Here is a 144,179-nt window from a genome sequence, read left to right on the forward strand (position 1 = left end):
GTCTAGTCATGTCAGCACTACACCAGGACGGCCACTGTCCCATCTAGTCATATCATCTCTCTCGCGCTTCACATCAGAGCACCAATGGTTCATGGGATGAACCAGTAACTAGAGCTCGCCTCGCTGTAGCCTGCGATCATTTTTGTCACGGCAGTACGAATCGGCTTCATCTTACAAAGTTTGGTCGGATGGTAACTTAAACCTTCACAAGAGAACTCTGTCAGTCGGTCGGGTTCCGTCTCCAAACGCATCGGACTAGCCTGTGAACGGTGTTTAACTCGTTTGCCTTCGCCCGAGTCCATCCGCGTGCCTGAGGTACGTGGTCATCAGTGTTCACAGATCCAAACTCCAGCTGAGTCCAGCACATGCATAGTCCTACCTGTGGACGGTGTTCAATCTACACAAATATCAGTGCACAGTGTAGCAGAAGTTTATTGCGTTATTCGCGAAGTCCATGTAACTCTGTGAAAGCTAATTAAGCAGTGGGTGAAGCACGGGGTGCATCCAAACTGGAGTGAGCAAATCCAAACGACTAAGAAGACCTCATAATATAAATTGGAGCCGGCAGTATCCAAGGCATATTGAAGCCTGTTTTAAGGACCTTCCCCTTGTGGGCTTGAGTTTTGCGTAGAAAATGATCTCCCGTAAGACAAAGTTCTTGCTTTATCATTGAAAGAATCCTGCTGCGGAAAATTTTCTCAGAGGGAAGCGTAACCTTACAACGGAAAGCAGCCTCTTCTTTTGCCTCTGGAAAGGTTCAGAACCGAAGACATGAAACTCCTTCACTCTAGCGTCGTTCTATGGCTTGTTTGGGGCCTGTTCGCAATGACCACTTCCGCTCGCTCTCCGTTTATCAGAGATAACAAAACAGGTTCGCGCTCTCTCTGTCAGTGGCCAGGCTGTTCCATTATTGCGTTATCATGACCTCTTAGAACCCTTACATACGTCTGTCTCTTTTCTTGATGTGATCAAAGCTTTGATTCAAGAGAGTCCGTTACGAAGAAGTGTAGTCGTTCCAAAAAGTTTTGCATCCTTGCATCACTGATGAATGGATCTGAAATTAAACCAGGAAGTATATTAATGGCAAAGGAGTCACCGAAAGTAAACGTAGCAGCGCACTCGTCTCAGCAAGCCAAAACAGAGTTGCAGTTTAAGGAAGCTGATGACAGATTTACAGCGAAGATCTATGGCAGGCGGGCGGATCAGACAGGCTCGAAGAAGCTACTTCAAAAGAAAGCGCGAGAGGTATGGACTGTGATTGGAGTACCGATATTGGACGGAAGCAACTGGTTGGACATGCCTAATTTATACAGAAAGGCTTATGTCCATCCATAATATTGTTGTAGCGTGCATTTGTATGTGGGACTGCGACGCATCCAAAGCACGCCTTGATCGAAACGGAGTTCAGAATTTTTGTGCGACGTTAGGATGAATTGTGCGACTGATGAGTCACTGATCAGTGTAATAGTATTTTTGTACAGGTACAAGGATCACCTCGCAACAAGGTAAGTTCATCTGGAGGGCTTCACGACGAAATGAAACTCTACGGTATGGAGCGTCTTCTCGTGGATCATGTAGACTATCCATCAGCCAGGACTCATCCGCCAACTGAGCCCCCACATAAGTAGCGTATCCCAATTTGAATGCTGGCTATCATACAGCCTTCGAGAGTTAATCTTATTCTAAGCTCTTGATATTGCAGATTTCATGCAGCGATATTTAATTAGAGAAGCCTTGCTCATTGATATTCAAGAGTTGTACGCTACGCTTAGTTCTCACAGAAATTCTTTTGTCTCAACACTGTTTTCCTCTATCCTCGATTATGTGTACACGGTTTGGACTTACTCTGAGTTAGTGTTTCCGCTCTGCATGCAACATTTGAGATTACATGCTATCGTGAATAACGAGACACGGGTGATTAAAGGGCCGTTGGATTAGATTTCTTCAATATGATACCTTAGATTTGATTGGGAGACCTCAATCTTGACAAGTGGACTTGTCTTTCTCTCTCATGGAAACGAGTAGTATGACCCGTCTACGATGGGTAGAGATCCCGTCCACTTGGTCTCAATTTGAATAAATAAAATTTCAAACCCTTCCATCGTAGTTGGCACCACGTGCTTGGCTCTATGCTTAGTTTACTCAATAGCTAGATGAGTGACCATGTGAAGTAGATCAAGGGGCAAAGCATTCACACAAAAGCCCTCCCTCTCTCTCTCTCTCTCTCTCTCTTTGCCATATAATGCACATAATATTTTATTGTGAGCACCTCTCACACTTATCACATATGTAATCTCTCTCTCTCTCTCTCTCTCCCTCTCTATCTATCTATCTATACGCATACACGTGTGCGTCTTCCATACACATGTATTTATATATCACACTCTCTCAGTGCACATATAATAGTCCCCTCTCCGTTACCCATCCATGTGTGCTCTCTCCCCCTCGAGCATCTTCCTCAACTGTATACACACACGAACACTCAAATATAAGAGTTGTCTCCCTCTCCCTCACTCCTTTCTCATGTACACCTACACATACCCTAAATCACACATCCTTGATGTTGAAACATTATTCCCTTTTTTGTTAGCTCATAGTTAGGAATGTACTATGTGGATTACTACTAGTATATTGACTTACTATCTTAAGCTTGTGTGTGAATCATGTGCAATTCATGGAGTTGGACGAGCTATATAGATTAAGCTTTTATTTTATTGACCTATTTCAAGCGTTGATCACGTACTGACAAGAGTTCTACTTTTGTTTCTAGGAAATTGCCATTTGAATACTTATGAGAACTAGTGTAGGTTTAACACTTTGTGTACAACCTCGTGCATCTCGTCAAAGATGAATGTAAAATATATGTATAGGTGTTATGTTAGTCATAATCACGGAAGCATATATGCTTGGTTATGGTGAGGTGGGAAACCACAGGGCTCAATAGCACTTGTAATAGGTTGAACTTCAAGGGGTTGGGTCTAGATTTTCTAGGCAATAGTATGGAGTGTAATGCAAAGGTTCAAACGGGGTATAGAAATACTAAGGTCCATTATGGACACATGGCACTCAAGTAGGTTCCAAGTGGCAAGTGTTGAGCTAGCACTACTACACATCGATCCTATTGCGATGTTTATGTACCGACGTTTAGCATGCGTAGGATGTTAATCATTGGTATAAAAAGCACGTCGCTATATAGCGACGTTAGATAAATGTTGTTATATAGCGACTATTAAAAAAGTCGTTATATAGCGACTTACGAGTGTTACTATATAGCGACACTAAGATACTATTTTATAGCAACGTTTTTTAGAGGTTTTTTACTCATATAGGCCTTAAAAGTTAGTTTTTTTCAATGATATTTTTTTTAATTTTCATACATTTTTTATCTCATAGAGAATAAAAATATGAGAGCATGTACATCAAGCCTTTGAAGCTCATATATTCATGTCCAAGTTTGAGATGAAAAAAATCAATTAAGAGCATTTACATCAACGGTTTCATCTTGAGCCAAGTCTAAGGCACCAAACAAGTCTATCTCCAAATCTATACCGAGTTGATCTTCTATATCATCATCGTACTCTAGCATCATACGTTTACCTAAAAGTACTTGATCATCTTCTTCGATAAAGTGTGGTGATTCTTGATGATCGTTGTCTTCTTTCTCTATGTGTATCTTCCTCTTGGCTCATATTGTGATCTTCATCTTTTTCGCTAGATTCATCGGGATCAATTGAATTTGGCATTAGTAGTGGCATCTTGCTTACTTCGCGGTGCAACTTCGATCACGTACCACAATCTTGGATCAGAACGATCCGAATGAAAAACCACCTATATTGAAGATGGGTGTCAAATGTCGTCAATTATATATATGAAATTATGCTCAAGTACATATATCAATGGATCTTTAAATATGAAAGCTTCGATTAATTGAATCATTAGTATGCACCTGCTCACAGTGCTCGGGAAGAACAAAAGTATCACTTTCATCGGTCCAATGTTTGGTGGAATCTATTGCAAAGAAACCGTTACTATCTTTTCTCACTGTCGTATGGGGACCGTTATAAATAGTTCTAAACCATTTTACATCAAGAATGAAAATACTAAATCGTCTGAAATCAACTTCATAGATGTCGCGTATGGTTTCACAATAATCCAACTGTGAGGAGAGAAGATTGGTATTCGAAGCACTTGCTCGACTATCTTGTGTGAAGTTAGCCATGACTCCACAATCATACGTGACTCTCTTTGAATCGATGCGTTCCACGCGAAATATCATCCATATGATCATATTGCACTGTACTTTTTATACTGTAAAAGAGCATCATTATAACAATGAAGATGCATCTATTTTATAGCATATATTACCACAAATAATTACTTAATTACGTCAAGAGGTAAGAAATTTACATGCACCATACATCCAAATGATAACTCTCGCTCACGCTCGTATATTGTCTCTCCATCACGTTCGGCTTTACGTAGAGCCAGTTGTAGCCAATCAAGTAACGTGAGTGGGGAGAAGATCCAGATTCTGTGGATATGGTTGTGATTGCTTGTACATTTCTTTGAATCTCATCCTTGCATTTATTCTTTTTGCTTTAGCCACTTCATATCTCAATCCACTTCTGCATCTCAGGGCTATTGAGGATACAAAACTTATTGAATTTCTCCATTTGCTCTTCGCTCATCTTTCTTTCAATCCCTTTTCCTTGGGGAACCTCGCCAACGATGCGATCATCATCCTTGTTATGCCAAGCCTGCGGCATATCGGGATCCGTGCATGCAAGAAACTTTGTGATATATACTAATGACTCTTGCACAAGCCATCCCTTTGCCATGCTTGCTTCTGGTCTTGCTCTTTGTTTTACAGATCTCTTTAAAGTTTTCATAAACCGCTCGAGAAAAAACATCCATCGACTATGAACAGTACCTGCAATAGCCACCTCATCAACTATGTGCACAAGCAAGTGGACTTGAGTTGTCATAATGCTCGACAAAAAGTGCTTCTCAAGCAAGCATATGGTTTCGATGGATTCCAACCTAGCCTTCTTGATGCTCGATATGGAGATCTCTTTTTGAAATATCCACCTATTTCACATGTCCACGTAAGATATTTTCATAATCAGTCTACAGATTAATCAGCTTAAATTGAAGAAAATGCAATCAATGCGATTTGATAGTAAGCATACCTCACAATACCACAGATCTTGAATATAGCATTTCTAACATCTTCTTGTAAGCACCCTTTTATTGTAATTGGGAGGATGAACTATCAAAGCAACAAAGAAGTCATGTCAACAATATAACATAATTATAATTACGCTAACGCATCACGATTATCAATACACTAATTCTACTTAGAATACCACCTTATCGGTGTTTGAAAAGAGGCAATGTCTACCTTGATCCCTGCCTCCTCCCTTGTAGAGAGGATCCACGTTGCTTTCGGGAGGACAACTTTTACCGAAGCATGCACTTGGAGCCACAAACGAGACATCCTATTCATAGCATGCAAGTCTTCTCACACTCCTCTCGAGTCTTTGGAACCAACCAAGTGTGTCCAAATAGTAGCCTCCACATTCTTGAAGATATGCATGGGATCCAATAGATGATTGATTTGTAACTGACCCCAATAAGGAAGCTCCTGAAAGATTGATAGCCTCTTCATACCAGGAGGAGGTTCCTCTCCATTCATCCTCCAAGCTTGAATCCAATCGCTTGCCTTCAAATATGATGGTGGTGGATCAAGCTGACCTCCACGTGCGAGATGGTTGAGCGGAAGGTATCAAGCATGACCTTCATAAACATTTTTCCTCATATGTTTGGAGTAGCGTGCAAGTGATTTCAAACCCAGTTCACAAACAGGACAAGCATGGTACCCACTTGTAACAAGTCCTGCACGCGTGCATGAATGTGTTACTATAAGACATGCATGCGAAAGAGTCATAAAAGCATAATCCCTCATTATACATGTAGAGACACAATCGCGTACCTGTGCACTCTCCATATCCTAGGTAGTCATGCATGGTCCACATCAAGATATCCCTGATCAAAATATCATTGGTATGTCTAGGAGCTCTAGAAATATCAAAGACCTGCACTCCTCTCCATAATATTTGTAACTCCTCTATCAAAGGTGCCATGTATACGTCCATATTTTTTGCCTTGTACTTTCCTAGCACAAGTAGTGCAAGCATGAGGTGTCCCTTTTTTATTGTTAGCCATAATGGGATATTATAATTCACCATGACTATGGGCCATGTCGACCAAGATGTCGAGCGTAACTCGAAGGGATTCACGCAGTCCATGGTGAGCCCAAGATGTAAGTTGTGTGGCTCCCTTGCAAAGTCCGGCCACTGATTATCTATGTGCTTCCAAGCTACACAATCTGCGGGAATCCTCAATGTGTCATTGTTGGACCGATGAGATGCATGCCATGTTATCAACTCCGCTATGGATTTGCATCAGAACATGTGTTGTATTCTTGCAATGATGGGAAAGTGTCTCAAGACCTTTACCGGTATCCGCTCACCCTGCAAGTCATCTCTATATCATTGTTCCCCACACTTTGGACAACTAGCCAAATCTCCATGCTCATGACGAAAGAGAATACAATCATTACGGCAAGCATGGATGGTATCATAATCCATACCCACCGTTGTTAGCATCTTTTTCGCTTCATCTCTTGATGCGGGCATGGTATTTGGTGCAGGCAACATCTTCTGGAGCAACCTATGACAATTCAAACATACATAGGCTTCAAACAATGATGATTCAGTATACACTATCCAAATGATGATTCTCAAAATAAACATGATGATTCTCAAAACAAACAATATCCAAATAATGAGTCAAATTAAAGCAAGAGCTAACCTCATTAAGGCCGAGACACTTGTATCTGACCACCCATACTTTACTTGCAGATTCAAGATTGAGAGACAAGCACATAGTTTAGACATCCTAGCACCCTCATACAATTGTGTTGATTGCAACTCTCACATTTTGACCTCAGACTCTGACATCACGTGTACATGGGATGTAGTGCCTCTAAAAATAGAATCCATCATGTCGACCATACCCTCGTTATCATCCGGGAGACTATAGTCTTGCTCAAAGTGTGAAGGTATATGCGTACCCTCGTCAGCCTCCTCATCTTGTTTTAAGATTTCGTGTAAATATAAGATCTTGTATTTCCTGGTATTCAATAAGACTGTGAACTTAAATAGCTTTGACTTACTGATAGTCCATTAACACGTGCAACACCAACGATGGGTATTGGTTCAGGCTCCTCCCCATACATCCACAAGTGGCGCATGATAATACGACATTGATGTCATACTTCTCGCTTGCAATGAGTGCAATGACAGTATAACCTCTCCATAAGCCACTTTATGCTCCCGGGCATTGGCGCATCATCGGACGACCTTCCACTCGTCCCTTCCATCTACACTTATAAAACCACAACATAAGTTGCAAGAAAATATATTAACAATTATAAAATAGCATCTATGAGCTTCCCTTCAACTTAGAACAAAAAGTGTCTTAAAGCATCACTATATAGCGATGTTTTGCTCTGTTCTATTGCTATATAAAGTGTCGCTAAAAGCGTCGCTATATAGGGACGCTGTGGGTTAAAATCGAAACCCAATGCTATGCGTGGCGCTTTCTTTAGCACTCTCTAATCTTTCAAGTAAGCGAGGCAATCTCTCCTCCCACCTATTTCCGATGACCTCCCACCTATTTCCGACAACCTCCCACTCTATTGTCCACTCCTCACCCTTCTCCTAGCTCTTGTGCTCCCTCTCCACCCTTCTCCCTCTTTAGCTTCTTGAAAGGAAGTTTTTCAAGAGGTGAGTCTGTTTCAACAATGTAGGTTATTTGTTTGTTAGCTTTAGTTTTGTGAGTGCTTCTCCTTGTATTGCTAAACCTGTAAAGTAGTTTTTGTGCTTGTTTTCAAAGGATTGAAACAAAAAATGAGATTTCAAGAAAGAAAGAAGACTCACCTCTTCTTTCCCTTTTTTGTATTTCTCTTCCTTCTCTTTCTCCTTATCTCCTCAATCTCCTCCTTTCAAGAAGTTACTTTTGTAATCTTCTCCTTCCTCTAACATCTTATTTGATTGAAAAATGGTATGTTTCCTCTCTTTTGTAGGGCTAGTCCACAAGACCAAGCAGGAGTACTATTTCAGGTAAGTACTTCCTCTTTTTTCCATTTGTTATTTTTGTTATTTGCATTGGCCTGCAACTAGCGCCTTAAGTGCTAGCTGCAGTGATGGGCGTAGGAACCCTCTCTTCCCCTCTCTTTCCTCTTCTTTCCCTCTTCTCTCCTCTTCTTTCCCTCCTTTCCTTCTTCTCTCCTTCAATCTTTCAATCTCTTTCCTCCTCTTTTCCCCTCTTTCCTTTCCTTCTTCTTCTTTCTTTCTTTCCCTCTTCTTCTCTCTTTTCCTCTTTTTTCCTCTTTCCTTTCCCTCTTCTTCTCCCTTTCCCTCTTTCATTTCCCTCTTCTCTCTTTCTTTCCCTCTTTTTCCCTCTTTCCTTTCCCTCTTCTTCTCTCTTTCCCCCTTCTCTTATGCTCATGCATAAGCATAAGCATGAGCATATGTCTACTTCTCTTATGCTCATGCATAAGTATAAGCATGAGCATGCTTATGCATGAGCATATGTCTACTTCTCTTATGCTCATGCATAAGTATAAGCATGAGCATATGCTCATGCTTATACTTATGCATGAGCATAAGAGAAGTAGACATATGCTCATGCTTATGCTTATGCATGAGCATAAGAGAAGGGGGAAAGAGAGAAGAAGAGGGATGCATAAGAGAAGTAGACATATGCTCATGCTTATGCTTATGCATGAGCATAAGAGAAGTAGACATATGCTCATGCATATGCATAAGCATAAGAGAAGTAGACATATGCTCATGCATAAGCATGAGCATATGTCTCTTTTTCCCTCTTTCCTTTCCCTCTTCTTCTTTCTTTCTTTCCCTCTTTCTCATTTTCAATCTCTCTTTTCTTTCCCTCTTCTTCTCTCTTTCCTTTCCCTCTTCTTCTCAAGCTTTCTTTCCCTCTTTCCTTTCCCTCTTCTTCTCTCTTTCCCCCTTCTCTTATGCTTATGCATGAGCATAAGAGAAGTAGACATATGCTCATACATAAGCACGAGCATATGTCTCTTTTTCCCTCTTTCCTTTCCATCTTCTTCTCTCTTTCTTTCCCTCTTTCTCATTTTTCTCTCTTTTTCTCTTTTTCTCTCTTTCCCTCTTTCCTTTCCCTCTTCTTCTCTCTTTCTTTCCCTCTTTCCTTTACCTCTTCTTCTCTCTTTCCCCCTTCTCTTATGCATGAGCATACGAGAAGTAGACATATGCTCTTGCATAAGCATGAGCATATGTCTCTTTTTTCCTCTTTACTTTCCTCTCTTTCTCTCTTCTTCCTTCTTTTCTACTTCTCTTATGCTTATGCTTATGCATGAGCATAAGAGAAGGGGGAAAGAGAGAAGAATATGCTCATGCTTATGCTTATGCATGAGCATAAGAGAAGTAGACATATGCTCATGCATAAGCATAAGCATAAGCATGAGCATAAGCATATGCTCATGCATATGCATAAGCATGAGCATAAGCATATGCTCATGCTTATGCTTATGCATGAGCATAAGAGAAGGGGGAAAGAGAGAAGAATATGCTCATGCTTATGCTTATGCATGAGCATAAGAGAAGTAGACATATGCTCATGCATAAGCGTGCATGAGCATATGTCTCTTTTTCCCTCTTTACTTTCCCTCTTTCCCTCTTCTTCTCTCTTTTCCCCCCTCTTTTTCCCTCTTTCCTTTACCTCTTCTTCTCTCTTTCCCCCTTCTCTTATGCTCATGCATAAGCATAAGCATGAGCATATGCTCATGCTTATGCTTATGCATGAGCATAATGAGCATAAGAGAAGTACACATATGCTCATGCATAAGCATGAGCATATGTCTCTTTTTTCCTCTTTACTTTCCCTCTTCTTCTCTCTTTTCCCTTTCTCTTATGCTCATGCATATTATACATGAGGATAAGAGAAGCAGACATATGCTCATGCATATGTCTCTTTTTCCCTCTTTCCTTTCCCTCTTCTTCTCTCTTTCTTTCCCTCTTTTTCCCTCTTTCCTTTCCTTCTTCTTCTCTCTTTCCCCCTTCTCTTATGCTCATGCATAAGCATAAGCATGAGCTCTTTCCTTTCCCTCTTCTTCTCTCTTTTTTTCCCTCTTTTTTCCTTCTTCTCTCTTTCCCCCTTCTCTTATGCATATATATGCTCATGCTTATGCTTATGCATGAGCATAAGAGAAGGGGGAAAGAGAGAAGAAGGGAAAAAGAGGGAAAAAAAGAGAGAAGAAGAGGGAAATGAAAGAGCTCATGCTTATGCTTATGCATGAGCATAAGAGAAGGGGGAAAGAGAGAAGAAGAGGGAAAGGAAAGAGGGGAAAAAGAGGGAAAAAAAGAGAGAAGATAAGAGAAGTAGACATATGCTCATGTATAAGCATGAGCATATGTCTCTTTTTTCCTCTTTTCTTTCCCTCTTCTTCTCTCTTTCCCCCTTCTCTTATGCTCATGTATAAGCATGAGCATATGTCTCTTTTTTCCTCTTTTCTTTCCCTCTTCTTCTCTCTTTCCCCCTTCTCTTATGCTCATGCATAAGCATAAGCATGAGCATATGCATGAGCATAAGAGAAGTAGACATATGAGCATGAGCATATGTCTCTTTTTCCCTCTTTCCTTTCCCTCTTTCCCTCTTCTTCTCTCTTTCTTTCCCTCTTCTTATCTCTTTTATTTCCCTCTTCTTCTCTCTTTCCCCTTTCCCTTATGCTCATGTATAAGCATCAGCATGAGTATATATCAGCATGAGCATATGCTCATGCTTATTCTTATGGATGAGCATAATAGAAGTAGACAGCATATCTCTTTTTCCCTCTTTACTTTCCCGCTTCTTCTCTCTTTCTTTCCCTCTTTATCCCTCTTTCCTTTCCCTCTTCTTCTCTCTTTCCCCCTTCTCTTATGCTCATGCATAAGCATAAGCATGAGCGTATGAAGAGGGAAAGAAGGATAGAAGAAAAGGGAAAGGAAAGAGGAAAAAAGAGACATATGCTCATGCTTATGCATGAGCACATGTCTACTTTTCTTATGCTCATGCATAAGTGCTCATGCATAAGCATAATCATAAGGATATGCTCATGCATAAGAAAAGTAGACATGTGCTCATGCATAAGCATGAGCATATGTCTCTTTTTCCCTCTTTGCTTTCCCTCTTCTTCTATCTTTCTTTCCCTCTTTTCCCTTTTTCAATCTCTCTTTCCTTTCCCCCTTCTCTTATGCTCATGCATAAGCATAAGCATGAGCATATGTCTCCGTCTCTTATGCTTATGCTTGTCATGCATATGTCTCCTCTTTTCCTTTCCCTCTTCTTCCTCTTTTCCTTTGCCTATGCCTATACCTATGCCTATGCTTATGTTTGTTTTTTGTTTTTTATTTTTGTGTTTGTGTTTATGTTAGACATGGGATCACGTCGCAAATCTGACGAGTACGGATAGCCTCGCAGGAGGAGAGCTCACGATCTATATGCTCCAAAGGACTTTGATTCCTCTCAGGCAACTACTGTTATGGATAAAATTTTCTAAGGAAAAAGGCATTAATATGTATGTGTGTTTGTATATGTGGCAATAGTATAATAAAATATGGTGTGCATAGGGCCCAAGGTTGAGGTGGCAGGGCATGAGCATGTGCCACCCTTCCATGTAAGAGGACCCATAAGGTGTGTTGTACATAATCCATGATAGTAATATTATAAAATGTAAGGTGGCATGGCTCCTCCATGTGCCACCCCTCCACCTACACTGCATTTAGTGAGATATGGCCCAAAGTCCATGGGAGAAGCAATATAAAATAGGTGGAGATGGATATTATATTGAGTTATTCCCTCCATATGGGATAGGTCCATGTGGGGGAGGTATAGAGGGTTCAAGAGAGCAAGTTAAATAATGGGGAATGTAGGATGAGGTGGCAAGATTCCTTGTGCCAACCCTCCACTTGTCCTCCTAGAGATTTGAACATATTATAAAATTGAAAAGAGACCAAGGGAGTATCATAGACTTGAGATATGGGGCTTGATTTATGTGGAAAATTAAGGCGAAGGGTTGTCGCACACAATTGAGAGTGCATAACCGCCTAGCCCACATGGGAGACTTTTCCACACACACCATGCATGTGGGAGGATACATTAATGGGGAGAGACCCCCTCTTTTGGCTATAAAAGGAAGGGGCTATTCCTTGATGAGACACGCTCATTCTTGTAAAGCCACCTAGCTAGTATTTTGATATTTCCCTCTCATCCCTTCTTTCAAATAAAGTATGGTTCTCTTCCCTTGATGTCTCCATCTCTACATTCCTCCTCCTATCATGTACATGCTTCTCTTCCCCCTCTCCTTTTCCCCTTGTGTCATAGTCTCTCTCTTCCTTCCCTCCACTTCTAATTCCTTTTTCCCTCCTATGACAACCGTTCGCCCTCATGATCTCCTTTTCTCTATGGCCCTTGAGCGTCGCCATGCTTAGCCTCTAGCCTCTGGTCTCGATTTCTTTTCTGGCTAATAGAATTGATGTGACTGCTGGGATACGAATCTCCACGGCTAGTGGCGAATCTTCTACTCGTACCGATCGCATCTACAAAACTATACCATCTATGCTCCTTCCAAGCTACTGCTCGTGCATTCGATTCACGTGTCTCCTGTGTTTGACCGTGCGATAGTTTTCTGGGCTGCTACAACTTTTGGTCGCGGACAGTTTTCTCACTTCGCCCGTCTACTGCGTTCACTCGTGTGACAGTTTTCCTGGGCTATTGCAACTTCTGGTCGCAGAAAGTTTTCTCACTTTGCCCATCTACTGCGTTCACCCACGCGACAGTTCTCTGGACTGCTGCGGCTTCTGGTCGCAGATAGTTTTCTGAGTTCCTACAAAACTGTAACAGCAGATCCCGCGCCCCCTCTCTCTTCTCTTCTTCTCCTTCCCTTTCCCTTTCTCTTTCTCTTTCTCTTCTCCTTCTCCTCTCCTCTCTTTTTATTAAAGAGTAGGATTTGAACCCAAGACCTCCCCCTTCACAAAAGAAAGACTTATCATTGGGCCAACAAGTTGGAAGTGGTAAAAATGTAATGATTTTTATTCATATATTGAAATCGCGGGAACTGTAACTCTCTAACCGTAGGGAGTTTGCTCTTGCTGTAAAAAGCAAAAATACTTCATTTTATGTGCTCAACCCACATCTCCTGCTAGATCGCCAATTCAGAACTTCTCCAAGCTCACTTCATGGATGCACGCCACACGAGGAGCGTGGACATTTATGTCACTTCTCGACGCGTTTAAGGAATTGGTGCCTGGTCCTCTACACCTTACGGCTACCAATGCATGAGATGTCTTCCTTAATCTTCATGTCGACCTTCAATGGCTGATTGTCCAGTGCATTGTTGAAGGAGATGACGGGTGGAATGATACACCGTGGATGATTCATGGTGAAGAACTAATTCTCAATCTCACTACAAAGGTTTCTAGGCCTCGGCAATGGTTGGTAATGTTTCGACCAAGGAATCCATTTGTACCTAATCAACCTTTTGTGCCTCATTTTGAGCTTCAAGTTGTTGTAATTCTTTTTGGTCTTAAGATAAACTATCAACAAAGGATTGCAAGTTTATTTGGTGCTGAACGTTTGGCTCAAGTGTTGAATTCTCCTCACCCTCTTCTCCTACCTATCTTGGACTACCGAGAGACTTGGGATGTCCGAATTTTAGTCTTGGTGTGATGACATCTTGGATTCTTCAATTTGATGGAGCTTACAAACCTTCGACCAAGGCGGCTGGCGTGGGTGTGAAGCTCACTTCACCGGGTGGTGAGGAGTATTGTTACAGCAAGTCTTCACCCACAAGTACTTGCAATCAAGCTGAGTACTCGACGCTCATTTTTGGGCTACAAAAGGCACAAGAACATCATGCCAAGCAATTGGAGGTGCAAGGAGATTCTCAACTAGTGTGTGAACAAGTTAGTGGAAGGTGGAAGGTGCGAAGCAAAGGCTTGGTTCCATGACATCAACAAGCATTGGAACTTTGCAACCAATTTGAAGAGGTAAAAATTCAGCATATCCCTCGAGCTCGAAATCTTGTTGCTGATTTCTTAGCACATGAAGCTTGTACTTCAATCACACATGACGCGAGTGGAAGCGCCACCCCAACAAAGCCGCAAGCCATGAAGGAGGGTGATCATTTGTAAGGAATGCAAAGGTTGTGGTCATCATGAAACTAAGTGTTGGGCATACTTGATACGAGTTCACTGACTTCGGAAGATCATCAAGAGGGTTCTCAAGGACATTGCTCAAAAGAAGGATGCCAGACCGCACACCCCTTGAAGAAATAGCATGGCGACTACAAGAACTGGAAGAAGCTGAAGGTGATGTGCAAGCTCTCCAACTGTTGACATTTGTCATGGCATTCTTGTTTGCCTTGATGAACAACCTCATGCAACGCCGTGCCTCTAACCCTCGCTTGTAAAGATCGATGTGATATCATGAGGGTTGGTGTAAGAAAATAGTACGCAGCGGAAGATAACAACAAAACGCAAGTACACGATGGAAAGCTGGAGAGAATACAAAAAATTCTGATATACCAAACTGCTGATACAACTGATGGTTGGCTGTCCACCCGTGCGCTCTACAGACAGAGCTTCAATGGTGATCTAGACAGATGCTGGACGGAGGACTATGAGCGTGAAGAACTGGTGATCTGATGATAGGGGGTGGCCACTTATATAGTGTAAGTGGTTGACGGTCGGCCCTGTAATAGGCAGTCGGCCTAATAGACAGTCGGCCTGGAAGACCACCGACCCTTCAGAAAACATGCCGTCGGGCAGATGAAGGATCGCACATAGGTCATACCGTCGGGCCTGGGGCTACCGGCAGCCCCCGGACCCTGCCGCTGGGGGCTTTGCCCCCAGACCCCCACCGGGGGCCTGTGCCCCCCGGACCCCCTGCTATCGAGGGGGCTATCGCCCCCCCGAACCCCCCCTTTGTGCAGACGGGTATCTACTCTTGGCTCCTAAGCCGTCTCATAACCATCTGGTCTACTCTAAGACCCCTTCCAGTGTCTAAACTGGGGATCCCTCCCAATATCCGATACCCATCATGGCTTCTCCTCATATGGGGGCCTTACAACATTGGGTACACAGAATATTGGTGGGTTACATGAGAGGTGGACATTTGAGCTAACTCTAACAGTTGGTCCTTTTAAGATTGTCTATGTGCTATTCTATGCTGAAGATTCTTCTCGTGTAGTATTTCACACTACACCAGTCACACCCTACCCTGCCTATGTGTGCTTTGTGGATGTATCTTCACCCGATTTTCAGTTCAAGCTTCCTCTTACTATTGTTTGTCCATAGATAAGCCTCTCTTTTCCATCTTCCAAGCATGGCTGACATTCCCGTGTTTTGTGGACGGGTGGAAGAAAATCCAAATGGCGCCGTTGTGTTTCTCTCAACTTTCTTACTAAAGACAAATGGCTATTGGTTCTTCCCACATTTCTAGAGGGTTTGGCTCAAGTGTGGTATGAGAAGCAAGCCGAAGACGTTCACCAAAGCTAGCCAAGGTTGACAGCAGTGATGATTGAGTATTTCGGCAAAGAAGAGGAGTCGAAGAATGTGTACCTGCAGGTGGCAAACTTGAAGCAGTCAGAAGGTGACATGGCACGTCGATATGTGGATCGAGCGGCCATGCTCCTGGACCGTTTGATTGCCACACAGGAGGACAATGCCGGATTTTGAGCTGGAATGACTCAGCATGTGCTGGGCTACCTTGTAGCAAGAGCGAGTGATGAATTCTGCCTCAAGCTTAAATGGGAGAATCCAGAAACTATGGTGCTAGCACATGAGATTGCTCAAAAGTTTGATAAAGTTCAGTCTAACCCACTTCAAAGAAGACGATTGTCCCTCCGCAACCCCCTCAATTCCTGCAACAACAACCTGGGGGGTCTAACTCAGGGGCATACCCCCACCCCTCATCAGGGATGTATCCACTGCCTCCACCTCAAATGTGTGGTCCTCCCTTAGATGCTTACCCTCAACAAGGCGTATATCCTCACCCTCCGCCTCGAAGATTTCCCCAGCCTCGCCCATGAGCCCCCCTCCTCTCTACTCCCGTGGCCCCTCCAACTAAAGAGGCCCCCCTGCAACAGAACCTATAGTCAATGACTTAGCCAAGGCCCTGAATGATCTTCGGCTTGAGATGGTGGGTATCAGAAATCAAGCCAACCGCCCTCCAAGAGACCGTACTAATGTTGTATGCTACGAGTGCCACCAGAAGGGTCATTATCACATAGAATGCCCCAATATTCCAAGGGTGAATCTTCTAAGAAGTGAGTCGGACACTGAGGATTTTGATGTAGAGATCCTTGACCTCGAGAAAAGAAGTCGTGCCACCTCGGACCCCTCTCCAAACCGTGGACCGGGCTACCCCAGGAAGAAGGTGTCCTTCTCAGAGCCCTCAGATGCTGAGATGGCAGACCCACCAATAGAGAAGACTAAAAGATCTCGTAGGAGTAAGTGGTCACCCTCGGATTTTCCCATCGGCTCAGGGCAAGAGGACTATTCGGTCATTCAGGACCTTGCTCATCGGTCTTTGAGCATCACACTCCCTCAACTAATAGCATTAAGCCCTAAGGTGAGACATGAGCTGCAGCAAGGTCTCTCAACAAGGAAGAGCAAGAAAAAGGGAAAGGTACGAGAGGTATATTCTATCTCTGAAGAAATTGATCGGCACCCACATACAGTAGATGTCATCATAGATAATTGCCGTGTCAAAAATGTGTGTGTTGATGGGGGAGCTGCATGTAATATCATGGTGCCCCAAATCATGAAGAAATTGAATTTGAAATGTACAAGGCATTCCTCCACTCGAATCAAGGTAGCAGATGGTTGACGGCTCGCCACCATGGGAGTCATTGAGGATTTGCCCATCACTGTCAATGGCTTGACCACCACTGTCAATTTCTATGTAGTGGACATTGAAGATACAGGCAGAAGTTACCCAGCCATACTCGAGAGACCATGGTTGAGAAAGAGTGATGCAGTCAGCTATTGGAAGACAGGACACATGTCTTTTGGTGCTTCGAAGGAGAAGATCCCAGTGCAACCTGGTGCCATGGAACCAGAAGAAGAAGAGGAGCATGACAGTGATACTCTCTCATTCTCAGTGTCTGAGTCCATGGAGTCCATGGAAGAATCAGATGGGGGGGAGGAATTCTCAGAGGAGGAAGTTTACATGATGGGGGTGTCTCCGACCCTGCCACCTGCAGAAAAGATAACAACTAGTCCTCAACAGCTCGAATCAATGCTTTCTCCAGACCTCACTCCAAGTGAGAAAGATGAGTTTCTCGATATGTTCAAAGATTTCCCTGACCTCTTTGCAACTAGCTACCACCACCTTTGCCATGTGACTGCCATAGAGCACAAGATAGAGCTGAAGCCTGATGCAAAGCCTGTGGCTCAGAAGTATCGGAGATTAGGGCCCCTGCAGACCGATGCTTTGCGCTCAGAGTTGCAGAAGCTTGTAGAGGCTGGGTTTATTGTTCCGGTTCACAATACTGAATGGGTTTCACCAGTGGTAGTCACCCCAAAGAAAAACAACAAGTGGCGGGTCTACATCGACTATAAGAAACTCAATGCCGCCACCAAGAGGGATCATCATCCTCTGCCCTTTCAAGACCTCATTCTTGAGAAGGTAAGTGGTCATGAGATGTATACTTTCTGTGATGGTTACTCTGGGTTTTATCAAATCAGAATTGCCGAGGAAGATGTGCTTAAAACCACATTTGCCACACCCTGGGGGACATTTGCATTCAAAGTAATGCCATTTGGCCTCACCAATGCTCCTGCTACCTTTCAAAGATTTATGCAGATGGTGTTTGCTCCTTATTTGGGGGATTTCTTGGAGGTGTTTTTAGATGATTTCTGTATATTCTCATCATGTAAGGAGCACATCATGAAGGTTAGATTGGCCTTCCAAAGGGTCAATGATGCAAATGGCAGTCTCAACCCTAAGAAATGCACCATTGGAGCCACTCAAGGGAGGTTATTGGGACATGTTGTCTCATCCAAGGGTGTCAAGCCTGACCCCAAGAAGGTAGAAGCCATCCTCAAGCTCTCCCCGCCTACAACCAAACGTCACGTACGCTCATTTGTCAATCTAGTAGGATACTATCGCCGCTTCATTGATCAATATGCTGCTTTGACATGACCCATGACTATGTTATTAAAAGATGGGGTTGATTTCTCTTGGGATGAGGATTGTGATCATGGGTTTGCACAAATCAAGAATGCTCTGGCTTCAGAACCCATTCTATGCAATCCAGACTGGTCAAAGACCTTCTATATCAATCCTAGGTTTGGTGAGCACACTCTGGCAGGTATTCTTCTCCAGCAAGGGGAGGATCGGTTCATGTATCCCGTTCGATTTGCTTCTCGACAATTGCTCGACACTCAGCGACGCTATTCAAAGGCCGACAAGCATGCCTTGTCTTTGGTGTTTTGCATTGAGAAATTTAAGCATTATGTGGCTGGAAAGTCCTTCTTTATACTCACTGGCACTGGTCTTGCAAAGTAAGTTCTTCAATCACCAAATCCCATGGGCCGGTTGGCCAAATGGTTGGCAGTTCTACAAGAATATGATTTTTCTTTCAAAATTGTAAAAGGGGGTTGTTCCAACTTGAAGAATGCTTTGATTGATTTAGAGGAGTGCCTTGATGTAACCTTGGTAGCAGCCATAGAAGTTGGGGATCCTTGGTATGGTGGTATCTACAAGTTTTTGACCGCTTTTTCCTTTCCTTCAGAAAGTACTAGCTATGAGAGAAAGAAAATCCGTAGAGATAGTAGGCGCTACACCCTCCTTGATGGAGTGTTGTACCGTCAAGGCATGGATGGGGTACTAAGACGGGCCATTGATGCAGATGAAGTGCCTAAGGTATTGAAGCATTATCATGATGGATTTTGTGGAGGCCACTATGCCAGTGACTATACAGCTAAGAAGATTTTACATGCTGGATACTATTGGCCGACCTTGTTCAAGGATGTCACTTTGTATTGCAAAACTTGTGAACCATGTCAATTCTTTGGTAGGAAGGATTTGCGTCCTGGGCAACATCACCCAGTGATGTCCATCCATCCGTTTCAGAAGTGGGGAATAGATTTTGTCGGGCCCTTGCCCATGACTGCCTGCAAAAGGAAGTATCTTTTGGTAGCCACTCAGTATGTCACTAAGTGGGCTGAAGCTATCGCCCTCCCTGCTGCAAATGGCAAGGCAGTTTCAAATTTCATATTTGAACGTATCTGCACAAGGTTTGGGACACCCGTGGAGATAGTCTCTGACCATGGGAGTCCATTCTTAAATGAAGCAGTGGAGTTACTCATGGATCGCATGGGTATTGATCATCACACTTCTAGCATCTATTATCCAGCATCCATGGGTCAAACAGAGCGGACCAATGGCCTCCTTTGTAAAACCATGGGAAAAATGGCCACAGGGAATAGGAGCCAATGGGATCAGAAGGTCACTGAAGCCGTGTGGGCTTACAACATCACTCATAAAACATCTACAGGTCACACTCATTTTGATTTGGTGTATGGTACTGAGGCAGTTTTACCACTAGAGATAGAGATTCCGGCCTTGAGATTGGCACAGGAATAGAGGATGACAGAAGATGAACATGTAGAGGCCAGATTGGTACAACTTGAGAAGTTAGATGAAACCCAACGCCTTGCACTACACCAAACAGAGATCCAAAAGAATCGACAAAAGGCCCACTTGGATGCTAAGATTCGCAAGGGATGGGAAAGACACTTTGCTGAGGGGGATGTTGTGCTATGGCTTTGATAACAGATTGGACCACCAAATGGATAAGAAGTTTCTGCCACTGTGGACTAGTCCATACAAAGTCAGGAACGTAGCAATGGGTCTGAACAAGTTCAGGAGCTGCATGAACCATATGGCAAGAAGGTGATCAACAAGCCTTACCTCAAGCCTTTCTTTGTGCGTGATGGACCCAGGCATGGAAATGCTGTGCATTCCCTGCCTGGGGGAGGGGGACTGTTATGGATAAAATTGTCTAAGGAAAAAGGCATTAATATGTATGTGTGTTTGTATATGTGGCAATAGTATAATAAAATATGGTGTGCATAGGGCCCAAGGTTAAGGTGGCAAGGCATGACCATGTGCCACCCTTCCATGTAAGAGGACCCATAAGGTGTGTTGTACATAATCCATGATAGTAATATTATAAAATGTAAGGTGGCATGGCTCCTCCATGTGCCACCCCTCCACCTACGCTGCATTTAGTGAGATATGGCCCAAAGTCCATGGGAGAAGCAATATAAAATAGGTGGAGATGGATATTATATTGAGTTATTCCCTCCATATGGGATAGGCCCATGTGGGGGAGGTAAAGAGGGTCCAAGAGAGCAAGTTAAATAATGGGGAAAGTAGGATGAGGTGGCAAGATTCCTTGTGCCAACCCTCCACTTGTCCTCCTAGAGGTTTGAACATATTATAAAATTGGAAAGAGACCAAGGGAGTATCATAGACTTGAGATATGGGGCTTGATTTATGTGGAAAATTAAGGCAAAGGGTTGTCGCACACAATTGAGAGTGTGTAACCGCCTAGCCCACATGGGAGACTTTTCCACACACACCATGCATGTGGGAGGATACATTAATGGGGAGAGACCCCCTCTTTTGGCTATAAAAGGAAGGGGCTATTCCTTGATGAGACACGCTCATTCTTGTAAAGCCACCTAACTAGTATTTTGATATTTCCCTCTCATCCCTTCTTTCAAATAAGGTATGGTTCTCTTCCCTTGATGTCTCCATCTTTACATTCCTCCTCCTATCATGTACATGCTTCTCTTCCCCCTCTCCTTTTCCCCTTGTGTCATAGTCTCCCTCTTCCTTCTCTCCACTTCTAACTCCTTTTTCCCTCCTATGACAACCGTTTGCCCTCATGATCTCCTTTTCACTATGGCCCTTCAGCATCGCCATGCTTAGCCTCTAGCCTCTGGTCTCGATTTCTTTGTGGGATGAACCTCAAAAGAATAGCTTCGAGAAATTAAAAGTGGCTATAGTGTACTATGCCCCTGTCTTAAAGGTAATGGATCCCAATGAACCATTTGTGGTTGAAACACATGCCAATGACGTTCTTTGGGCGGTACTATTACGAAAAGGTCGACGAGTGGCTTTTGAAAGCAAAAAGTTAGACCGTGTCCTTTGTAGTTAATTGGCATATGAGAAGGAATTGTATGCTTTGGTCTATGCTTTGAGGAAATGGAGGAACCATTTGTACGGTGCTAAATATGAGATCATTTTTTATCAAGAAAGCAGTAAATGAATTTGCAATCAGCCAGAGCTTAAAGGTGGAAAGAGTGCAATAGTGGGCTTAGCAGGAGCATGGGTGGGTGAGCGGCACATGCTTTGGCCTATGCATCGGTGGCTGTTCTAAGTCCTCTACCCAGCTCTATGCACACTACAAGTTATCTCATTGTGCCGCATGTTACGATCATTCTGCCAAAGTCCGTGACCCAATTCTCGCCATGCGTCACATGTGGCCTCTACTCACATGCTTGCACCACATGTCTTGTCCATCCTATCCTTGCTGTGTGCAATGTTTCCCAGTGCCCAATTCTCCTTCTCCAAGCAACATGCATCACCATGCAATCACTCCTCCAAGCTCGTCCCGTACCTCCCCCAAGCTCCTCCAAACCTCCCTCCTCCCCTTTCCAACCTCTAAATCCCCTCCACCTGGTGGCAAGTCTAGGATTAGTCTCCTTAATATATAGTAAGAAGACTACTCAGAGGGGTCCCATGCATGACTACCTTAGTCGGTGGAATTGCATAAAATGCATTTTAAATGGGCCTCAAGAACTAGCCTAGATAAGCAAAAATAATATGACTTAGGTAGTCCAAAATGGACTATCAATGCATTTAATGAAAACTCTTGCCTCAACAAGTCTCCGCGGAACTTTGGTATCACCAGTCCCATAGATTCAAAAGGGTCTAAGGGGACTTTAATACAATCATGTCATATCATCTCTCTCTCTCTCTCTCTCTCTCTCTCTCTCTCTCTCTCTCTCTCTCTCTCTCTCTCTCTCTCTCTCTCTTTCTCTCTCTCTCTCAATCATGGGTCAATGTAAACATGATCACAGGCATCCGATGGGCTTGCCTGCCTCCCCAAATCTCGATCTCCTTCAATCATAAGAAGTTGGTCAAAAAATGCGCGTGAAGAATCAATTTACCCCAACTTCTAATAGAAGACTAAATTGTCTACGAGGGGCCATACTTAACCCCTCTATCTAGAAAAATACCTAGTGGCCTCCACTTTCTCACCATGTTCCTAAATAAAAGGGTCTCCTCTAGGCTTATCCTTACTCCAATATCTTAGTCAAAATCAAACAAATGACAAGTTATAGCTAGCTTAAGGATGTTATGTCCTCCAAGCATATAACATTTCCTTTATGGCTCACTTTGCCTTTATGCCTTAATTAGATCTGATCTTTTGAGAAGATAGAAATTCAAGATGCTAGTAAAGTTATGCACTCTCTTTACATGTAGAGAAAAGTCAAGAAATAATTGTTGCTTGCCCTCGTTGTATTAATATCACTTTGTGATACATAGCCACGTATTCCTTTGAGCAATGCAATCTGAGTTTTGCACAACAGAATTGAAAGTTGATTAAGAGGATGGAACATAGGAGGCACTGCATAATAGAGGTGATCGGGGATTGTTGTTGGGAAGATCAAAGGTGAAGATGAACATGATGCAAATGCAAAGGCGTTTGAGGAGGGACTCTGTGTATAACATATTGGAACATTTTTTAATATGTGCATCAAATCCAAAAGATAGTTGACATTCAAATATTTCCAATAAGCAAGGGTGTAGGAATCAAATACAAGCCTTCACATGCCATGTGGAGGTGTCAGTTGTTAGGATCATGATGCCATTCCACCAACCAATCTCTTGCCTTCATCATTAAGGTGCTTCCTTCATATTAGTCTCACCAACTGAAGCATGGATGTGGTCGGGACGATCCATAGGAGAATATTCTCAACATTTCTATACACCACGTTTGTTCTTTTGCAAGATTTGATGAATATAAGATGCATCCCTTGATAGCAAGCTTGATATTGTGGCAACCCTTTAAAATTGACATCCCCATTTACATGCTCATCTAGAAGCTCTAAATGACTCAAGCATATTGCAAGTGACCCTGCTACAAAATTTGGATTAGAGGGCCAATATCCCATTGCAAATGTTGTTCTACTTCTATGAGGCATAATCTCTTATTTGTTATCCATGTAGTCTTGGACAACATATCATATGTAGATTCCCATGCTCATTAGCTAGCGAAGGATAATTGTACCTATGAAAGGAAGCCTTTGCTACTCCATGTATACATTATGTACTATGATTTTCTACATATAGTTTCCCCACAAAATAGCATAGTTATACCCCTTTATTTTCCTTCCTTCTTTTGTGATGCCTGAAGCATGGCATATAAATGTGTAGCCTAGACATCAATCACGTGTTTTTCTTGTATTTACAACAAATTTCTCTTGATCCATATGCATCGTATAAACACAATTTATGTCCCATGCACATGAAAAAATATCTAATTACGTACTTTAAGAATGAAGAATGTATACTTGGGTAAGAAAGCATGGCATCCTTAGCTAATGCCTTTTCAATAATGGAGTATCTTGCAATTGTGATTGTCAAATATGTGGAAGTAATGAAAGAAATTGTGGATATACAACTTTTCAACATGCACACAAGAAGTGATTATCAAGTTTGTGAAAGTAATGAAAGAAATTGTGGATGTACACATTTTTAACATATGCACGAGTATTATAACTCTTTGGGAGTCTATTGTGTGCATCAAACCAACTAGAGCCACCAAAAAGGTGTTGGTGAAGATTTTTGAGAATGCAGAAGTAATCACCAAGGTGAATGGGAAAAGAAGTAAAGGAAACATCTTATAGGCAATGATATACTTCACAACAACCTCTTCAAGGCTTGGCTCACAAAATTCATCAAGTATAGCTACATTTGTAAGGGGGCTAAGGTATCTTAAAGATATGGTAGTATTAATAGTGGACTTTGTTAAAAACTACACTTTCAAGGAGTAAAAATTTATTCTGTCTATGCATTGGTAGTGTAGCTAATCCATTTAAACTTAGTTATTAAATATGAAAAACCAACAATTATCTACTTTGAAAATGTAGTTTTTATCTTAAAAACTTAAAACAAAATATAGCTTTAAAAAATTATCCTAAACATCAAAATAGTTGGCTACATAACCCATTACCATCAATAACATCATTGATAAAGGACAACCACAAAAAAATGGTTGAGTAATTGGATAACTTAAAACAAAATATCCTAACATCATAATAGCTAGATAGATAACCCATTACCGTCAATAACATCATTGGTATAGGACAAGCATTAAACAAACCATCAAAACTACCTTAAGTATGCTTGAATATGTCAATAAAAGAGCCGATAACTTTCACATATCAATGGTTTTTGTGATGCTTTCAAGTGTTAGGCCCTCCTTCAAGGATAGGGTTCCTCTAACTTCACTTGCACCTAAAATTTTATCTCAAAGAATGGTAGGCATGCTCTTTACAATTCTAGTGTTTTAAAAAATGGCATTTCTAAAGGGATTCATTAAAAGAAAAAAGAAAAAATCAATAGGAACCCACTAATCAAATTAGCAAAATCATTGGAAATGGTTGAATGTCCAAGGAAAAGCCATCAAACAGCTTCATTGTAGGTTCTAAAGTGGAACCAAAGCAACATAGAAGTACATGAGGAATTCATCAAGTAGGGCTTTGAGCTCTTCTCAAAAGATAGGGATGTTTTTGTATGGGAGTACATAGATTGAAGGCATGTGGCCCACTTTTACTTAGCACCAAATCCCTCTAATCCCATATGGGATCCTAGACGTATCTCTGTCTTTAAGTTTGGGATGACAAGAGGATCTTGGCAAAGCGAGCATCAGGTGACACAACAAGGAAGCATGATGTGGCCGTGGCTCCTCCTTCCTCTTCTTCTATCTTTTGTATTTCTTTCGTAGGCAATGGTTGTGTTGCTTCTTCATTTTTCTGTTAGAATGCAGCATCTGCTTTTGTTTCTATCTCAAAGAGTTTGCGTGCAGACCCTTGATGAGGGGCTCCTTGTCTAGGCTACTTCTGAGCCAAACTAGGAGCTCTCTCATCCTGATTGTGTCCTCTTTGTTTCTGAACCAAAGTATCATCCATCTAATCCTTCTCGTGATCTCTCTATTTTTGAACAAAACTAGCATCTCTTTCATCCTACTTGTGCCCTCCTTGCTCTTGATTGAATTCATGGTCTATCTTGAGTGATGATGTCTTAAAGTACTCAACCATAATCTTTTGACGGAACCTACTTGCCTCTGCACTCAGAAACATACTCCATTCATCCATGAGAGCCTATAAAATCTAATCAAATAGCACAAATACCAAATGAGCACAACTATACAAAGTTTGTCAAAGCCAAATCATTAGTTACTAAGAGGAAGGCATTTATGTTGTAGACCAAAGCGAATGGTTTTCCCCCATCATCATAGTGCTTTAGTAGAAGCTAAGGGGGTGTGTGGATTGTGGGAAGCTGAATGAATAGACTATCAAATATCTTTTCCACTATTGTCTATCCTTCACCAACAACATTCTAGACAAAGTCATTGGACATGAGATGTATTCATTCAGGGATGGGTATAGTAGGCACAACATCCTCACAACATCATCACCGAAGATAGGAAAAGGCCCATGCTTGTCAGCAAATGGGAGGCATACTCTAGTAAGTTGATGCCATTTAGGTTAAAGGATGCATCATCAACATTTAGAGGTTCATGCTAGAGAAATTGCCTCAAGTCTTTAAAAAGAGTGTTCAAGAAGTGTAGGGAGACTCAAATATTCTCAATCCATACATGCATTGTATGTTTTGTGTCTTTTTAGGAATATTGCTGAGGAAGAGTAATGCCATTGAATAGATGAAGAAGCTAAGAAATTTTAAGCAAATTAAATTATTTATAGGATTCCTATTTTTCTATCAAACATCCATCAACAAGTTTGTTCGCTTGGCTAGATTGATGCTGCATCAGCATACAAGGTAGGAAATGAAGTTTAAATAGAGCAACAAGAAATCCAAAGCATTCGAAATTCTACAAGAAATAGCCATGAAGGCATCAATACTCTAAAAGCCCAATCGCAACAAGATTTTCCATGTGCATGTCAATGCATCTAAATGTTGATTGGGCTAACTCTAGCTCGATGTAAAGGAAGCATAGATTTTCCAATCTTCTTGCAAGTTGAAATATGTTTTCTTAGGAAAAAGTAAAGTCATGGGAATGGTGTATATGCTCAAAAGGTTTGGCACTACTTGCTAGGCAACTAATATGTGATTGTTGCTTTTGATAGCAAAAAAATCTTGAAACCTAGATTGATGACATGGATACAAGTATTTTGCATAAGTTTAATTTCAAGATAATTCATAAGCCTAGTTTATCTCATTATGGAATAGACTATTTGTTTATCTCATTACTATTAGTTTCGCATTCAAAATCAAAGATCTAAAGAGGAGATAGATCATGAGCTTCTTGATACACATAGTGCAGATTTATAGTGAACCAACATGCAATTGTGAAGACTTCACACATCATATGTCACAAGGCTCATTTGTGCCTTGCAAGCATATGTACCTTGTCTGCATTTGTGTGTTGAGACATAATATGGACTACATGATGCTACACCAATGCCTCACACCAACAGAGGTCTTTCACCTCTTCAAGGGTGTATGTGACACATTCACAGTAGCTTAGCTTGATATCATGGAGGAAACCTCACATAATTTTGGGACACCGACAGAGGTCTTTCAGCTCTTGACCTCTTCAAGGGTTTATGTGACATCCACAGCAGCTTAGCTTGATATCATGGAGTTTTTGGTTATGCTAGCTATAATTTAGAAGTGAAAAGCTCACATAATTTTGGGATGTTTTTTACCTTCGAGAGTAAATGCTATGTGTATGTAGTTTTTGGATTGTATGTAGCAAAACCTTCTAGTTCACGAATTGTTATAGAAATAGATGACATGGTATGAAAGAGCATGGAATTTGTTTGAACATTGCATTCTAAACTTTGTTTGAACATTTCATTCCAATACACTAAATGGATTGTAAGCTTCGAGGTTGCAATTTCTGCCACACCAATGATATTTCCACTAATGATGTTTGACTCTAAAAAGGCAAAAAAACTCTCAAACTCACTATAATAAAACTCATCAAAATTAATCATGCCCCGATTGAACATAGAGCAGACAAAATGCACAATCATCCCGATCTGAGAAGTCTGTGGGCTTCAACAGAATGCAAAAAAAGGAGAGGAAGCCTAAGTGCGGAAGTCATTGCTAGAATGATGATCTTTTGGCATGAAAATATGAGAGTTTCTCCAAATAAAAAGGACATCTGTAAAAATCGGATGGGATGCAAGGTGTTTGAGGAGCACATCATACACATGCTAGATACAACGCAAGTCAATGGTGCTAAAAGTAGCCCGGTGGTTGTTTGTGATTGAGCTTTGGGATAGTTTACTTGTTTCATTTCTTAAACCAAGCTTGGACTAAATATGATTGTCATAAACCAATAGGGTGGTTGGAACATCATGCAATCATAAGCTGGTTCAGCTCAATCGCTAGTTATGTGATTTTCTTGAACTAGCATGGTTGAACAGACATTTGTTGTTGTCCAGCCCAGTGGCGTGGTTGAGCAAAAATTAAAAGAAATATATTTCAAAATAGAATAGAAATATATTGTTATTTTACTAAACCAGCCCGGTGGTTGGAACATCATGCAACCATGGCTACTTTAGCTCACTCACCAATTATGTGATTGTCCTAAACCAGCGTGGTTGAATAGACATTAGTTATTGACCAGCTCGGTGGTTGAAATTATTGTGCTTATTAGTACTTAAATTCATTAAATTTAATGTTCTGCTATTAGGGTCATATACCACTATTTCTAGACTGGGATGGCTTGGACTTAATGTGATTGTCCTAAATTAGCCCAGTGCTAGTTCAAGACAAACAGCAATGCAAGTCTTTCTGGTGGTTTTTGGGCTAAGGCAATGAAGACTGTAGTGCATATGATCAATACATCCTTTCTTGAATGGTACGGTTCATATTTTCTGCAACTAGATTTTGCTCTGGAGTATGAGGGAATGTGAGTTCCCTTTAATCCCACATGTATCATAGAAATGCTAAAAGTCATGAGAGAGATACTCTCCACCATTGTCAATCCATAGGCATTTAAGCATTCTACCTGACTAATTCTCAACCAAGGCCAGCCATTTCTGAAATACTTGGAACACATCACTCTTCCAAGCTATAGCATAAGCCCACACTTTCCTAGTCGCATCATCAATGAATGTCACATAGTATTCAGCCCTGCCTAATGACCGTGTAGGCATGGATTCTGAGGATTTCATGTACACACAAAAAAAATGCATAGCCAAAGGCACACCATTGGCAAATATTGAATACGAGTTTTATTATCTAGGTTGGTCAAATCCAAGTGAAGTGGTTGGAAGTTGAGACGTGCATGATGTTCTTCAGAATTGTGTAAAATGGACTGTAAACTTATCTAAGAAGTAGCTTGGGCAAAAGAGGCTGAGATGGTGCAAGTGCTTAATAGATTGGCCAATGTTCATGACCTTAGGTGCTTAAGTACAAGTTGGGAAAAATATACACAATTATTCAAAGTGATTGGATTAGCAAGTCTTCCTTGCCTCATGCACTTACCTAAGATCCATAACATGGTGTAGGTGTGTACTGGAGTGGCCAATGCTAATGTCCTTAGGTACTTAAATAAACATTGGGAAAAAATATACAAAACAGTGCAAAGTGCTTATCGGATTGGCAAGTCTTTCTCTCCTCCTACAATCACCTGAGAATCAACTTGGGAAAAATGTGTAAAATGAGCTGGAAGCTTAATGAGAAACAACTTGGGAAAAAGATACATATGATGGTACAGGTAATGAGATGGTGAACATGCTTATTGGATTGGCTAGTGTTCATGTATGAAATGGTGCATTTGCTTAGAGCATATTCACGAGCCAATGCATGATTGGGCATAGCCAATGCATGTATGAAATGGTGCATTTGCTTAGAGCATATTCACAAGCCAATGCATGATTGGGCGTAGCCATTTTTTGTGAAGTTTAGAGAATATATTGCATATGGCTAATTTGCTCAATTCGTAAATTATGCATTCCTTAGTGAAATTTGACAAACTAAGCTATGTATTCTGAACTTGAATCTAAGATCAAAAAATTACACAATCAACATCTTTTAATGAGAGCATTAAGCTATTGTAAATGCTATAATTCCTATGAAGCATGCAACTCAAACTACATGGGATATTCAAAAACTTTTAAAAACATCAAACAATTGTTCTACATATATATGGAAGCTATTGTTTATTTGAAAGTGCACTACTTGAGATTCCCACAAACCATATGAGGCAATTGATTGAGAACCTTTGCTATGATTTAGGGGGTCTCCAATACTATAATGCAATTGTGTGCATACATTTGAAGGTGAGCTCAATAACTTTTTCTCATTTGGTCAGAAAGGAGAACTTTTTGAAAATAATGTACTCGAGACTTATGGAGCTAGTGCACCATGGTCTTAACACTTTGATAGTGAAATTTGTAGCTTAGTTCATCCATAAATGGATACACTAGAAAAAACTAAATTCATACATGTGCAATGCGCTTTGAATAAATCCCACATTATTTATCATTTTGCATTGTTCCTTTTAGAGCCAGTACCTTGCAATGAGGCCCATAAGCATGTCAAAAGTGGTTCTCAATCCACAACATCAAACCCACTAGCGAGCCATTTTGCCTTTTGATTTTTAAAAGCCATTTTGGCCCTCTTTGCACTTGTTCTAGGGGGCACAAGTTGGTGATGTGTATAGCCATAGGCAGCAAAACACAGATGTCATTTTTTCCCAAAATTTGACAACTTGCACTATTGCATTCAAAATTTTCACTAAATTTACTTCTCCTACACATAGCACACCTGCCCTATCATGTTGTCACCTAAACATCGTCCCAAAATTTGGATTCTCCCAGAATCCGATTCGCTTGCATCCATGACCTCGGATTCTTCCCCTCCTTGCTCCCTTTTCAAATTTGGGCATTTGCCCCCATGGCTCTCCATGCTTCTCAGGCTCTCTTGGAAGTTGGAACATGCACGATTTTTTATTCCTATCATGAAGCTTTCAAATGAGTCCTTGTTTCTCTTCGCAATCTAGTCTAATAACATAAAATTTTTTTCATTTCTTTGTTCACTTTCTTTATTTAAAATAAGAAACCACATGGCACGATGCATTTTGCATGTGTTGCAAGAGAACTAGACCAAAATAGGAAAGTTGATGTAGCCGGTCAATTGTATGAGTTAGAGGTTGCAGGCCATGGTAATCAATGATATAATTTCCAAATGGCAATGAAAGACACATTTGCAACAAATGCAGAGGGAGAGACAGCGCCAGGAAAAGCACCTCCTTACTAAGTAGCTAGCCTCGAAGGTAGTAGATGCACCCATTTGAGTAGTGTCATCAAAACGAAGATCATGAGCTGTGGTTTTGAGATAGCAACATCAGATCATTTGGGGGACTAATAGGATCGTGACCTTAGAACCTTTACCCTGCACATGAGGATTCATCAAGTTTCCACTCTTCCAATGCCCTAGGAGTTGAATGCCCAAGAAACCATACTCTCTAACTTGAGGGATGCCCTCAATAATGTGAAAGGAGTACATAGCTTAGATCAACTAACATCAAAGAGGAAGTGAGGAGATCATCGCTGTAGTGACATTGTTCTTGCACAATAACATGAGAGTTTCTCTAAACAAGAAGGATGTTTGTATCCTACACAAGGAATGCAAGCAACACGAGGAGCACATCACACACATGCTTGACACAACGCAAGTCAGTAGTCGGACTTGCAATGCTAAAATTCAGCTATCTTTTTTCCTTTGCAAGTCATTATGCTGGTTAATTTTCTTTTGCATCTTATGAAATTTTGGGGGGAGAGAGAGAGAGAGAGAGAGAGAGAGAGAGAGAGAGAGAAATAGCTGTAAAAGAAAAAGGGGCCAATGGTTGCAGCCACCACACTAGTTCTCCTACTATTATGATGGTTAATCTTCATTTGCATTTTATGAAATTTGGGGAATTGGGAGGTGATTGATAATCCACCACTGTGCTGGTTGAGCACTCTGAGAGGAAATCAGCTTAATTAAAGGACATGCACATTTATAATAATGATGTTGAAAATCAGACACCACCGTGCTGGCACTACTAGGTAGTGAGCACATGCATGAATTCTAGTTACCATGCTTGATCACAACCAACATGTGGTCTAATGCTTTTATTTAAACGGTTATTTTATGGGTTTTCACTCAGTTGCCGTGTGCCAGAGCATTCAATAAGCTTAATTGGGGTGTGGACAATTATAACAATGATTGTCGAAATCGGCCATCGTGATGGCACAACCAATTACTACTAGTTAGTGGTCACATGCAAGACTTCTAACTATCCCACTCCTAGAACTAGTTAGTGAGCACTAGTTTAGCCAAGTCCCTTATAACTTAGAAAACTTTAACTTCACATATTTGGTTATGTAACTTAACATAATGGTAGTTGGGAAAATAATCGAGTGGAGAGCACCATCTGGGTGAAATAATAGTGCAGTGAGGATGAAGTGGTAGCCCTCTGAGTTCGATTAGGATTACATGGGATGACTTAATTTCATTGCTTTTTAGTTGTCGAGCTTGTAGCCAACTATTAAGTGGACAAAGGGGGTTCAGGGTTTTGCCCTTTCCCCCTCTTCAAAATGAAGTGCCACGTTGGGAAAAATTTATTGTATTACCCCTTCAAATGATAGTAGGGAGCCAATTTCTTGTCGACTGGCAAATTGATCAAAATAACCAATCGCTCATCAAGGTGGCTAAAAAGTTCTCAAATGGTCAAAGATCTTTAATCAAGTTTGGGAAGGCCACTCATTACTTGACCAGCACAAGAGAGTTTTATAGAACTATAAAATCCTAAGAAATCGTGTGGCACATTCTAAGCCGATTATTAGCTACTTAGAATATACTTACAAGCTAGCCAAGCAATCTAGTTCTTGCTTCTATCTATTCTATTAAGGAGGGAGGGGAGGCAACCTTGCCACATGTCATCACGAAACCGTGCCACGTGTCATCACGAAACCTTGCCACATGTCATGAGGAAAGGAGCTGGGAGGGAGATCTCAGGAGAGGAGCCGTCATCGTCACTCGGAGAGGTTGAAGGAAGAAGACGAATTGAATGTAGGAGCCGTCATCGTTGGGACGAATTGAATGCAGAAGAGGAGCGGAGGGAGCCGTCATGCCATGAAGGCTCCCAGCTGTGCCTCCTGCATCGACCCTCTCCAGCTTCAGCTTCTGCATATCGATGATCCCACTGAGCAACTCCGTTCTCTCCTACACATCGACGATCACCACCTCCAGCTCTTGCCCAGACTCCGTTCTCTCCAACCGTTCCTCCGTCCAGCTTCTACACATCGACGATCACCACCTCCAGCTCCTGCCTGGGCATCCTTTTGTCGAAGACCTAGATACTCAGTCGCGCAGTCGTCATGAGACTCCCAACCGCATTCTGCAGTCGTTCATCTACCCATGCTCGAATTCATCGCGCAGTCCTTGATAGAATAGAAGGAGCCAAATGCCCACGCACAAGGAAGGATAGCCAAGCCCGATCTTCAAATGCCCACGCACAAGCAAGGATAGCCACCCCAAGTTCTCTTCTACCCATATAACGGAACCACCCCAAGTTCCCTTTTGTACCTCTACACATATAACGGCCATTCTGAGCTACCAGCAGCTCCATATCTCGACCTCTAGCAGTGTAAAGGCAGTTCCATTGACCAGCAGCTAGCTCCAGTAGTGCATGTCTTGGTGGATGATTCCTTCAACAAGCATTTGTATTGCTAGGTTGATTTGCATCTCTTTCTCTCTCTCTCTCTCTCTCTCTCTCTCTCTCTCTCTCTCTCTCTCTATTGCACATGCTTAAAAACCATCTTGAGGGATGATCCAATGCAAGAGAAAGATAAGTGGAAGAGGGGGGAGAATTGCACACGCTTAAAAACCATCTTGAGGGATGATCCAATGCAAGAGAAAGATAAGTGGAAGAGGGGGGAGAGAGAGAGAGAGATTATATGTGTGTGTGAGAGAGAGAGTGTGTGTTTGTGTGTGTGTGTGTGTGTGTGTGTGTGTGTGCTTTTGTGTTTTTGTGAGAGAGGGAGAGAGAGAGAGGGGGGGGGAGGTTTATAGAATTTTTGTATGTGGTTTTGAGAGAGAGAGAGAGAAAGAGAGGTGTAGGGGTTGATCGATGCTAGGGGAAGGTGAAAGGGCATGAATATCTAAGGAAAGGAGATGAAAGAAAATAAAGATAATGGAGGAATGAAAGAAGGTAGATTTGAGCAAGCAAGGAGAGATTTTCCTAAAGGAAAAGAGGTAGTGTGCACCCTACTATAGGTCAATCAATCGCCATCATGCAACCTTGCATGTAGACACATATGCTACACCCTCCTTTCCCTTCAAGTAATTAACTGATTTTAGCATATTCCTTAAGTTAGGGTACATGCTGGCGCCAATCTTACGTGCATTTTGGGAGATAGTGGCATGTGAAGTTTTGTATTTTTGTGCCTCTAGCCTCTATCTATAGCATGCATAGATGCATAGAAGTGTACGTGCCATTTTTAGAGAGATAGATAGAGATTATGTGTGTATGTGTTAACACCTCTAGCTATGGGCTTTTTTTGTGTGTGTGTGTGTTGAGATGTGCATTTTGAGAGATAATGTCGTTAGTCATTTGATAAACCCTCCCCCTCCCCCCTCCCCCCCCCCTCTCTCTCTCTCTCTCTCTCTCTCTCTCTCTAGCTATGGTTTTATGTGTGTGTGTGTGTGTTGAGATACACATTTCCAGAGACAGTGGCATTAGTCATTTGATAAACCCCTTGCCCCCCCCCTCTCTCTCTCTCTCTCTCTCGCATTCACAAATCTTGCATGGTGCTCACATTCACACACAAATGTAAAAACATAACGTTTATAATCCTTACAAGCTGTATGTATATCTAATCAATTGTGTGTGTGTGTGTGTGTGTGTGCATGTATGTGTGTGTGTGTGTGTTGTGTGTGTGTGTATGTGTTGACACCTCTAGCTACGGGTTTTTTTTGTGTGTATTTTTGTGCCTCTAGCCTCTATCTATAGCATGCATAGAAGTGTACGTGCCATTTTTAGAGAGATAGAGAGAGATTATGTGTGTATGTGTTAACACCTCTAGCTACGGGTTTTTTTTTTGTGTGTGTGTGTTGAGATGTGCATTTCGAGAGATAGTGTCGTTAGTCATTTCATAAACCCTCCCCCTCCCCCCTCCTCTCTCTCTCTCTCTCTCTCTCTCTAGCTATGGTTTTGTGTGTGTGTGTGTGTGTGTGTTTTGAGATACATATTTCCAGAGGCAGTGGCGTTAGTCATTTGATAAACCCCTCACCTCCCCCCTCTCTCTCTCTCTCTCTCTGGCATTCACAAATCTTGCATGGCACTCACATTCACACACAAATGTAAAAACATAACATTTATAATGCTTACAAGCTATATGTATATCTAATCAATTGTGTGTGTGTGTGTGTGTGTGTGTGTGCGTATGTGTATGTGTGTGTGTGTGTGTTGTGTGTGTGTGTGTATGTGTTAACACCTCTAGCTATGGGTTTTTTTTTGTGTAGCTATGGGTTTTTTTGTGTGTGTGTGTGTGTGTTGAGATGTGCATTTCGAGAGATAGTGTCGTTAGTCATTTGATAAACCCTCCCCCTCCCCCCTCCTCTCTCTCTCTCTCTCTCTCTCTCTAGCTATGGTATTTCTATGAGAGAGAGAGAGAGAGAGATGTACAGTTATACGAGCGCCCTTGAGCATCTATCTTCTATCTATTGCCTTCCCTTCCTTGCCTCATCCCATGCTCCTCCAACACATAACAAAAATCAGTTCAAACATCCACTTTGAGACATAACTGAGCATCATTGGCCCAAAAGTGAAGGAAAAGTATCCCCTCACTCATGGAGGTAAATTGGAGGTTTGCGGCATAAAGAAAAAGGTGAGGGAGTGTGATTCAGTTTATGGAATCTAGACCATGGAGGGCCCATGTAGTGAGGCGAAGGGGTGCAATGACTATTTCATTGCATGCGCCGAAAACAAAAGAATATGGATTAAATCAAATATAAAGGAAATGGGGAGGGGGGGATAAAGGTGTAAGGCATTAGCTTAATTTATACATGGGGGTGTATGTCATTACGTATTTCTATGAGAGAGAGAGAGAGAGAGAGAGAGAGAGAGAGATTATATGTGTGTGTGTGAGAGAGAGTGTGTGTTTGTGTGTGTGTGTGTGTGCTTTTGTGTTTTTGTGAGAGAGGGAGAGAGAGAGAGAGGGGGGGGAGGTTTATAGAATTTTTGTATGTGGTTTTGAGAGAGAGAGAGAGAAAGAGAGGTGTAGGGGTTGATCGATGCTAGGGGAAGATGAAAGGGCATGGATATCTAAGGAAAGGAGATGAAAGAAAATGAAGATAATGGAGGAACGAAAGAAGGTAGATTTGAGCAAGCAAGGAGAGATTTTCCTAAAGGAAAAGAGGTAGTGTGCACCCTACTATAGGTCAATCAATCGCCATCGTGCAACCTTGCATGTAGACACATATGCTACACCCTCCTTTCCCTTCAAGTAATTAACTGATTTTAGCATATTCCTTAAGTTAGGGTACATGCTGGCGCCAATCTTACGTGCATTTTGGGATTTAGTGGCATGTGAAGTTTTGTATTTTTGTGCCTCTAGCCTCTATCTATAGCATGCATAGAAGTGTACATGCCATTTTTAGAGAGATAGCAAGAGATTATGTGTGTATGTGTTAACACCTCTAGCTACGGGTTTTTTTTGTGTGTGTGTGTTGAGATGTGCATTTCGAGAGATAGTGTCGTTAGTCATTTGATAAACCCTCCCCCTCCCCTCTCTCTCTCTCTCTCTCTCTCTCTCTCTCTCTCTCTCTAGCTATGGTTTTGTGTGTGTGTGTGTGTGTGTGTGTGTTGAGATACACATTTCCAGAGGCAGTGGCGTTAGTCATTTGATAAACCCCTCACCCCCCCTCTCTCTCTCTCTCTCTCTCTCGCATTCACAAATCTTGCATGGTGCTCACATTCACACACAAATGTAAAAACATAACGTTTATAATCCTTACAAGCTATATGTATATCTAATCAATTGTGTGTGTGTGTGTGTGTGTGTGTGTGTGTGTGTGTGTGTGTGTGCGTGTATGTGCGTGTGTGTGTGTTGTGTGTGTGTGTATGTGTTAACACCTCTAGCTACGGGTTTTTTTTGTGTGTGTGTGTTGAGATGTGCATTTCGAGAGATAGTGTCGTTAGTCATTTGATAATGGAGGCGAGAGAGAGAGAGAGAGAGAGAGAGAGAGAGAGAATTTAGAAGCTACATTTTTAAAATCATCCAAACCATTATGATCTTATAGTTTCTAGATGATTATATTATTAAGACGTGCCATTTTTACAGAGATAGAGAGAGATTATGTGTGTATGTGTTAACACCTCTAGCTACAGGTTTTTGTGTGTGTGTGTGTGTGTTGAGATGTGCATTTCGAGAGATACTGTCGTTAGTCATTTGAAAAACCCTCCCTCTCTCTCTCTCTCTCTCTCTCTCTCTCTCTCTCTCTAGCTATGGTTTTGTGTGTATGTGTGTGTGTGTTGAGATACACATTTCCAAAGGCAGTGGCGTTAGTCATTTGATAAACCCCTCGCCCCCCCCTCCCCCCTCTCTCTCTCTCTCGCATTCACAAATCTTGCATGGTGCTCACATTCACACACAAATGTAAAAACATAACATTTATAATCCTTACAAGCTATATGTATATCTAATCAATTGTGTGTGTGTGTGTGTGTGTGTGTGTGTGTGTGTGTGTGCGTGTATGTGTGTGTGTGTGTTATGTGTGTGCGTATGTGTTAACACCTCTAGCTACGGGTTTTGTGTGTGTGTGTGTGTGTGTGTGTTTTGAGATGTGCATTTCGAGAGATAGTGTCGTTAGTCATTTGATAAACCCTCCTCCAACACATAACAAAAATCACTTCAAAGATCCACTTTGAGATGTACTGAGCATCATCGGCCCAAAAGTGAAGGAAAAGTATCCCCTCACTCATGGAGGTACATTGGAGGTTTGTGGCATAAAGAAAAAGGTGAGGGAGTGTGATTCAGTTTATGGAATCTAGACCATGGAGGGCCCATGTAGTGAGGCGAAGGGGTGCAATGACTATTTCATTGCATGTGCCGAAAACAAAAGAATATGGATTAAATCAAATATAAAGGAAATGGGGAGGGGGGGGATAAAGGTGTAAGGCAATAGCTTAATTTATTGTTGGGGGTGTATGTCATTACGTATTTCTATGAGAGAGAGAGAGATGTACAGTTCGCTTAGCTTTACTTTTTTTTTGGGTTGTTTTTCTTGCAGGTGCTTCATTATATTGTTGGACTAGCACTAGCTTCTCTCCACAACTTTTGTTTATCCAGGTAGGTGATCACTTTTTTCCCAATTGACATTGTGTGTGTGTGTGTGTGTGTGTGTGTGTGTGTTTGCATCTTAAACATTTTCAAAATCATCGAAACCATTCCGATTTGATAATTCATGAATTCTCTGTTACATTCATGAAACCATTCTGATCGTAATTCGTGGACGCTTAGATTCTTGGGAGGGGAAAACTGAACTAAGAACCATCTTTTTTCAAAAAGATAATGGAGGGGAGAGAGAGAGAGAGAGAGAGAGAGAGAGAGAGAGAGAGAGGGAGAGAGAGAGAGACATTTAGAAGCTACATTTTTAAAATCATCCAAACCATTATGATCTTATAGTTTCTAGATGATTATATTATTGAGACGGAAGAACTAACAGATAATGGAGGCGAGAGAGAGAGAGAGAGAGAGGGAGAGAGAGAGAGAGAGGGAAAATATAATGGTGGACAGAAGTGAATTAACTTAGTGTATTAGTTAGAGACAAGGCGATGATGGGATTGGACCAGTAAACATTAAATGTAATTGTATCTTTCGTAGGGGCATCTTGATGACCTGGTAATATGTCTAGAGATAAGCTTGCACTGTGTACCCTAAGTGATCTAATCTAACCTTCATTTTGAGAAGCTAGCCTTGCTTTTCAATTGACTTTGCTTTCTATTTGGAATTCTTTGCTTCCTTAGGACACGTTGTGTGTGTGTGTGTGAGTTTGCATCGTTTGAGACAAGCTACATTTTCAAAATCATTGAAACCATTCCGATCTGATAATTCATGAATTCTTTGCTTCCTTAGGACACATTGTGTGTGTGTGTGTGAGTTTGCATCGTTTGAGACAAGCTACATTCATTGAAACCATTCTGATCTTATAATTTGTGGATGCTTAGATTCTTGGGAGGGAAAAACTAAACTAAGAACCATGTTTTTTCAAAAACATGGTACATCTCTCTCTCTCTCTCTCTCTCTCTCACCCAACCTACAGTAGCCCAACCTACAACACAGTTGCATGCTAAACTACCAGCCTTTTCTCTCTCTCTCTCTCTCTCTCTCTCTCGCCTGGTAGTTTAGCATGCAACTGTGTTGTAGGTTGGGCTACTGTAGGTTGGGTGAGAGAGAGAGAGAGAGAGAGAGAGAGAGGGAAAATATCATGGTGGACAGAAAGGAATTAAGTTTGTAGATGATTATATTATTGAGATGGAAGAACTAAAAGATAATGGAGGCGATGATGTGGTTAGACCAGTAATCATTAAATGTAAGCTACATTTTTAAAATCATGCAAACCATTATGATCTTATAGTTTCTAGATGATTATATTATTGAGACGGAAGAACTAAAAGATAATAGAGGTGAGAGAGAGAGAGAGAGAGGGAGAGAGAGAGAGAGGGAAAATATATTGATGGACAGAAGTGAATTAAGTTAGTGTATTAGTTAGAGACAAGGCGATGATGTGGTTGGACCCTAAGCGATCTAATCAACCTCTCAAGGAGAGTAAAGGATTATGTATGTTTCATGTCATGTGCATTATGGCCATGAGAAGTAACCTCCAAAGGTGAGGTGATTGGATATCAGTAATCATTAAATGTAATTGTCTAGGAGCATCTTGATGACCTGGCAATATGTCTAGAGATAAGCTTGCACCCTCTAGCCTAAGTGATCTAATCTAACCTTCGTTTTGAGAAGCTAGCCTTGCTTCTCAATGAGAGTAAAGCATCAAATATGTTTCATGTCATGTGGACTATAGGCATGAGAACTAAGCTCGAGACGTGAGGCGATTGGATGATAGGTGGGGCTACACAGAGAGAGAGAGAGAGAGAGAGAGAGAGAGAGAGAGAGAGAGAGAGAGGACGAAAGGATGTAATGGTAGGGCAGAAGTGAAATAAGACAAGGCCATCATGTGGTTGGACCAGTAAGCATTAAATGTGATTGTATCTTTCGTAGGAGCATCTTGATGACCTGGCAATATGTCTATATATAAGCTTGCACCCTCTACCCTAAGTGATCTAATCTAACCTTCGTTTTGAGAAGCTAGCCTTGCTTCTCAATGAGAGTAAATCATCAAATATGTTTCATGTCATGTGGACTATAGCCATGAGAACTAAGCTTGAGACGTGAGGCGATTGGATGATAGGTGGGGCTACATTGAGAGAGAGAGAGAGAGAGAGAGAGAGAGAGAGGGGACGAGAAATATAATGGTAGGCCAGAAGTGAAATAAGACAAGGCCATGATGTGTTTGGACCAGTAATCATTAAAGGTATTTGTATTTTCTTAGGAGCATCGAGCTGGTAGTATGTCTAGAGATAAGCCAGCATCCTCTTCCCTAAGTGATCTAATCTAACCTCTTTTAGAAGTTAGCCTTGCTTCTCAAGGAGAGTAAAGGATTAAGTGTGTTTCACATCATGTGCTTTATAGCCATGAGAACTAAGCTCGAGAGATGAGGCGATTGGATGATAGATGGGGCTACACACACACACACACAGAGCAAAATATAACGGTGGACAGAAGTGAAATAAGTCCATGATGTGGTTGGATACGAAAGGTCCAAAGTTAATTGTATCTTTCCCAGGAGCACCTTCATGAGCAGACAGTAAGATTGCAGTAAGATTGCTTGGTGATGATCATAGGACTAAGGTCTTAGATTTAGGGTTCGGTAGAGGAGGCTAATGCATGGCAAGGGGAGGTTAGGGGGATTTGATTTTTGAAATAGATGCTAGGGCCATGTGCCTTCCATGTCGATTTCTCCTTTTAACGTGTCTATGATTTCTACTTCCTACCACCATATCCTTGGTCACTCTAAGCAACTTACCGCCTTTGAATCGGAAAATATTTGCACGAGTGCTTGGCAAGAGCTCATTCACAAATATCTCAATCCATCCAACTTGATTCCAAATTCTTTGTTGAGAGGAGATGGGCTACAATCTTTGGGTATCTACCTCCTGTGCCAATTCATTTCTGCTCATGTTTGTTCTATGGAATCTATGTGATCCAATTATACAATTGAGCCAATACATACCTGAAAAGTTTTTTGTATTTTGTTATGGATGCAGCTCCAGAAATGGCTTCTACCGTTGTTCCAAATCTTGGGGAGTCGGGTTTCCATGGGTGACAAAGCCTTTGGGCAATGAAGCGAGCTGCTAGGTTGGAGGGCTCTGCAATTTCTGACATTGTGTTGTCATCTTTTCCTGAGCCAGATAGCCTTCATGTGATAAATCAAGTTTTTGCAAGGGCCGAGACTTCAACCCATGGAGCAAATCACGGTCCCAAGTTGCCTTCAAAACGTTTTAAGTCTAGCCGCGAACGTCGCACTACTAATATAATGAAATGACTTACAAGGGGGAGAGCTTCAACCCATGCAACTGAGCATTCAAGTCATTACAATCTTTTAAAGTCCATTCAAGCCATGTGTGAGAATAATAAGGATGCATGTGCCATGAACACACGATATTTGGGCTCTTTGTGGGGAGAAATCCATTCAGATGGTGCTGCAGTAATAGCGCAGGGCATGGTAGAATTCCCGGGAACTCTCATTGCAAGGATTTCTCAAATTGAGAATAGCGTTAAGAAATCTAATCAATGGATGCAGCAGATTTTGGGGAGAGGTGGAGAAGGGGCAGTTGTATGTGAGAATGGGTGTAGACTACAAGTTGATAAGCTGAAAGAACAAGTTCAACTACTATCCACTGAGGTGTCAATGTTCAAAGTTGGTTTAAATAGGCTAACTGCTTTGATGACCAGGATGAGCCGTAAACTAGAGCAGGTCGCAATCCGTGACAATTAAGAGACTCCTAAGACTTTTATGTCACTTTTTATACAGGAATCCCAAATGCTTCTATGGGATTCATGTACTTGGGTTGCCCTTATGTTATTTGGCAAGACAAGTTTGACTCCTGAGACTTTTATGTCACTTTTTGTACTAGAATCCCAAATGCTTCTATGGGATTCATGTAGTTGGGTTGTCCTTATGTTATTTGGCAAGACAAGTTTTTTGCAAATGATTATATTTACTTTCATCTGACATATATATGGCAATGGAAGCTAATTTAATTCAATATTTGAATTGCCTATTGTTCCTTCCCATTTTCGTTTTATTTAATATATACTCAAATATCTATAATTTCTTTGCATCATGTATTCGCATAAATGCTGATGCAATGCTTATACTTTTTTTGAGATGGTCAACTTTGAGTTTTTTATGTTAGCTTTGGTTTTTATGTTTCAAATGATGGTTGCACATATGGTATTGTATTTTGCTCACATGTTGAAAAAATATGAGTATTACTCTTACCAAAGATAGTGAGACACTGAAACTTGGTCATGGGACACTATGAGTTCAATGCATAGATGGTCCACTCTCAATTTTAGATAGATGGGAAAGGGATGACTTTGTCATGGTTAGGGATGATGCATAAGTTATTTGATTAATCTATTTTTCCCTTTGAGGAATAGATATTTATGTAGTTGGTTGAGTGGATACAGAAGATGGCAAGACAAATAGAAGAGAGGCTACATTCAATACGTTCTCATAGGAGAAGATTGTTGGATTCAACGCGGGCAGCCCGTCGTGCTTATGCTATACAAAGAACAAGGTCTAAAACACAAGGTGCTAGAAGCATGAGGGTGGCTGTGGAATCTATGGGTGTAGAAGTAGGAGTTTGCAGTCAACACAATCAGATACATGGATGCAGTAATGAAGCGTGCATTGTGGCTGAAAATACAATGGACCTCAATACTTCAGTAACAGTAGGTAGAGTGCATCAACATGTTTCAGTGATAGGTACACCTACTCAAATGGATTCAACGCGGGCGGCCCATCGTAGTTATGCTATACAAAGAACAAGGTCGAAAACACAAGGAGTTAGAAGCGTGAGGGTGGCTGTGGAATCTATGAATGTAGAAGACGGCCTTCGCAAACAACAGGACCAAATGTATGGGCTCAGTAATGTAGCATGCATTGCTGAAAATACAATGGACATCAATACTTTACCAACTGTAGATAATGAGCATGAACATGCTCCAGTAATAGGTACAAGTACTCAAATGGATTCAATGCGAGTGGCCCGTCGCATTTATGCTATACAAAGAACAAGGTCGAGAACACAAGTTGCTAGAAGTGTGAGGGGGGCACTCGGATCCATGGATCATACATGTAGCTTTTGCCAGGCTCAACTGTGGAAATAAGAGATGCGAATGCATATGCATCAAGTTGTGGGCAAGCACTATTGCAAAGTTGGTCATGTGTCATTGTTGCCGTTAGAAGAACACCAGAGATTTTGAGAGTTCTACTGCACGGACATGATGCTAGAAGCAGACTGTTTAAGAAAAACATTAGGGCTTATAATAGTGCCATGGCATTTGTTTCATTGGGAGCCCATGTTGATCAAATGTTCCGTGGGAATGGGGGTATACAAAACTTTCGAGTCCATGGTAGTGTGTATCATCAGGTTGGAAATTTGTTGCCTGATGAGGCTAGGCAAGAGATGCCACGTTTTGCACAGTTGTACGTGTATGACACTGATCATGAACTAGAACACCGTTTACATGGGATGCCTGGTTTGGATCCAGCATTTTGGAGTTGTTGCAGAGGATGATGCACGAGTGCAATCCATATGCCAGTGCATTGATGGCTATTGGGCAAGTGCTAAGAACAAATCCACATACAAACCTGAGGATGGTTATTTGTGAGAGCCGCTCCACCTCAAGGTAGTACTTGGCTCCTATGGCTAGCGAGGTTGCTGCAATCATGCCAGGACAAGGGGATGACTTCGATATTGGAAATCGGGACATTCAAATTTTTAGCCGCAATGGGTTTGTGCGTAGAATATCTAATTTGCACTGATCATACATGCCTCTCATGTATGTTCTTTTGTTCCCTCAGGGGGAAGATGGTTGGCATCCATATATCCCATATAGTGATGTTCCTAATCACACACCATTGCACGAGATACGTGGACAGAGTTGTGTCACCCAGAGACAATACTACGCATATCTTTTTCAAGTGAGATATGATACAAATGCATGTCTTTTGCGTGGGGGTAGATTGCTGCAGCAATACATGGTTGATGCCTACAGTAGCATGGAAGAGTCTAGGTTGGTGTGGATACGAAACAACCAAGCTTCCCTACGCACTGAAGTTTATCAAGGGTTGATGGAAATGGTGAATACAGCTGATGGGACATGTACTGTGCTTGGCAATGCTGCAGGGCGTAGGGTGGTGTTGCCTTCTTCTTTTACGGGAGGGCCTCGGTATATGTGCCAGCTATACCAAGACGCTATGGCAATTGTCAGAAAAAGGGGCAAACCGGATTTATTCATAACATTCACCTGTAATCCCAAATGGCCTGAAATATCTATAGCATTGTTGCCAGGGCAAACTGCACAAGACCGTCCAGATTTGACAGCCCATGTGTTTTTCCAAAAGCATACGGACATGATGCAGTCAATTACAAAACATAATTTGTTTGGGAAGGTGGCTAGATATGTGAGTGTCATAGAGTTTCAAAAGAGAGGCCTGCCACACACACATATTGTTGATATTAGAAAGTGGTTTCAAACCCGTGGAGATCGGTCACTATGACCGATTAGTGTGTGCGGAGTTGCCAGATAAGGCTATGTTCCCGGAGTTGCATGATATTATTGGGCAATGTAATGTCCATGGTCCGTGTGGTGCACTAAATCCATCTACATCTTGCATGGTTGATGGAAAATGCATTCGTCATTATCCACATGGATTCTCACAGACGACTATTGTTGGCAACGATGGCTATCCAGTTTACATGCGTCATGATGATGGTAGAAAGATACAAGTGAAAGGGGGTGTGATTGATAATCGTTGGATTGTGCCATTTAATCCTTTCCTCTCCATGAAGTACAAGGCACACATAAATGTTGAAATATGCTCCACAATTACTGCAGTTAAGTATTTGTATAAATATGTGTACAAAGGTCATGACAGAGCCATTATCAAGATGCAGCTAAATAATGCAGGAGAGCAAGGGCATTTGCACAACATAGTTGACGGTGGCATTGATGAGATTAGTAGTTACTTAGATGCACGTTATGTGTCAGCATCAGAAGCATGTTGGTGGATTTATGAGTATGCCACGCATGATGAAAAACCCGATGTGCAAAGATTGCAGGTTCATCTTCCGATGCGCAATAACGTCATCTTTCGAGATGATGATGATTTGCAAAATGTTGTAGGCAGGGAACAAAATCAAAAGACCACCCTCACAGAATGGTTCACTTATAATCAGTTGCAATATGACGCAAGCAACTTGCTGTATGGTGACTTGCCAGACAAGTTGGTTTGGAACAAAACTAGTAAGCGGTGGACTAGAAGACAAAAGGGGAATACCATAGGTCGGATGTACAATATTTCCCCCTCAGCTGGTGAGCTCTACTTCATGCGTATGCTTCTTAATGTGTGCACGGGATGCAAGTCCTTTGATGACCTACGTACTTTTGACAGCCAAGTGTATCCTACTTTCAAGGCAGCATGCATAGCACGGGGATTGTTGGAGAGTGATGATGAATGGTTTGTGTGTATGCAAGAGGCTGTGTTTTATCAAAATAGTGCACAACTGAGACATCTATTTGTCACAATATTGGTTTTTTGTGAGCCATCTCCTCAACTTTTGTGGGAAAAATTTTCCCTTGAGCTTTCGGATGATTTTTTTAATATATTGGAATCAAGTATGGGGAATTTAATTGGTCGTCGTGAACTAGCAATAAAGAAGGCTATATTGCACTTGGAGCACATTCTTCAACAACATGGGCGAAGGTTGGCTGAGTTTGACGGAATGCCTGTTGTAGATAGAACATCTTTGTCAGAAGCTGGAAATGGCTTATTGCAAGAAGAAAGAATGTTTGATTGTGTGAAAGAAGCACAGACTGCCCAGCAAATGGAAATGTCCTTGAATCATTATCAACGTGCTGCATTCGATCGGATTTTGGCAAGGGTCTATGGAGATGGTGGTGAGGTCTTTTTTCTCGATGGTATAGGAGGGTCTGGAAAGACCTTTCTCTACAATTGCTTGCTCTCTCGATTGCGTGGGGAGGGGCTCATCGCTTTGGCATGTGCATCTTCTGGGATTGTTGCATTGCTACTAGCCAATGGACGCACGGCACACTCACGATTCAAGATACCGTTGGAGCTGGATGGTACTAGCAGTTACAATATTAAGGTTAATAGTCAACTCGCAGATGTTTTGAAGATGGCTAGGCTGATAATATGGGATGAGGCACCCATGACTCACCGGTTTGCTTTCGAGGCACTAGACAGAACTTTGCGAGATATCATGTCCAATGAGCAACTTTTTGGAGGGAAGGTGGTATTGTTGGGGGGGGGATTTTAGGCAAGTCTTGCCAGTTCTTCCAAAGGCAGGATGAGAGGACATTGTCAATGCTACCTTATGCCACTCAAGGATTTGGGGTCGCACTATAGTATTGAAGTTAACGCAGAATATGCGGGTCCTTCGGAATGGTGATAATTGTGCTGAGCAAGAGTTCATGCAATGGGTTCTGGACATTGGCAATGGGATAAATAGATGTACAAAAGAAGATACTGTTGTGATTCCATCGCATATGCTTTTAGAGACAAAGTCCATGGAAGGCCTCATTAGATGGGTGTATCGAGGGCTTGCAACTATTTTGGACTATGCACCATACTTTCGAGAGCGCGCTATTCTTGCACCTCGAAACATCGAGGTTGATGCAATTAATGCTACGGCATTGAAGGCAATGCCCGGTGAGGAAAGGGAGTACCTAAGTGCAGACTCAGTGGACAACTTAGGGGAAGATTCCTTTTTGTTTGCAGTCGAGTATTTGAACAGTCTTGATCTTGGTGGTGGATATCCCCTGCATCGGTTGGTTTTGAAAAGGAATGCTCCTATAATTTTGTTGCATAATTTGAATCCTCGCCAAGGTTTGTGCAATGGGACACGGTTGATATGCAAAGAGTTTCACACAAAAGTGTTAGAAGCTGAAATCATTACTGGTAACAATGCTGGTGATAGAACGTTTATTCCAAGGATAACATTCATTCTGACCAACCTTAAACTTCCATTCAACATGAGGAGACGGCAATTTCCTATCCGATTGGCATTTGGCATGACAATCAATAAGTCACAGGGCCAAACATTGTCAGTTTTGGGGCTGTACTTAGCGACACCTGTATTTAGTCATGGCCAATTATATGTGGCATTTTCACGTATCCGAGCATCAAATGCTGTTAAGGTTTTCATTTCGCAAAGTGCATCTGATGCCAGGGGCGAGGAGATCGATAATACTTCTACCACAAATGTTGTGTACAAGGAAGTTTTGCAATTGGCAACAGCAAGAGCCTAGGAGTATGACATTGCTCTTTCAAGCCCTCCTCAAACTTTCTTGGGTGGAAAACCTTCATTTCGGTAATCTTTGTATAGCTTTTTTTAAGTTCTTTCAGTATTCCAACTATCATAGGTCTTTGGGAATGTTGGCTATTTATACAAAGATGAAGTGAGACGTAATATTTCATGACTTTGTCCTTGATAATGTTTGGATTTCATTTTTAATTTGAGTTATGGGTTTGCAATACACTACAGGCTATTTTCTCTTCAAAGCCTATTGTTTTTTTCCAGTATATGTAGATTGACACGTGCATACTTTTTTTGCAATGTGATAGGATGTCTAGGCAGTTCACATTTGTCACCGAAACAAGAGCACAGGTGCAAGGTACATAGTTGCTTGACAACCACGTTTTATGTTGACACGTTTAATAGTATAGTCACTCACTTTTAGAAAATTGTAGATCCTGCGGGCTGGGGATCTCTGGAGAGCGCACAACTGTTGTTGGATTTGCTTGAGCTGGAGAGCTACCTTGGGTAAGAATTGTGTGCATTGTTTAATGCTTTATTTTTGTTAAAACAAAAGTCTTTTTGGATTATATTTGAGTGGGAAAACATGCTATTGTTTGTCTTTTAGGACTGTTCCTGATTCAGGGTTTCTAATGAATCTCCACGTCCACAATCCTTTGGATGGACGAGTCCATTTGGGATATTACGCTGTCCTGGCTTGCCGGCTTCATAGGGATGATGGACCACAGACCATCACTGTTCGTTGGCTGGGATACTATGAATGTGTGTGGACACGAATTTTCTATCGAGGGCAAAATGGGGACTACACGTACACCTTTGCCAGCATTGTTGACAGCCCTTTGCATCTGAGTAAGTACTCTAAAGAATGAGTTGGGTTTTACCAACATACATGTATAAAAGTTTTATGGCTCAATAATTATAGTTTCTAAATTGTCTTTCTATGTGATGCTGGTCCAGATACGATTATTGGTACTCCGTTGTATGTTCGTAGCCACGGTGGACGCGGCGGACGTGGTGGACGTAGACTGAATGGCCGTTGCAGGCTTTTCCCTGCAGTACATGGCCGCAGACTTTTCCCTTAGGGATGTTTGTGTGTGTATTGTAGATTTTGTATGTTTAGTTATGACTTTATTTTGCAGCTGTGTATTTGGATATATCAGTCAGTTCTTTGATGTAGCTATTGCATGTTCAGACATGTGACTGCACTTTTGAATGTGATATTTTTTGAAGTACTCTGTCATAGAGAAATTTTTTATTGGACATGGCAGATGTGGAGTACATGGCCGGCACAGGCTTTTCCCTATAGTACATGGCCGCAGACTTTTCCCTTTAGGGATGTTTGTGTGTCTATTGTACATTTTGTATGTTCAATTATGACTTTGTATGCGGATGTGTATTTGGACATATCAATGAGTTCTTTGGTTTCACTTTCGGATGCAATATTTTGAAGTACTATGTCGTAGACATTTTTTTTGGTTAGAATATGTTGCAGGTTTCAGACATTTTAGCATCTTGAGACCCGGTGGAGTGGGTCGCTAGCCCATGAAAGATGGGTCAGGTTACTCAAAAAAGTTTCACACGAAAGTGTTAGAAGCTAAAATCATTATTGGTACCAATGCTGGTGATAGAACGTTTATTCGAGGATAACATTCATTCCGACCAACCTTAAACTTCCATTCGACATGAGGAGATGACAGGAGCGCAGGTGCAAGGTACATAGTTGCTTGACAACCACGTTTTATGTTGACATGTTTAATAGTATAGTCACTCACTTTTAGAAAATTGCAGATCCTATGGGCTGGGGATCTCTGGAGAGCGTGCAACTGTTGTTGGATTTGCTTGAGCTGGAGAGCTACCTTGGGTAAGAATCATATACATTGTTTGTTGCTTTATTTTTTTGTTAAAATAAAAGGTTTTTTTTCGATTATATGTGAGTGGGAAAACATGCTATTATTTGTCTTTTAGGACTGTTCGTGATTCAAGGTTTCTCATGAATCTCCACATCCACAATCCTTTGGATGGACGAGTCCATTTGGGATATTACGCTGTCCTGGCTTGCTGGCTTCATAGGGATGATGGACCATAGACCATCACTATTCGCTGGCTGGGATACTATGAATGTGTGGGGACACGAATTTTCTATCGAGGGCAAAATGGGGACTACACATACAACTATGTGAGCATTGTTGACAACCCTTTGCGTCTGAGTAAGTACTCTAAAGAATGAGTTGGGTTTTACCAACATACATGTATAAAAGTTTTATGGCTCAATAATTATAGTTCCTCAATTATATTTCTATGTGATACTGGTCCAGATACGACTGTTGGTACTCCGTTGTATGTTCGTAGCCACGGTGGACGCGGCGGATGCGGTGGACGTGGAGTGAATGGCCATCACAGGCTTTTCCGTGCAGTACATGGCCGTAGACTTTTTCCCTTAGGGATGTTTGTGTGTCTATTGTAGGTTTTTTATGTTCAGTTGTGACTTTAATTTGCGGCTATGTATTTGGATATATCAATCAGTTCTTCAAGCTTTTCCCTATAGTACATGGCCGCAGACATTCATTCCGACCAACCTTAACTTCCATTCGACATGAGGAGATGGCAATTTCCTATCTGATTAGCATTTGGCATGATAATCAATAAGTCACAGGGCCAAACATTGTCTGTTTTGGGGGCTGTACTTGGCGACACCGGTATTTAGTCATGGCCATCAATGTGTGGCATTTTCACATATCTGAGCATCAAACGCTGGGATCTCTAGAGAGCGCGCAACTGTTGTTGGATTTGCTTGAGCTGCTGGAGAGCTACCTTGGGTAAGAACCGTGTACATTGTTTGTTGCTTTATTTTTGTTAAAACAAAAGTTTTTATTTGAGTGGGAAAACATGCTATTGTTTGTCTTTTAGGACTGTTCCTGATTCAAGGTTTCTAATGAATCTCCATGCCCACAATCCTTTAGATGGACGAGTCCATTTGGGATATTACGCTATCCTAGATTGCCGGCTCAATAATTATAGTTCCCAATTTATCTTTTTGTGTGATGCTGGCCCATATACGAATGTTGGTACCCCGTTGTATTTTCATAACTGCGGTGGATGTGGCGAACGTCGTAGGCTTTTCCGTGCAACACATGGCCGCAGACTTTTCCCTCAGGGATGTTTGTGTGTCTATTGTAGATTTTGTATGTTCAGTTATGACTTTATTTGCAGCTGTGTATTTGGATATATCAATCAGTTGTTTGATGTAGCTATTGCATGTTCATACATGTGATTGCACTTTTGGATGTGATATTTTTGAAGTACTCTGTCATAGAGAAATTTTTTTTTGGACATGGCAGATGTGGAGTACATGGTCGGCGCAGGCTTTTTCCCTATAGTACATGGCTGCAGACTTTTTCCCTTTTAGGGATGTTTGTGTGTCTATTTTAGATTTTGTATGTTCAGTTATGACTTTGTTTGCGGATGTGTATTTGGAAAGAGTTTCACACGAAAGTGTTAGAAGTTGAAATCATTACGGGTACCAATGCTGGTGATAGAACGTTTATTCGAAGGATAACATTCATTCCGACCAACCTTAAACTCCCATTCGACATGAGGAGACCGCAATTTCCTATCCGATTTGGCATTTGGCATGACAATCAATAAGCCACAGGGCCAAACATTGTTTGTTTTGGGGCTGTACTTGGCGACACCGGTATTCAATCATGGCCAACTATACGTGGCATTTTCACATATCCGAGCATCAAACGCTGTTACTTAAGGTTTTCATTTTGCAGAGTGCGTCTGATGCCAGGGGCGAGGAGATGGATAATACTTTTACCATAAATGTTGTGTACAAGGAAGTTTTGCAATTGGCAACAGCAAGAGCCTAGGAGTATGACATTGCTCTTTCAAACCCTCTTGAGACTTTCTTGGGTGGCAAATCTTCATTTCGGTAATCTTTGTATAGCTTTTTTTAAACTTCTTTCAATATTCCAACTGTCATAGGTCTTCGGGAATGTTGGCTATTTATAGAAATATGAACTGAGACGTAATATTTCATGACTTTGTCCTTGATAATGTTTGGATTTCATTTTTCATTTGAGTCATGGGTTTGCAATATACTACAACCTATTTTCTCTTCAAGCATATTGTTTTTTTCCAGTATATGTAGATCGACACGTGCATTCTTTTTTTGCAATGCGATAGGATGTCTAGGCAGTTCACGTTTGTCATCGAAACAGGAGCGCAGGTGCAAGGTACATAGCTGCTTGACAACCACGTTTTATGTTGACATGTTTAATAGTATAGTCACTCACTTTTAGAAAATTGCAGATCCTGCGGGCTGGGGATCTCTGGAGAGCGCGCAACTGTTGTTGGATTTGCTTGAGCTGGAGAGCTACCTTGGGTAAGAATCGTGTACATTGTTTGTTGCTTTATTTTTTTGTTAAAACAAAAGGTTTTTTTTTCGATTATATGTGAGTGGGAAAACATGCTATTGTTTGTCTTTTAGGACTGTTCTTGATTTAAGGTTTCTAATGAATCTCCACATCCACAATTCTTTGGATGGATGAGTCCATTTGGGATATTACGCTGTCCTGGCTTGCTGGGTTCATAGGGATGATAGACCACAGACCATCACTGTTCGTTGGCTGGGATACGGAAGAATGTGTGGGGACACGAATTTTCTATCGAGGGCAAAATGGGGACTACATGTACACCTATGTGAGCATTGTTGACAGCCCTTTGCGTCTGAGTAAGTACTCTAAAGAATGAGTTGGGTTTTACCAATATACATGTATAAAAGTTTTATGGCTCAATAATTATAGTTCCTCAATTATCTTTCTATGTGATGCTGGTCTAGATACGATTGCTGGTACTCCGTTGTATGTTCGTAGCCGTGGTGGACGCGGCGGATGTGGTGGACGTGGAGTGAATGGCCGTCGCAAGCTTTTCCGTGCAGTACATGGCCGCAGACTTTTCCCTTAGGGATGTTTGTGTGTCTATTGTAGATTTTGTATGTTCAGTTATGACTTTATTTGTGGCTGTGTATTTGGATATATCAATCAGTTCTTTGATGTAGCTATTGCATGTTCAGACATGTGACTGCACTTTTGGATGTGATATTTTGAAGTACTCTGTCTTACAGAATTTTTTTTTTGAACGTGGCGGATGTGGAGTACATGGCTGACGCAAGCTTTTCCCTATAGTACATGGCCGCAGACTTTTCCCTTTAGGGATGTTTGTGTGTCTATTGTAGATTTTGTATGTTCAATTATGACGTTGTATGCGGAAGTGTATTTGGACATATCAATGAGTTCTCTGATTTCACTTTCGGATGTAATATTTTGAAGTACTATGTCGTAGACATTTTTTTTGGTTAGAATATGTTGCTGGTTTCAGACATTTTAGCATCTTGAGACCCGGCGGAGCGGGTCGCTAGCCTGTCGTAGACGGGTCAGGTTACTCGTATGATAAAAAGATGATGGGATAAGGTACACGGTGCATGAGCTTTATACTTTGTGGGTGATCGAACGCTTGGCTGGGAGAGAGATGGAGCTTGCCACTCGTAATCAAGCTTTGGCTATGGCGGCGCATTTCACTCGTCCTCCCTTCTATCTACCCAATAGCCACCGCTGCTCTTTCTCCCGTCTCCAAGCCTTTGCTGCCACCCCCGCCTCCCTCACCCCTTCACCCGAAGCCTTGCTGGCCAGAGATGACCTCCTCCTCCTCATTTCAGATCAGCAGCGCGGTCTTCTCACTCAGCGCAACCCCAGTAAACGCTCGCAGATTATCCGGGTCGTCGAAGCTCTTGCTTCCTTCGGGGCTGATACGGTCACCACTGATGCCTCCCTTTCCGCCACTTGGAGAATGCTGTGGACAACAGAGAAGGAACAGTTGTTCATCATCGAGAAAGCCTACCTATTTGGCACCGAAGCGGGAGATATTCTCCAGGTACAGCTGAGGTCTACTTTGGGACGCAACTATTTCTATGCGCTAGTACTAAATTTATCATTTGACTTGGCACATCGTCCTCTTGACATTGTTCTTTCTAACACCGTGTATCATCCCTTCAAGGTATACGAATACGTACTTAACTAATGGCGTTAAGCAGGACATGGCCTTGCTGCAGTTGCCCACATATCTTGTGCACCCTGTGTTCTTTAGTATGATGTGTAAGGCTTGGTGCACACGCGGTAAAAGATGCGCCACTGATGGAGCTGGCATGCATTGTGATGCAAGGATGGAGCGCCATTGGTGCTCGAAATTTGTACCTCCATTTTGGAGGTTGCAACTTTAAGCATTTGTGATCCATTTCGCATCCAACCAATAGAGGACTGCCATTTGGCTTTGAGCATTGTCTTCAATGCTGCTCCCACAATCGAGAGCCTTTGAGCAGGCAATAAAAACTGATCTGCAACAATGCAGCTCCATGCATGTAGTCAGCTCGTCCAACAAATGCATTAAAGACTGTCCTTTTGGTTCAAGCGGCTCTCCTTTTGGTTCACGCGAGAGAATGGATTTGGGGCTTCTCCAAAACTCGCACCAAAGGTGCATTTGTGGCCCTTTGGTGCATTTGTGGCCTCGGGGGCACTAGCTCTAAGTGAAAAGCCTGAGGGAGGCTTCATGTTGAGGAAAAGCCAACCTTGGGCTTTTTGCGTACGTTGAGGGCCCGTGGGAGGTTGATTGAAAGCGACAGGAGGTCGAACGTTTCACTGCCAGCTCAGAAATTTTGTATTCCGTGCTATCTTCTTGGACTTGATGGCAACGCGGGAGGCAGGGAAAAGTGATGGAGACAGCTCGCGCAATGCGATTTTACTTCCGTATAATAAATGTGATTGATCGGACGGCTTAAATGATCTGCCGTCCGATCGTGGACCTTGATCCATGTGTAAAATGTCAACACGCTTAGCTAAAGTCGAGTAGGGGCTCCTAAATATTTTATGTTAGTTTAGCTAACTTGAAATCCTCTCTAAAATAGGGGCATTGCGATCGGAAAAAATGATTTGTGTGTTAGTTAGTGGACGGGGGGGTGAAAGTGTGAGAGTGTGAAATGCGTGACAGGCAGCACATACACACACACACACACACAGAGAAAGTCTTTGCCACATAAGTTTTGGTTGGATGTTGTCATGTGCTCCAACTATGTGCTCAATCGAGCACCCACAAAGGCATTGAAGACTATCACACACCTTATGAGGCATGGCACGAGAAGCTTCATGTCGAAGAAAAGCGGACCTTGGGCTTTTTGCGTATGTCGAGGGCCCGTGGGAGGTTGATTGAAAGCGACTGGAGGTCAAACGTCTCATTGCCAACTCAAAAGTTTTGTATTCCGTGCCATCTTGGACTTGATGACAACGTGGGAGGTAGGGAAAAGTGATGGAGACAGCTCGCGCAATGCAATTGTACTTCCGTATAATAAATGTGATTGATCGGACGGCTGAAATGATCTGCTGTCCGACCGCGGACCTTGAGGCCTGCGTAAAACGTCAACACGTTGAGCTAACGTCGAGTAGGGGCTCTTTAATATTTTATGTTAGTTTAGCTAACTTGAAATCCTCTCTAAAATAGGGGCGTTGCGATTGGAAAATTGATTTGTGTGTTAGTTAGTGGACGGAGGGGTGAAAGTGTGAGAGTGTGAAATGCGCGGAAGGCAGCACATAGAGAGAGAGAGAGAGAGACTAAAGGGAGAACACCCAAAAGAGGGAAGAAGTACTGTTCTGAGTGATGTCAAAAAAGGGGGGAGGTTGGCCTTATAAATAGGGCAGCTTGTAGGCCAACTCGGGGCCTGATATGGCCAACACAAGTGGCGGCTGTCCCAGGCCAGGACCAGCCCCTATAAAGGGCCTGCTAGGACGCCTAGGGTCTGCTGACCCAAGGCTGATCCTAGCAGCCCACTGAAATGGGCCTACCAGCCCTTTACTCTCCCTATCCTAGCCTGAAAAGGGGTGGGCACACCCACAATAGAAGCCATCTCTCACTAGATCTACACTTATGATGCCCTCAACTCCAGCGCTCTCTCTGCAGCTCATGGTGTACAATGATCTGAGGGAGCTGGCCAATGAAGATGCCACCATGAATTCTTCCGCAGGAAATGTCTTGGAAGATAGCTCCAATGCATCTAATGAGCCGCCCTGAAGTGCCGTCAATTGCTAGTGGAAGCAACGTTTGAAAAACATCCTAAGTGCCTGTGTGCAGTTGTCTATCAAGCCTAGTCATGGACCGATTTGAGTTTTCTGCAAGAATTACATCTCTCCTGACAAAAATCCTTCTTGTCTATGGATTTTAGAGACGACAAGCCTTGCTTGTGACTGCTGTAGCCAACAAAAATGCCTTATCGTCTAGCTTGCTTCTCAATTGGCTAAGCATATGTGCATAAGGTAGTCCACCTTGGGTTTTGTGTAGCCCCGTTCTTAGCAAAGCTTTTTAACGAAGCGGTTTGCCCTGGTGCCCCTCACATCTGGACCTCCAACGATGTAACCGTTTTCAAGGCCTCTGTGGGGCATCTGTTATCTGTTTAAAAGATGTGATGCACATATTGCCTACAATCAAAATATGTGTGGCAACCTCTTCCCTTTGATCATGCATGTCACGATTTCCTTTAAAGACTTGTTCTTCCTTTGAGCAAAGCCATTGTGCTAGAGGTTGGTAGGAGTAGGCGATGGGAGACTTGCCGAGACATGTATGGGAGAGGAGACTGTTGATAGATATTCGCCATTCTTTTGTTGCTGATGAGCATTTTGCCCAGATTTGCCCTTAGTAAGCTCTATGTCTGTTGAGGAGGACTCCAATCTCGCTGCACAAGAGGGTAACTTCTCAAAAAGTTTATTTGCAATTCTCTCCACTGTTTATTTACACAAGATGGCATTATCTTCGTTACAATACTTGTTGAAAAGTTCTAAGGCAATGGATTTCCCATATGGCAAATGAAGATGCAACTGCTCCTCCTGCGGGAAGGTTCTTGGGAGCATAGTCACATTGAAACCCGTTACGTCCCGTTCGAAACCTCGAAACACGAAACAGACGAAACGTTTCGAAATAGGACGAAATGCTCTCAACAAACCTTTGTTTTGCTCAAATCAAAATACACCCTTGTTTTTTCTAGAATCTAATGTGTTTGTGTTTTGAATTTCCTTTTTAGTATATTGACTTGTATTGCTCTTTGTGCACGCTAACTTAAATATAACATAACTTTTCGTCCCTATAAGGGTATATATATATTCGAAACCTATCCGTTTCATTCGAAAAGTCGAAACGAAACTTGTCAAAACGAGAAACAATGAAACAAACGAAGCGTCTTGTTTCAGAGGTGGTATTTGGAGACGAGCGTGAAGCTTCTAGCTCATATTTGGCAAAACAAAAGGCCATAGCCATTATTGGGCTAGGACTTGCTTATTCTCTGGTGCTCCACATCGACTTCAAGTCTATAGCCAAGCAGATTTGTGTAAAACTTACGGTATTCTTGGCAATAAAATCACCAATTCTAAAGTATTTTTGAAACTCAAGTTTATGATCTAAAGATGGATGATGGTCAAGAATTGAGTGACCATCTGGCTAAATTTGACTCATCAACAATTGGCGAATCTCAAATGTGAGCCCGATGATGTAGACAAAGCAACTATGTTAACTAAAAAGTATGCATGGTATGTGTGGGCGTCACCAATGTTAGAATTATTAATATATTCTAGGCAGTGGCCAATGTAATGTAATAAGTGAGTTAGGGGCACTTTTTCCTCTCAGAGGTTTTTCCCCCTAACCATGGTGTAATCTCTAACTACGGTTAGTGATTAGATAGGGTTTTGTCACTTAGACAAAACCCTTATCTCTTTCTTGTACTCACACTTCATTCACTTCAGTTCAGTTGACACTTGGGAGTGAACTACGTTCAGCTCACTCTCCATCTTGCTCTCTCTCATTTTCTCACATTTGGTATCAGAGCACTTCCTCCCCGGACTTGCTCCCTGCTCCCAGCCTCTTGCTTCTAGCTCCCGCATTTGTACTCCATCACCAAGCGACCTGCTGTCTTTACAGTCTGTACAACACCTACTCCTATACGTACACTTGTGCGTCGGTTCGTCCGTATAGTCGTACGGATCTCTGCACCATGCGTCAGATTTGTCCGTACACTTCCGTACGACCGTACGTACATTTTCGTACTACGTGTCAAAATTCATCGGTATAGTTCCATACGGCCGTTTGTACAGTTCCGTACTTTTGCGCCAATTTTGTCCGTACAGAACGTCCGTACGATTCCATACAGTTCTGTACTTGCAGGATTTTTTGTAGGCTTAAGGTGTTCGGTGTCCGTCATTTGCAGGCAGAGTTCATTTGTAGGCTAAGTTGCATCAGCCATTGTTTGGCTTCACCTTTGGGAGCGCATTAGACATTGTAGTAGATCTGCAAGCTTTGGAAAATTTTGGGACTTTTTGCAATTACACTGCAATTTGTCAGTGAAATTTGGGTCTTTTGCAGGCAGAGTGCAATTTGTGCAATATTTGGGGCTTTCAAATAATTTGCCCTCTTTTGTATGCAATTTTTCGCAAGAAATTGGGGCTTTTGCATTTGGGTTGCAATTTTGCAGGTAAAAGAGCATTTTGGAAGTTTGCAAGCAGTTCTGGACTCAGTACGAGTTCATTTGCAGACTTTTGCCACATTTTGCAGATTCTATTTGCAGATTTTTGGGCATTCAACAGAGCATTGAAGTGCATTTTGAGCCTTTGATAGGCTGTGACAGCATTTGTCACTGTGGGCAGGTTTTCTTTGCAGATTTTACTTGTGCATTTGACATCCTAGAAAGGGATTTTACTTGGTCAGTTTGCTGTGGTTTTTGAGATTATCTGGTGAAAATGGCTCAGAACAGCCCCAATGAGGTATTTGGAGTTCTCACACAAGAGGATAAGTTAGATGGCACCAACTACTCCTTGTGGAGTTTCACGGTTGGCAATATCTTGGTTGGCAGACATCTTTGAGATTATTCCAATGGAGATGAAGCAAGACCAGATACAGCGGCTACACCTATCACTCCTATAGCTGGAGGCAGGGGTAGAGGTGCAAATGCAGCACAAGTGCCAAAGTTTCCTTTCTGAAGCGAGAGCTTTCCCATATGCATATGGATGAGGGAGATTCCATGAATTCTCACCTCACAAAGCTTTAGGACTTGAGGGAACAGTTGCTGAATATTGATGAAGTCATTCCAGATTCAGAGATGATCACCACCACTCTGAACTCTCTCCCTGAGTCCTATCTCGGTTTCCACACCTCGCTGAATTTGTCATTGAGGGGGGGTAGCAATCCTCTCTCTTTTCACAAGTTGGTAGGACTTCTGTTGTAGGAGGAGCAGACACACAGAAATATGGCAACCCGGGCTGGCGAGCATGCCATGCTCTCCAAGTTCAAGCCCAAGAGTAAAGGGCAGCAAAAGCCACATGCCAATCAGCCCACACATCAGCATAAAGCTGATTCAGGACAGCCCTCTTATAAGGCAAAGGGTGATGTAGATAAGCAAAAAAAGAAGGGCATTTGTCATTATTGCAAGAAGCCAGGTCATTATATTGGAGAATGCAAGAAGCGCATAGGCAAAGAGAAGAAAAGGGATTGCGGTATGGCTGTGTCAGATGCATCAGCTCCACATTCTCATGATGGGAGAGATGTTGCAGCCAACTTTGTGTTAGAAATGACCCAATAGAGGGTACGCACAGCGGAAGACTGACAGAATTGCCCAGGAGCTCACACAGTGTGGTGTGGGGTGTGGAATCACAAACTTCTTAACTTAGTGCATAGAGTGCAAGCCAGTAAATAGACAATGCTCAGAGACAAATATAGAAGCAACACTTTATATTTCCGTCCGTCCAGAAACTAGGACAGGATACAATACCAAAAGGTCCTTCTACTACAAGCCTGGCACTTCTAGATCTCTAAGCCCGCGTGCTCCACCTCGAGCATTTGTAGACTCTCTGTCTAGATCCCTTGCACCTTGCTGTCCGGAAGCCAGCCTAGGTGGGCAGCACCTTGAGCTCAGTCTGCAGCCCTATGCCAAACTCCTTCTCCTCCTGTGTGTAGGTCCAAGGGTGGGCCTGTGGCTGCTGCTGTCTACTCCCCAACTGCTGCTAAGTGATACTGAATGAGGGCTGGAGGCCCTCCTTTTATAGGGCACAAGGCCTGCCTCAAAAAACCGAACAGCAGCCTGAATCTGACCGACCCTAATCAGGCTGACCAGGCTGCTATAAAACCGCCCTAAAAGGGCTCACTTAACCAGGGCCCCCTGGCCCACAAACTAGGGCTTTGGCCCTCACTTCAAGGGCTGATGCCCTCTTATATAGCCCCCTTTTTCCCTGCCATTTCTAGGCATGGTAGGCTGGCTGGAACCTGCCCTACCAGCCCTATGACTGGCCGACCAGGTTGCTGGTCACCCCCACGCTGTTGCGCCCCTGCCAGGTCTTTTTCCAACGCCGTACAGATCTGATAAGCCTCCGTACAGGCCCGTACAGTAGGGCCGTATCCTGCTGATGTCAGCGCACCCTTCACAGGGCCCTGTTGCAGGCTGTACGCCTATCCTTTGCTTTGACAGCTGCCCACATGGCAACTCATGTGCTGCGCATGTGACAGCCCCAATCTCTCCAGGTCTACCTCCGTCATGCTCTCCTCATATGGGGGCTTACAGATGGGGAGGTGACCATTCCAACACCCCCTCTTACCGACACATCCAGGCCCAATGCCAACACATCGATGACGACGCTCCAGTAACTCCGTGGTCGTAGTCCTCTGGAACATTTCAATGTCGAAATCTTTTCCTGGCTTTTCATCCAGTGGCCCCTGCTCCACCAGGTCTGGTTCCGCTTCCGCACACCATCTTGGTACATAGGTCCATCTTTGGTAGCACCTCTTGGCACCACCTTGTTCAGTCACGTTCCCGCCTTCGAACTCAAGCAATCCAGCCGTCACGATCTTCCAGTTGTCCCCCTCATAATGACTGGACAACCTGGAGTCTTCCAGGCACCATGCTTTGAGGGTCTGTTTCAACCCGTCCTTTGGCAAGGTCTGCAACCAATGAATATTTCCAGATAACGTGGACCATGAACTCTCGTTGAGTTCTCAAGCAGGTACTTTTCTAGCTTCAGTGCTCTTTGTCCATCACCTTCTAGCAATCTACGTCTGAGATTTGAAGAAGCACCAATACTTCCCCTTCTGCCTTCGAAGAAGGCCAATTTCTTCCAATCTCGTATCACCCAAGATAAATGAAGAGCAGAGTCTCTGGACAGCATGCTATAAAGGCTCAAATGCAAAATATCAAGTACATACCAGACTGTTGTACTGCCTGTGTGTTTGCTTCAGGCTCCCACACCTGTGAGCCTCCTACTTGGGCTTTGATACCATGTTAGAAATGACCCAATAGAGGGTACGCACAGCGGAAGACTGACAGAATTGCCCAGGAGCTCACACAGTGTGGTGTGGGGTGTGGAATCACAAACTTAACTTATGTGCATAGATGTGCAAGCTAGTAAATAGACAATGCTTAGAGACAAATATAAAGGCAACACTTTATATTTCCGTCCGTCCAAAAACTAGGACAAGATACAATACCAAAAGGTCCTTCTACTACAAGCCTGGCACTTCTAGATCTCTGAACCCGCGTGCTCTATAGAGAAACGATAGGGTTTGCAGTGGAGCGATCAAAAAAATAGACAATACTCAGACACAACTGAAGAACGGAACTCAGAAAACATAGTGCCTGTCGGTAATATGAAAAATTGAATACAAGAACCTCAAGCTGTCGTGTCTCAAGGACCGTGGCTGAGGTGAATTAGAAAGATGATTCCATGTAGAGAAACTATAGAAAAGATAGCAGCAGAGGGAGCGTAACGCAGTCCTCCGTGTAGCTCGATGATGATGAAGATAAGGAGCAGATCTGGAGCAGGAGGGGACAGATCTGGAGCAGAAGGGACAGAGCTGAAGCAGAGGAGCAGATCTGGAGTAGAGGAGCAGAAGTTGGGGCAGATCTGGAGGAGAGGATGGAGCAGCTAGGAGGCAGAGAGGAGCAGATTTGAAGAGGAGAGGTAGAAGTGGTGTAGGCGGGGCTGCAGCAAAGCATGGAGGAGAAGAGGAGCAGCTGCAGGTCCTGTCTTGTCACAAGGAGTGTGGGGGCTTGTGCCTTTATAGGCCAGACCTAGCTGGTCGGCCAGCTGGTCGGTGGGCCTGCCAGCTGGTCGGCTAGTTCTGGTCGGCTAGACCAGCTGGTCTTTCTGGCCACTTGTTTGGCTTAGGTGGCTGGCCTGTAAGCTGGTAGATTGCCCTAGAAATTGGGGATTGTTAGTTGCTTAATATGCTCCACCTCGAGCATATGTAGACTCTCTGTCTAGATCCCTTCCACCTTGCTGTCTTGAAGCCAGCCTAGGTGGGCAGCACCTTGAGCTCAGTTTGCAGCCCTATGCCAACCTCCTTCTCCCTCTGTGTGTAGGTCCAAGGGTGGGCCTGTGGCTGCTGCTGTCTGCTTCCCAACTACTGCTGCAAGTGATACTGAATGAGGGCTGGAGGCCCTCCTTTCATAGGGCACAAAAGGAAATTCAAAACATAAACACCTTGGATTCTAGAAAAAACGAGGCAAAAACGTTTATTTTGATTTGGGCGAAACAAAGGTTTCGTTGAGAGCGTTTCGTCCTATTTCGAAACGTTTCTTCTGTTTTGCGTTTCGAGGTTTCGAAGAGGACGAAACGGGTTTTCATGTGACTATGTTCTTCAGAGGGCCCTGTTACAGGTTGTATGCCTGTCCTTTGCTTTGACAGCTGCCCACATGGCAGCTCATGTGCTGCCCATGTGACAGCCCCAATCTCTCCAGGCCTACCTCCCTCATGCTCTACTCATATGGGAGCTTACAAATGGGGAGGTGACCATTCCAACACTTTGTGGAAGAGCACTATGCCTTTTTGGCTTGCACTTCAGATTTTTCAGTGGGTAGTTCAGATCTTACAGCCACTAATGATGATGACCCATATGTGAGGTGACTTGTGCAAATAATTCTTCTTATCCAATGTGTGGAGTGGGAGACATTATTCTCACATCCACTAATGGCACAGATTTTAGAATTTTAGATGTTCTCTATGTGCGAGGCATAAAGAAGAATTTGCTTTCAGTGTCCTCACTCAATACAGGAGGATTTCAGCTTGTTTTTTATGATGACAAGTGCGCAGTCAGAGACAAAGAGAATGACTATGCTTTGATGTTGTCTGGCACTTTGTATCGGGGTCTGGGATTTGCCACCAGGTAAGCATGCCATTGGTACCAAGTGGGTTTTCAAGGTCAAAAGGAAGCCAGATGGGTCTATTGATAGGTACAAGGCAAGGTTGGTTGCCAAAGGCTATGCACAGAAGGACATAGATTATGAAAAGACTTTTGCTCCTACATCCCGGATGACCACCATACGGTCAGTTATTGCAATGGCTGCAAATTTTGTGTGGAATGTCCATCAGTTGGACATAAAAACAGCTTTCCTTAATAGGGATTTGCAGGAAGAGGTTTATGTCAAGCAACCTCCTGGATTTGAACTTTTTGGCAATGCACTTCAGGTATGCAAGCTTAACAAAGCTTTATATGGGCTGAAACAAGCCCCACGTGCATGGTATGCCAAGATAGATGCATTCCTGGCAAGTAAGGGATTACACAATAGTCCCAAGGAAAGCACCCTCTACATCAAGAAGGATGGGGGGGATATTTTGGTCATCATTTTTTATGGAGATGACATGCTGCTCACGGGGTCAAATGAGAATATAATTGCAGATTTCAAAGCTGAGTTGAAAGCTGAATTTGACATGACAGATTTGGGCATGTTAAATTTTTATTTGGGAATCCAGTTTATACAAGACAAGTGTGGCATTGTTATGTCTCAATCCAAGTATGTGTAGAAACTCTTGGATAGGTTCAACATGCATGATTGTAAGCTTATTGCCACTCTTATGGAGCCGGGGCTGAATCTTACTATGTATGATGCTGGTGAATCAGTGGATGTCACTTTACAGCCAGGCTGTTGGATGCCTCATTTACTTGTGCAATACACGGCCTAATATTTAGTATGCAGTATCTCAGGCGAGCAGATATTTGCACAGCCCAAAGATAACACATTGGCAGGCTGTAAAACGCATCTTTAGATATTTGCAAGGCACAAAGTCTTTTAGCTTGATGTTTCCCAAGAGGAGTGACTTAAAGATACATGCTTATAGTGATTCAGATTGGGCTGGAGACCATGATACCAGCCAATCCACTAGTGGTAATTGTTTCTTTTTGGGCAACACTTGTATTTCTTGGCTGAGCAAGAAGCAATCTACAGTGGCTACTTCCTCATGTGAAGCTGAGTACAGGGTAGCATTCACAGCGACAGTTGAGTGTGTTTGGCTGCAACGTTTGTTCGCTGATCTTCGTCTCATATTGGAGGGTCCTACTCCTTTTCTCACTGATAGTTAGAGTGCTATTCCAGTGGCAAAGAATCCTTTTAGACTAGGAATAGGTACACCAGCTAGGGCAAGCACAAACAGGGCCAAACTTGTCTCCAAAACAGGAGCGATTGAAGCAAAACTAGGCGACCGGGTGTAGAACAAGTCAACCAGCATCAAAACCAGCTTTTAATGCACTTTCTGAGGATGGCCAGGTACAGGAGCAGCAACTCAAATCAATGAAAAACTGAACTGGATCAGTGATTCCTACTCCAAATGTGGCCGAGTAGCTTCAGAAACAGCAGCAGCAATTCAAACTTCTCCAAAGGTTGCGGCCACCCTTATAACAGCTCTAGGAGCTTGTACGAAGTGGTGAACAATTGTGGCTGCTCATAAAAAACGAGCGGTTGAACAGGGTTTCTCATGATGAAAATCAAGTTCTTCGCAGTAGAAATCATCTCCAATGGAGGTGCATGTGCGAAAGGGGCAGCTTGCTCGGATACCAAATGTGAAAGCTTCGAGATGGAGAGAGCTAAAAAACGTGGAATTCAGCCGAGATGAGATTGCAAGAATGAGTACAACAGGGTTGTGTGACAATACCCTAAAACCCTAGGGTGAGCCTTGAGTGAGTCAAACCTAATTGTACTACTAACTCAACCACTAACTGCAGTTAGGGGAAAAAACTAACTTGGGAAAAGTGCCCCTAACCCTCCTAACTAACTAATGTATTGGCCACTGCCTTAAATATTACAATATTTCCAACAAATCGAACTATGGAAGATATGCTGAGAGCTTATGTCTCCCGGAGGCAATTGGATTGGGACGAGTATCTTCCACTGTTGGAATCTGCTTGCAATAGTGCTAAGCACTCAGCCACATGAATCAGTCCATCCATGTTGATGTATGGATTCCAGCCCAGAGCCCCAGTGTAGTTGGCTTGCAAGATGTCAAGGTTGTCATTGCCAGTGATTGGTTGCAACAACCACAAGATAATGTTTCCGTTTGCAAGGAAAACCATAAAGAGTGCTTAGGATAGAGCGCAGTTTTATGCTAATTAGAAGCGGTCACTGTGAACTCTCTCAGAGGGTCAGTGGGTTCACTTGAAGATCCCTAAAGTTCATGTTATGCTAATCAGAAATGGTCACCACGAGCTCTCTTGGAGGGTCAATGGGTTCACTTGAAGATCCCTAAAGTTCAAGTTATGCGAACTGGTCAAGTCTAAAAAATATATTCACACTTTTGTGATCCTTTCTTGATTCTTAAGAAGATCAATGAATTGGCCTACAAGTTGCATTTGCCTAATGGTGTTTGGGTATATGCACGTCTTTCATGTTTGTAAATTGAAAGAGAAGTTGGATGTGGGAGATGATTTAGCATCTAAGGATGAACTTAGCATGACTTCAAGACTTGACCACTTACGTGCCCCATGAACTTGAATGTCTTTTGGACTATAGAGACCGATAGATTAGGAATAGGATTCTTCCAGAGATGATGGTTAAGTAGAAGAATTGCTCAAAAGACGATAATACTTGGCAAAGTATTGACTTCCTTTGGTGCCAATTCGTAGAGTTTATGTCTCAACCCTTCTCTCAATAAGGGAGGGAGAATTTTATGTCCATGTTTGGACATACCCTTGCTAGTATTAAGGAGGTCACGTTAACCAAGGGTCATGTCACCTAACCTTGGGACTGTTAAGTCCTGATGTACCTTTAGTAGGATAGTCTTAGGGTCCAGACAGGTAGGACACCCTATGTCTATTTAAGTGTGAGCCTTGGCTCATATGGGACATTCTTAGGAGTGGGACCTCCTGAGCCAAGCCTCTGTCTCCCTAAAGAGATATGAACGCAGATGGGGCTACATGGTATGGGATGTGTAGTCTCTTACTTGGGGTAAGTTGGTCTGGGGTTGCCTGACCTCCTTGCAAGGATCTACGGTTTGGTACCTAGACCATGCGTGTCCCTATGTTAGTCTAACGTGTGTCGGACTTGCAAGAAGCTTGAGGATAGAGATAAGCATAGTACCTTCAAGTTAGCTGAGCCTAACCAAGAAGGGATGTCTTAGTTTGTATCTCTCTATCTTCAATTCTCTGGAGTTTGCTATAGGCTTTGTGGATGTAGTGAATAGCATCTTTATTGTGAACTTTCACACCAAATACTTTTGAGTGTCATTTTAACGTGGGGCATGTGATTCTTTGACTTCATTGTTGTAAACAAATGCTATTCCCAAACACAACTACTACAAATATTGCAAAGACCAACAATAACTATGCAAAAGGTGTAAAACCTTGATGTGGGCTTGTTAAAATCACCAAAGGAGAGTTGTACTTGCCAAAAACTGCTATTTCACCTTGAATCACAAAAGCAAACACCTCAAATAGCTTTGAAGAGTTTGTAAGTTGTAATGATACACATGTCACAAATGCAAAAGACTTGTTTGTCACCAGAAAATGTTTGTAGATGTGCATGCACAACAAGAATTAGTAGAAGTAAATTAGCATAACCTCAAGTCTTCCACTGTTTTCAAATTGATGTATGGAAAATGAATCACATGTATGCACGAATGTCTCTTTTGTGTTAGAACTTACGCTTCCACATTGGTATCTCCAGCTTCAATATGGTAGCTGTTGCCATATTGAATTCACGCATCATATGATTGATGAGGGAAGGCTTGATATTTGTAGTGAGAACGGACATTGCTTGTTGTCTCCCAATCTTCATCCTCATGGCATTCGCTACTGGCTTTGTGGATGTGCCTACTGCAATTTTCCATAAGCCCTTGCTGATAGATACTGTCTTCAGTAAACATGAGTGCCGTTTCAATTCTCTTCCACATGAGGCACATAATTATTTGAAGTCATGCTTGCCAACAAATACTATACCTAAACAGTCCTACTACAAATATTGGAAAGACCAGTCGCACCTCTGCAACAAAAATTAAATAAGCCTGAGGTGAGCTTGTTGAATCACCAGAAGAGATTTGTAGCACTTGCCTAAAATTGCAATTTCACCTTGAATCACAAAATCCCTTTGACAAACACCTAAAGTAGCTTCAAAATGTGTGTAAGGTGTAACGATACACAAAATGCAAACCCTGCTTGTTTGGCACCACAATAGATCTGTAAATGTGCATGTACAGCAAGAAGTGGCCATCTTGAAGGCTGATTTTTTGTCAAAACTGCCACTATTGCTTAGGAAGACCCAGATTTGCATGCCTCATTCGAAGCTGAAATTTTAATGCTAGAAATTTTGTCGAAACTTCAAAAAACTGCAACCCACAATGGAAGAGCATTGTTTTTTGCAGTCTTTGCCCAATTTCAAAGCTGTTTTTGCACGTTTTCGAAGGTGTAAAAGTGCCATATATGGACTATATTATCCCTCCCAGCTCCAGTCTTAGCCTCTTCTTGAGGACAGCTAGAATGTATGCAGCCCCAAATCTTCATTTGTACTCTTTGGACGTGCGATTAAGTAATAAAGTAAATAAAGCAGCATTAAAAGTAGAACAACTCCAATCTTCCACTGTGTACCAGTTTATGTGTGAACAAATATGGATCTCATGGATGCCCTCTTTCTCATTAGAACTCACACTTGCGCATTCATTACATAGCCTGGCAAGCTTGAGAGAGAAGTAGTAGTCCTCATGTATACTACATATGTGTACCTGCTAGTTGGTCTGTCGACAGGGCTTATCTCACATATAGTGAAAGTAGTTAAAATGTAGGTATATATCACCCAGGTGGGTTGCCTATCCATTCATCCTTAGGAGCCTCCTTTTGAGTAGCTTGGCGGGCACATGCGATATACTCTAGCCAGCCAGCCAACCAGTTTTTTGATGCGATGATACAATGTTAGATGGGCTCTAAATTATAGTTACAAGGATCCCTTGTTGCAATGAAAGTGCTTTAGCAATGCCATGGTTTTTTATTGTGAGAATTTTAGTCTAAGCGTCCCTTCTCTGAATGATATGCATATATTGGCTTCGCTACCTGCAATGAACAATGTGATGATTTGTTGTACTTAAGAGTCAACTTTGGAAGATTCCGTGCAATGGTTGTGTACACAATGTGAGCAGCATTTTATAAACTGACAAACTTTGTCAGCTTTATTCCTGGGAGATTTTGTGTAACGGGGTACTTATTTTTTGTTTGGCTCTGTTCCTTTGATCTATGGCTCTATGTTTAGCTTCTCATTTGTAGCAAAGCAAGGAATAACATAGCATTTCCTTGGAGTAGGCAGGCCATTGATGTTGAAGAATGCAAGCTCAACAATGTAATTACGTTCCCCCCTCATGGAGCATTTATTGTAAACTCAACAATCGAGGTTGTCTCATCACAAAGAGTAAATTTTAGGTGAGCATGGCTTTATGAAAAATTTCACTCTTTTTTCGATGGCCAAGCATGTGCATGATGCTTTGGAAGCAAGTGGGCTTGTTACAACTGTATGCATTTTTATACCTTCAGAACTTTCATGGATGCTTGCAGGTTCACAAGTGCTTTACTTCGTGGATCTAGTTGGAGAATTCCTGTTCCTCCCTTTGGCCAGGGTTGGTGAGTATGATTCATGAATAGGAATAATGAATTGATATAATCTATTCACAATTAAGTATAATACAAGCCACAGACTTTCCCCTCCTTTTATAACTTTTTAAAAAGTGTTGGAGTCCAAGAAACATACTTTTAGAAAATAACTCTCTCATACAAATGCATAAAGTTAAGTTTAGAAACCTAAGCTTTAGTGGGATACTTTTACAAAGTACTCGTACATGCATGCATGCATTATGTAGCTACTTGGCAACTTTAGAACTCAAGTAACTTTCCATCTTTAGTTTGCATGTATTTTACGCATGCATGCCGCCACATGGCGACGGCGGCCTCGTGTTACCAAAAAACGCATTTCGGGGCACCGAAACATTTCGCCGAAACTCCCAAAACGACCTGTCTTGGGAGAAAAGTTTAAAGTGATTTTGATTCTTGAATTATAAAGTTTAAAGTTTAAATTATATAAATTATGCATAGGCTGTTTAAACTTTAAAGTTTAAGCCCTCTTGGCCTATGTACTATGGGCCATGGCCCTACAGGCTGTAGGCAGGCCGCAGCACTGAGCAGACTGTAGCCTGTAGGCTGTCACGGTTCAGCTTTACTCATATCAATACCAACTATTTTTTAGGATATCTCCATTGCTGGAATTTGCTTTTCTTGGCAGGCTGGTGAATTGAATATTTTACAGCAGTCTTATTGTTGGATAAGTGAGGGTGTCAGTTTGTGATGAAGAGGGGCTTATGATCTGTAAAACCATGCAAAAAATTGGCTACCATTGAAATGGTTGAATCTGTTTTGCTCTGCAGGCTGGTGATTCAAATATTTTGCATCCTGTTGCTGAGTTTTGCTTGTAACATTCTGTCATAAGCCAATGTATCTCCTCTCCTGCCACTTACTGTTCAATGTTGACAAGGGTTGTGGTAGTTTTCGGGCTGTCATTGTGGTATGTACAAACTCTATAGTTGGGTAACTCGTGAGATAGCCAACTATATAAAGTGGAATGTGATGCAGGCTCTGACAGTAATCCACAGAGACACTCGAGATTCTAAAGAAAGAGGGTTGTTATGGTAGCTTAGGTATCTGATTGCTTTATCAACAGCCGGGGTGGCTATTCTGGTGTTTTAGGTATCGTAGCAGATGCAGGCTTTCTAAGCTTGTTTGTGTACATGTGGTTGACTGGTTACTGGGTTCACTGTTTGTCATGGGCTGCTCAGTCCTATATTGGGGGTCCATCAAGTTTGCAGACTGGTGGAAACTTCACTGATTTATTGCAGGCCAACATAAGCAGGGAGGCAGCTTATGCTTTGGTAGTGCTTAAGAGTGCCCGTAATGGCCCATGGTCAGCAACGACAAGATATGGCATCTAAAATCTATCTTCCTGGACCTCAAAGCTGTCCTAGCCCACAATACAATGCTCTAAGCTAAGGCCTCTTTCATTTTGATGATTATAGGGGCATGATGCTTTTCTAGACAACTCTGCATGTACAAGGGGTCGACTTCATATGGTCCCCTGGTTACTGGGTTCACGTTTGCGTGGGCTGCTCAGTCCTAAATTGGGGGTCTCGCCAGTTTGCAGACTGACAGAAACTTCACTGATTGATGCGAATAGAATCTTGACAGCCTGCCCGGACCTGAAAGCTGTCCTATCCCATAATACAAGTGCATTCTCTAAGCGAAGGCCTTTCATTTTGATGATTATAGGGGCATGATGTTTTCCGTAGACTACTATGCATGTGCAAAGGGGGAGGTAACCAGTTCACACTGCATGTATGTGACTGGAAAGGGTCAAGCACTTGGGAAAGGCCAGCTGTGGAATCTGTTGTCGTCAACTATTGGAACTCATACAAATGCTCTGGTGGAAAGAGCTAATACTATTATCCACGGATCTATGGCTTTCTTTGCACTGCGTCCTGTGGAGTTGATTGCTGTTCTTGTCATAGCTGGCCTTGTTGCACACTAGAATTCGACCATCAAGACGTAGAATGTGGATGCATCCCATGGTACTGTGGTCGATTGTGAAAGTAAAAAAATGACATAAATCTTTAGATCTTGATCCTTGTTTGTACTCCGCTACTACTGGGTTAAAAACTGAGGCTAACAAAACTTCACATGATTTGCTTCTTCATTAATCAATTCCATCTTTGTGTTTTGTGTTTTCTTGGAATGCAGGTTTGAATCAGTTTACCTTGATGAAAAGATACGGGTGGCAAAGGATATACGTGGGGATTATCTTATTGTTGACAGGGCTTCTTACACATGGACAGGGTAGTGGACAGGGCTGCAGCAGCAAGTGGGCGCTTGATATAATGTGATCCATATCTGCATTGGTGATGTGCTATTTCGTTTACAGGCATCCCTTAATCAGGATGTTTTGAGCTCGCTTGCTGAAAGTTGAACCAGTACAACAGAATGTTAAACCTGTCTCCTCTATGCCAATGAATATGTGTTGTATATCAGTCAATGAAGATTTTTGGCAGCCACTGGTGATAATGTTAAATTGAATACGCTGCTCTAATGAATAGGTTTTTCTTTGGGCTCCATTCTCTGCTCTCCATCAATGTTTGCCTGAACTTGAGAACTCTTCAAGTAGCAAGCAGGAGAGCTAGTGGTTGCCTGTTGAGGCACAAGGTATCTAGCCTGCCCTCTACTTCTGCAAGTTGCATTACAGGGATCTGGGGCATGGTACATTCTCCCCTATTAAGAATTGTGGGAAGGGCTGAAGGGGTAATAGGTATTCTTGTCTAAGAAAAGCGAAAAATATCTAGATGATCGTTATGTTGCAACTGTACAGACAACTTGGATATGTCCATTCTCGTACCTGCAACTGGTCACTCAAAATCAGTTCTCACTCAAGAAAGTTTGAAAGATAGAGTAAACAGCAGCATGTAAAGGTGGCAACCTGTGGGCTCCGACAAATGCAATGTAATTTGCTTCTGTAAATGACAACACTAAGCAACTGCACTGCTGTAGCATTCCTGAAACCCTGCAACAGAATAATATCATCTGGGATATTATTTCTTTGTAACTGGAGAGGCAACTGGTTTTTTTTTGTCTATGTGTATTTTGAGTTGTCTTGAAAGGCAAGGGGACTCATCTTTCTTTTAAATGATAAGTCATGCAACCTCGAAACTCAGTAGATACAGCACAATAATGAAAACTGAGTTCGTGTCTGTCTGCCCACAAGCGCCCTAACACAGCATGACAATTCTCAGAAACAACACACAATTTCACAGACCAGAAGGAGCACAAACTATCCCGCATGCATGGCTACGCTAAGTGGTTCAAAACTGGCCAATGTGTATCCCAAACGAAAAAGAATGATAGTTAAGAAACATGTGCTTGGAGTAACCAAATGGAGCTTTACAATTAGTATATTTCATGTCAGTGAAGACAAGAGAAATCTGAAAGAATATTAACCAAAATATGGCCAGGTGCAATGATTTGTGTGAAAGATGATGCCCAAAAATAATTATAACAATGATGCGAATGGCATGGTTTGTTGGTGTAACATGGTTCAAATTGGATAGAGTCGAATAAAACATGGAGTGTATGGAAATTATGAAATGTGGTACGCTTTGTTTTGTAAAAGTGCTTAATATATGTACAAGGTTTTTAAACTTTTTGATTGCTTTTCACCTACAGTGGTCTAGCATTGGAGTTCAAATGTTAATGTGATATGTGTCATTTTTTAAAGGTTCTTTGATATATGTCTAAGCTTTTTAAACTTTTGAATGCCTTTAAGTTATCATGAAGTGGCATTTTCAGTTAATTGTTTGCAAATGACGAAGTGGTCACGTCCTCATTTGTGAGCCCCCATATGAGGAGTGCATGGGGGGGTGAAGCATAGAGTAGTAATGGGCATGGGGCTGCTGCATGGGCAGTCTATCATGTGGGCAACGAGGAGAAAGGACAGGTACCTGGCAGAGGAGATCCACCATGGAGGGGAGATGTAGATCCAGATGCTGACTCATGGAAAGGACCAAAAATGCATGGGTCAACAAATGTTTTGGGACCCTAGGGTCATGGAAATGAGGCAGGATTATGGATAGTCCTTCCTGGACTTGTGGCAGCCAGCTACATGGCCAGGAAGGGCCAGAAAAAGGCTTGCAATGAGCCCCTAGAGGGGATTTATAGGCAGCAGTAGGGAGTGGGGTGGTTGGCTTGTTTGGGTCGGCCAGAAGCAGGCTGCTCGGTTGATTTGGTTGGCTGGGCCTTGAGCCCTTTAAAAGGACTCTTTTGGGCCTCATTCAGTTATCACTTGGAGCAGCAACCCAAGAGCAGGAAGGAGCAGCAGGAGGACCATCCTCCCTATACACAGGAGGTGAAGGTATGTACAAAGGGCTGCAGACTTAGCTCAAGGAGCTGCCCACCTAGGCTGAGTTTCCGGACAGCAAGGTGGAAGAGACCCTTTGGACGGAGAGTCTACATAAGCTAAGTAGAGCATGCAGGCTCAGAGATCTAGAGGTGCCAAGCACATAATAGGAGAACTTTTTTTGTATTTTTAGTAGGAAAGAATACCTAGGGCGATGTCCGATAATTGGGACAATATTCTTCCTGCTAGATCGCTAGTAGTTATGGGATATTACCATGATAGACTCCATGATGATGTGCAGGAGTTGCTTGTCAACAAACCTCCCGTTCTCACGTATGCACACCTAGTGCAGGTCATCAAATTTGATATGGATCCCATACTAGGAGGGAAAAACCTTATGAGGTTATCACCTGAGGTTGAAGAAAATCTATATAATAGCATGCCTTTCACCGGTTTAGGTAGTGCAGATTTTTACAGCTACCTTCTACAGTTATAGCTGCCACATGACTTTTACAGCTAAGTTCCATAGTTAACAATTGCAACATGATGTGTCTTTGATATTGGGTAGAATGAATGAATGATTGGTTTTGGCTATATGATGTGTTTTTGACATTGGGTATTATGAATGAATGACGTGTGAGTTAAGTAGTTACATTTATAAATGCTATCTAGATGTAGCTAGTCTTCTTTGCAAAAAGTACTTCCAAACTTGCAAAATCTCAAAACCACTTTCTTAATCACTTGACAAAACCAATCTACTTTAAACTACGTTACAGAATCACCCACTTTACAAAGCTTATTAAGTTCTTTAAAGTAAACTCTTTCTAAATCACTTTACAATGCATATAAAGTACTTTATGAAGCTTATAATGTACTCTAAATCACTTTGCAAAGCCTATAAAGTACTTTAAAGTATATGGAAAGTTACTCAAGAGTACTAAAAGCTCTTTACATGAAGATAAAGTATTTTGTATTTACTTAATAGAACATCATAATACTATATAAGCTCTTTACAAGTACCATGAAGCATAGATAGTGCTTACATGCATACACTAAAAGTACTTTTCCAATAGTTTATAGTACAATGCACAAGGCATGGATGGAGTATAATTTATTTATTTATTGGTACTTAACGGTACTTATTTGTACTCATTGAGAACATCAAACTATGCATGAGAGAACATGATGATTAAGTAGTTTACACATTAAATGACATTAATGTTAGTGACTTCTTGCATTTATACCAACAATTTTGCAATTTACATTATAAAGAGGGGTGCATAAACTTCTCCATATTTACATTGTCAAGGCAACATATCCAAAAATGTATAAGGAGGGGTACATAAAATTTTCGATGTTGACATTGTCAAGGCAACATATACAAAAATGTATAAGGAGGGGTATATAAATTGTCCCATGTTTACACTGTAAAGGAAACCTATAACAAAATGTATAAGGAGAGAGACATAATTTTCCCTAACCTCCTATTTTTCCTTTGCCTAGCCTTTTCCATATTATTTTTCATCTTCAGCCATTCATCAATGATAAGGTAAAATTCTTCCTCCTTGGAGAACAGACTTTTGTACAAACTGATTTTTAGCCCATGCTACCTCTTAGAAGTCCAAGTTCAGAGTCTAAGACCTATGCTACTCGACATGCACTTCAAAGTCCAAGTTCTATCAACAAGAAACTAGAAGAGCCAATCAAACATGTTAGAGGAAAAATATATAATAGAACCCTTGACACAATGACATTGACGCAGGGTTACAATAATCTCAACAACAAACTCGTGTCCAGTAGAAATTATTGCTACCTTAAGCACAAAAAGAATCTAAAGTAGACATGATTTGCACTTCTTGCAGTAGATATAGCAAAGTAATTTTGTACCTCTCATCAAGCATACCTTTTTGAAATACAGAATTAGGAAATAGCCATTTAATTACAAGTACTACCGAACTTTATTTTTCCTACTAAGAGCACTTTCCCACATGCTCACACTGCTGAAAGTTGAGCATTGTAATCTTGAGACTAATCCCACGAAAGCTTTGCTAAGTTGAAAACGGCATTTATGAAGACTAACAGAGATTTTGTAGAATATTTTAATGAATGGCATGGAGGATGGAAGGATGTGAGCCAATGAGAGTGTTTGGGCATTGTAATGCTCAACCAAAATACCTCCAAATAGCCCTGCTTGGCTAGTAGCTCAATGCTATGTTTCAGCATTAAGAACAACATGGGTACATAGTTGTGAGCTCCTAGTGGGCTGGGCTAGCCCCACTACCACATGTGGGCAAGCTCTGTGAGAAATGGTAGCTCAGGCAGTTGGGCCTTTGTCTACATGAGCAGCATTCCCATGCTGAATCTTGAGGGATGCCCCCGAGCTGCCCTTTGCTACCTCTTAGCATAGGTCACGGGTGGATGTGCCTATTGTAGCTGTCCATGTGTCTCTTGTGAAATTCCAGAATGTTTCTTTGGTCTCATAGGCTGGGTTCACACCACCTACCTGCCATCCTCCAAAGGTGGTGTGGAGGGTGGTTGTCTTAGGCCGAATAGGAGAGATGGGGGGCAGACATTGACACAAAAGATTTGTGTTCAGCCCGTGAAGGCCGCCCACAACTCCTCCAAATATTACATGATTTGCCCATTTCATCTCTTCCAACTACTATACTAATCACATGTTGGTGACATAAATTAGGAGCCTAATGACCATCGAGTGGTGTGAACCACCCCACCCGGCAGCCATCCTCCAATTCTATTTCCTCTTCCATGGGCGAGCGGGTGGTGTGAATCCAACGTTAGCATAGGCCACGGATGGATGTGCTTGTCGTAGTTGTCCATGTGTCGCTCGGGACGTTCTAGAACGTTTCTTTCCTTTCCTTTTTTTTAATTTTGCGAAAAAGCGTCAAATGTATCACTTAAGGAAAAAGAAAGCTGCCTCGTCACGGAGGCATTACAATTGATAATGACCTAAAGGAATCACTCCCTCTCAGGCTACAAAATACACTTCTCATCAACTCCTCAAGATCCTTATAACACAGCCTTGCCCTTGCATTCCTATGACTACAGCTCTCACCACGTGCCAGATCTTCCATTGCAACAATGGAAATGTGATCTGCATTAGATTGAACCATCTTACTGTTGTCCTCCATACATGCATAACTGCCAAATGAGATGGGAGTGTCTTTTTGCATACATGATAGAAAATGCAAGACGATGAAATTCTTGGATTCCATTTTGAGATCCTAGATTTCAATGGTAGCTTCGCAACTAAGACCTTCCATAACAACACATTATATTTTATAAAAGGAGTAGCAGACCACACATTTCTCAACCTTCTCTGCAACACAACTGTCTCTTGGAGCCTTATCCACCCACTTTTTGCAAGCCAATGACACAATCCATGGCCCTTGAGGGACCACTAAATCTTTCAAGGCGCATCTCTAAAGTGCATTCCCAACTGCATTTACAAATCCTTTAAAATCTCCTCTATCATTAAAGACTTCATATGTAGGCCAACGTATGTTTGCCAGCAAATTCTGCATAACCCTAGTTTGCTCATCCGTGAAACTAAAAAATTATTTGCAACACATGAACACTAAACCACCTTCCACCGCCTGGATCACAGATACTCCTAAACATAAGTATGCCCTTGGCACACAGACTTTTAGCGTGCAGCTACAAGCAAAAACTTAAAATCATCTGAGATCATATAATACAATATCTTGCCAAGGGCTTGTTAAACCCTAAGGCCTATTAATACTAATTCGATATCTATTATCTTGCTAGAACTGCCCATGGCTGATCACAACCCAGTCTCAATAGCCACTAAGAGCAAAGTCTCTTGCATTTATGGCTCATTCCAATCAAAAGCGTGTCATTGGTTGCTCCAAAGAAAGTCCCTTATGACGTTATCAATTCTCTTAAGCACATGAGCCAAAAAGGAAAAATTGAGAGAATGTATATCGCTACAAAAGACATCATATGCTTAGCAACAATGGTTCTTCCCACAAAGGAAAGCTTGGCATTTTCCCACCTACTAAACTTATCTTGAATTCTTTGATCTGACCATTCAAATTTATTTTTAAGTGGCACTGCAAACCCAACTAGGCATCCCAAATATATGATTATTTTTCACCAGCCTTATACCATTTGAAAGGAAACTTAGTTGACCACCTAGGAAGATCTCCCCAACTGCAGTGGTCTTGTCTTGGTTAACATGTGACTCCAAAACCACAACAATTTCTTCAAATACTACAAGAAACCTCAAGTCAGGACACTTGTATTATCATCAACAAAAAAACTGAGTGCAAAAAGAAGATCCATTAGGCAATGAGAGGCCTCTAATATATCCAATGCTTTGATAGCAATTGGCATAGCAACGGTTCAGTAACAATGGCAAAAAGAAGTGGGACAAAGTGGGCACCCCTGCCTAATAGAGTGATGCAAATCAAAAGATTGCCCCAGATAGGCATTTAGAGAAAGTTTGGCATGTGCATTAGAAAAGAGAGCCTATGTCATATTGTAGAATGCATGCCTAAAACCCAAAACGTTTCTTAATAGTAGGAAGTTTTCCCTTTCTGAGTTCACATTAAACTACGTGTCAGACTATTAAACGTTGATCTTCAAAGATATAACAATTTGAAGAATCATGTTTTTTTTTAAAAATAAACTACCGGCTTTGATATTAGAGGTGGCAAAAAAGTGCCACGAACAGGACAACAAAAGAGAGATGGGGCCCCGGGGGTCAGTCCCCTACAGGACCCCAGACAAAATTGTGGCCAACAGGGGGCAGAGCCCATGGCCCGCGCTCAAAGAGCCACAACGCGACTAGCCATAACTACCACTAACCTAAGACCGCGTAGCTAACCAGTGCTGTTCTAATATCCTCCACACATGCTAAAGTCACCAAGTCAGTGCTAGCTTTGATCAGGACTGAATCAGCAAGGATGACAGTAGGCGGAGGATCGTTGGGGCGCACTGTTCCCTTGCAAGGTTAGCGCCAAACGCCAGCTGATTGCGGCTAATCCAAATAGCATAACATGACGCCCCTCTAATAAACGGCCAAGCAGCTGCCACGGTGGACGAGCAGCCGGTGGTTTCCCTCTCTTCCAAGAGGGTTCTGTACATTAGCCCCATGGAAATTTTTCTCAATTGGGTCTTGCCCAATACCCAGTGGAGCAACCTTCTCTGTTCCGCTACAATGCAATTGGGAGGTCAGACATCTGAGCAAAAGGCAAGGATTTGATGCACCAGCGCCATTTCCCTAACTGTCAGCGAGAAATGGCAGCTTATGTCTCCTATCAGCCACCACTGTCCCCAGCTTGGGATCCAGATTTGCTTCCAGTATTGCAACCCTTTTTTGAAGATGCTCCTAGCACAAGGTACGTCCAGCCAGGCAAAGGGCTTGTCATTAGCCCCAAACGAATTGCTCCACCATACACTCTCAATGAGCCCAGCATCCCCCCTGAGACTGCCCAAAGGCTTCCAGCCAAGCTTGGCCACCACGATCTTCCAGGCCATCACTATTTCATGAAACAGGGAGGATCCCTTAACCGAGAATGGGAAGCCCGAAAAGAGTCTTTCATACCAGGATAGCCCTCTCCAGACCCCAACTTTGTAGCTAGGCTCCGTCTCAATGAACCAATGCGCAATCTCAACGCAGGGCAGTCCACCAACAAACAGCTTTGGAAGCCACTTGCTAACCAATGCCACATTTTTCAAAAAGTATCAGGGATTCCGAGCCCTCCTCTCCGCTTGGGAAGTTTAAGAGCATTCCAGGGAATGTAGTGCATTTTCTTGGCGCCCCCCTCCTCCACCCAGAGGAACGATCTAAGGGCTCTCTCTATAACTGCCCATTGAGATTTATGAAAGAAGTGGAACGAAGCCACGTAGGTCAACATCACCGAGAGCACGTGTTTGATCACTGGGCATTCCATCCCAGGGGGAGGCCACTCCACGCTTTGAGTTTGGTGAGGAGTCTCTCTCTGAACCATTGAAAACGCTGTTGCTGCGAAATTCCAGGGCCCAAAGGGGCTCCTATGTACTGAATTACCTCTCCCTTAGCAATCCATTTGACAGGCATGGGTACTAGACCATTAGAGAGCTCACTGCTAGCCGATCGAATAGCAAACGATTTATTCCAGTTGCAAATTGACCCCGATGCTACACAGAAGGTATTCAGACAATCATTCAGGGTAGCCACAGATTCGGCATTTTCTTTGCACATAGCCATAAGGTCATCTGCAAACAACTGGATGCTCAACGAGAAGCCGGAGGGGAGTAGGAGTCCTTCAAACCGGCCCACCTGACCTGCACGTCGTTTGATCATGTGAATTAGGGGAACTGAGGCTAGAGCAAATAAGCGGGGTGCCAAGGGGCACCCCTGTGGTATTGACCGACGGAGTTGAAAGGAGCCAACCACTAATAATTTGGAAAGGACCGCCTCGATGAAATCCGAGCGGATTCTATCATAGGCCTTGTCCATCCCAAAAAAGATACAGTCCTGGTTGGAGGCGCAGGCGTAATCAATTGCTGCACTAACATTCAGAATGTTGTCGAAGACGTCACGGCGTTTAACAAAACCGGCTTGTTCTAGGTCCACCACCTGACTACAAATCGTTCGAATCGTGAGCGCTAAAGCTTCTGCTATAATTTTATAGGAGGTTTTAAGGGCGCCAGTGGGTTGGAAGGATCCAGCTTGGCCTTTTAGGGAATAGTTTCAGGAGTCCGATTGAGAGGGAGCCTTTCGAGTCTGCGGCATTGGCCAAGTTTGAAGAATCATGTTTTCCAGCATACTTTTTCATTCCAAATTTGAAGGTACTTCCCCTCTCAAATCAGAAACGATGCAGAGTAATCATATATCATCACACATTCTCTTTCTACTTCCAAGCAAGCTTCAGCGGAAAGAAGGAACTACCAAACATTTTGCTGTCAGAAGCCACCGGAGTGGCTTCCCATGTTGATTCCAAGACGGAAGTCACAAATGATTTTTAGACATTTACAATGACTGATTTAGGATTGCTCATCACCCGGGCAGAAACCGTTGACTGATGGAAGGGATTCGTATGTCGAGGATGAGCGCGTTCTAGTGGACAAACTTGTGGATGTTTCTGATGGTGCCCGTGTTCCCAATTGCAGAACAACCCTTCGATAAACCGAATCCTCCCATTATTGTTGTTGCCTTTATCCACGACACGGAGAAAGAAAAACAAGAGGTAGAGATTCCTCGATTCCACCAAGGGTCACCGCGACGCACTGGTGATGTGCATTCCTTTGGCGAGCGAGTGGAGGGTGCTGCTTTGTTGTAGTAATTAGTGGAATTGGATACAGGAGCAACGTTCCGCGCTGGCTTAAGGTATAAATGGTTTTGCATATCGTTCTGCGAGCGTTTATGACAGCCAAATTAAGGATATATCGTCGATTTTGAGGTCCACTCCAGAACTCCGTACTCATGATTGTATTTGTGAAATTGTGCTCTGCAGGACGAAGCCATGTTTTTTGCAGCATAATTCTTAGACGCACAACAGACGCGCAACTCACCGCCAAGGAAATAAGCGATGTGCTTCGTCATATCTTCGCTAAGTTTCGCATTTCAATGTAGAGATTGCAATGTTTTATGACTTATAATGTGGACATTTGTACCTCCAAATCATCGTGCAGAACAGAGAAGGGTTCAAGCGTGCAAGAGTTGGAAAATCAAAAGGTTGTTCCCAATAAAACGTGATCAACCGGCAGTGTCGACAGGATGACCACAATAATTCACAGCAACGGCACAATAGCTCCTCCTCAACTGCCGTAGGTTTCACACCCACGGTCACTTTCTCTAATCCTGCATCGTTCTTGTGGGTTCCTTCAATTCTGGGGTTGTAATCCGTGTGTTTGCCTCCCCCAAAGCGAGATTTTGTACGGTCTTTGATCAAGTTCCTGATGTGAGCGATAAACTCTTTAACATGCTCGGCTTTATCAGTGGCACCTTAGATGCTAATTGGAAGACTGTGATCAAATTATGTTTCACAGATGGAGTGCGCCTCAGCAACAGTAGGTTCAAGTGCAATTACATGCAGTGCAGAGAGATTGTTGACCTTGGTGAGACGGCCTCTTTAACATGCTCGGCTTTATCAGTGGCACCTTAGATGCTAATTGGAAGACTGTGATCAAATTATGTTTCACAGATGGAGTGCGCCTCAGCAACAGTAGGTTCAAGTGCAATTACATGCAGTGCAGAGAGATTGTTGACCTTGGTGAGACGGCCTACTTTCGACAATCTGCTTGGGCATATGCTTTCAAAAGGATGAAGAACGCTAACTCTATCACTAAGCTAGATAAGATACAAGGGAGGCTTATGATCTTCTTCTTCACAATCTGATCTGGTCTAAAGCAAGTTTAGATCTAGCTATTCTGTATGCAGTAGGACACCTGTAGGTTATGAGGAAATCATTGAACAAGTAGAGAAGTGTAGTTGCAGAATGGTCCATAGACAACAAGGATTTAATGAGGACAAGGCTGATTTTATCCCCATCACATCTAACCTTGTGATGTCTTCTGTCTTTTCTATGTCCCCAAGTTTAGTCCACCATCCTAGGAACAATTCCACCACCTTCACTTTTGCCACATGACACTCATTTCAGGGCTCATGCTTCTGTCTCTAATGATCAATTTGGTCGCCGCAACAAGGTCAATTACTACAACAATGCCCTGTGCGCCTGGATAAACATGTACAACTCAACTAAGGTGCCTACGAGGATGTCGAGATCAATTCACTAGGTTTCAAATAAACACCAAATGGTTGTGAACTATACTATACATACTACAATTGTACAATGAAGGAATCGAGAGGATATGCTTTCGTTTCAATGATAGTCTCCTTTCATCCTTAGCTCCATGTGCTTTCAGTCATAGTAAGCCAAACGTTGTTTATTGCCTTCTATGAATTTTAAGTACAAGCCGGAATCTCCCTGTCAAGCTCAACACCATGCATTTGGAAACCTATGTAGACTTCCTCTTTTGAAATCATTATTCATATGTCACTAGGATGTCACTCTTGAGTATGCAACAATACATTGAGATGATGGTAGCAAGATCATCTCAAAGAATAAATGTTGTTTTTGTGCTCAAGGGGGCAGGAGAAACAACAACGAGAGGAAAGGTTATTGTTGTGGGGCTAAAGGATGTCAATGATACTGGTAAGTGGATGCTAAGTTACGTGTAGTTAGCGAGATAAACATCTCAAAAAATTAATGCTATATTCATTCTAGGATGGGAATGAGGAAGAACACAAACAGGAAAACGCTCTTGCAATGGAGGCCAAGGAAGTAACAGCGGTGGACGGGGAGGAGGAGGAGGAGCTGTCGTTCAGGTGATATGTTAGTCTCTTGCACATTGATGAGACTTAATCGCAATGCTACTTGGTGCTAATATTCTCGATGCTATCGTCGCTAATATTCTCGATGCACAAGGAAGGGCCCGTTCCCTCGAATTATAACTTTTTGGGAAAGGAAGCGTGTCGCCTCCCCACCCACACACTGTGTGGTTATAATAATTATATAATATGTTCTCTCTCTATATATATATATAATTATTGAATTTATAATATATTATAATTATTATATAATATATTCTCTCTCTCTCTCTCTCTTCACACACACACGAGTAGCCTCACTTGTCTACGACGGGTTAGAGACCCCCTTCGCTGGGTCTCAAGGTGGTAAATTAACTTAATTTCAAGAAATAAAATTTCAACCCTAGGCACCGCTTGGCTTGGCTCACTCAATCTTGGTACGGGACACTAATGGTGAATTTTTGATTTACCACCTAGGCCAAGAGGAGAAGTTGAACAAGTGCGCACACGCACACACACATGGTCTTCCTTAAGAAATATAATAGAAGAACAAACATATGAAAATGACCAACCTCGAGGGCAAGGGAGATACTGGTGCTATAGACAGTCAATGTGTCAATGACAACAGGAGAGAAGTCCCTAAAAATAAACAACCAAATAAACCAAATTAAATCTCTCTCTCTCTCTCTCTCTCTCACACACACACACACTCGCGTGCATGCGCACACGCATGCACACATGCACACGCACACACGCACGCACACACACACACACTCGCGCACGTGTGCACACGCATGCACACACATGCACACACACACACACATGCACGCGCGCGCACACACGCACACACACACACACACTCATGGCAAAAACTCCTTATTGCAAAAGAATATGGATGTCTTGGCCAATGACACTCGCGCATGTGCGCACACGCATGTACACACATGCACACGCACACACACACGCACATGCACGCGTGCACACACACACACACACACACACAGACTCATGGCGAAAACTCCTTATTGCAAAAGATGGATGTCTTGGCCAATGATGGTGAGCAAACTTTATGAGTATGGTTGTTCACATTTGGAAAATTGTGAAGGATAATTTGCAAATAAATTTTCACTTCTGGAATCTAGATAGTGTTTGATCTTTGGGGGACATACTTACAATTCTTGTATTGTGTTGTGATTTCTCAAGAAACATTGAAAGCATAGAATCTTGGCTCGTGTTTATGGGTGATTGCAGCAACACTGTAGTTCACATGTGTCCCTGATGTGCAAGCCCTCCGTGTGCTATACATTTGAAAAATGGAACTATTAGTAGGAGGAGAATGAAGTGAAATGGAGACCGAGATCTAGATTTGGGACTCAGAAGGGACAATTATGAAATTAAAAGGTACATTCCAAAGATCTGTGTGGCTATAAGGGTGTAGTAAACATCCACGAGGCTGAATCTTTTTAATGACTAACCAGTGGACTAACTGAGGCAGAGGCACTGCCAACCCAAATCGTAATAAAGCCCCAAGCTTGCATCATGCTCTAGAATATGCATGGATGAGGATGTTAAGATCTCTCCTTATGTACCTCAACTTCCAACATCAACTATGTGATTTTCATCAGAGGCTTGATAGTATATATGCTCACATCTGTGAACAACTGAACGCCTTGGTCGGCCTCATGCATCCATAATTTGAAACTGCAAGAAGCAGACCACAAACACATTTGTATTTCCTTCTCTCAGCAATCTATCAATAGTAAGGAATTTCTATTGATATCACAGTAAGGAATGATACCTCTTGGAGCAGTTTCCTTGAAGATTGCATGCACGAAATAGAATCTAGCACCAACACCTTAGTTTGTTTGGGGTCATATCTTCATGCACTTGGTAGGTTGATTACTTGAGGGCTTTCTATCAAACATGTTTCTTCTAGGATGGAATGTATGAGCATACGTGGAAATAATTATGCATCTATTCCTTAACAAAGCTTTGAACAAACGAATGCAAATCTCAGAGATTGAAAAAAAGCCTTGGGTTAATGAAGGAAAATCTCATTAAATATGTCACCACATCTTTGTGACACACAACTAATCGGAGTAGAGAAGAAATACAATAGTGTCGCTCATTGGAAATGGAGTACCATGAGGAGCAATAAACTCCGTAACTATTTTGGCTATGGCTATAGCAAAGATAAACTTCACCCTTTCTCTCATTGCTAATCAATCCCTTCTTCTCTCACCCTTCCTACCGCCTCCTCCCCCTAGGATGTAAATGCCCATCCACAAACTCCATCACCAACAAATTGGCAAATGGCATGGCTTCCGCAATCACCAATGCTTTTCAACATGATATAGAGTTGTACAAATTAAAACTTTAGAGTGTCTCACGTAGGCATGAGCTATAACATCGTAAAGATTAGATAATTCATCTGTATGATTGACAGAACATATGTTAATTCAAAACATAAGTATATTCCTCTTACGTCCAGTAGACCCGGAGGGAAGAGCGAGTTAAAAAATCACCTACAATCATCTTGCACAACATGAATTTATGTGGGCAAGAAGATGCTTGCCTACGTTTTGAAGCTCCAAACTGCAATTGCACATAGTTGATGTTGCTATTGCTACTCAATGCAAAATGGATCCACATACAAATTTAAAATGAAACCCCTTCATGTAGAATCTCCTATAGTTCCTAAAACATTATCTAATGTTGCTACTGCTACTCGGTGCAAAATAGAGACCTTCTCACAAATCTGAAAAAAACTCAAGGCTACGATGGTGAGCTATTGGCTAGCAAATACTTGTGCAGAATCTCTTGAAGGCCCAGAAACATGACAAGCTTGGCGATGAAGGCATCCATGCTGTGGGTGAAGTATTTATCAACATCATATCATAGTGCAATGGTAGTGCCTGCATAGATAGGCAATCGATGCTTCTTCTCTCCAACATTCTTCCAGCAACCTATATATAGCTTGAACTTCACCGATGGTGCCAATGAGTAATTTCTTCAAGAGGGAAAGTTGATTTGCATCAATAGAAGAAGTATGATGCTAGTCATTCTAAGACTCGCAAGACTAAAGATGTTTCATCACCCCCTCCATTCCCCTCCTTGCTATTCCTCCACTTTACCTTCAATCTTCCTCCTTCCTTTAGCCCTTTTTGTTACTCTTCTTTGCCCCTTTTGTCCTTTAATTCATGGGGTTTCTTCTGTAGCAAACACAGATCTGTAATCGGTCCTAGAGAAGCCCTATTTGAGAAGAGAGCACTCTCTATAGACAAAGCCTCAAGCTTCTGGGATTGGCATTGCCAGCGGCGGTTGTAGTGGAGATCTTCGTAGCAGCGGGAGGTGCTATGCATATTCATTTGTTGTTGAATTGTAGCAGCGTAATGCATCGGAGCTTTTAGGGGACCTTGTGCTGGTGATGAAATTCACCTTGTGTGCATTCCTTCTAGCTCGGAGGTCATTGAAACGCTAGTGACTACCACCCCTCTTTTCTCCTCCTTGGATCAAGTTGCAGTTCTTGTTCCATTCAAGAATTTGCACTCTTTGACCTGATTGCCCCTCTCAATTCACAACATCTTCCCAACAATCTTGGCACTAAAAGATTGTGTCCTGGATGCTGCCAAAGCTCAGCCTTTTCCACTCGAGCTCTTTCCTAGGCCGGTCTCCCGATTTTGCAAATCCAACAACACATCAAGCAAACTCTCCAAGCGTAGAGCAAACGTCTCCAAGCATTTGAGAGAAATTAATCGTAACAAAGTGTTGGAAATTTGCAATACAATGCAAATACAATCGAAAGGCGAGCAATCTGCATGATTGTTCATGCTGGGGAGGGAAGTCGATCAATGAAATGGAAGCCGATTGACCACTTTGCATAGTTGTGCGGGCAAGGCGATCTGTGGCAGGCAAAATTTCCATTTAGCAAGAAAAGAGAACCCTTGCTCACCACATGGCATAGCCTTTGAATGCCATGTGTATCCTTCAAAATAAGATATAAGTATCATGACCCGTCCACACACACAAAATAAGATATAAGTAGCATGACCTGTCCACGCACACATATACCTCTCTCTCTCTCTCTCTCTCTCTCTCTCTCTCTCTCTCGCTCTCTCTCTCTCTCTCTTTGGCTCCCTGTCCACGTGGCGCCCTGCGTCCCCTGCTCACGCACGCTCGATTCACATAGTAAGGAGTTACTCTTTGGTCCACCAGCTGGCCCTTCTGCCCGTCAGACTATGGGTCTGTGGTTCTGCTCATTTGGCCACATGTCTCTGCGATAGTACACATCCTCTCTCTCTCTGGCTATTTGGCTCCCTGTCCACATGGCGCTCCGCGTCCCCCACTCGCACACACCCGTCATCAATTCTCTTGCCCAATAACCAGTTAATCTCTGGTTTGCCAGCTGACCCTTCTGCCCGTCAAACTGTGGGTCTATGTGTGTGGTCTCGATGGTGACTCACGTGTCGTGGGGATCTTGAAGGAATGTCGATGGAGCCTCCACTCCAAGCTACTTCCTTGTGAGAGAAATGTAAGCATGAGCAGTCCACTTGTACACAAGCAGCTTTCGGATTGTTGCAGTGTGTTTCCATGAGAGAAAGAGGGAAGGGGGAGAGGGGAGAAGGGAAGGAGAAGGAGAGGGGAGAAGGTTTGCGTAGCAGTCGAGTTGGCGTGGAGTCAGCCGAGTTAGGTACAAGCGAAACTTCCAAAAATGGGTGGCGTGCATGTCTTCATACGTGCAGATGTGGTGGCCGTGAAGATTACGGACGCGGAGGTAGAGGCGAAGGTCCTGAAACTGAGTGGGACCAGTGCTGGGGTTGAAGACAATCTGATTGGTCAAATTGTCTAGCCGATCATCAATGGGCGGACTGTGGGCGGGGAGATCGAAGAGGAGTAAGAGGAGAAGGCGGTTGAAGGTGGCTGGATCGGGTTTTAGAGGAAGGGGATGCGCCAGGGAGGCTATAGACCGACGTCAGCATCGGTCAGGGGAACTAGAGCATCGGGGGCGAGGTGGTAACCTCCTCTTGTGCGCTTTGGATGTGCGCGCTGCCAACTGTTGAAGGATTGGGTGATTAACTACATGAGGGGGCGCACTTCCAAGATTTCGTAGAGGTGGAGGTGGGAGCCTTCGAGCTGCTGCTTCCAATGGTACATGAGGGCACTATCCGACAGTTCTTGGAACAACTACAAGTCAAGTCTCCATTGTACATCTTCAGGCGGGGAGGAGGGAAGAGTTTGAGGAACCTCATCATCTTCAATTAGCATTGCTTCCTTCTCCGCTATCTCAGTGGGCGCCGTATCGACGAGCGTATGTACAAAATTGGCTGACTTAAGCAGGGTATTGAGGGCCTCTTCTGGGAGGTCGATCGGAGCAGTAGATGAGATGGACAGGGAGGTATCGTGCTGTGCAGTGGTGGTGTTAGAGGCATTGGAAGAGTACTCATGCAGACTTGTGCAAGGAAGGGGGGGTGGGAGGGGTTGGGTGGCTTGCTGGGTGGGATCCAAGGGAGGTGGTTGTAAGGGTCAGGTTGCATGGGATGGCTGGTCACAGTGGCGCTAGGCTCTATTCTTGCTTGCTTTGGTTTGACCTTGGCTTCTTCCTGTTCTATTGGTACCGGGTCCCGTGGTTGACTTGTCGACCAACCCATAGCCAATAGGCAGATGCTGCTGCAGCATATGATAGAGAATCGACATGTACAGCATTGGGTTGCTAATGACCTCTCCATGTGTTTTGCGGTCCTCTCACCTCTGAATCGGCCCAATTCGTGATCTAGGGTTATGCCAGCCTCAACAAGATGTTTGGCATGACCGATTGGTGGTGGTCAATGTGCCTGAGTTGTGTCAACCATTGGAGGGCCCGTGCTGGCTTTTCCATTTCTGGCTTGATAATCTCTAAGAAATGGATGCGCCCTTTGCTCTTTTTGCAGTCATATTGGCAGATTGTAGTGAGGGCCTCGGGCATCTTCTTCTTCATTGAGTACTTGTCATCGCGATGATGACCAGCATGCCGAAGGTGGCTTGCACCACGTCCATATTGAGGTGGTAGAAGTGGGGAGTGCCCGTCGCATCTCGAAGAGTGCCCACATTTGTGTTGGAGTTATAGGCCTGGAGGAACTCTCCCAAGAGCCTCATATCCAAGTGACAAGGAAGGCGAATTGCCACCACAAATCCCAGTCATGTCACTACGAGCGCATCCTGAACTTGTCGGCTCCTTTAGCGCTTGATACGCCATTGTGGTGTGGAAGTGGAGGGTGTAGTCATGACCCTTGTATGCGTAACAGGAGTGGGTGGCACATGTGTCGAGTTGTTGGATCCATGCCTCTCCAATTGGCGAGTGCGTTTGTGAGCGCACAATTTTGTACTCCCCTTGTGTGGGAGTCGGGATGCACTTTCTTGATGTCCTTGAGGAGGGTGTGCCTGCTGTTGTCGGTACCTCTTGTGTGGCCTATTGCATAGAGATTTCTTCCTCCGCTTGTAAATCTTCAGCTGGAAAGTTACAGGGCATAGAGATCGTGGCCAAGGGCGTACTTTGCGAGTCGAAGGGATCGGTGGCTTGCGGGATAGGGGGTTGGGGGTGGAGGCCAAGCTCTGACTCAAACTCAAAAAATTCATTCTCCGGATCCATTGGGAAGGAGGGCAATTGCGTGATTTAGGAATCGGTGGAAGTGGAGGAGCTTGAGGACATGTACTAAGTGTTGAATTGCTGTGTGGAAGAGGGCAGGGGGTTGGGAGATTTCTGACAGAATTTTGACAGAGTCTGAGGGTAACTGCTATGGCGACAACCTGGGGGGATAGGGCTCCTTTATATAGATTTTGCTATCCCACGGACGGGGGGATGGCGTAAGGCAACAGTCGGCGGGATAATTGGAGGGCGACGGTCGGCGTGATAATCAGATGGGGATGGTCAGTGGGATAGTCGGATGGTGATGGTCGGCGGGATAGTTGGATGGTGATAGTCGGTGGGATAGTCAAATGGCGACGGTCGGCAGGATAGTCGGATGGCATTATTCGATGGGATAGTCGGATGGCGACGGTCAATGGGATAATTGGATGGTGACGATCAGCGGGATACTACTATGGCAACGACGGGTAGGATACTATTTGAGGAAAGTAAGGAAAGGGAAAGAAGGGGGAAAGTGGAAGGTGAGAGAGAGAGAGAGGTGAAAGGGTTAGGAAGTGGCGGTTATGTATGTGAGGTGTATAGGTGAGGCATGGGGACCTTTGATGGTTCACCTTCGAGTTTGGAGGAAGGTTCTTGTGTAACTCATCTCATTATAGCGGTCGGTTCTTGTGTTGCTCCCTCGCTATGTTGGGCGATCCTCATGTTGAGTTGTACGATTCATGGTACTAGGTTCAGGACTCTGGGGCTTGTGTGTTGCGGCCGGTTCAATGTTAGAATCTTGTGGTACTGCATCCAGGGTTGACACAAGTTCTTGTGTTGCTACCTTTGGAACCCCTGCGGTTTGGGACTTGAACTTTAGCACCCAGACGACCTGCTTGCCATTGTAACTATCTTGGTCTTCCAAGAGCTTGGTGGCAACCTAGCGCTTGGGGGGATGTTGCGGTTGAGGGGATGGATTAGGGCTTGGGAGTTGAGGCGACGGATGGTGTCCTGGGGTAACGCTAAGGCCAAGTGTCAATGACTGTCAGTTTGGTGGGATAGCTAACTCTGACATGAATTAATTAGGGCGGCAGGTTAGACCGTGGTCAAAAGTTAGGTCATGGAGATAGGCGCTATGGCCACGGGTCAACAGAGTTTGACCTGTGGGATAGGGCTATAGCGACGCTCAGTGGGATAGCGCTAAGCCACCGACTCGTGGGGATAGGAATGCGTTGTCACCGACAGATTTTTTATGATTTTTGACAAATTTGGAGGTCCTGTTCAGGATTTTTTGTGCTAGGGGGATGCTGTACTACCTAGTCTACCTACTTAATGCAAAAAACGTGAAAGAAAAACAACATTTGAGTGCAAAAATGAGAGATTTCTTGAGGGGTGACTGTTAACACACAAAACAACTTCGATTTTCAGGTTGATTCTTCATTCTTGGTTGTTTTTTGTGAGATTTGACAACATACACACCTTAGCAATCTGAGAAACTACCTTCCTATCATTTCAAAACACTAACAAACTCAAAAACAAGCTTCCTAAATTTAAAAATGCTCTTTAACATAAAATGACAGTTTTTTGTCTCTTTTCCGTCCAACTCACACTTACTTCCTCATAGCTCTCCTAAAACTCCACTAACAAAGCTCCAAGTTAAGTGTGAAGCCATGTGCAATGGGTAGATTACGAAAGAAAGCAACTGCAATTGCAAAAGCATACCTTGAACTGTCGGGCAACGATGCCAAAAATGTGTGGTCTCAACGATGACTACTCACAAAGCAATGTCAATAACTAGATACAAACATTGGCAACCATTGACAACGGCCATTCATTAGACCCCATCTTCTCACTGTTCACTGTCCCCCGCTCCATGGTGGCACCACATGGTGCTTGTCATGCGGCTGCGATCATTGAAAGTGGTCTGCTCATATATTAATCACAGTAAACACCAAAAGACATCTCATACAAAATGTTGCGATTAGGTTCCTCCGCTAGTTCCTGCCACTGCCACTTACTGATTGCCTTTGCCTCCTGTGTCGGACTCCTTTGTCGTGCATTTATTGCTTGTGCATCCTGTCGCCCACCGCCACGTTGTCTTCTGCCACATGGCGTGTCGCCTGCCCTTGCACAGTTTACTCCGGTTCTAACTCTTGTCTCTCGCGGCACCACGTGGTGCTCCGACCTTCTCCTCATCCTCTAGAGCTCCTCCTCTCCCGAGCCTCCAAATGCTTGCCACATCACCAGGTCTAGGATTAGTCTCCATAAAGAATAGAATATATATATATATATATATATATATATATCTATGTCTTTGCTCTCTCTCTCTCTCTTCTCTCTATCTCTATGTTCCGTGTGGCCTTTGCCTTGTCAGCAGCATCTGCCACGTAGGTTCGAAGGGAGCCACCTGTAGCGTACCTCATGGCGACACATGTGTACACAACAACAGTGTCAACATGCACGTGTCCCGTTGGCCCTTGTCTACCAGTCTGTCCGTGTGTTAGAGGCGCCACATTAGATTGGACCATGTTTGCTGACTGCACAGCCTTCAAGATCATGCACGATATGTGCCGTGGCGATGAGTTCAATGCATGGCTAGTCCACGCTCATGCCATTCGTTGCGAGGTAGAGTTCATGCAGTCTGCTACAACGCGCTGCGCCACATCATCTGTGTATGTGCCATGTCATCTATTGTAGCACCACATCGTGCCACGTCATCAGCTACTACGCCACCTCATTTGCTGCATGTGATGTGCTCTCTGGGACTGCATGCACCACTGTCTGGAGTGCCATGTGATGCTCTCCTTCTTCTCCTCTCTCCCCAAACCTCCCTCCTCCTCCCCCAAACCTCTAAAATTCATCCCCGAACCTCCATACTCTTGCCACATCATAAGGTGTGTGTGACAGTGTCCTTAAAGAATAGAAGATAGAAGAAGAAGAAGAAAGAAACAAAGAATAGATAGATAGAATAGAAATAGAAATAAAAGAATAGATAAGAGGTGTGGTGATTCAAATGGCCACCTTTGCTTCTTAGGGCCTTATCACATGGATGGGGCTAGCATGGGTTTAGGATGAGAATCTTTTTGTCATCATTACACCCATCCTAGACCAAATGGTCTAGGTCTAGCATGGATTTAGAATGGGAGTAGCCACTTTTTCTCCCATCCTGAACCATGGCCTCTAGACCTTGGCAACCAGAATGGGTTCCCCTTTTTTAGGGATTCCAAAACATGGGAGGATGACAAGTGTCCTTGTCCCCAAGTGATCCCTACCTCCTAAACACATGAAAGGACTCCATGTGTCCTCTTCTTAGTTCTTTTTTTGTTAGCACATGGTGGGATGGGAATAAGACATGTGCTAAGCCGCTAAGTTAGTAACATGGTACTTCTAACTTAACACGGCCACCTTTGCTTCCTACATGGTGCGCTTCTTTTCTTTGGATGTTCGTGAGGGAGCTTCATTCAATGGCTATGGCGGAGGTTACGGCTACGGCCTCGTTGCTCTTGCCCCTTTTGGCCCTGCTCGCCCTCCCTATCTCTAACGCTTTCTACCTTCCCGGCGTCGCTCCTCTCGACTTCAACAAGGTGATACCCAGTCCTTCTCCGCTTCCTTAGACTTTCATTTAGCTGCTGGGTTCTGCGCAGCTCACAGACACGATGTGTTTCGTCCCTGGCTTTTTGGGTTTTCAAAAGTTTGATCTGTTTGGGTTTTCCAACCGCTAAGCTTATGGTGATTGTTTTGGTTTGAATCCATAGCAGAGCCGCACGGTCGCAAGTTTATCCCAGTTTTTTTGGTCTTGTGATTCCAACAGGGGGATGACTTGAACGTGAAGGTGAACAAGCTGACTTCCACTAAAACACAGTTGCCGTACGTTTACTACGACCTTCCTTATTGTAAACCCCACCAAATTCTTAACAGCGCAGAGAATCTTGGCGAAGTCCTCCGAGGGGATCGCATCGAAAACTCACCCTACAAGGTGACATGACGATATTCAGGTTTTACAGATGGTGGTAGCGCTGATTGTCATGATACTCTTAGTAGCTAGCTGTTTTGGCTCACAGCTATGCGCCTAGGAAGATCGTGGGTTTCCTTAAATTGTGTGGGGTTTAATTTGCTCTTTCTGGCGTGTTCACGGCAGTTTCAAATGAGAGAGGACACATACTGCAATTTCGTTTGCAAGATCGACAAGCTTGATGCTAACGAGGCAAAAAAGTTTAAAGAAAAAATTGAGGAAGACTACCGAGTCAATATGTAAGTCCAGCTAAAATGTAGAAGATGGGGTATAATATGCCTTTATCCATTTCTCTAATGGAGTTCATCGATTTCTTTAATGGAGCCATTTTAACGGTTTCAGGATTTTGGACAACCTACCTCTTGCAGTCAAGAGACAAAGGCAAGAGGGCAGCTCTAATGTGGTTGTTTACGAGCGAGGTTTTCCTGTAGGATTCAAGAAGGCAAAGGGCATGGTAAGGCATTATTCTTTGAAAGAAGGAAATGGGATGATGATATGCATTGTTTTAGAGATTCTTTGAAATGTCTCCTGTATTTGATTTGAAATGGTTTTTTTGTGTGCTAGAAAGAGGAAGACAAATATCTCATTCACAACCATCTTAGCTTTGAGGTTCTTTTTCATGAGGATCCTAAAACGGCCATTTCTCGAATCGTTGGTTTCAAGGTTATTCCTTACAGGTGTGATGTATGACTTTATCTTTGCTAAAAGCTTGGTGCAGGCTATTCGTTTATTTGAAGGAGAATTTTTTGCCGAACCTGGTCTGTCAATGTGAACGTCCTATTTAGCTTGCCTTTGGTCCTAAGTCAAAGTTTTCTTCATCTTTGGGTTTGGTGTGTTTTCATGTTGACATCGGTATCATAGGAACGTTATCACATTGAGGGGGAACGTTATCACATTTTTATTTGGGGTGAGAGGTGGCTCTTATTTGACATTTACTTGTTATTTCTTGTTATCGTTGGCTGAAGGTCATTGACGTTTGGATTGGCTTTTGAGGGGAGATTTAAGTCCCACGCTTATGGTCATGTCTTTACCAAAAAAATTAACGTGCTCTCACCCTGACACCTCACTCAAAACTCCCTAAAGGCAAGTCAAAGAAATCGCAGCCAAAGGTAAACAATGTGATGATGTGGCAGTGTCATGTGGTGGGCCCTTTTTTGGGGCTCCCATTGTAAGGATATGTCCATGTTGAGCTTAACTAACGTCAGTTTTGAATATCGACCATTCGTTGGTCCATAAATGACACTAGTGAGTATGCAAATTGAGCATTAATTTCTAAACTCGATAAGAGGGCATCATCTTATATGGGGTTCGTAAGCAGTAGCTAGTGTTATTCCTTCAACCATAAAGAGAGTGGAATCATACTTTGAAAGTACAAGAACAGAGCTTGTTACGACAATGCTTTTTTGGATAAGGGAGGTAAGATGCTTTTTAGAGAGATGACGTTACTTTTTAGAGATGACATGTGGCTTCACGAGATGCCAAATGTTCAATCGATCACACTATAAAGAACTGTAAATGGAAACCTATTACAATGTAGCCCACATGAAATAGGGGTCCTCTTGGCTGCCCTAGTGTTTTACTAAATGTTACATGCACGAAGGAGTGTTGCAACAAGATAAGAAACCATAAGGCCCTCTTGTGGTGCTACATTTGAGAAGTAGGTAGGTATAGGTGTGAGGTACGCAAAGAGCCACGTTTTATACTTGAACCATCCATGATATACACATCTATTTATACTATTTGCTTGGTTGTGCAAATTTGCAGGGTTGTATATGTGCTAGTTTACTTATGCTCGATGTTGAGGTGTGATCTAGGGGTAGTATGATCCATGGGCACCCATCATTTTGCTATAGGGATTTGCTTTAGTAAGCAATTCATAGTGTTTGACACTTGAAGGACAAGGACCTTTGTGAGAAGGAAGGTGACCAAGATAGGTGAATCCATTTTGTAAGTAAGGTTGCGGTATGTGTTAATTTCAGTTTGATCCTTCAACTTTTTTTTTGATTTGATCACTTTACACATGCTTATTCTAAACTTAGGGCAAGTTAAATTGCTGCAGCGTGTTTTTTGTGAAAGTGAAGATCAAGAAGCACATGATGGCATAGAAGATATGGAAGTTGGTCAATGGGTGTGGAGGAGCTGAAGCCCCAAGCCACATTGGATGCAACAGGGAAGGCAATAACCCCTGTAGACCTAGTAACGTTGGGAGATGGATTTTGAGGCGTTCATGATTATTCGGACTACCTCAAATGGAGTGATCCCACACATTCAGTTGGTGGAAATTGTTTTGGAACCGTGGACTATCTTGAAGTAAAGTATATGGGATGAATGATCCGGCAAGGTTTCCTAAATCTCCTTGAATTTTCGATTTGCACTCCATTTGTTGAGAAACTAAGACTCTATAGCCGATTTATAGGCCCTTCTATAGTCTTGATGCTGCAGTAAGTGCTCCTATGAGCTCTACGGCGGGTATTTTCTTTCCTTTTCCTATTCTAACTATGTGCCTAGGACTTATTTTAGTTGCTCTCTTAGCCATGTGTTACCCTTGTATGAGAGAGAAGCCTCCTTCCAATAGAAGGGGTGGAAGATGGGATGTGATCACATAAGTGGTCACACCTCATTAGATGTGCCCTTTCACTTCTCTCTGAGACCTAGGTTAATCCTTAGGCCTTAAGGCTTAAGTACTAGAATTTCTAAGGTTCCTTGACCGCTCTCCCCACAATTTAATTGTTCTAATCCCCTTTTTACCCCTAGGCAATGACCTATGACTTAACATTACCTTTTCCTTCCCTTTCTCAATCAATATGTCAACGATTTTAGAGCCGTCTGAACCAACTTTCTTCTCTTGATTTGCATTGATTAGCATACTAATTTGGGAAATACTGGCTACTTATGTCATGACATTCCCTCTTAATTAGTTTTCAGATGTCCTCAACTAATAATCAAACATGTTAAACTCTTATCATAGGTAGTGTTTTCGGACTACATGCAATTATCGTCAACGGAAGTTTCCTAGAGCTCTAGAATAAGCCTTCTCTCTTTCCTTCGCTATCTTACCACTCACCCTGAAGCTTGTAGGACAGTCCTATCGCTTTGGAATCAGGTGTTACCTATTGTTGGCAATTTGGCTAGGAGATGCGCATTGAAACCAGGTTGCAATAAATTATAGGGCAGTAGAACTAACTAATAACAAGACAACAGTGTTTTATCAACAATTCAGCAAAAGTATAATTGGTAGATTGGGAGCTAGAGTGCCCTTGCACCAAGACAAAGACACAGATTCGCCCCAAACCTTGGCGCCTTTTACGGTGTTTCTTTAATTGAGTGAGAGGTCCAGAATTCCAGGCTACATAAAGGATACATTTTTTCTTACATCTAGGTCATTCCACATCCCATTGGGCATCCACATACCTTGCATAGCCTTTACTGTTCATTGCTCTCACCAATCCTGGCAGTAGGTCTTCATCCCTAATCCAAGAAGCTTGCACACAGCAAGGAATTGTCACTAGTAACCACACTTGGCCACACAGTTTCCCATAGCGCCCAATTAGAAAGCATACAAGAGCTTTCTCCATTGTTCAGGACCGCCACTACCTATAGTCTCTCACCCTATGGGCAGAATACATCTTGATACATCAAACTGTTTCGCTTAAGTGAACTTGCAGCACAACACCAAATACTATGGCAGTCACACCCGTACCAAGATACTTTCCATCTCACGCATGGATTCTCGTGTATCTACGATGTGCCATTTGCCTAGCAACCACTGCTTGCATGTGACCTATCTCCTAGAGAAACCAAAAACATATTTCCACACAAAACATGCTACCTGGCAATGCCAACAAATAGGATACACAATGAATTCGATCCCACTTGCATTCAGTGCTCTCCCCACTCTTAGTAGGCATTCGAATTCCAACCATTAGCCCTGTTGGGCCCTGCTGTCACACCCAAATGACCATAGGCATCCATTTCAGTGCAAACACTGCATATTTACTTGGGAGCTGTGTCATGACAAGAGAAATTACTAATCTGTGATTAGTAGACATTAAAACATTATTATTATGTTATACGCCAATGGTGTAACATGTATTTGTATTTATGATGGACACCGACCGATTTGTTGGATCATCCAAGTAGATAGGACTAGTCGAGCTGGAGCCACAGCTTGAGACGGCATCGAATTTGGACATGTGATACTTATTCTATTAATAAAAATGTGCACACACGTGTCTAGGTCCTAGGGGCAATAGGAAGGGAAGGGTGCATTAAGGTGCATTGAATGGTAGATGCATGGGTCATAGGCTAAGGGAAGGTGTAAATGGGAAGATGGAACTTGAGTGATCTCAAGGGACATTAATGAAAGAGTATCACCCTTTCATTGTGAATCTCACGTTGCATTCTCTCTACCACATTGCATTCGTCCCTCATCTCTCTCCCACCTCGCATGTAGGTCGAAATAGAAACAAGTACTCTCACGAGGGCGCTCTTCCCCATTGGAGGGCCAATCGGCATTCAAATTCTGCATGCATTGCACACATTTGCATTCTCGAAAAGTGTGGATTTTCACAAGGTGCTACTAGCAGCCCATGTAGGGCCACACTTATCATACAGCCACAAGTGTTCACTGACTCATTGGAATACCCAAACAATGGGCCCATGTAGGGCCACACACTTCTCAGACATCAACGATGGAATATCTAAACAATGGGTGAAAGCATAAGTAGCCTACCCACAATCCTTAAAAACATGAACTTGCTCTGCAAGCATTCGTTGTGAATCACCCTGCCAAGCAAGTCCCTCCAGAAACTCAGCTCACTGCTCAATGGCAATCACTAGAAAGCGTGAGTGAACCCTTTACCGGCCCGGAGCTCAACCCAAGCTCATTCACGAGCTAATGCATACCCATTTGGAAGCAACTTTCCATCTTGCCTCACAAGTAGCTGTCCGCACAGCCAAGAATCACTTGGCCATCTACCCGCTTAGATTAGAGAGAAAGAAAGCTTGTTTACTCAGCTAGCATCAAGAGGAGATTGCAACAAGAAGAAAAACTAGCCACTGAGCAGGCTTCTTGTGACAAGAGGTTCAATGAGACCAGCCAACTCTTCTCTGTCAATTCACAATTGGAGAGGGTAGAGAATCCTTGTGTGCTCAGCCAAGCCCTCGGCCCTGCGTCAGGCTACTTTCAACCTTACGTGCGCTGAACGTATCCTTGGACCGTACGTAGGCCATACCTCTACAAGCCGTACACACAGCCCGTTGCACCACTCCGTACATACATCTTGTACATAGGCGTTGTACTTGCAATCCGTATGTCAGCGTCCGTACCACTCATATGTATCTTTCGTACCAATAGTCGTACCTGGCCGTACTAACAAGGACTCCAAAGCTTCGTAGAATCGTACGTCAGTAGTCATGAACACTCCGTGCAGTCATACAATCACAGGCATCCATCATTGTGGGCTTCAAAACTCTCTGTGGGGAAAATGCAATGCTACGTGGCATCCCCCTAATTTGCCCCCATTGCCCCCTCTAGTGGGGCAATTTTTAAAGCCAACCAATGACCAACTTTGGATTCTAAGGTTCTTTGACTTCTCTTGGACCTAAACCTCTCATTTATCCACATTTGGTATCAGAGCAGCGACAATCCACTAGCGAGATAGGAAAAGGAGGAGAAAAAGCAAGCACTATGGAGGGCACAAGCGTGCGGGACAGCAGCGTGCACGGGAGGGAGCCGCGAGAAGGCGGCGCATTGAGAAGACTGCACGAAAGGCACAGTGGAAGAGTTGCGCATAAAGGCCATGCGTGCGGAGAGCGGGATGGAGGCAAGGTGCGTGACAACCCCGTACGAAGACGAAACAGTGTCTTGGCCGAGATTCGACGAAGCTCGACATAAGGAAGGATGGCTGTAAAGGCCGACTCTGAGAGAAGGCTCTCTCTTTGCCTCGGAAACCCTGAAATTTGGAGCCCCTGAGGTAAGGGCTTTCTGTGAATTTTTTGGTCTTTGGACGGGGAACAGGGTGTTCTAACGGGGTGACCCTTCTTGTGCGAATAGACCCTTAAAACCCTTAAACCGCGAGGAAAAGAGACCTCGTCCCGTTCTCCACAATGAAAAATCGGATTGGAACAAGATTTTAAGGGGGTGATCCACCCACCAAGTACCCCCTATAATGGTATCTAGAGCTCCAATCCACTCAAAACAAGTATAGCCCAAACGGAGTGTACCGGTTTATAGCATAAAAACAAGGAAGAAAGGCTAAAAGAGAAGGAAGAAGAGGTCATTTTAAGTGGTTTTTGACACAAGTGAAGCGGGAGTCGGATAAGTACCACCAACTCTACAACTTTTGAATTTTGCTTAAAATAAACCCCTTTTTTGAAATTACAGCAAGTCATTTTCTCTCTTGTATTATGAAAAGGAAAGAATGGAAGGAGAAGGGATATTTAATAATGAACTTGTCCTTTTTCCTCCACTACCAGAAGGAGATAGGGAGAGAACACCATCACCTCCTCTTGAAGAGGATAATGTAGATGAGAGTTATACACATATTGAGTATGATAACCCATGTATAGAATTACCTTCATCTCTCCTTCAAGAATCTCTTGATAGGGAGTTTTCCTTTAGAAATGAAGGGAGAAATGAGTCCATCCAAGAGCAAGGCGTTGAGTTTACGCCTTTAACTCAAAATCTTGTACACATGGATTATAATCCAAGTGCAAGAGGTGTAGGATCGATAGGCAAAGAGAGAGAGAGAGAGAGTGCAGGTAGCTAAAGAGTCGCACGATAGTTCAGCCGTCACGTCAAACTTAGATGATGAATAAATCTAAGTACAAGGTACTTGTACCTAGACCTAGGACTAAGTGTCCTAGGTGTCACATATGACTAAGTGTCCTAGGTGTCACATATGACTAAGTGTCCTATGTGGCCTAAAAGGCACTTGTACCTAGACCTAGGACTAAGTGTCCTAGGTGTCACATATGACTAAGTGTCCTATGTGGCCTAAAAGGCACTAACACTACAAGTGCCTACACTTATGCCTACAAGGCACATACCATGGCCTATAGGGCATCACTAGAACCACCAGAGGATGGCCTACAAACCCCCCTCCATGGGATGGGCTGAAGTACTTTGGAAACGTCTCAAAATACCTGGTAGTTTTTGGTCATGGTGGCACATGTTCATCCAAAAGGATATAGCCACCTATGAATGTACAAGGGATGTCAGATCATGTAACAAAGGGAACCAAGTGCAAAGCCTGTCGGAAGACTTCGAACTTGGGACGAGGAAGTGCCTTTGTAAACATATGTGCTATGTTGTCCTCTGTGGGAAGATAGGACAACTCTATGTCTCCTGCTGACAACCGCTCCCGAACATAATGATAGTGAACTTTCATATGCTTGGTACGCACATGAAACACTGGGTTATGCGCAATGGCCAAAGCACTCTGGCTGTCAGTGTAGACAATAGTGGAGGATGTCTGGCAAATACCAAGATCTGTAAGTAACTGTTGAAGCCAAACACACTCTACTGTAGCGGTGAAAGCTGCCCTGTACTCAGCCTCACAGCTAGACGTGGCAACTGTTGGTTGCTTCTTGCTGAGCCAAGAGATACATGAAGTGCCAAGCAAAAAACAATTGCCAGTATGTGACACTCTGGTGTCGGAACATCCTGCCCAGTCACTATCCGTGTAAGCATGCATGGTAAGTGAACCCTGATCACCATAGAAGAGGGCTAAATCCTGAGTGCCTTTGAGATATCTGAAGACTCTCTTCACTGCCTGCCAATGCTGTGAACTGGGCATGTGCATGAATCTGCTGAGCTGAGATACTGCATACTGCAAGTCAGGTCTGGTGTGACATAAATAAATAAGGCATCCAACAGCTTGCTGATAAAGAGTGATATCACATGGTGGGCTCCCATCATGAGCTGAGAATTTGAAGCCAGGGTCCACTGGAGTAGAGATTGGCTTGCAATCCTCAAACTGAAAACGATCAAGGAGCTGTCCAATATACTTGGACTGAGACATCATGATACCCCCCTCAACATGAGCAAACTGAATGCCCAAATAATAATGGAGCCGTCCCATGTCTATCATGTCAAAAATCTGCTGCAAATCAGCCTTGAAAGCTGCAATTTGCTGAGTATCTGGGCCCGTGATGAGCATATCATCCACATATAAAATCAGCACTAAAAAATCAGATCCACTCCCACGGACATAAAGAGTGGGTTCTGTGGGACTATTATGAAAACCAAGGGATAGTACGTGTGCATGAATTTTGGCATACCATGCCCTGGGTGCCTGCTTCAAACCATAAAGGGCTTTTCTAAGCCGGCATACCTTATTTTCAGAATTAACAACCTCAAAGCCAGGAGGCTGTGTGACATAGACTTCTTCCTGCAGATCCCCATGAAGAAAAGCGGTCTTGATGTCAAGTTGGTGCACTTGCCAATGATGATGGGCTGCAATGGCAATGACACATCTAATGGTAGTAATCCTGGATGTGGGAGCAAATGTCTCCTCAAAGTCAATGCCTTGTTGTTGGGCATACCCTTTTGCAACAAGATGGGCTTTGTATCGATCTATGCTGCCATCAGATTTCCTTTTTAGTTTGTAGACCCACCGCGTTCCAATGGCATGCTTGCCAGGAGGGAGATCTATTAGCTCCCATGTGTCATTTTGGGCAATAGATTGTAACTCAGCTTTCATTGCATCCATCCACTCTTTGCTGTCAAAAGCATCTTTATGGCACAGAGACTCTCCATTGCAAGCTGTAGCAAGGAGTGCAAACTCAAGAAAGTGACCATGCTGTCTATTCCCTGATCTTGTCCGGGCAGCAAAAGGCTGATCTTGTTTGCTGTCCCTCAATGTATCAAGAAGCCATCTGGGAACTTGCCTTTGCTGTCTATTGACAGCTCTTTCTTCAATGACTGCATCATGAGTAGTGGGATCATTTTGTGCTGGAAGAGAAACTTGCAAATCAGCATGAGGTTGTGGCTGATTATTGCTTAGTGGAGGGCCTACAGGAGGCTCATGTTGCTGGTCAAAATCCTCTTCTGATGATGGCAGAGGTAACCAAGATTCAAAGGCATCAAACATGCCAACATCTGGCTTTGCTTTGCAGTCCACAAGAGGAGAAGCTGAACGTTCAGCAAAGATCACATCTCTACTGACAATAATCTTCCCAGTATTTGGTTGATATAACCGATACCCTCTGCTCTCCTGGCTGTAACCAATAAATATGCATTTGATTGCCTTGTCATCAAGCTTATGTCTCAGCTGAGATGGTACATGAACACCTCACCCCCGCCTCGGCCGCCTGCACCCCCTCGCCTCTCCGCTCTCACCCCCTCGCCCCTCCGCTCACCCCCTCGCCCCTCCGTCCTCACCCCCTCGCCTCTCCGCTCTCACTCCCTCGTCCCTTCGCCTCACCCCGCTGCGCCTTCACCCGCCCTCCCCTGCCCTCACCCCTCGCCTCTCCGCCCTCATCCCCCTCGCTCCTCCGCCCCACCCCGCCCCGCCCCCTCGCTACGCCTCACCCCCCCTAGCCTCTCCGCCTCACCCCCCCGCCCCCCCGCTTCGCTCCCCCCGCCCCCCGCCCCCCCGCTTCGCTCCCCCCCGTCCCCCGCTTCACCCCCCGTCCCCTCGCTACGCCTGTCTCCCGCCCTTCCGTCCCGTCCCTTCGCTTCCCCCTTCCGTCCCGCCCCCTCCCGTCCTCCTCTCGCCCCGCCTCGCCCCACTCCCTCTTCCGCCTCTTCACCTTACCCGCCCTCCATCCTCAGCCCCACCCCCGCCACCCCCGCCTCTCGGCCTCCCGCCCTCGTTTTCACCGCCCTCTGTCCTCCATCCTTCCCGCTCTCCGTCTCCGCTCTCGCCTGCGCCTCCGCTTCCCCCACCCGACTCACGTCGCCCCGGTTCGCCTCACCCATCTTCTTCACACCCAGGCTCCACCCCCCCGCATCTATCCCTCCCTTTTTGGGTGGCAGCCTCTTCTTCATCGGAGGTCTCGCAGTTTGTCTTGGCGTATGGTGGCTCCCTACCCGGAACCGGAGGCCCAGACGGACCCTCCCTCTCCAGATGCCTACCGCGTTATCTTGACAGAGCAACAATCGTCTCGGGTTGAGGAGGTTGCCAATGACTTTGTTCTTACCTCTGTCTATGGCAGAGTCATTGGACATTCCCCCTCTAGATCAGCCATCAGGAACTGGCTTCAGTCCACTCTCATGCTAGAGGACGGTCACATTGAGGAGGTGGCCCTTATGGGAAGGGGCATCTTCTGGCTCAAACTCTCCAATGCGAAAGCTGCGAGCAACCTGATTGCTGGTTCCCCCACTTCTGTGGATGGAAAGATCATTATGATAGTCCCTTGGTACCGTGGATTCAGTGCAGCGGATTTTGATGCTCGGTTCCGCATACCTCGCCATCCAGTGACGCTAGTTTTTCCAGGTCTTGCTGTTGAGCTGCGGCCGATTGTCAGGGACCTGGGCTCCCACTTTGGCTGGGTCATGCATGACACTTTCGCCGACGCGGTGACTACGGCAGGAGCCCCCCGAGTCCGTGTGGTTGTGGCGGACCCTGCGACTCTCCCTGCAGTGATCGAGATTGTGACAGATGCCGACCATAACCCAGAGCATGGTAGTCATCGGACAGCTAGGCCAGTGCTTGAGGTGTCACGGCTTTGGGCACTTGGCTGCTATTTGTCCACGATTCGCCAGTTCCTCTCGGCTCCCCCCGTCCCCTCCCCCTCCGTCCCCTCCCTCTCTCCCTCCGGGCAGCCACGTCAGGAGGAGCAGAGGCAGCCGCGGTCCAGAGTTAGCTGGCGGTTGGACTGAGGTCAGAAGGAAAAGAGGAAAGAACAAGAAGATTTTCGATAAAGGCAAGGAGGCAGAGGTTACCCAACCTGCAGCATCACCTCAGAGACCTGACAAGCAGCCGTCCCAGGGTCCTGGGAGAGCTTCTTCTTCGACGGTAGCCCGCCCTCCACAGCCTCAGGTCCCCCTCTCTTTCGCTCCCCAGTCCCTTTCCACTCAGTCCCAGCCCCTTCCCCAGTCGCACCCCCCCTCTTCCCGACCCGCAGCTTCAGCCCCCGCCTCTTCCTCCTCTTCAGTCTCCTCCTCTTCCTTCTCAGTCCCATTCCCAGGTGCAGCCCCATCCCCCCCGCCTCTCTCAGCTCTCCTGCAGTGTCAGCTGTACCGATGGTTCCTCAGTCGAGGGCAGCCCCCACTCCCCCTCCTCCACCCCCTCCCGCTAGTCGCCTCCGTGGAGTCTGAGTTGCCTACCCCCCAGCCACCTCCCCCTTTCCCTCCACAGGCAGGACACCCTGAATCTACACCACCACTAGAGCAGGCTTCCCTGTCCGCTAGCCCCTCAGTTGCAGACTCTGGTGGGTCTCAGCTTCAGGAGAGAGAGCTTCCTCGCGACTTTTACAGATCTGACCCTTGGGACTACTTGGATGTGGCCGACCTTGGGACCTTCCCTGCTTGTCTCGACATCAGTATCTTCCTGCTCCGTAAAGGGGAGGATGGGAAGATCGCAGCCTTGGCCCCGAGGGATGGCCCTAGCTTTGCTTTCATGTTCCTCAGCGACAGCACCGAGACTTGGACAGACGACTCGGTCTGGGAGGCTCTCAGAGAGCAGACGCACGCTCAGGTTTGCTCCTGGATAGGCCCGTCCGGTGGACAGCTTCTCGAGACTCAGTGGTCCGCCGAGGGTGACGTGCGCCTGCGGTGGCATTGCGCCGTCAAACGCTTCAGATTGATTGTGATCCTTAGGTCCCCTCTGTCATGGCCCCTCCCCCAGGATGTCAGAGCCTGGACCCCTCAGAAACTCCGAGCCTTCTACGGGATGACTACTTCAGAGATCTCGAGTTGGCTCGAGAAAGCATTTGCTCATGGCACCAAAGGCCTCTCGCCTTTGCTAAAGGTGTTGAAGAACGGGCAGGACGACCCCGCCTCCCCCTCCAAACCTTCTCATAAGCGTCAGCGCCTCTACTCTGAAATGTCAGCTTCTTCATCGACATCTGTCGCGAGCAGACAGTTGTTCGCAGCCTCCCAGTCCTCACCATGAGCCTACACCTTGTCTCCTGGAATGTGAACGGGTTTCATTCTTCTGGCACCCGTGGTCCTAGGAAGCTCATTTTGAGACAGGAACTTCAGCCAGCAGTGATTGGTCGTTTGGATATACTTTTGCTCCAGGAGCACAAGCTTTCTGTGGCTCATTCCCATAGCTGCGGGAAGATTCTCCCGGGACGTTCTCACACTTATTGGGAGCCCTCGATCGGCGCACAGGGGAGGAGTGGAGGGTGTGTACTTCCGTGTGCGAGCAGTTAGCCCAGGGAGTTTTTGGTCATGGCACGTTGATCCCAGGCCGTGCCCTTTGGGTAGGCCTGGAGTTGGAGGGTTCCAGAATAGGAATCCTCAACATTTATGCTCCCACAGACCTCCGGTGCAGAGCCACCTTCTGGAGGACACTCACAGGGATTCTCCCAGACATGGATTCCTAGATTGTTGGAGGTGACTTCAACAATTTGGAGACCTTGGAGGATCAGCAGGGCAGAGGACCAGAGTTTACAGGTATGTCTCAGGCAGAGCAGTCCGCTTGGGACTCATTTATCTTCGCGACAGGAGGTAGGGACAGCTGGAGAGACCCGTCCTTCCGTCGTTGGCACGGGAGCTTGGACTTCTCGTGGGGCTTCCGCAGGGAAGGAGGCAGACTCTTGGAGAGGCTGGATAGATTTTATGTCAGTGATTGGGCCATCAGCAGAGGCGGTCAGGCGGGTATAGTTCCAGGGACGACACTTTTTGACCATGCGCCTGTGCTCTTATCATTAGACTCGGCAGTTCAGGCCCTTTCCCCCCGTTCGTGCCGGATTTTCGACTCCATCTTCTCGAGGGAGGACGTGCGCAGCAGTATCGGTAGCGTATGGGACAGATTGGGGCGAGTGCGTGGATCTGGCTGATTCGTTGGCGTAGGCTTTGCAGGAGTCCAGCCAGATTTGCCAGCTCGCAGCCCTACAGGTTCGACAGGAGTGGTGGGGCAGAGAGAGCTCTTCGGAGGGACCTCGCTTCCATTCAGCGACTCCAGCAGGCAGCCCCGGGCTCGGAGGAGCTTCGGATCCAGGCCCTTTGAGCCAGAGTCCTTCTTGAGGAGACTCTCCAGCGCCGTTCAGAGTTTTTCTATCACGTCTCTCTTTCTGGGCTCGGAAGGGCGATCGGATGTGCAGGGAGTTCTTCAGGACGCATGGTCAGAGAGCAGCAGGTGATCAGCTACGGAGTCTCAGGACAGCGGAGGGACACATCGTTACTGATACGGGTGAGGTCTTGGGGTTGGCTACCAACTTCTACAGGACTCTTTTTCAGCAGGAGCAGCTTGCCCCTCGCACTCGACGCTCCCGTGAGGAGGTGTGGAGGCACAATCCATCCCTGGTCCAACCCAGCATGCAGGCGACGTTGGCACCGTTCACTACGGACGAGATGTTGGAGGCCTTGATGACCATCGACGGGCAGAAATGCCCTGGCGAGGATGGGCTATCCCGAGCTTTCTTCACCTCCTTTTGGGATCAGATCCATCAGCTCCTCCTAGCAGCTCTCCAGAGGATTTTCAGCAGCGGATATATGCCAGAGAGCCTCTCCTCGGGACTGATTTGCCTCATCCCGAAGGAAGGAGATCGACAAGAGATCCGTCAGTGGCACCCGATCACCCTTCTCACCACTGCTTACAAAATCCTTGCCAAAATGATCAGCGCCAGAGTTCGGCCTCTACTTCCAGACCTCATTCATGACACTCAGACAGGCTTTGTCCAGGATCGCAGTATCCTGGATAATGTCTTCACCTTCTCAGAGGCGGCGGAGTGGGCTCAGCACAGTGGGTCACATTTAGCCATCCTACTTCTCGACTTTGAGAAGGCCTACGATCGAGTGGACTGGTCCTTCCTGGAGGGTACTCTAGAGCGACTAGGTTTTCCAGCAGGATGGATTCAGGGTATTTCAGCGTTATACAGGACAGCTTCTAGCAGGGTCATCATTGACGGCAGGATGGGAGAGCGTTTTCGTTTGGAGAGATCAGTGCGTCAGGGTTGCCCCCTTGCTCCTTACCTGTTTCTTTTCTTCGCCGAGGCTATGACATACTACCTTCGGGCGAGGTCTACCGGGATCCGGGGTGTTCGCCTTTCCCTCAGGGAGGACACGGAGCTCCTGGACTCGGAGTATGCAGATGATACAGCACTGTATGTCCAGGATGATGAGATGATGCTGGAGAGGGTGAGGATGGCCCTAGAGGTCTTCTGTTCGGCAGCCGGTGCGAAAATTAACTGGAACAAATCAGTTCTCACAAACTCCGGGGCGTGCTCTCAGTGGGAGAGGTTTTTGGGTTTCAGATGGATCCCGCGGGGACAGACAGCTAGATATCTCGGCTTTCAGGTCGACCTGGATATCACGCCAGCTCAGCAGTTTCTCCCGGTGCTAGATTCCATTCGACGGAAGGTGACTTTCTGGAGCACTGCTAAGCTCTCTCTTGCAGGTCGTGCTCTGGTAGTCAACCAGGTCCTCCTAGCCACGGCTTGGTATGTGGCTTCCTGTTGGTGTTTCTCGAGATCCAGCGTGGCACAGCTTAGGAGGTTGGTTCGGAACTTCCTGTGGTCCGGGGGATGGTCTCAGAGATACCAGAGCTAGGGTTGCTTGGCAGACAGTCATTCTTCCGCAGGCTGAGGGTGGCTTGGGGGTCATCGATCCAGAGCTTCAGAGTCAGGCCCTGCTGGGCAAGCTAGTTTTCCGCGGTTTGACCCCGGGGGGGCAAACGTGGAAGATGTTACTTCAGCAGGGGATCGGTTCTTGTGTCCCGCGTCGAGGTGGAGAGTGGCTACCATCCCTCAGGTGGATCTTCACTTCCGTCCCGCTCACTGAGTTTCGCTCCCCACTCGTTCGTAGCCTCCTCATGGTTTGGAGGCAGCTCCGCCTCAGTCTCATATAGTCCCCTCGTAGCTGTCAGGAGGAGATCGATCGCCAGCTGCTTATCTGGAACGATCAGGTCAGAGATGCCGAGGGCCTTCAGGTGGGGGAGAGATCACACATCAGGTGGGACGACTGGATGCGGGGGTCAGCCTGGTCTCTTCGAGTTTGGAGAGACACGTACAGACATTTGGAGACTGCTGATCTAGCAGACGCAGCTGGAGGTGCTCATGGAGCTCAGGCGAGACGTACGGAGTTAGACGGAGCGATTCCAGCTGATTGGTTGGTTTCACCCGAGTTTCAGATCCTCATGCCTAGTAATGACCGTTGGTTGGGACAGTTCACCCCCCGTGGCATCCCACTGGTGGTTGCAGGTCGGATGGACGACTCCTCTGTTTTCTTCTTCGCGGTTATGGGGGACGGCCGACTCAGGAGAGAGGATGTGCTCATCGATCCCCTACTCCCATGGCAGAGGGTTCGGGTCGTAGGCCTCGTGGGGAAGGTTTGGCGGATCGATCCTAGCATAGAGTAGGATCAGCTGCAACTTTGGCGACTCTGGCTCTGGGAGGGGCGGGCCTTGTCAGAGCTTGATTGGGACCCAGGAGAGTGGAGATGGCGAGAGATTGTGACAGGTCAGGGGCCGACCTCTTTCTTTGCCTACAGCACGACATTGGACAGGCGAGTTCTCAGGAGGATGCAGAGCCGTCCTCCCACCCAGCGGCCCAGTTGGTATGCTCAGGGTATCTCCAGGTTATTTTTGCAGGCCTTATGGAAGGCCTTGTGGGAGAGCTGGCGGCCGCGGAAGATCTCCTACTTCCTGTGGCTTCTCACCCACAAAGGTCTTCCAGTGGGGAGCTGGTTGCGACAGACAGGTCAGGACGGACGTTGTCAGATCTGTCATGAGGACGAGGAGTCACCAAAACACTGCCTATGGAGCTGCACTCGCGTCCAAGAAGTGTGGAGGTGGACCTTTGGGATCCTTACTCGCGCAGCACTGGAGCTAGGTTTGATCACTTGAGGCGCGTTCTGTTGGTGCAGCACCGCACCTGGTTTTCATCACTTGTTCCAGGCATGTCAGCAGGACCCCACGTTCCTTATCACACAGGGGACGTGGGGGCCGCTCGAGAGCATTCCGCCGCACCTGGCAGAGGCTGGCACATGATCTCAGGAGAGGCAGCCAGTCTGGGAGATTATTAGGAGCATCGCAGGATGGCACATTTTGACCTCGCGCGCGCAGATCCTCGATGGCACCTCCTTATCGACTGTCCAGATCATGACTGACATCTGGAGTGAGATTATACACACCCTCAGAGGCCAGTGGGACCAGATACAGGGAGACTCCCGGGCCGGCCGGGAGAAGCGGAGACGTTTCTTTCGGTTTTGGGACACACAGGGCCTTTTCTTCAAGCATACTTCGCAGGGCCTTCAGTGGCGCTACTCACCACCTCTCTGGCTGTTCATTCACACTCGCCTGATCCCTCCGTGAGAGAGGGCTTTACTTTTTTGTTACCTTTTGGGCTGCGTCCGATTTGTGAACGCAGCCCGTTAGTTGCAATGCTGACCTCATGTATCTTGTTTTCGAAGTAATATAATTAGCACTGTTTTTTCGGCAAAAAAAAAAGAAGAGTGAGGATGATAGAAGGAAAAAGTATTTAGCAGCCCTAACCCCGAAAGTGAGGTATGAGGTTGAAATGTTTAACCCAACCACCTTGAAAGACCTAACTAAATTCGTTGAGATTGCTGAGAGGAAATTGAATCCTCGGAAATCTTTGAAAAAGAAAAAGAGAAAGCTATTGTATAAAATGTTAACAACCAATCACGTCTTGGATGGATACCATTTTCTTCCATAATTGACAATGAGCTAATTAGGAAGAAAAAATGTTTCGGATGTAAGAAACATAAGCCACGGCATCCAAGGCTTAAATGTCCTACTCTATTAGCCAAACCAATTCTGTAAAAGGAAAAGGAAAAGCATCCAAGCAAGAGGGTGAGGCCTCTACCTCCTCATCCCGAGACAACATAGAACCAAGAGTAAATGCTATCCATTCAGCCAACATTGGTATATGGATGTGTGAACTGAACATAGAGTAGGCATATTCATTGTAGAGTATGGGCAGAGAATAAATAATTTTCTCCTCCATGTAGAGCGTCTTATTGGATGAATAAGGTTGAAATAGAAGAGTTGAAAAACAAAAGAGATTGAAGGCCTATCGTCTCTATAGAGTAAGTAGTTCTCTGATGATGAGGGAGGGCGAAGACTCAAATGGGAAAAGCGAGAAATTCTATTGTCACAAGCTTGGACATTATGGATGTGACTACAAGAAGTCTGACAAGAGGAGTCATCAAAGTCTCGTGAGGCACTTGTGGTTAAAAAAACTTTTTTGGGTTACTCCTAGCAACCCTAAGATTAGATACGCAGCATAGGGTGTGACCCTATTGATGTGATGGCAAGCAACTCAAGAAGATGAACTAGGATATGCATTCTTTGTGTGTTTAATTTTTAAAAAAAGAAGTAATTTCAGCTACATGATTAGGTTCTTTTGTTGTCTTGGAGTTCTTAATGGTTGGAGAATGGCAGTGAAGACCTTTTGGATAGGGGGAAGCCTAATGACCGTGTCATTTGGAGCCTATTGCATTGTGCTTGTGGAGTTTGGTGATGAAATCTCCAAGGAGGCTGAGTTGAGGATAGAGGCAGGTTGATTGTGAACGCAGATCACATGCATTAAAGCACCCACTGCATGTATAGACCAGCCCGTCCGTGTGGTTGCCAGTTGGGTCCATACTACCTCTAGATCACACTTCAACATATGCACATAAGTAAACTGTAACACACAAAAACTGGATATTTCCTTAGCCAAGTAGATAGCCAAAAAAGATATATATACAATTCTCCAAAGTGAATGAAAAACTTCTCTCTCAATGTACATTGCATTTGTAGCTGCTCAGATTTGTGGGCACCCGTCACGTCTTTATGGGATTTGGCAATAGCAAGAAAGCTTGCCAAAATCCCATGTGGTTTTATGAGGATGAAGCGTATTTAAATTCTACTTTGCATGACTTAGACCAATGTAGAGCTTCCTTTGTCAGCTTGATTCTTCCAATGTATAACTTGTCCTCCTTAGTATAGGGCTGAGCTTGAAAATAAAGAGAGCTTCTTTCTAATTGCTTCAACCTTGGGAGATCTATCAAAGTCTTGGAAATCCAATGCTGTGCCCAAGTTAAGGTATTTGGCTAGGTGGGAACAAAAGTTTCTTGTCGAATTGGGTTAGGAAGAGTAAGAGAAGATTGAGCTTGGTAATTTCAACGACTTGTGGAGGCATGGTTGGGTCCTGCATTATGGTAGGAGCTCTTTGTCCTTGCATATAACTTGTCATGGCAGCAAGTTTGAGCGACTTCTTGGGCGAATTGGTGTTCAAAATCTCCCTCCATTATTGAGACTTCTAGTTTGAGGTAGACTATGACCCTGGAGCTGGTTGTTGCAATAGGGTTTACCCCACTTTCAAACGTCTGAGTTGCATCCTCGTAGCATCTCCCTTCTTGGGAGGTATCAACAGATAGTGCTGAGGGACTCGTAGCATCTCCCTTCTGCAAGGCAATCAAGAGTGTGTGCTAAGGGTGGGTTTAAATGTGAAAATGGAAGAGGGGACGTATAATTAGGGGGTACATGTCGCATTCACGCTGATCTATGAGACTAGCTGTGTGAGGACCTTATTTAGATTTTCTACTTCGTTTTAAATAAGAGGAAGCCATTAAAAGGGGGAACCTTCTAATATGGGTAGATGGGTCCAATTGAAGACCTCCTTTGGTGTGCATACTCAGCACTCCCCAAGCAATTGTGACAGCAAGGTGGTTGTCTGTGATAGCACGGTGGTGGTTGCTTGGATTGTTAATGACAACTCGTGGTTCTCTTGTGAGAGTATTTAATGGGGGTTGATTATTATGGTTTAACACAACATGATCCTAACGATAGGACTCGTGGTAAGGCCTCTATTGGTGTGGGGCCATGGTTCTCTTGTGAGATTATCATCCCTTTTAGTGGGTGTTGATTATATGATTTAACACAACATGATCCTAATGATCCAATCTTATGGACTCTTAGGTGATGGCTTTACATAGACCCTATAGCCCTTGATTGACTCAAGTGACTACCGTGGTTGCACGATCTCCACCACCACCACCACCACCACACACAAACGCACGCGGCATTGCCTTATTAAGTAAGTGTAGTCTTATGATTTTCAAATGTAGTCTAGCTTTGTCACCTTCTTCCTTTCTTCTTCCTTTCTTGTTTTCTTTCTCTTTTGTTTATTTGACGTATTTTAGTAAGCACTGGGTTTGCCCAAGAGACTCCGCGGGTCTTTAGAAACCCAGTATAGCTGCTTATGCTTGGGCACTGATGACGACATAGGTGTTGCTTTGCTTGCTAGGTATGTCTTCCTTTTGTTTTTCAAAAAGTTTTTGTTACCTCTTTTTTCTTCTCTTTCGTTTCTCTTTTATTTTCTGTGTAGATTTTTGGTCTTTAGAACAACAAAAAATCTAAATTTGTATAATTGTATGTATTCTAGTCTTACAAAGGTATATGTAGTCTAGCTTTGTCTTTATTTGTCTACCTGCAAGTTTTCTTTGAGGACAACAGACAACTGGCATTCGTTTGGTTGCAGTGTGAAGCATGACTATGTGAGGCCTTGGGATTCTTCTAAGTCTCGCTTGAAAACTTGCGATCCAAGTGCCAAAGTTTATGTGAGCACTTCCATGCCTTTGCAGGAGGTGGAGGAAGGACAAGAGATTATCTTCACATATGATGTCTCATTCGTGGTACTGATGCAGCATGGAATTTTGTTTTATGTTTGGAGTTTGTTTCTGCGTGATTACAGAAGTGCCTTGATGCCAAATATCATACATGCTTACTTTGTGTATGTTGTTGCTTTCTCCAGCCAAGTGATATCAAATGGACATCACGGTGGGACACATACCTCAATATGTCAGATGATCAAATCCATTGGTTCTCCATCATAAATTCCCTCATGATTGTCTTGTTTCTATCAGGCATGGTAGCTATGATAATGATGCGTACCCTTTATCGAGACATTTCTAAGTACAATCAGCTTGAAACACAGGATGAAGCACAAGAAGAAACAGGATGGAAATTAGTCCATGGAGATGTGTTCAGGCCTCCCACTTGTGCTGGTCTACTCTGTGTTTATGTTGGATCAGGTGTGCAATTTTTTGGAATGACACTGGTGACAATGATGTTTGCATTACTTGGCTTCCTATCTCCAGCCAACAGGGGTGGTTTGATGACTGCTATGCTGCTATTATGGGTGTTTATGGGGCTGTTTGCTGGCTATACGTCTGCCAGATTATACAAGATGTTTAAGGGTGCAGAATGGAAGAAGAACACGCTTAAGACAGCTTTCATGTTCCCTGGCATCATGTTCACTCTCTTCTTCATTTTGAATACATTGATCTGGGGTGAAAAGTCCTCTGGTGCTGTGCCTTTTGGCACTATGTTTGCTTTAGTGTTCTTATGGTTTGGTATCTCTGTTCCTCTGGTTTTTGTTGGAAGCTATTTTGGGTATAAGAAACCAGCCATTGAGGATCCAGTACAGACCAACAAAATCCCTCGACAGATTCCAGAACAGGCTTGGTACATGCAGCCGGCGTTTTCATTGCTCATTGGTGGCATTTTACCCTTTGGGGCAGTGTTTATTGAGCTCTTCTTCATACTCACTTCCATATGGCTCAATCAGTTTTATTATATCTTTGGGTTTTTGTTCCTCGTGTTTCTGATTCTTATTGTCACTTGTGCAGAGATCACAATTGTGCTCTGCTATTTCCAACTGTGCAGCGAGGATTACCACTGGTGGTGGAGGGCATACTTTACTGCTGGGTCTTCTGCATTGTATCTTATGCTCTATGCTACTTTCTACTTTTTCACCAAATTGGAGATAACGAAGCTGGTATCTGGTGTATTGTACTTCGGGTATATGATTATCATCTCCTACTCCTTTTTTGTGCTGACAGGCACAATTGGCTTTTATGCCTGTTTCTGGTTTGTGCGGACTATATATGCATCAGTAAAGATTGATTGAGCCGGAAATGTTATATTCACTGAGGGCCAACTTTTATGGGGGCCACCACGTAGTGATACTACGAGGCTCGGAAAGCTTGCGAGAGCATTTTTTGTAAAATGGCTAAATGAGAATTAGTTCAAAATGTGGGCATTTATCCGATGGACGGTTGCAATGTCTTCAGAAGTCACATTAAAAGTAACAAATTTATGGGCATCTGTCACCAGCACAGGGAAATTCAAACAGCTATGCAATGAAACTGAGCATTACCTAGAAGATTATGCAGGGTAGCTCTAAACCAAATTTACTATTGGATTTCCTTTTCTCAAGCGTTCTACCCTCTTTTTAAGCTTCAGATGGGTTTACATCGTCTCTTGTAAGGTGGTTCTACGCAGTGTAGAAGATGATGGTTATCTGTAGGGGTGTGTATCTTCGGTCAAGCGTAGTTTTCTTTCAACAAATTCACTCAGTTAATTTGTGTGGACTATTTATTGTTGTTGCACAAGACATAAAAATGCTCGCTTGGTGCTACATTAGTTTAGCAATAACTTCAATAGTAAAGATTATTCAATAATTGAAAGGATAACAGGGGCATTAATATGTTTAATACGTGAAAGGACATGGGCATTAATACGAGTTGTTACTTCTTCGTGCCCCATTGATTGGGTGTCTTCCCATGGTCATATGTTCTCTTTGATAATAGATGGCTTTAGTGGAGCCTATGTAACAGTTTTGAGGGGCAGCATCTATGCAGCATTTTGCAGTTCCACTCCTAATTTGCTAAATCATACATGGTTTTGTTATGAAGGTTTAAGGATGTATGGAGAGGGGTCAACATACACTTATGAATTTGATCTTTATACTTTGTTCAGGACTCATACAATATAGCTGAGGAGCTTTGCATTCAGACACATTGACAGATTAATCATTATTTTTGCCATCTTTTCTTTGTGCCGAGTAAACATAAAAGGACGCAACTTAAAAATACAACCATATCAAACTCGACCAAGGCAATTCAACATAAGCAATGCTACAGGAGAGTATTAGGAAAATACAACAGACCACTCCACAAGCCTATGAACACTGTAAAAAATAGGATGCTTGAGGTCTATGCTATGCGTTGAAGAGAAATCGAAAAACATCTTGTTGAGAAAACATTACAACACCCAGCCCATATCTAAGACTCGGCAAATCCAATCCAAATGTTCAAAAAGTTCAAAAGCCTCTACGTGCCTTTCAAGTTTTGAAAGCCAAACAATAGCACAACCTTGAGATCTCACAAATGGTGTTCAAACAATAGCACAACCCATGATTAAGACCTCATCAAATCAAATAATCAAAGGCTCAATTTGCAATACACTTCAATCAAAACACCATGTTGAGACCTTGATGGCCATTGCACTAGACAATAACTGCACAATTATGTCTAGTTCCCCCAAAGTCTAAAGTCCATTCACACACCACAAGTCTCAAATTTCGCCTTGAATTTGAAGGCCGATATCTCATTCAAAATAGGTCCAAGGTGAGCCTTGTTTGAACCCAACTTTCACACATTGAAACTTTCCATAGGAAAACTCATAGCTTATAACATTGATGAGAGAAACCAGAGGACCATGGGTGACATGTCCGATAGGCCTCTAACACACAAACATACAATGAACACTAGAAAAGGGTCGGCACTCATATATTTCATCAACATACCTTGCAACAATCATGATTTCTACAACTTGCAATTTTAATTTTTGCTTTTGCAAACTACACAAGGCTTCGGTATGGTGCAAAGTAATACCACTACTCTTTTCAATCCCAAGACACTCACAACCTCCCTCTTCTTCTAAAAAGCTTAAGGTTTCTTACACTTTTCACAACGAAAATAGGTTTCCTATCATATTTTTAGACCCTCTCTCCTATCGATTTAGACCCCAACTTCTTCTAGAAAGTTGTATATCTCGATCTCAGACTTGCAATGGTAACAAAAACTTGTAAATCCGAGTTACAGATAAAAAATTATTACAAGAACAGTGACTACTACTTTTTTGGGGAGGTGTAATTGCTTTTCTTATTTGCATGCTCTTAGCCCATGCCTCCGCTAGCCTACCTACCACTAGTTTCACAACAACCCATCAATTTCTATCTTTCATGCAAATAAACATCTAGTCTTAGCATGCAAAACATGACCTAAAGTAGGTATACAATAGTATCAGTTCGAAATTGGGGTCCTTGAAACCTGCCTTTCAATTTTTGTCCATCCCTTAACTGCATGGACACTCATGTCCAACAGTTTGCAAAAAGTTAATGTAGTCCTCCTCCTCCTCAGTGTGTTTGTAGACCATGTCTCATCCTAGTTCTTGTCCTCTTGTCCTCCTTTCCATCCTCTTGTCCTATAGTGATCATCCTTAGCTAGACAATTTGTTTCTTAAGCCAGTATCTAGTAACTATATTCTTTCGTAGGGTGTTGTCTAAGTTCTCCAATTGGTATGAGCCATTAGAGAATTGTTCTTGGACTTGACAAGGGCCTTCCCACTTTTACTAAAACTTAGTCTTGAAAGTGTGATCCAACTTACTATTATAACTGAACACAAGGTCACCCTTACTTATCCTTTTTTGTCCCTGATCTTCTTATTATCCTGTTGTCCCCGATCTTCTTGCTCTTGGGTCTTTTGATAATTCTCTAATGCTTGCATTAGGTCCAACTCCGATGTTTGCAATTCCAAAAGGTAGTTCTTGAAGTAATGCTCAGGCTCCTCATTTATCTTCATCAACAATGCTAACACCTCTACCTCAATAGGTAGCAAAGTTTCAACTCCATAGATAAGATGGAAAGGAGAGAACTGAGTGCTTCCTTTCATTGCAATCCTGTAAGCCCATAGCACACAATGAAGCTCCAAATCCCATGTTTCCTCATGATCTGAGTCATCTTGCTAAGCATGATCGTTAGTTTACCATTGAAAATTTCATTCATTCCATTGCATTGTGGATAGTAAGGAGTGGCATACCAGTATTTTGATTTTCATCTTTTCACATAAAGGATTCGTCAACTCACTCTGAAACTCGGGTCCTCTATCTGACAAAACCTCTAATGGTACTCCAAACTGGCAATGAATTTCCTCATACATGAACTTGCATACCTTCTTTGCATTCACTGTTGCTTTCACTCTGCCCATTTTGATAAGTAGTCAATGGCTGTCATTATGTAAAATTTCCCACGAGCAGTCATAGCAACGATCCAATGGCATCTATCCCCCACCTTACAAAACGTTTATGAGCAAGCATGATGTTCCTTAGTTCAGACTTTAACACCCTTCTTCCCATTCTCTGATAGGGTCTTCACCAATGTTGCACATACTTTTGAATACAAGGCCAGACATAACCCTCCAATAATATTTTATGATATGTGATATTAAAGCAAAATGTCCTCCACATACTCCCTCATGATTGGTTTCCAATATATGATAAATCTCCTCTTTTCAAGGAACCCTTCTCAGTACCAAATTTCATCCTTTCATGGAAAGAGCATCACCAATAATGCAATTTTTTTGACATTTCTTCACAAATTGATACTTCCCTGTTTTGTCATACCTGAGGTACTCTTCTCGTCATAAAAAATGCTCCCTCCTTGGCGAGATACTCCCTGCCATGATATGAAGGTCCATCCACGTTGGTTGCAAATACCATCCCCACAATGGCTTGTTGAGCTACTTCATGTGCATTATGGTTATGTTCTTTGTCCACATGTTGAATGTTCCAAGCTTCAAAGCATTCTAATGGTCTCTTTACCTCTCGAACCCAAGCTTTGAGATGTATATGATTTGTTCGCCATACTCCTAATACCTGCTTCACTATCAACAAAGCATCCCCTTTAATGATAAGTCTTCAGATCCCAAGTTTAAGGCATACCTTGAGACTTTGACACAAAGCTGAATACTTTTCTTCATTGTTACTTTTGGCATCGAGTGGAAATTCCTGCCTGTTCATCTCCTCCCCACAAAGATCATAGACTACCATCCCTCTAGTGGCTTGGTCTAGACTCCTCTTGAAAGAACCATTAAACAAAAGAACATGAGCATTTGCGAACTAGGTCACCTCCTTGCTTTTACTTGGTTGTTCCACCTCCTTTACCAAGATTGGGCCTTCCTTATATGTGAGAAGGTCAGCCAAGGAAACTCTAGTGGACTCCTTGATCAAGAATGTCAAATCAAATTTCTACAACTCAATTATCCACTTTATCATGCTTTTGAAAAGATTAGTACTGTTGAGTGTTAAAGAGGTCAAGTAATCAATCCGATTTTAGTATCAGAATAGTTAAGTGTCTTGACAGTTAGAAGTTGTAACTAAAAATACAACTACCAAGTCGGATATAGCAAGAGCGTGAGAGAACATGAGAGATAGACGGATAGAGACGATACACAATGTGCGTTCTAGTAATACCTATTCTGATGATGAATGGAAGACTAAATCTCTAACTGTCATCTATTCTATACATTGTATTTCTATTTGTGTTTTCCGATGCAATGTCTCAGGCTTTCCTTTCTAATATGCAATGAGAGATAGTCAAGTGTATGTAGGAATATCTCAAACATTCTGCAAATATCAATTTTTTCTTTCAACAATGCATTGGTAGTTTCAGTCACTCTTCCATACAAAAACAACGGAGTCTTGTATTCCATTAACACTGGCAATCCTGTGGATTCAAATACTCAACAAGTTATCCGACAATTGAAGATCAAGATCGGTCGATTGTGCATCATGGGGCATTTTGTATAATCGGGACGACAATGCAATCATTTGTATGCCATACATATCTGAGTGGGTGGAGCTGAAAGCTCGGTCCGACAGTCAAGATCGTCTCAATCTGATGCTTTCGGAAGATGATGGTCCCCGATAGTCCCGAACAAGTTCGGACTCAGGTATAATGTAGATTGATTTGAATTGAATACACTAATGTTCTTGGCATGGCAATGCGTATACAAAAGAATGAATGTTTGTAAATGGCCAAGATGACAACCCATATCTCAACGTACGCGTTTGCAACTTCGACTTTGGGAGCAGCAAGAACAAGATGAGAAAGTGAAATCTAGTGCTGAAATAGCACTAACACATTATTAAGCCAGGAAGGCGTAATCCAAACAGCAACATGGGAAGAAATCAATGTCGAAAGCGCAGAGGATGAATCAAGGGAAAATCCCACAATTTCAAGCATTCGTGGAGCAAACAAAGTGAATCCAACAAGAATCAATAGGCCAATTACCATTTGACCTTCTCCAAACAAATGAAGAAGACGTAGATGAACTGCAACTAGATCTCTCGAAACTCGAAGAACTTGGAGACGAGGTAGCAGCATATTTTGAATAAGCAGTAAAAGACATAGTTGCAAAACACAATGATAGAGAAGAAGACCCGGACCAAGATTTCAAAGAAAAATAAGAATACTTCGACAAAGAATCCAAAGCAAGAGAACAAGAATCGAATAAAAGATATGAAGAAAAAGAAACAGTTTTGGACAAAAGATCCAAAGAAAAAGAAACAGTTTTGGAGAAAAGATCCAAAGAAAAAGAAACAAATTCGGACGAAAGTTTCGTGGAAGAGAACAAATTAGATCCTAACAAAGAATCCGACCAAGATGAAGAGAATCAAGATTTTCATACTCTACCAAATAGTCCAAGAGAAAGAATACAAATTCACCACTAGCATCACCTACAAGTCCATAGGTGAATAGGCCAATACCGGCAGTCCATAGGTGAATAGGCCAATACCGGCAGTTCCTGCAGTTCACCCAATTGCACAACCGCAGGTAGCAAGCCTTAAATGCACAAGTTCCGAGTTTCATGGTAAGGAAAAAGAAGATCCATATAGCCATGTTGCTCAATTTAAAACCCGGTGGTGAGCCAGTAGTTTTGACACGTTGTTTGGGGATCCAAAAAAATTACAACACTTTGTTGGCACACTTGCTGGAAAGGAAATGAGGTGGTTTAGCCAATATGGAGTGGGAAAATTCACCACCCATGATGACCTAAAGACACAGTTTTGGGAGAGGTTTCAAAAGGAGAAAACCCCCATTGATGACAAGAGAAAGCTAAGGCAATTGAAGCAAAAGAAACTATCCATAAAAGACTATGCCCAACAATTCTTGAACCTGAACGTACGACTGAATGCAAAAGAAAGACCAACCCACTCAAACAATGGCAGAATACTTCTGCAAGGGACTAAAACTAGAAATTCAAATTTTGATTGGTGGCCTACTACTGCTAGTAGGTGCGAATGGGTTCAATAACAATCAAGAAGAAAAAGAAAAGATCCGAGTCAAAATTCAAAGATGATTTCGAAGAAGATTATGATGCTTTGGATAGTGAATCTAAATCCAAATCTGACTCAAGCAATAATGAGTCCGACAGTGATTCGGACAGCAACTCAAAGAAGAGGAAGAAGAATAAAAATAAAGTAGCAAAGAAAAGCAAAAAGGAAGAAAAGAAGAAGAAAGAGAAGGCAAAGTCAAAAAAGACTTCTATGTCCTATGATTTGGAGAAACTTGTGGATCAAAAGTTAAAGACTTTGGGGGTGAATCAGAATCGACCACAATTGCAGTGCAAAATTTGTAGTAAAAGGAACCCAACCACATCATGTTGATATAAATAACTCTAGCAATAGGCACCAGTACAACAAGCATTCGAGCAAATACAGTGATAGCTACATAGCAACAACAACAACAACAACAAGGACAACAAAGGAACTAGAACCAACCAACTAATTGAAATCAACAACAATCGGGACAATGTGGATATTATGCTAGTATGGTTATTATGCCATGTGGATGAAGCATTGGGTTAAAAGAGAAATCCAAATTGTCTGATATAGCAATCAAGTTCCACCAACACAACAACCCCACAAGCCAATGCAGTGTTGATAAAAGAATCGCTTAATACTTTGAGAAATGGAGTAGCAACGTACCAGAAGGTTTGATAGCACGATCCACATGAGTTGTGTGTTTGCACAAGGTGTATCTTGATTGAAACTCTACGAGAAAAATCACTAGGCGTGGAGGTTCTAGCTGTGACTAGATCAAAAGGACCAATTCAAGAAAAACAACATGCAAAGAAAGAAGTAAAGGAGAAAGCACTAAGATGGAAGGACTAAGTAGTAAGAAGAGGCCCGAACAATAGCATTGAAAGAGATTCAGAAGGCACAAGCCAAAGAGGCAACAACCAAAGTTTAGCAAATTCAAAAAGTAATCCAATCAACAGTCCAGCAACAAGTCCAAAGACAAGTTCGACAAAAGTCAATGTCAAGTCTGAGAAAAGTTTTGGCCAACAATCCGACAACAAATCTGACTACAAGACCAACAAGGAGGGGAACCAATCAGTAGTTCAAGAGCAGGGGGTGACTAGCCCAAATGAGGATGAAGAAAACCTCTCGACCAAAAATTTTCAAGCCCTGAAGCAAGTCTCTATCAAGATTACATTGGATCAACTATTGAGTTTGACTCCCATTTTTCGTGAGAAATTCATTAAGCAATTGCAAGAGGGAAAATAAGGAACAAAAGACACCAGAATTTCCATGTGAAGAAGACTACCATCCTTGTGTACAGGAACCACCAGTGCTGCAAGTGAAACCCAATGATGTGGACTACAAGGTCTTTGTAATTAAAGTGCATTATAATGGCCAAGAAATACCAAGAACATTATTATATGGGGGCTTAGGTGTGAATATCCTCCCACATAGTATGTATGAGAAGATGGGTTTGACGGAGTTGGATGAAGCACCTTTTTACGTCAAGATGGCCGATCAAGATGAGTTACAGTGAAAAGCAGGAAAAAGAAACTCCGCCTAGAGATGGTCATAAAGATTGTACTAGAAAAAGAAAATCAACCATTGGTTGTGCAATGTGTCAAGATGTTGTCAAAGATGGATGATGATGAGAAGCATGAATTTTGGGATGGAAATCCATCCATTGTGTCACCATTCAAAGTTGATGTGGGACATATTGCACAGTGACATCCAACTGAAGTGGCGACAGCCTATCAAGTCATGTTGGTAGAACCAATTGAAGTTCGACAAAGATATGCTAAAGAGCAGGTCAATCCAGAACCTGAAGAAGATTTGGATGAAGATTCCGCCCAACAAAAATGGGACGAGGATATCATGTGTAAAGTAGTAGAAGCTTATGAGGAGCAAACACAAAAAACAACAAGGGTAAAAGAAGATGAGTAGGAAGAATTGAATTTGGGCATCACAGAAAAGTCGTAGACATGTGGAAGGAACTTTCAAAATAGAATTGATGTAATTATAAATGGAATTTAAAGTCATGTCAGTACAAATTCAGCACGGATTGTTAAGAGACATGGGTAATTTAACTGAAGATCATAGTAAGTTACTCTATGAAAATCTACTATTGAAAGAGAAACAACTAGCCCTTGCTCTAATTGGTGAAGGCCATGCAAGATGAGGAGGAGCTAGAAACTCTAGGAACCTTTATGCCTCTAGTGGCACTATTTGAGATGCAGGATAAACTCACAGAGCACATGGTTCAATTATGGTCACAGGTTAGCAATAGACTGTTACATCTATGACACAACCAATCTAGTACTTGAATGAACACACTCAAAATGTATCCAAATTTTTATTGAATACAAAAGTTCAAGAACTGCAGAAAGAGATATACACACAAAAGACCAAGATTGCTAGGATAGAAGAATAAGAACCAATAGGTTCCTTAGTTCACAAAGGATCTGAATAACCAACCAGGGAGGAGTCAAAAAACTCCTCAGCCCAATTTTTATCACCCATTAAATCTTTTCTTGCATTTGCAATAGTTGATCTCACAGACCCACAACAAAATAGGTTCCAAGAGCAGAGTTCTTGTTGATAACCATTGAAGCAGCCCATACTTTAATTATGGCCAAAACAAAAAATAATAGATTACTATTATAGAAATACATGATATTGAGGATGATGACACATTCTGGTTCAAAAAATTACAACTCTTACCAATGATAATCAGGTTATGGATGATGACTTGAACACCCCATTGAAACAACCTCGGTATCGGTTTTCAAATTGGTGGATTATGAAGATTTTGACTTAAGAGGAGATGATGTAGACTAGGTAACGATTTCACCCAACAAGATGACATGAAGGCAGCACACTCTACCAAAACAACCACTAATTCTAGGAAAAAATTTCTGAGTTTATTTTCTTGTTAGTAGTTCATTTTTGTAATGAGGTTTTCCAGTCTATTTATACTTTACAATAAAAGATATAGGTGATTCAACTTTTTTGTAGACACTGTGTTGTCTCTGTGCCAACATGGACTTAGGTAGCATAGAATGTGTGTGTAGAGTAGTGGAAAAGCTCCACTTGTACTTGCATAAGGCTAGGAATAAAATCTCTCTTAGGATTCCTCAACATGCATCTTCAACATGCAAGTCCTACATGCATGTTCTACATGCAAGTTCTATATACGATTCCTACATGCAGTTTGTACATGCAACTCCTATATGCATTTTCTACATGCAACTCCTATATGCATGTTCTACATGCAACTTCTACATGAAACTCCTACATGCAACATGCAACTTAAATAGCCACTAATTGGCATCCTTTGCCCATATTTTTTCCACCATGTATCCCCCTGACTATCGTATCTACACAGTTTGGCAACCCTTGTTGTAACTATCTAACCATCAACATCTAGAGTCCTATTGTTGTAAATATTTAACCAGCAGTTTGTGGAATCCTATTACTACCTAAAAGGTAGAAGTTGGTCATGGAATCTTTTATATAAAAATATACCAAATATCTATTGGTGATGTCCATTCATCAGCCCCAAACCCAAGATTGAAACAAGCTCAAGTAGTAGGCAGCAAGTAGCTCAAACAAAGATGAAAAATAGGTTGGAAATTGCGTGAGAAATACGGCTTCTATTAATAACTAGATTTTAGAAAGTATATAGCCCAGATATTCCCAAAATTGAGAGTGAAAATTGGCAAAAACTGTGTAGGTGGTAGTAGCACCAAAGGCAAACTAGATTGTCTTTAGTGCTATTCCTTTGCATTCATGTGTGCATAGTAATGTACACTTCTTTAGAAATTGCTTGGAAGTGAGGAGGCCCAACCCTAGATAGTGGTTGGGCTTGCTATAGTAGGATGACTTGCCCATGTATGGGGGTGGCCCTTTCCAAGGCTTGACTACCTACATATATGGCCCCTTCTCTTGCCCCCTTGGACAAGCCAAGGGTGGCCTAGTGTTGGGGCCCTCAAAAACTAATCTAAGATTCCCCTCCCCCTTTTCTTTGTACCCTAGGTCCTCTCCCTTTGTCCTTTTTTTTCGAGGTTTATCATTAATTCCAAAACCCCTCACAGTGGGCATGATAGTACATGTTGAATGGTACTATTGAAGGAATGGTATAGATGCAGATGTTGAGGTTGATATTCTTAAAAGTTGATGCTCCAAGTGTTGATGTCTCCAATTGATGGCACTACTTAGTTGAGGCTTTGAATCTTCATGAATTTAGTGAGATTGGAGCCTCCTTAGAGGGGGGAGTGGAGCCTCCTTAGAGTGGATCCATAAATTTAGTGAGAGCGGAGCCTCCTTAGAGTGTGCATTGTAATGAAGGTTGAAGGGTATTGTTGAAGGAGATGATGTAGATGTGGAGGTTGATGTTGATTACTTTGTTGAAGCTAGTGATTTAAGCGCTCATCTTGCTAGTTATTAGCACGAGTACTATGAGGCTCTCATCACACTGAATTTATTGAGTTGTAGCCTCCTCCCAAACTAGCAACATCCTCCAAGTTAGTGGTACCAATAAGCACACCAAATCTATCAATGAAATTGAGACTCTCCTCTTGGGAGAAGGGGTGTTAGGATGTAACTAGATGGATCCACAAATCATGGTGTCCCTCCCTCCCCTTTCTCATGTGGAGATACCCTTTAGTAGAAGTTGTGTAGTAGTGAGGAGAACTTACATTGCTTTAGAGTGGCCTAAAACAAGCTACCTCCCCAATTTTTGAGTTGATGACCAACCTTGCAACCTTTGCTTTGGGCTCATTAGCAATTGGTTGGGTCTTCTACAAGTATCCTATCAAGAACTTTGGTATTTAGTGTAGTTTTGTTGCAAAACATGTGAGTGCTCAAAATGGAGGAGATGCTCACAAGGGAGCTAGATGACCACAAGATAAGAGCCAATCGTAAGGATGATATTAGTTATCTCCTTCACAAAATGGAAGGTTGAGATGATTACCACACTACAAGGGGGCGACCCATTAAAAGGGAAAGTTCCAAGTCCTTTTTTGCTGATTCAACTTCTAGTTGGAACATACATACTTATGGTTTTTGTAACATTTTCAAGGATATATACCATTTATAAAAGTTTCCAATCTTTGATGTATGAAAGCTTCAAATCTTTGTGTTTGGCAAGCGAAAAGTGTTATCTATTGCTATCGAATGATTTGCAAATTTAACTAATCTAGAATTTTTCATCACTTCTCCTAGATGGAACATCTATACTTGTGTTTTTTTTAAAATTTGAAGGATTTAGATGATATAGACCTATAATGAAATGGTGGCATGTGTTTTTCTATTGTTTGACCTATGGGTAAAAATTATTATATATTTATAAATGTTGACTCTTTTGGATTTCATGCGCTTTTTGCATATTTAAAGTGACTTTGCACACTTGTTTAGTTTTGGTTAATGTCACACATGCTTTGTCTTATTTACTCTCTATCTCTTAGTCTTTTAGCACTACGAGGAGCCATTGAACTTGGGCTTGAACTTGTGTTGGGCACTGTACCTCTCTTCCATGTGTGCATATTTAAATAAATCCATGATGTAGATATCTTATGCCTTCACTCTATCGTGTTGCCGACAAAGTCATGTCAAAATGAAAAATGTATCTCTTACATAAGGACTTTTAAGATTCCGCTTGGAAAAAAATATATTTACATTATGGGATTTATAAATTTTGTAAAATATTACAGAGGGGGTGTAAAGAAATGTTAAAAATAGGTTACATAGGGATTTATAAAAGAAGCCTTGAACGCACATGATATAGACATATTACATTAAGTGACCCCCCCAAGGATCTTGTCTGCGATGCATTCTTGAGACGGTTTCGTTAGGAAAAAATGATTCTGCAAACTCTAGATAGATTGTGACGCTTGGATCAGGGAGATCAAGGTGTGGATGATAATGCATCCAAATATAACTTACTCTTGCAACATGTGCCGCAAGCGAATTGGCATGCTTAGGAGGTATTCAATGACTACTTCATTTCGGCGTTGTCCTGAGATCTTCGAACGGCATTGGGCACAATGGATCGGACATAGACAATGCCCATGGTGATCATGGCACAAGCAATACGAGCAGGGGAGTCTCTACACAGGAGGATAGCCAAAAATCGCAAATCCTCCAAAAGTAAAACCAAGAAGAAATTGCCAAAATCTAAGAAGTCGGATGATAGCAAGAGCCGGACGTGGCTAGCTCTGACAAAAGCTCTAAAGATACCAGTTTGGAGGATTCCAATTTGAAAGCGGAGGTGAAGACCCGACAAGCCTCTAAGGGGGGCAAGGGCGCTCCAATGGCTTCTAGAGAAGGATCAGCACCTAAAGGCTTGAAGGGTATTTGGTGCATCCATTGCCACAATCTTGATCATTCCGTAGTCGAGTGTGCCCTTAATGCGAATTGGTGCACGATTTGCTTGACTAATACACACAACACAATGGGATGTCACTATAATGGGCGTAGCTAGAGAGCGATTGGTCAATAGCAAGAGCCGGGCTCGGGGGTCACTATGTATAAACCATATACATCACGTGCATTTGAGGACTATATGTAAAACCCTTATCTGTAAAATTTTCATAAATAAAAGGAACCCTTTTTTCTTCAATTTATGAATAAACTCTTTATATGATACCCTCTTGTATGTGAAAAATGTGTAAAAATGGGATTAAAAAAATTCATTTTGTTGAATCCATGTGCTATACTTACATATTTATGAGTGACTCCCCCGAGGAGCCGGGTGCATCTTTTGTACAAGAAGAGCAACCACAACAATCGTTTCAACCGCAATAATTATTCCAACCACAACAGTCATTCCAATGAGGTGGGGGCGGCGGTGGCTGTGGACATAGATGCGAAGGTGGAGGTCGTGATCAAAATTGATCGAAAACTTGCCTGTTCTACTTGGGCGAAGGCCATTGGCAGAACGAATGCCTCGATGCTCAAGAATGGGATCAGCAACAAGCAGAGCGGCAAAAGATGACAGGGAAAATGCCCAACACTTCGATCGTACACATTGTTGACGATGATCTGCTGGTGTGCCCCGAGATTAGCATAATCACCCATGTTGGTACTAAGCTACGGGGGCCGACTCCCAAGAAAGGTGACAAGCTACTGGATTGGCTGGCATAGTAGCACGTATGATGCCAAGTTCTCAAGTTGGTGACAAAGGAGCCACCATTAATGCAACTAATAGAGTCCGCAAAGATGCCCTCGTGGCACGCAAGGTGCAATTTGCAGAATCGGTTGTCCAACTGGAGTTAGAGGCATAAGCCAAGTTAAAACTCCACTTACCAGGGAATGGCCCGAAGTGTTGAGATATCGAGCTACACTCGTGATATGCCAAGGTGACCATTGTGCATTTATGTCACCAACTTGTTAGCTGCAGATCCGATTGGTACACCGCCCATGAATAATAGCTAGATGATAGCTATCCTTATGTACTCTAGCTCATGGCTCAGTTAGTATGCCACCTTAGTTAGCTGAGTTTGGTTTAAGACCCACATATAGGGTTCTTCTATTTCTTTGTACTAGAGTTCTTTTTGCTTTCACAACTAAGAAGAGGAAAACTGTTTTCAGCCTCCACCTTTGTGTGTATTCCCCCATTGTGTATGTGAGAAAGCCGCAAGTGAGATCCTTCCTTCTCTCCCACTATCTTCACATGGTATCAGAGCCTAGTTCGTGGTAAGGAGCTCAAGAAAGCAAACCAAGTTCGCGGTGTCCTGGTAAGAGGACCAGTGTTGCTTTGCTTTTTTGAGTTTGGGAGAAAATCTCTACAGGTAGCACAGCCAGAAAGTGCAAGAGTGCATTGTCTCAGATTGAGATGCCCTTCGCAGTGTGGCGAGAGGGCAGTATATGCTGCGGGACATTTTGGGCCATTTCAGGGCCCGTTTTGGAGGCGGAAGTTCTCCGCAAGCACTGAGAAAAAGGCCTATTTTTGGTGTGCGACCACTGCTCTGCAGGTCGATGAAAAGTTACCACAGAAATTGCATTGTATGCCTATGCACAGAGATATTGGGAGTTATAGAATCATCCTTATTGCCTGTTCATGGAAAATCGTCACTAGGAAGTGACTGTGTGGTCAAACACCACTTTCGTCAGTTTTGCAGATTTGCCCTTGTGAGGCAGAAGCTCTGTTTTTTGCAGTGATAGAATATTTTGTAGTGTTCTGTAATGGCATCTGATTCTCTTTCACAGATTGTCACTAAAAAACTTGACAAGAACAACTTCCAAGCATGGAAGTTTAGAATGATGAATTTCCTTATTGGAAAAGGCTATTGGGAGTTCATTACAGGAAATGAAGAAGAACCAATTCTTCCTAATGTTCCCAATCAATAGGAAATGCAGGCATTCAAAGGATGGCATGAGAGAGCCAGAAAAGTTATGTACTGGCTGTCTATCAGTATTTCAGATTCTATGATTGTGCATATTCAAGATGCAAGTACGCCAAAGGAGGCATGGGATACTTTGGCAAAAATGTATAGCACAAATACGCAAGCCAGGAAAATGCAGCTCAAGCAGGAGTTGCACAATGTATAGAGAGAAAATATGAGCATCAATGACTACCACATGAAGGTGAAGAAAATTGTAGATGCACTTGCTTCCATTAGGTAGCCAGTGGAAGTTGATGATTTAGTTTCTATGACCTTGAATGGTCTAGGAAAGGATTATGCACAGTTCCGGACATCCATTGCCGTTCGTGAAAAATTTCTTGATTTTGAGGAGTTGTTTGCTCTTCTAATTTCTGAAGAGCAGAGAAATGGTGGTGCATCTTATTCAGGAGGAACTTCAAAAGAAACTGTCCTTCTACTCAAATGCTGGAAGAGGTAGAGGCAGAGGTAGAGCAGGCTGATCTGGAGGCTGTGGTAGAAATCAAAATATGCAGCAAACTCAAGAAAACCAGTCCTATGGAGAAGGACATGGTAACTCTAGAGGCAGGGGGAGCCAAAGAGGTCGTGGTGGATGGCAGAGAGGCCAAAATGCAAACAGCAATGTTGAATGCTACTAGTATGGTAAAATGGGTCATATGGCTAAAGACTACTATAAAAAGTAGAATGACATCATGAATGGAAAATTGCAGCAAGGGAATTATGCATCTTCTAGTAGATAGGGTGATGATAGAAATAAGCATCTATTTATGGTGCAGCACATGACTAATTCTATGACAAGTGTAGAAGAAAGCAATGATGTGTGGTATGTTGACTCAGGTGCATCAAACCATATGACAGGTCATGCAAAATGGATGCAGGATGTAAGGAAAATGGAAAGACTAGGATTTGTGGAGACTGGTGATGATACTACACATCCTATTGTGCATATTGGTAAAATTCCTTTGTCTATGCAAGATGGGAAAAAGAAATACCTATCTGATGTATTTCATGTCCTGAATATCACCAAGAACCTGGTTTCTATTGGTCAAATGGTTGAGCAGGGCTTGCAGGTCAGATTTAATCATCATGGATGCTTTGTTGAGGATATGAAAAATAACGGTTGCTTGATAGCAAAAGGAAAGAAGAAGGGCAAGATGTTTACGTTGGATGTGGACATGCCTGAATTGAGTGCAGCAATGTTTGCACATGGGACCGGTGTAGTTGCAGATATTGATATCTAGCATAAATGTATTGGTCATGTTAATGTATAGCGACTTAAATCAATGTAGGCCCAAAATACTGTTGTAGGATTCCCTAAATTCAAGGTTGTAGAAATGCATAAGATATGTGAAGGTTGTGAATTTGGAAAACAGGCAAGGAAACCATTTCCTAGACATGTTCAAGAGAGTAAGAAGCCATTGGAATTAATCCACTCTGATGTGTGGACTACTAAAGCTACATTTATTGGCGGTTGTCATTACTTTGTCACTTTTATTGATGACTACAGCAAAAAAATTTTGGGTGTATTTTATGAAAAAGAAAAGTGAAGTGTTTGGGCATTTCAAAGCTTTTAAAGCTATGGTTGAAAAAGAAAACAAGGAGAAAGAAGAGGAAGAGAAATACCAAAAAGAGAAGAGGTGAGTCTTCTTTCTTTCACTAAATCTCGTTTTTTGTCCTTAACCTCTGAAAATCAAGATGAAAATTAGCACATAGCCTTAGCAACACAAGGAAAAACATGCTTCAACACTCACAAAATGAAATCTCACAAAAAATGTACCATTATGACACAAAACCTTGAGACAAGATCTTATATTTACATGAAATCTTGAAACAGGATGAGGAGGGTGGCAAGGGTGCGCATATACCTTCACACTTTGAGCAAGACTATAGTTTCCCGGATGTGCCAGATGATGACGAGGGTATGGTGGACATGATGGATTCTATTTTTAGGGGCACTACATCACATGTACACATGATGTCAGAGTCTGACGTCAAGATGCGAGAGTTGCAATCAACACAATTGTACGAGGGTGCTAGGATTTCTAAACAACAAGCTTGTCTCTCAATCTTGAATTTGCAAGCAAAGTATGGGTGGTCGGATACAAGTGTCTCGGCCTTAATGAGGTTAGCTTCCACATTAATTTGACTCATTATTTGGATATTGTTTGTCTTGGGAATCATCATGTATGTTTGAGAATCATCCTTATTCTCTCTTTTATCCTCTCTTTTTGTCTCTTTTCTCCTCTCTTTTTCTCTCTTATCTCCTCTCCTTTTCTCTCTTTCTCTCCTCTCTTTTCCTCTGTTTTCCTCTGTTTTCTCCTCTATTTTCCTCTCTTTTTGTCTCTTATCTCCTCTCTTTTTTTGTTATTTTTCTCCTCTCTTTTCTCCTCTACTTTCCTCTCTTTTTCTCTCTTATCTCCTCTCTTTTTTTGTCTTTTTTCTCCTCTCTTTTCTCCTTTTTCTCCTCTCTTTCTTCCTCTTTTTCTCCCCACGTGAAGAAGAAATAGCCTACCATTGAGCAAATAGATACAGACTTCTGTCACTCTAATTCAAAGAATGTAGGAGTTTATAAATGTTTGCTCAATGTCAAGCTGTAGGATTCTTATAGGTGTACCGAAAAAAGAAAGCAAAGGAAAAAAGAGAGGTGAGAATCATCATTATTCGAGCCTATGTATGTTTGAATTGTGATAGGTTGCTCCAGAAGATGTTTCTTGCACCAAATACCATGCCTGCATCCTCGGGGAGGTCACTCATCTCATGTAACCCTATCACATGAGTTCAATAGAAGGATATTTTTTAGGTCCAAAATTTACAAATTTAAACTTACATAAGGGATTATTTAAAATGATATAAGGAAAAAATTACAGATTTGTATAGAAAAAGGGTACATTTTATTAATGAAAATTTTATAGATAAGGGATTTTACAAATAAGCCTTGAACACACGTGATATAGAGGGTTTATACATAGTGAACCCCCCGAGCCCGCATCAAGAGATGAAGCGAAGAAAAAGCTAAGAATGGTGGATATGGATTATGATACCATCCATTCTTGCCGTAATGACTGTATTTTCTTTCGTCATGAGCATGGAGATTTGGCTAGTTGTCCGAAGTATGGGAAACAACGATATAGAGATGACTTATAGGGTGAGCAGATATTGGTAAAGATTTGGCTAGTTGTCCGAAGTATGGGAAACAACGATATAGAGATGACTTATAGGGTGAGCAGATACCGGTAAAGGTCTTGAGACACTTTCCCATCATTGCAAGAATACAGCACATGTTCCAATGCAAATCCATAGTGGAGTTGATGACTTGGCATGCATCTCGTTAGTCCACTGATGACACATTGAGGATTCCCGTAGATTGTGTAGCTTGGAAACACATAGACAATCAGTGGCCAGACTTTGCAAGGGAGCCACACAATTTACATCTTGGGCTCACCATGGACGACATGAATCCTTTTGGGTTACGCTCGACATCTTGGTCAACATGGCCCATAGTCTTGGTGAATTACAATATCCCACCATGGGTAATAATAAAGAAGGGACACCTTATGCTTGCACTACTTGTGCCAGGGAAGTACAAGGCCAAAAATATGGACGTATACATGGCACCTTTGATCGAGGAGTTACAGATCTTATGGAGAGGAGTGTGGGTCTTTGATATTTCTAGAGCTCCTAGACATACCGATGATATTCTGGTCAGGGATATCTTGATGTGGACCATGCATGACTACCTAGGATATGGAGAGTGCACAGGTACGTGGTTGTGTCTTTACATGTATAACTTTGGATTATGCTTTTATGACTCTTTCGCATGCATGTCTTATACTAACACATTCATGCACACGTGCATGACTTGTTACAAGTGGGTACCATGCTTGTCCTATTTGTGGATCGGGTTTGAAATCGCTTGCACAATACTCCAAACATATGAGAAAAAATGTTTATGAAGGTCATGCTCGATACCTTTTGCTGGACCATCTCGCGAGTGGAGGTCAGCTTGATCCACCACCACCATATTTGAAGGCAAGTGACTGGATTCAAGCTTGGAGGGTGAATGGAGAGGAACCTCCTCATGGTATGAAGAGGCTATTGATCTTTCACGAGCTTCTTTATTGGGGTCAGTTACAAATCAATCATCTCTTGGATCCCATGCATATCTTCAAGAATGTGGGGGCTACTATTTGGGCACACTTGGTTGGTTCTAAAGACTCAAGAGGAGTGCCAGAAGACTTGTGTGCTATGAATAGGATGTCTCATTTGTGGCCCCAAGTGCATGCTTCGAGAAAAGTTATCCTCCTAAAAGCAACATGGATCCTCTCCACGAGAGAGGAGGTAGCGGTCATTGCCTCTTTTCAAACACCGACAGGGTACATCCGTTGCTTGAAAGGAGCATTTTCAAAGGACAATGAGCTTAGTGGGCTCAAGTCCCATGATTGGCACAAGGTCTTACAGGTATTCTAAGCTGTAGGATTAGTGTACCGATAATCGTGATGCATTAGTGTAATTATGATTATGTTATTTTATTGACATGACTTCTTTATTGCTTTGATAGTTCATCCTCCCAATTACAATAAAAGGGTGCTTACAAGAAGATGTTAGAAATGCTATATTCAAGATCAGTGGTATTGTCAGGTATGCTTACTATCAAATCGCATTGATTGCATTTTCTTCAATTTAAGCTGAATAATCTATAGACTGATTATGAATATATCTTACATGAGCATGTGAAATAGGTGGATATCTCAAAAAGAGATCTCCATATCAAGCATCGAGAAGGCTAGGGTGGAATCCATCGAAGCCATATGCTTGCTTGAGAAGCACTTTCCCTCAAGAATTATGACAACTCAAGTGCACTTGCTTGTGCACATAGTTGATGAGGTGGCCATTGAAGGTACCGTTCATAGTCGGTGGATGTTTTTTCTCGAGCGGTTTATGAAAACTTTGAAGGGATTTGTAAGACAAAGAGCAACATCAAAAGCAAGCATGGCAGAAGGATGGCTTGTGCGAGAGTCATTAGTATATATCATGGAGCTTCTTGCATCCACGGATCTCGATATGCCGCAGGCTTGGCATAACGAGGATGATGATCGCATCGTTGGCGAGGTTCCCCAAGGAAAAGGGATTGAAAGAAAGATGAGGAAAGAGCAAATGGAGAAATTCAATAAGTTTTGTATCCTCAATAGCAAGGAGATGCAGAAGTGGATTGAGAGATATGAAGTGGCCAAAGCAGAAAGAATAAATGCAAGGAGGAGATTCAAAGTAATGTACAGGCGATCACAACCGTATCCACAGGATCTCGCCCTTCTCCCCACTCACATGTCACTTGATTGGCTACAACTGGCTCTATGTAAAGTTGAATGTGATGGAGAGACAATAAACGAGCGTGAGTGAGAGTTATCATCTGGATGTATGATGCATGTAAGTTTCTTACCTCTTGACGTAATTGTAAGAAAACAATACAACGTCTGTGCTCAACAGATAATAGGATCTCGTATGCAAGAGAGAAAACAGATAGTATGGAGAATCAAAAATTTGATTACTATTAAACTGATACAATAGATGGCGCTGTCTCCCAACCATGCGCTCCTGTGAAAGAAGCTTCGATGGTGAGCTGGAAACAGTAGAAGATGGAGGCTGGATGGATGCTAAGGAATTAGGGCTGCCGTAGTCAGTGACGAAATGGGCTTCACGGGATTGCTCTTATATAGCCACCATAATTAGTCGATTAGAGCCAATTGTGTGACCGACCCAGTCCCTGCCCAAAATGGCCGATTGGGGGTCAATCCCAAAATAGGCCACCGACCACACGATAGAATCGGTGTGCAAAATAGAGCAACTAACTATAGTCCCCGTTTGCCATCTGGGATCATCTGAGGCTCCAAACGGGCCTTGCAACCCGAGAGTGGGCTGCCCCAAGAAATGCTCCATCTACCCTCAGTGCGGTCAGTCATGGGATGCCTTCCCGCACTTGCATGTAGCCTAGTTAGTGGTATGCCAACTCTATCTAAAGCCGTCCAGCCATCAGGCCACACATGGCCCCCATCTGGTGTCCAAACTAGGACCTACTGGATAACCGAGCTACTCAAATGCCTTCTCCTCATATGGGGGGCTTACAAGTAGAGTTAGCTGGTTCCCGCATAGTTACACGAGAGTGGAGCATTGATATCTAACAGTAATTAAGTAATTATTTATGGCAATATACGCTATAAAATAGATGCATCTTCATTGTTTTAATGATGCTCTTTTGCATTACAAAAAGTATAGTGCATTATGGTCAAGGATGTTTTTATCGAAGGTATAGAAATATAGTATTATAATATACTAGCAAAATTTTTCATAAATTATTTTTAAAAGTTTCAAAGAATTGGCGAATTATATCTTTTGTTATAATTTTTGTTTTAAAACTTGGCTAAATATTCTAGGGCATTTAAAAAACTTTCAATTTTCACAAATATACTAAAAACTAGTTATATTGAAAACTCTGTCTTTTCCGTTTTACATAATTTCAAAATACATGAAATAGCTAGCATTTAGGATACTGTAGAGTATGCAAAACATAAAATTGTTTAAGGATAATGAATATCCTTCAAATACAATGGGGGAACAAAATCCTCAAAGTCTAGTTTAAATAGTCCAAAAAAGCTAATTATAGCCTTTTCTTTTACAGCTTGACTTCCAGAGTGCTAATGCTCTATCATAATACGAAAAGCTACTAACATCATAAGAACAAGAGTATAATCTCAAGCTAAGATCTAAGTTATCATCTAGCTTATTACGAAGCTTATTCTTCAAGTAACCGAGAGTACTAAAACACCTTTCATCCTCAACTGAGCCAAGAATAAAGGTTTGACATAAATTTGCAAGCTTGAAGTACTTGGAAATGTTATCTTGTAGGTGTTAGATATCAATGCTCCACTCTCGTGTAACTACGCGTGAACCAACTAACTCTACTTGTAAGCCCCCCATATGAGGAGAAGGCATTTGAGTAGCTCAGTTATCCAGTAGTTTGGACACCAGATGGGGGCCATGTGTGGCTTGATGGCTGGACGGCTTCAGATAGAGTTGGCACACTGCCAACTAGGCTACATGCAAGTGCGGGAAGGCATCCCTTGACTGACCGCACTGAGGGTAGATGGAGCATTTCCCGAGGCAGCCCACTCTCGAGTTGCAGGGCCCGTTTGGAGCCTCAGATGATCTCAAATGGTTGTGGGCCGAACGGCAACCATAGGTTAGTTGCTCTATGTTGCGCACCCGTTCTATCGTATGGTCGGTGGCCTATTTCGAGACCGACCCCAAGTCGACCGTTTTGGCAGATTGGGTCGGCCACCCAATTGAGCCTAACCGACTACGATTGGTGGCTATATAAGAGCAAGCCCGTGAAGCCCATTTCATCACTGGCTACAGCAACCCTGATTCCTTAGCATCTAGCCTCTGTCTTCTACTATTTCCGACATGCCATCGAAGCTTCTTTCATAGGAGTGCACAGTTGGGAGGCAGCGCCATCTATTGTATCAGTTCTACAGTAATCAAATTTTTGATTCTCCATACTATCTTGTTTTCTCTCTTGCTTACAAGATCCTGTTATCTGTTGAGCATAGATGTTGTATTATTTTCTTACATGGTATCAGAGCCTGGACTCTAGCAAGAAGATTTGGTAGTGTGTTTCTGTTTGCAAGCAGATTGTAAGAGATGGCCCTGCCTGCAAGACTACGAATCCCACCGTTCGACGAAAGCGGAAAGTTGGACGGCTCTAACTATCCTGTCTGGAAGTTCAAGATGAAGATCATCCTAAGTGCATATGAGCTTTGGGACTGCCACTGGGGTGGATGTGAGGTCGGTTCTGAGACTGGATCTAGCCAATGCAGGACAACAGATAGTACCAACTGCGGATGAGATTCTTGCATGGACATGAAAAAATGGAGATGCACTGTGTTCTATTGTCTGTAGTGTTAGTGATTTTGTCATGGTGTTAATTCAACATGTCACCACAGCGGAGGAGGCATGGACGGTCTTGAAAAATCAATACGAGACCACGAGTCAGATGCGGATTCGAAATCTGGAGACTCAACTCACGAACGAAAAATTGTTTAAGTCTAAAGCGGTAGAGAAGTTCATCATGAGGGTGAAGAATCTATGCGATCAGATGACTGCAATTGGCATCACCATCACCAGCAAGAATCTAGCACGAAGGTGCATACGGATTCTCCCTCTAAAGTACAATGGTCTTGTTACGGCGTTGAATATGTAGAATATAAATCCACCCCTCAACTTTGAGGATTTCAGCACGATGCTTTTGGAGGAGGAGATGCGTCAAAAGATGAGGACTGGAGAAGATTCGGCTTTCTGGACTGGATCAAAGAAAGGTAAGGGTAAGGACTCTGGTAACCCATCTTCTTCTGATGATAAAAAGAGAAAGAAGAAGATCAAGTGCTTCTATTGCAACAAGGTAGGGCACAAGCAGAATGAGTGCCATAAGAAGATTGCAGATGAGAAGAACGGAGTAAAGAAAGAGTCCAGCAATAGCGTGCAGGCAGTACCAATAGAGCTGTTCGTCACAATTGAGGAGATTTGCATGGAGGCAGTTCATGTACCTGCGGATGAACCATGGATCATTGACAGTGGTGCATTGCGCCACATGACTAGTCGGAAGGATTGGTATACCTCTCTATAGCCGGTAGGGAATGACATCATGGTAGCAGTCGGCAATGATGCAAAATGTCCAGCAAAAGGAAAAGGTACGATTGCTCTCAAGTCAGATGGAGTTGTAAAATAGTTGTCCGATGTTCTTTATGTGCCAAATATCAAGAGGAACTTGTTGTCCGTTTCTGCGATCACAGATCGGGACCTCAAAGTTCAATTCGATAAGAATGGTGCACAAATCTTGGATCTTCAAGGAAAGGTCATTGGTAAAGGTACACGGTGCAACAACATTTATGAACTCTCAGCTTTCAGTGCTCGAGCGGATGTGAAGAACACTAAGCTGTGGCATGAGAGGTTTGGTCATCTAAACCTTAGTTCTTTGAAGGAGATGCATAAAAGTGGAATGATTGCAGACCTACCAGAAATTTCAGATCTACCCGATGTATGTGAAGCTTGCATGATGGGCAAGCAGCATCGGCAGCCCTTTCCTAAAGAGGCCAGTAGGGCAAAGGCTCCTCTAGAGCTCGTTCACATGGACCTCTACAGAAAGATGGATACGGAAGCTTTGGGTGGTTCCTTCTACTTCATGACGCTAATCGACGACTACAGTAGAAGGATATGGATATACTTCTTGAAGACAAAAGATGAGGCTTTTAGTAGGTTCAAGGAATGGCATGTAATGGTCGAGAAAGAATCGAGGAGGAAGGTGAAGAAGTTGAGATCAGACAAAGGTGGAGAGTTCACATCGACTGAATTCGAAAGTTACTGCAAAAGTCACGAAATCAAGAGGCAGAAACCCCCGCCACATACATCACAGCAAAATGGAGTAGCAGAACGCAAGATGCGGGTCATGTGCGAAATGGGGGTTGGAGTATGATGAAAGGGAAAGATTTGCCAAAGGCTTTCTGGGCTGAAGCATGTAACACTGTAGTTTACATCCTTAATTGTAGCTAAACAAAGGCTATGAATGGGATGACTCCACTACAAGCCTTTTTTGGTAAGAAACCTTCAGCTGCACATTTCAGAGTTTTTGGACGTGCTGTTTTGTGCATGTCCCTGATGCTACCAAGACCAAATGGGAATCGAAGAGCCGAAAGTGTTTTCTTGGGATATAGTGAAGAGGCGAAGGGTTACCATCTCTATAACCTTGTTACCAAGAAGGTAATTGTAAGTCGCGATGTGGTCTTCTTAGAACAGCCGCATCAATTGGAGGAGGATGCTTCCTTCCCAGACAACCAGGACTAGGATATCCATCCAGTACCGCCACCAATAACAGACCGAACTCTCCCAACGATGCTTGGGAGGATTGAAGACAAAGAAGATGAAGAAGAGCTTGTAGAACCACAACGGCAATGGCCATTCCCGAAGTGGGTAAAGCAGCTTTTGGACGGTAGAGAACCTCCAAACATTGAGGAGGAACCATCCGAACACCACCGGTCCAAGAGATTAGAGGAGCAAAGAAGGGCGCAGGAACACTTGGTCAAATATGCTTTGATGACAGAAGTGATCCGTGCTGATGAACCCAAGTGTCTTGAGGAGGCACAAGGCAATGATAGGTGGATGGAGGCTATGCAGTCGGAGTATGGCTCCATAATGAAGAACAACACTTGGGACCTTGTGGATCGACCACCAACATGCAAGGTAATCGGAACCAAGTGGGTGTACAAGACCAAGTACAAGTCCCAAGTACAAGTCCGATGGCACGTTGGATAAGTACAAGGCTCGGCTCATGGCAAAAGGATTTGCACAGGTACATGGTTTTGATTATCAAGATAGTTTTGCTCCCACAACTCGACTAACCACAATTCAAAGTGTTTTGGCTTTAGCTGCCCAGGGAAGTTGGCCCGTGTTTTAGATGGATGTGAAATCTGCCTTTTTGAATGGAGATATCAAGGAGGAGGTATACGTGGAACAACCACCAGGTTTTGAGATCCTCGGTTCAGAAGGTAAAGTCTACAAACTGAAGAAGGCACTTTACGGGCTGAAACAGGCCCCACGAGTGTGGTACCAATGAATTGATGCCTACTTTCTGCAAAACGGGTTCAAGAGGAGCCCATCTGATGCAAATTTGTACATCTTCAGAGAAGGAGGCAGGTGTATGATCGTGGTCCTTTATGTGGATGACCTTGTCATAACAGGGAACCATGAAGAGAAGATCTCACAGACGAAGCATTTGCTAGGAAGAGAGTTTGAAATGACAGACCTCGGACTGATGCATTTTTGTTTGGGGATTGAAGTTTGACAGGAGCAAAAACAGATCTTCATTTCACAGCTGAAGTATGCTGGAGAGATACTGAAGGCATTTGGCATGGCTGAGTGCAAAACAGTTGGTACCCCTATGGAGGTTGATGCGAAGCTCTCAAACGAGGATTCATCACCATTGGTGGATGAAGAGAAGTATAGAAGGCTTGTGGGCAGCTTGATTTACCTGTGCAACACACGGCCGGACATCAGTTTTGCGACTGGTGTAGTAAGTAGGTTTTCCAATAAGCCTTGGGAGAACCATTGTAGGGCAGGGATGCAGGTGCTGAAATACATCAAAGGCACAGTTGATTATGGCATCACCTATACCAAGGGCAACATCTTGACCAGATTCTGTGACTTGGATTAGGCATGAGACGTGGACAACAAGAGATCAGTGACAGGGTACTGTTTCTCACTTGGATCTGGAGTTGTGTCATGGGTTAGCAAGAAGCAAACCACACTTGCTCTTTCTTCTACCGAGGCCGAGTACAAATCTACATGCTTTGCTTCTTGCAAGGCAATGTGGTTGAGGAGGATTTTGGGGGACATGGGTGCAGTGCAGAGCAAGCCTACGCAGTTATCATGTGACAATCAGAGTTGCATGGCGATTGCAAAGAACCTAGTGTTTCACACTCGCATAGAACACATTGAGATTCAATATCACTTTGTACGTGAGCTGGAGAGGTCGACTTGGTTTACTGTTTGACTACAGAGAATGCTACGGACATCTTCACGAAGGCTCTTGGAAGAGACTTGCTAGAGAGGCATCTTCATCAACTTGGCATTGGGCCAAAAAAGTAAGTTCACTTGCGAGTGGACATTGAGGGGGGGTGTTAGATATCAATGCTCCACTCTCGTGTAACTACATGAGAACCAACTAACTCTACCTATAAGCCCCCCATATGAGGAGAAGGCATTTGAGTAGCTCGATTATCCGGTAGGTCTTGGTTTGGACACCAGATGGGGGCCATGTGTGGCCTGATGGTTGGATGGCTTTAGATACAGTTGGAACACTGCCAACTAGGGTACATGCAAGTGCGGGAAGGCATCCATTGACTGACTGCATTGAGGGTAGACAGAGCATTTCCCGGGGTAGCCCACACAATATCCAGGATGCCACTGGACCAGGGATGTTTTTATTGCGTTAGTTTCGTTAATAAGCAAAAGGCTTGGTGAGAAGTTGCCGCAGAAATTGCATCGTATGCCTGTGCGCAGAGATATTGGGAGTTGCAAAATCATTCTTATTGCATGTTGATGCAAAATCGTCACTAGGAGGTGACTATGTGGTCAAATACCACTTTCGTCAGTTTTGTAGGTTTGCCCTTGTGAGGCAGAAGCTGTGTTTTTTGCAGTGACAAAATATTTTGTAGTGTTCTGTAATGGCGTATGATTCTCTTTCACAGATTGTCATTGAAAAGCTTGACAAGAACAACTTCCAAGCATGGAAGTTTAGAAGACAAATTTCCTTATGGGAAAAGGCTATTGGGAGTTCATTACAGGAAATGAAGAAGAACTAGTTCTTCCTAATGTTCCCAATCAACAGGAAATGCAGGCATTTAAAGGATGGCATGAGAGAGCCAGAAAAGTTATGTATTGGCTGTCTATTAGTATTTCAAATTCTATGATTGTGCATATTCAGGATGCAAGTACGCCAAAGGAGGCATGGGATACTTTGGCAAAAATGTATAGCACAAATACGCAAGCTAGGAAAATGGAGCTCAAGCAGGAGTTTCACAATGTGTAGAGAGAAAATATGAGCATCAATGACTACCACATGAAGGTGACGAAAATTGCAGATGCACTTGCTTCCATTGGGTCGCCAGTGAAAGATGATGATCTAGTTTCTGTGACCTTAAATGGTCTAGGAAAGGATTATGCACAGTTTCGGACATCCATTGCCGTCTGTGAAAAATTTCTTGATTTTGAGGAGTTGTTTGCTCTTCTAATTTCTAAAGAGTAGAGAAATGGTGGTGCATCTTCTTCAGGAGGAACTTCAAAAGAAACTGTCTTCTACTCAAATGTTGGAAAAGTTAGAGGCAAAGGTAGAGGAGGCTGATCTAGAGGCCATGGTAGAAATCAAAATATGCAGCAAACTCAAGAAAACCAGTCCTTTGGAGCAGGACGTGGTAACTCTAGAGGCAAGGGGAGCCAAAGAGGTCGTGGTGGATGGCAGAGAGGCCAAAATGCAAACAACAATGTTGAATGCTACTATTGCGGTAAAATGGGTCATATGGCTAAAGACTACTACAAAAAGCAGAATGACATTATGAATGGAAAATTGCAGCAAGGCAATTATGCATCCTCTAGTAGACAGGGTGATGACAGAAAGGAGCATTTGTTTATGGTGCAGCACATGACCAATTCTGTGACAACTATAGAAGAGAGCAATGATGTGTGGTATGTTGACTCAGGTGCGTCAAACCACATGACAGGTCATGTAGAATGGATGCAGGATGCAAGGAAAATGAAAAGATTAGGATTTGTGGAGACTGGTGATGATACTGCACATCCTATTGTGTAGATTGGTAAAATTCCTTTGTCTATGTAGGATGGGAAAAAGAAATACCTGTCTGATGTATTTCATGTCCCGAATATCACCAAGAACCTGGTTTCTTTTGGTCAAATGGTTGAGCAAGGCTTGCAGGTTAGATTTAATCCTCATGGATGCTTTGTTGAGGATATGAAAAATAACGGTCGCTTGATAGCAAAAGGAAAGAAGAAGGGCAGGATGTTTACGTTGGATGTGGACATGCCTGAATTGAGTGCAGCAATGTTTGCACATGGGACCGGTGTAGTTGCAGATATTGATATCTGGTATAAACGCATTGGTCATGTTAATGTACAATGACTTAAATCAATGCAGGCCCAAAATATTATTGCAGGATTGCCTAAATTCAAGGTTGCAAAAATGCATAAGGTATGTCAAGCCTGTCAATTTGGAAAATAGGCAAGGAAACCATTTCCTAGACATGTTCAAGAGAGTAAGAAGCCATTGGAATCAATCCACTCTGATGTATGGACTACTAAAGCTACATCTATTGGAGAGTGTCATTATTTTGTCACTTTTATTGATGACTACAGCAGAAAAGTTTGGGTGTATTTTATGAAAAAGAAAAATGAAGTGTTTGGGCATTTCAAAGCTTTTAAAGATATGGTTGAAAAAGAAATAGGCCTACAATTAAAATGCCTAAGGTCAGATGGAGGGGGAGAGTACATCTCAAATGAGTTTGCAAGGTTCCTATAGGAGCATGGCATAAAGCAACAATATTCATGCAGTCATACCCCACAGCAAAATGGACTTGCAGAAAGGAAAAACAGGCATATTGGAGAGGTATCTCGGGCGATGCTAAATGAAAAAGACCTACCAGATTATTATTGGGCTGAAGCAGTTGCTACAGTAGTTTACATAATGAACAGGACTCCCACTGCGGCAATACATGGCATGACGCCAGAGGAGGTGTATATTGGTAGGAAACCAGATATTTCTCATTTGAAAATTTTTGGTTGCATTACCTATATTCATGTGCCAGATGAGTTGAGGTCCAAGTTGGATCCAAAAGCTAAGAAGTGCATCTTTATTGGTTATTCTCTGCAGTAGAAATGGTATAGATGCTATAACCCTTCTACTCGTAAGTTTACACTGAGCAGAGATGTTGTTTTTGAGATGAGTAGCTGGTATAAACCAGTAAATGTGATTGATAATGTAGATGCACAAAATGGTAATACTGCACAGAATTCATAGCAGCAATCACAAAATATTAGTGGACCTGTAGTGTCCTCTACCAGTGGTTCACATACTTCACCATGGACAGGCAGATTGAGATCAGGAGAATCTCCTCAAAGCAATGCAGATAGTGGTATGCAGGTATCACGAAAAGGAAAAGAGAAGGTAGATCAGCCCATGTTTGATGTGAATGCAGGTCACTCTTATGTGGATGGTGAATCCAGTGGCTCAGAATAGAGCGTTGATGATGAGTTGGGTATTCCTTCTATTGTTACACTTGGAGTAAGGAAGACCAGGGATGTTTTGAGAACACCTGGAAGTGAGCCTACTTTGCACAAGTCTACCAGAGCTAGGTATCCTATGGATAGGCTGAAATATGATGGATTTATAGCCACTCACTATGCATATATGGTCAAAGTGGTACATGAACCAGAACCCACTCCTTTTGAGCAAGCCATGGGAAAAGAAAAATGGGAGAAAGCCATGGATGCCTTGGAAGCAAATGCTACATGGGAATAGGTGCCTTTGCCTAAAGACAAGAATGCAATTGGCTATAAGTGGGTTTATAAGGTGAAGCACAATGCAAATGGTTCTGTGAACACATACAAGGCAAGATTAGTTGTCAAGGGGTATGCACAGACATATGGCATTGATTATGAAGAAAAATTCATTCCAGTTGCAAGGATGGCAGCCGTAAGAGTAGTCATTGCTATGGCTACATCAAAGGGATGGTCTTTACATTAGATGGATGTAAAGAATGCCTTCTTGCATGGTGATTTGCAAGAAGAGGTCTTTATGGAGCAGCCACCAGGTTATGTTCATGCTATTCATCCTGAGTTTGTTTGCAAGTTGAAGAAATCCTTGTATGGCTTGAAGCAAGCACCTAGAGCATGGTCTGACAAGATAGGATAGTATCTTGTTACTATTGGCTTTCAGATTTCCAAGCCAGATTTCCCACTTTATGTGAGAAAAACAGAGAAAGGTATTATGCTACTTGTCATTTATGTTGATGATTTGATCATCACAGGTGATAGTGATGAAGATATCCTTCATGTGAAAATGCTATTGAAGCAGAAGTTTGAGATGAAGGATTTTTTTGGGCATTGAGGTGATTAGATCACCAAGTGGGATACGGCACTTGCAGAGGCAGTATGGATTGGACATGCTATCCAAATATGGCATGACAGGCTGTAAGACAATTTCAATTCCTTTGGAGCAGAATGTGAAGCTGAGTTTAGATGCAGGTGAGTTTCTAGAAGACCCTACTATGTACAGACACATAGTAGGAAGTTTGATTTATATGACTATTACCAAGCCAAATTTGAGCTATGCTGTTGGATTGGTAAGTCAGTGTATGCAGGCTCCAAGGAAACTGCATTTGGATGCAGCTAGACGCATACTCAGGTATGTGAAGTCCACATTGCAATATGGACTGTTTTATGAGACTGGGGTTCAGATATAGTTGCATGGATACACTGATGCTGATTGGGCTACTAGTATTTCTGATAGACGATCTACCAATGGATATGTGTTCTCGTTTGGGAGTGCTGCAGTTACTTGGAGCAGCAATAAACAGCCTACAGTTGCCTTGTCGAGCACAAAGGC

The 144,179-nt window shown here is 43.2% G+C and overlaps 3 protein-coding genes across 4 annotated transcripts; all 3 read left to right on the top strand.

Moving 5' to 3' along the window:
- Window positions 1–549: 549 nt before the first annotated feature.
- Window positions 550–1,798, top strand: LOC147881359 (uncharacterized). Its single transcript, XM_087370315.1, has 3 exons — window positions 550–871; window positions 1,070–1,245; window positions 1,482–1,798. The coding sequence occupies exons 1-3, from the start codon at window positions 772–774 to the stop codon at window positions 1,626–1,628; spliced, it is 423 nt and encodes a 140-aa protein (XP_087226441.1). The 5' UTR covers window positions 550–771; the 3' UTR covers window positions 1,629–1,798.
- Window positions 1,799–52,582: 50,784 nt separating this feature from the next.
- Window positions 52,583–71,093, top strand: LOC147881360 (Plastid-lipid associated protein PAP / fibrillin family protein). 2 transcript variants are annotated; one of them, XM_087369832.1, is made up of 4 exons: window positions 52,583–53,044; window positions 67,739–67,855; window positions 67,988–68,053; window positions 70,214–71,093. In XM_087369832.1, the coding sequence occupies exons 1-4, from the start codon at window positions 52,806–52,808 to the stop codon at window positions 70,311–70,313; spliced, it is 522 nt and encodes a 173-aa protein (XP_087225958.1). In that variant the 5' UTR covers window positions 52,583–52,805; the 3' UTR covers window positions 70,314–71,093. The 2 variants fall into 2 exon arrangements, with proteins under 2 accessions (XP_087225958.1, XP_087225957.1); XM_087369831.1 differs by having other exon boundaries at window positions 67,743–67,855.
- Window positions 71,094–91,706: 20,613 nt separating this feature from the next.
- On the top strand, window positions 91,707–113,748 carry LOC147881361 (transmembrane 9 superfamily member 7-like). The gene is made up of 7 exons (XM_087402313.1): window positions 91,707–91,878; window positions 92,106–92,270; window positions 92,433–92,545; window positions 92,649–92,760; window positions 92,871–92,983; window positions 111,909–112,062; window positions 112,182–113,748. Exons 1-7 carry the CDS (start codon window positions 91,735–91,737, stop codon window positions 113,337–113,339), a joined length of 1,959 nt encoding a protein of 652 aa, XP_087258439.1. The 5' UTR covers window positions 91,707–91,734; the 3' UTR covers window positions 113,340–113,748.
- The last annotated feature ends 30,431 nt before the right edge of the window (window positions 113,749–144,179 follow it).

Source organism: Dipteris shenzhenensis, chromosome 31 (assembly GCF_047967505.1).
Source record: "Dipteris shenzhenensis isolate YYH24624 ecotype China chromosome 31, Dip_SZ_1.0, whole genome shotgun sequence".
In the NCBI taxonomy this organism is placed as follows: Eukaryota; Viridiplantae; Streptophyta; class Polypodiopsida; order Gleicheniales; family Dipteridaceae; genus Dipteris; species Dipteris shenzhenensis.

Bases quoted from the DNA above. Each gene is read 5' to 3' on its own strand.
- LOC147881359 (XM_087370315.1), top strand. From the start codon at position 772: ATGAAACTCCTTCACTCTAGCGTCGTTCTATGGCTTGTTTGGGGCCTG. The intron at 872-1,069 runs GTTCGCGCTCTC...AAATTAAACCAG, and splicing joins TATCAGAGATAACAAAACAG to GAAGTATATTAATGGCAAAG. The intron at 1,246-1,481 runs GTATGGACTGTG...ATTTTTGTACAG, and splicing joins TTCAAAAGAAAGCGCGAGAG to GTACAAGGATCACCTCGCAA.
- LOC147881360 (XM_087369831.1), top strand. From the start codon at position 52,643: ATGGAGCTTGCCACTCGTAATCAAGCTTTGGCTATGGCGGCGCATTTC. The intron at 53,045-67,742 runs GTACAGCTGAGG...TGGAGTAGGCAG, and splicing joins AAGCGGGAGATATTCTCCAG to GCCATTGATGTTGAAGAATG. The intron at 67,856-67,987 runs GTGAGCATGGCT...GGATGCTTGCAG, and splicing joins TCACAAAGAGTAAATTTTAG to GTTCACAAGTGCTTTACTTC.
- LOC147881361 (XM_087402313.1), top strand. From the start codon at position 91,735: ATGTTCGTGAGGGAGCTTCATTCAATGGCTATGGCGGAGGTTACGGCT. The intron at 91,879-92,105 runs GTGATACCCAGT...TGATTCCAACAG, and splicing joins CTCCTCTCGACTTCAACAAG to GGGGATGACTTGAACGTGAA. The intron at 92,271-92,432 runs GTGACATGACGA...TGTTCACGGCAG, and splicing joins TCGAAAACTCACCCTACAAG to TTTCAAATGAGAGAGGACAC.